Here is a 114,796-nt window from a genome sequence, read left to right as displayed (position 1 = left end):
TACAGAAACTTTTCACTGCCAGGAAAAATTGGTTTATCCAAGTATTTTGCTAATACCCACCTCCTCCCCTGCTTTAATGTCCTCCTAAAGTTAGGATGTATGGTGGATTGCATTTCATATTATAGTTTTACTTGTACGTTAACGAAAAATATTTCTTGTACTTATATGTCTATTGATATGATTGTTTTACTTGTGTGTATAATGTAAAAGCTTACTTACATGTATATGGGGCGTTTTATTCGTAAGAAACCCCCATCTTTTTTGGTTTGTTAACAAATAATTGGCATGCGTTTTATTAGTAAGAAACCCCCATCTTTTATAAGTAAGAGTAATATATGTATAGAGATACTGATACAAAGTTATTAGAAATTGATGAAAGTGATTTGGGTATGACATATAAGACTTTAATTGTATGACAGATAGTTTAAAACCAAAATTTGGTTTTCAATATATTTTTAATGAGCACATAGAAAATATCTTTATTTACTTAATTAACAGCAGGAACACTACCTCAGTTTTAATTCTGATCTAGCTGAAATCTTGAAATGGTATGACTTTTCGATAATATTTTCAAATTGTAAAATAAAACAGTGGTGATTTAGATAATTATCATACTAGACTGTAACGACCTGTCGCGATAAAATTCATGATTTTTTTTAAAGTTAAACAAATAACCAAAAAAGGACAATGCTAGAATATACGTTTCATTCTAAACAGACAAACTGCAGTCCGGATAGATTAACACACCCAAAGGATCACATCAGTATTCAATGTCGGGATTATGAGGTCAGTCCGAATTTAATGATATTCCTCAATATACATATGTACAGTCAAAACCGAGAAAGTGTTCCTTGTAGGCAGGTGGCCTTTATATATTGGTTCTTTTACAATGAAAAGTGTCACAGAGCGAAACATGAATATTGGTGGCCTTCACCGTGAATACAACATATTTGGTAATATTTGCAGGGAAGATAATTTTGCTATATTCGCGAAAATAAATACACGCGAAGAATTTATTACAACAGACACCCCCCCCCCCCCCCCCCCCCCCCCCCCCCCCCTTTATGGCTCCATCCAGGAATGGTAGCAACAAGGTTTCTTGCGCGAAAGTAGATACCCATGAACTAGTTAAAGGAAACAACCGCAAAATATAAGCCCCATGGAGTATGCAGTATACAAAACACAGATGCGTTCCAGTGTCACACACATGTTAGTGATTCTAGGTGGTTATCTTGATCTGAGAACATTAATATGAACACAGATCAACTTTGAGCTTTTTCCACACTCTAAATATATAACGATTATTGTAATTTGTCCTCATTAAAAACAAAATTACTTACCTATTAATTCATTGAGACCGGTTTAGTTTTGGTCTTATCATTTGCTTCCAAACCTAAACCAACCTCAGAAGCTGGGAGAGTATGTATAAGCAACACCTCACACTGTTGTCCCTGTTGCCATTTCATCAACCCAGTATCGACCACTTAAGCGATTGTTTGTCCAGCACTCTATAGCCCCATTTGCTATCTAATGGGACTAAAGACAACTATAATGGGACGAGACGAATTGTCATATGATCTTTTCATCCATATGAAATGGATTTTAGACATTTTTTGAAACAGACCATTAATTTAATCAATAAAGATACCATGCTGTCATGAAACCAATACAGTATGTTTTATACATTTACTGCCCTCGTGTAGGGAGACATGACGATTTATTTACCCAAGGCATGTCATATTTCGGTTTATTATACCGAAAAACAGAATCAACAAAAATACATACATACGTCTGCCAAATGAAAGCGTCTGTCGTCTGCCATGTTTGATCAACGCAGATTGGAACACCTTATCACGAACAACTAGAAAAAATCACGCGAGGGGCTCCGCATGGGGAGACATGAGAAATTGGACATGACTCAAGGCACGCGAGGGAGACACGAAGTGTAGTCTCTCTGACACGTGACGGCTCTTAACCAATCCCTGACTGCGTTATATAGTTTAAGTATAATAATACAGAATATAACGTCGTCGCCCAATTGTGTAGATGTTTTTCGGCATTGCCGTATAATATACTTTTGGCCCCAGATATGACGCGACAGGTGGCGTTTCTGGTCAAGATGAAATATGTGAACGGTCAATGTAGCGGTAAATACAAAATGCAGATATCCAGTTAAAAACGAAACAAAATTAAGTTTGAATGCAAGCTGAATAAGTGGATGTATCTTTTCAAATGACACATTAATGAAATTAAATTCCTGATTGAGATGCAGTCTTATTATCACCAAAAATGATTCAAACTGATATAAATTTTTTTATCCGTGCTGAAACGCATTAGTTCATTGATTTATTTCACCAGTAGTTTTACATCATAACCACGAGCATTAAAACTATTTCTTGTTTACAATCTATATATGTATGTAGACCAAAGGCGCGTGCTAATGTGCTGGTCACCATCTGCTCTCATGTGTAGCGTTGATTAACCCCAACCCTCAGGAGTGACAATATTACATGGCCTGATGCAAGACAACAAGGCTCGATGTTTGACCGAATCGGCAGAGATGCTGCAATCGATACTCGATCATGCAAAGGAGTAGATGCATTAAGGGCCATTTTTGGCCCCATCTTAGATCTTTTCAATGTTATACTGTGCATACATGGATATATGAGATTTATAAAAAATGCAGTTTTAAAGAATTTTTCCTTCACGTTGTCTAGCAACAGACCTGGAAACCCACCTTGTTTATACAGTATATACAGTCTATTTACACATTTTAGTGATATTGAAATGTGTACTACAACATCTTATATTAGTTGTTAGTTCGAAATGCTTTATACATTCCAATGAATATTGTTTAGTTTTAAAATATCTTTGAACATATGTTTACTTTAATGTGACCAAACAAGTTTTTGAGTTTTCCTAGCAACGCATTAACAACGAAAGTTTCTCCATAGCAACGGTATATGATTTCTATCATATGGGCACAGAAAGTGCATGTTTGATGTTTCAAGATGATTGATGAAAGTACAGTAAATATAAAGGTAGCAGAGACAACATATAATTGATATTTCTGTGTAACCATTTCTTGTCTTAGCAACCAAATGTTCCCATAACAATGGTACACGAAAAATGCAACAATGGAGACCCTGGTGTTGGATATTACAAGTTTAACACTCATATGTTATAAATAAAGATACAAACACCAATATCACACAAAGGATGGAAAGAAAACATTGATCATTTTTAAATATGGTTTGTTTCTTTCTTATTGTATTGGTATTATATTTGTCGTTTTACTGATAGGACAAAGAACAATTAAGATTCAGTTTTACAATTTAATCAATATACCGTAATCAATAACCCTTACGATCCATGTAAATCGTAAAGGATATAAAACAAAACATCAAAATGTTCATTTGATAAAAACAATATTTAAGAAACACAATTCATTAACAGAAGGAATCGTCACCTGAGATATAATGCATCCTTCTTTACTTCTGCTGTTAGACTGTGTAACCAGTTACAATGTACCTTTAACTATCCGTGGTAGTGCCACGTTCTCATCGGAAACGTCATTCGAGACACAATTTTGCCTTTTTATATGGTAATAGATTCTAGTACAATTTGTACTTTAAAAAGTGAATTGTTTTGTGTTAACAATACTGATTACCAACGTTGTATATGTTGTAAAGAATCGTGAACTGATTGTTAACATGCCTCTTAATTTGAATCTAGTAGTTTTATTTGGACAAACATTTTCTGTCGGAACAGGAAACATAAATATTTATGCATACTCTGAAATGTATTCGTTTCTTCGTGGCTCTAACAGATAAAAATACCCCCCCCCCCCCCTTTCCCCTCCCCCTCCCCCAACACATGCACACACCCTTTACAACCCACACATTCTATCTCCCACCTTGACATCCCTCTATGGCTCTCAATTTAACCAATATCACCACCGTCTCCTTGTATGTTGAGAGTCACAAGCAAGTACTATTGTGTGTTACAATTAATAACCATACGCATGGTCTTTCTCTGTGCAAACGGGCCAGTAGAAATTGAAAATGCAGAAAGCAAGGAACTTACATGGGAAATATACTGGAGGGAAATTAACACTACAAATTAGATATCAATAACTGTTTACATTTTGGAAGAAAAATCACACGTGTTGCAGTGGAGACATTTAGTAAATGATTAATGATATTTGAACTGTTTGGTTTGTTTGTTTTTGTTTAACGTCCTATTAACAGCCATATGGTCATTTAAGGACGTGCCAGGTTTTAAAGGTGGAGGAAAGCTGGAGTACCCGGAGAAAAACCACCGGCCTACAGTCAGTACCTGGCAACTGCCCCACATAGGTTTCAAACTCGCAAACCCATGAGGTGGAGGGCTAGTGATAAAGTGTCGGAACTGAACTGTTCAATACTTACAATATGCATCAAACATACGATATTAGTATTCGCGCTGTATGGCAAACTAAGAAATTATCCGTGTATTGTCAAATATAGTGCTAACTAAGCATTTTGTTTATTTAATTGTGACTGGACATCTCTTAATTACTACCAATCAAGGTATTAGCTGAAAACCTGCGCCCTCACGCTAGGTAAACAGGCCACGAGAGGTGTCGCTTTCGGTAAAGTTGAAAGGATTTGCAGTCCGGTCATGCTGAATGACGTGATAAGCATTCATATTCAGTCAAACAATCAACAGGTGTCCAATTAGTGATGGATAATTTTGCAGGTATATAGGCATATTTAAAAGCAGACATGTTGATATTCTGACCTAATTTTATCAGCATATTATATCATCCATTTTTTCAGTAGTGCTTTCGTAAACGCAACAGGTTATTTAGACTATGCTTTCAATGTATTAAACGGAGCATTCATTACAATAATATATCGATAGTTTCCGATTCAAATAAACATATAACTATGCGGAGACTCAACATTTACGTGTCTAGCCTTTATATACAAATCTGTTTAACTTTAGTGTCACAAATGATACGTGTACTGTTTCGGGACCTATAGCTACATAATGCCCGAGCGGAAACCATCAATATAATCGCGAAATGAAGAAAGTTTAACGATCAATTAACATTGAATTACATAAAATACTATCATTTTACTAACTAACCGATGGTTTACCGTAAGTCAATGAAAACAACAATCTGGCCGTTTCTTCAGTTGAAGCATTAAGAATAAATCATGTTTTCCTTTTATATTTATCTGTACTAATTTTAAAAAAAACCCCATCATATGACAATTTATACGGTACATAACGTGTGTCAGTGACATTGGAACATGGACATTCATTCTCTGTTTTCATTCTAGACTCCGCTTACAACATGACTTCCATCAAAAGATAAAAAAAAAAAACAAGGCAGAAACGATCGATTGACAACCAGAGTAACGGAAACAACCATCAGCAAGAGTTCAGATGAAGGAGGTAATCGTATCATTGTTCTGTTGATAATTTTCCAATGTCACGTGACACTACACGTGACCGGTACCATAGAGGACATGGCCCGATTGGTGGACGATTTATTTGCCAATTGTAGTCGAGAAATACGCCCGGTCATGAATCATAACCACCATGTGTTGATAAACACGTCTTTTTCTTCTTCTCTCAATTCGTGATGTTGATGAAGTGTCTGGATCTATAACTTTAACTGGAGGACTCGCTATGATGTGGAAGGACTTCAGGTTGACATGGAATCCTGAAGACTACGATGGCATATCGAGAATGATGGTGAATTCTTCAAAGATTTGGTCACCCAATATTTTTCTTGTTTCATCGTCAGCTGATCTGGAAAAGTTTAGTCTACAAGATGTTGATGCCAGAATATTAAATATTGCAGTGGAGTCTGTGAGCCCGGGGAAATGATCAGATCTACCTGCACAGTGGACATGACAAACTTCCCTACTGACTTCCAAACGTGTCACTTAATGTTCCTACCTTGGGGGTATCTCCCTACAGAAATACAACTCTCATTTCTACAATCATTTATCAATTTGGATGACTTCGACGAAAATGGCGAGTGGAGTGTTGACAGTACAACGGTGGAAATATATAACAGTCGCAGCTACGAAACAAATCCTGCTGTTTACACGATCGTTTTGAGGAGAAAATCTGCATATTTTGTGATCTCGATGGTCGTACCAGTGTATATCCTTTGTTTCCTCAACCCGTTTGTCTTTCTCTTGCCGGCCGCGTCTGGTGAGAGGATTTCCTTCACTATCACCAAGTTCCTGTCTCTGGCAGTTTACATGACACTTGTCGGTGACAACATGCCGAAAGTTTCCGAGCCCATGGCGGGTATCTCCTACTTTCTACTGGTATCAATGATCTACAGCTGTGTGTTGATAATACTGACAATATTCACTCTCCGCTCGCATGCCAGGAATGATGCGAGTCACTTTCCAAAACGGCTGAAACAACTCGTGCTGCTGTTGAAGAAACCAAAAAAGAGTTCAAGTGCAATTGACTCACATACTCCCTCAGATAGGACTGAAAATGGAAATAATTCTGGACAGAACGCCACACAGAGTTATGACATCGATTCGGCGGAAGCCACGAAGAAAACCCCTTTTCTGAATAACCCGACGGATCTCGGAAGAGATGACATTGTTGATTTCGTTGACAAATGCTTTGTTTGTGATCCAGGAAATCATGGTTGTTGGGCTGATTTTTGGGTTTGCATGTGAATATTACAGATGATTATTTTTTCATTATATTTAGAATTCACACGCATTTGACATTAAAAAAAGGACAGTTAATAAACGTGATTAAAAGTTTTAATAGCATTTGCTTTGTCATGATTTGATTCTGGTTAGAAAAGCAAAAAAATGGAAATTTCTTTAATGAAAGCAAATGGAATGAGTAGGTTATTAAAAAAAAAGATCTGAAATTTTGTATAAAGTCTTGAATTTATTAACGTGGCCATTGTATGATTTATTGTTTCTATTTCGGTTTTTCAACGAAAACAGTATTGACTATCAACAAGTAAAAGTCTAAAAAGAGTGATTTGTTAAGATATAATGGTTTATTTTATAACGTAGCCACTGTAATGTTGTATTTAAGTCTTTGAAAAGGGTGCTATACATATTAGTTTCAAAGTTTCATCGTCTATTTCAAAAAATTCATTTCATTCGCTTCTCCCTGTAGATATAATATCATTTTTACATGAAATATTGTAAAATTCCTTTGTTCCGATCTGATGACTTAAAATATTTCAATATGCATCGGATATATAGGTAACTTATTGATGTATGTGGGGTATCATAGCGTAAGATATTCCTAACTACTGTAATAATTCCTTGATAGGTAACAAAAGCTGTATTTACACCAAATTACACCAAATCAAAAAGGCCATTTATAATTAAAACACCTTTACAAAACCATTCTTTTTAACAGATACCCTTATTAACTACCTTCTGAAACTTACTATACCAAATAGGATACTTAAGAGTCATCTATATTGCAGAATAATATTGAATTTCAAACACGAATAAATATCTAAACATTTGCACAGAAATAGGCATGTAATATACTAAAATGTTTGTTTGGACATTTTGTGTCTTAAAATCACGAATAATTTGATGTAGATGCTAACAACTTCATCTATAGAGTTACTTTGTGGTAAGATGTAGCATGGAATAATTCTCAACGCTTCCAAACATGTTTGCGGGTGAAGTACTGCATTGGGTATTTAACAAAACTGAAAACCGTTGTAATGTAAGATTCCATTTCAAAAGTATACTGTACTCGTAATGGAGCCTAAGTTACCTTGCACTTTTACACTCCAAGGACATACTATCTGTGTATTTCACCTATACATCGCCCAATATTAGCAAATCCAATGGCAAAATTTATTTACCTTAAAAAAGTTCAGAGCCATTTCTGGAATTATCATAATTACAAAAACAAAACAAATTGTTTATCCGTTTGTCTGAAAGGAACTGCTAGCAATATTTTACCTAAGTATTGATTATAAATACAAAAAAATCATTGACACATGTACCTACCCCCTCTGAATTGGTCTATTGTAACATAGGGTAGATGAGTTTGCAACACTGAGAGTTAAAATCTAAAATGTACTTTTAGAATTCAAGCATAGGCGTACCTTTGTAAATGTCATATGGTTACCCATAGAAAAGTATAATTTCATACGTGTTACCTGTTTTGAGATAAATGTTTTTAAAACTTTCTACTTATTCTCGCTGTAAACGAACCAGCCAGTTAGGTTTATTAGGAAGAGTTGATAGGTTTTTGTGAATACACAAGTGTTCCATTTTCAAAAGAAACACACATAAAACCATAGCTAATCTCGCAACACCCTGGTGTTTGTATAAACTATTTCAATAGCAAATAATATTTACTGGAAGTCTGGTCATGAACCTTCAGATAAATAGTTAAACTGGTGAGTTTAGGGCCTTTTTTTTTTAAAGAAATATACATCTTTTACTCCAAACTCAACGGATTAACATTGTTTCCTAAAAACAGTCTTCCTGCCATGTCTAGAGTTCTTTATGGTATCTAATAAGAGTATCTTTGATGTTTGAAATACCTCCTTATATGCCATAATTGTGTGATGCATTGCAAAACAGCGTATTCAAATTTGGCGGGAATCTACAGGACAAAACAGAAACATTATCTATTTACTGTAAATCACTTAGATTTTGCAAATACATAATTTCGCGAACGCTGATCTAGAAAAGATTTTAAATTCGAGAATGATCAGCTATTATAGAGTCTTGGGCTCTGCAAGACCCATAATATTGGTACACTAACCTATATGTTAGTCGCCTTCCCAAGGTGTCATTTTCATACCTATAATCACGACGGATTTGATTTCGCGAAAGACTAAAATTAACGCTAAAATAAATAACTCTAATATAGGTGATTTACATTAATCCATTTCCATGAGATCTTTAAAACATGTACATCTTTCATTATTACATTGTTTTGATTTGCGTCATAGTTTGTAGAAATATAGTCACAAAATAGCAAAATAAGAAGAATTAAGCTTTTGAGTGCCAATTCGCGGCTCCGACCTCGCTCACTGTCAACTATGTATTCCCTCGCCCCTGACAAAAGTTTACCGAAAGTGTAAACGTCAATTTTGTCGGCAATGCCAAATAGAGAATACAAACCAGAAATGTAAATATAATTAAGCGAATGCCGCCGTTTTGGCAAATGTGGGCGGACTTGTTTTAACAAGTCAGCATAGTCCCCTTCCCCTTTTTTAAACCATTTTATTGACAAATGTACCAACATTTGACAAATACCTCTGACAGCTTGCAAAAAAGATCCAAAGGGACAAACTGCAGCATAGTGCATTGGTTAAACATACAGATTGAGAACAAAGATGGGTCTCTTTCAACTCGATTCTGATCGTTGTTATCTTAATTAACATCTATATAACTGACTGACATAATGGACAAAGATAACAATTAGCTCAAGTAGGATGATAATGCATGCCAGAAACACAAGCTTGAATAGAGACAATGGATGTCATAAGCTGTCGAAAATCAATAAAAATATGAAGCGTTCCGTAATTTCCATCAAAACATTAAAAGATACCTTCGGCTGGCTATCTGATGAAGCGGGGTAGCTACCTGACAAAATGTTTTCCAGGAAAAAGAAAACCTACGGATTATATGATATTTTTTCAAATCTAAGTTAACTTTTTGTGTTTCCCTGGTGTACTATCAGGTACCGACATTGCTGTCTTTATCCAAAAAATAAATTGAATATTCAATAGTGCGTACATATTAAGTAAAAAGAACTCACAAAATATCTAAAAACACTTTTATTAACACTCTTCACATGCCAAAGCAACACATGTCAAATGTGAGAGCTAAACATAGTCCCTTAATAGTGAGAACTTATGCTATATTACGTAGCAGATACCCCGCGAGCAAAGAACCGGAGTGAGCTACTGCAGACTTTAAATTATAAATCCATCACATTTCGGCTTGTGTGGGCAATCTAACGAAGCGGGCAGTACACAGACATATACGGTATGTATCCGAATCGACTAAACAATTATGTTGACATTTCGTACATTGTTTACACTTAAATTAAAGTGGGTAAAGTGTAGCCGATTAGTCTTTTTGGATTGACTGTCAACACGTACATATCTATATCAAGATTTATTTCCAAGATCACGATTCCTGTGAAAGATATTGTCTATCTGAAGAAAAGATTTTTCAACACTACAAACACAAACCTAGTTTCCATTTTTTAGAACATAACATAACACGGATTTGACATTGATTTTCATTGCGGGTATCGTCGATGAAGCCGAAAGCGCTTGACCTTCCGCAACACCTGGTCATAAATTTACTTTGGTCTTTTCTATGTGTCTTTTATATCTTGCCAATGCGTAGAACTTGAAATCAAGGATATAAACAGACTCGATATTTAAAGAGTTGTTCTCATTATCATGATTTCCGTGACAGATGTCGACTGTTGATGGAAAAATTCTCAGGGTTTCGAAAGACGCATTCTCTCACGGAACACCTGGTTTCAATCACCTTGTATTATTGATATTGTTGAAACATATCCAGATATGTATTTACTTATATTACAATTTTATTACCGTATTACTGTAAATCACTTATATTTCACGTGGGATATATTTTCGCGTTAATACGCGATGAAAATCAAAGTTTTCGCTATTAGTTTTTACAAAATCACTCTATACACATCACTATATCACCAAACAATTAGCCATTATGAAAAGCTTCATTCCAGTGGAACCAAGTAATAAAAACTATTGTCGTCGACCGAGTTGTGTAGGTTGTTTAGCAACTGTACAGACATAACAAGTTCAGTATGATATGATCAAAAGCCTTTGTAGTCGTTAATGGATATCACGTATATCATTGTCTGCAAGTTTCAGCTTTCCTTTACATTGTCATTAAACACTATTAATTATTGGGAACATCTGACATGAAACGCCAGAATAAACAATCTAAAATGATTGATTATCAAACAGAGTTAATGTAGAATAAAATCCGAAGGGAATAATTGAGTTTTATTGTTTCATACTAGAGTTGTTTTCAATGTTTTATTTTCTCGGATTTGACGGAACAGGTATTCAATGCATCCTATAAGAAATAAATGAAAATTGAATAAATGAAAATATAGATCAATTGATCATAAATCAATTAAAATAGATGAAGCAAGAGATTACTGACATTTAAACTTAATTTCCAAATAATACTTTATAAAACGAGTGAACAAGAGTTATCATGACACCCACTATATAAATACAAAATGTATAGGTCAAATTATGTAAATCTAGGTCAAATGCTAAAAAATATAGGTCAACCCAAAAAAAAAAAACTTCGTAAAATTATATAAATGTATGTCAAATCCTGAAATCATTACGTTCTCAAAATGAGAATCGTGGTCATTCGGCACACCTCGGCAGATTCTGCTACCCCACACCAATGTAAGGTAGCAGTACCTGCCGAGGTGTGCCGTATGAACCGGGTTAAGTGAGACCGGAACCACCAAGTACATTAACGGGAATCAAATAGTCTGATTTCCTATTGTATTATGGAGTTAGTCCATGTGTACACTTTTTGGACGTCAATAATTAAATAAAAACAAACATAAATTTGCATTATCTGAACCAACGACAAGTATACCACTACTTATCCAAAAATCGATTTTCATAACTCTGAGGCATAAAACCTACTGATGATCTTGTACAAACATTTTTTTTGTGGGAATGGCTACTGAAGTGTCTTTGATGAACAGAACACTGCGAGTTGCTATGTATATTTAGATAGCAATTAGTGTGCATATTTGCTTAGGTCCATTAGAATTGGGAAACATTAATTAGATGAGACTAATGGGACTATATCTGTCCAACATCAATAACCACGTATATACAGGTAACGCAGGGTAAACTTATAACACCGAGTACGGCGCATAGAGGTGGATAACAAAACCGGGCAATCAACTGAGGTAAGTCTTGAGATTATGAATTCTTCAATACTAATTAACTTACAGTATTCCTTATCTTCAAATATTCAGGTTTTTGGTGATTGATAACAGTCGTGAAATAATGATTTTTAAAAAATACTATATGCCTTACAATATTCGCTGTGTACAAATATTCACGGTTCGTGTGGAACCTTGAAAATAACCACCACAATGTTATTCAAACGTTTGTACCATGTAACTATCTTAACATGACCATGATTTTTTCACGGATATTTTATCTGTAATAGTACACTTTTTAATATTTTCCGAATTTCTTGTGGTAACTAATCAATATACGATTTATGATACTGTAAACGAGAATATTTATGCGGAAATGTTATGCTACAGATTTTCCTCTCAGGAAGAATTGCGCCTTATTTACTTTCCCAGTACTACTTCTATAACGAAATGTTGTACCAAATCACCCTCACGTCAAACTGTTAAAATTTGATAAATCACCTAACTTACTGTACGTTGGAAGTCGCAAAGGCAAAATTCGAGAAATGGTTCATTTTCTTTTTTGAATTCTGATGTACAATGTACATAGTAACCATGGTAACAATACTAAGATTAAAATATCCTGTAATATTCCAATACTTCCATAATTATAGCTATATACATATACATGTATGTATATTTATACATGGGAGAGTGTTATGGTCAGCGTCAAATAATTAGGAAATACCATATCTCCTTTATGCAGTATAAAGTTATATCCAGTCCCTTTGTTCCTGCGTTGAGGACGTGACATTACCTCGATTTGACCTTCATTTACATGTCGTTGAATAAGTAGAAGACGCTTACCCTGTCGATACACCTGGTCTTATTCTCCTTGTACTTTTTCAATGACCTCATTTGATCGACTAATGTAAGAATAATTATTACACATGTCGATAGTCTGTGTTTAATTAGGGGATACATCGCTTGATAGTTGTAATAACCATACATTGTGTTTTACTTAACTTCAGTACTCATATCAAGTGTAACACTCAACCTGTGTACAATGATCATGTCTGCAAAATTTCATGGATACATCTGAAACGCTTATAATTCCAAAATGCATTAGTGCATTGATGAATGTTTTCAGGTTTCCGTTAAACACTCTTTTACGAATACAACGCGTTATTCACTAGTTTATGATTGACACATGAATCAATATTTATTCTTTTCAAATCACCATTGGCGATTTTTAATTACTTTCTTTCTTCTACAATTCAACATTAGTTGCGGTTATAGATTAATTGCTAATTTAATACAATAATTCTTTTTTCAGGTTTCCGATGACATAAACAACTTTTATCATTTTCTCCCGACAAATACTTTTCATTAATTGCATACTATATGCTAATTCAATTGATTGATTTTTTTTTCAGATTTCCGTTAAGGATTTATTTTCGACGTTTTGCAACGCTTGAGGCGATATTCATGCATACACAAATCCCTGAATCAGGGAATATTTTGCCTAGAAAAGTATTGATAAGAGAAAAGGTGAAAAATGAGACGAAATGGAGTATTTGTATTGATTTGGATTTTTATTAATGGCAATAACAACATGTTTAGTGTATCAACTTCCGGTACAATGGTGGACTTCAAAAGATTAATGAGTGACATGTTTACAAACTACAGCAAGGAAGCTAGACCCGTTGAGAATTTCAATGAAACAGTTGAAATCCAAACGGTATTCTGTCCTCTTTCTCTTTTGGACGTGAACGAAGTTTCTGGGACAATTAGCTTGAGCATCATTTTGTGTATGTACTGGAAGGACCCCCAGTTGGTGTGGGTTCCCTCAGATTATGGGGGAATAACTGAGACCATGGTTAATTCATCCATGTTATGGAAACCGTCGGTTTTTCTAATATCGTCTGCTTCAGATCTTGAGCCGATTGGTTCCGATCGATTTGACGCAAGAATAACAAGTAGTGGCGATATATCCTGGTGCCCAGGAAGAATGATTACGTCTAGCTGTTCCATCGATATGACGGAGTTCCCAACTGATTCACAAAACTGTTCAGTACTCTTACTACCATGGGGGTACTCCAGTGCTGAAATCAAACTCTTACCACTAATGTCAACATTCTATATGAAAATGTATAGCACCAACGGAGAGTGGAGCTTAGACAAGTCATTGGCACAGGAATATTTGGGGATGGGTCCTGAAGTTTCAATTATCGGTTTTAGTATGATCCTGACACGGAGGTCTACATATTTTGTGATATCCATGATCATTCCTATCTATTTGCTTTGTTTTCTAAACCCGTTCGTGTTCCTCTTACCGGCGGCGTCGGGTGAGAGGATTTCCTACACAATCACCATGTTCCTGTCTCTGGCGGTTTACATGACCCTTATCGGTGACAACATGCCGAAAGTATCCGAGACAATAGCGGGTATTTCCTACTTTATCCTCGTATCTATGATTTTCAGTGGTGTAATAATAATTCTAACGATATTTACCCTTCGATGCGAGGCTGTTGCAGAGGTGGACAAATTTCCAACATGGCTGATAACCTTGTTGAAGAAAAAGAAGGCGATTCGACAATTCAAGATTGAATGTAAGAATGACAGCAAAAATATGACTACACCAAACCCAGTGCCGTCACTCGGTACTGAAAACATCTGTTCTGTCTTCGAGGAGGACACAAAGGAAGGACAGCCGGGGTCCATAGAAATGCACTACCCCGAAAAGATTGACGTCATGAATTTTATCGATATTGTTCTATTTTGTATCTCCCAAACTATTGCCATTGCAATGATCTTTGGATTTTCGTTTGGGTACTATAAATAGAATATCTATTAACTCAAATTTACTGTAAAGTTTTATATTTTCAAGGACTGCTGTTTTCGCGGAATTAAATTCAGGGAGATGAATGCATTAAACATTTAAATCAAAGACAAAATTCTGGATCATGATGTGATTCTCACGCTCGTGTCGATGTTAAAAGGTACTAGTTCAATAATGGTATTTAAGAGCCTCTGATGAAAGATCATCTACATCCAAATTGTCCTTAGTTTGGATAAGGGCAACGGACTGTCCAACATTTTTTTCTGTATATCTCGTGCACTGATGTAGTTACATTGTCTCGTTTTATAAAATGAGTGTGTTTTTTAAGATTGGTAAATATATGTTAAATAAATTGCGTGATCAAACCAGTTCTGGATTGTGATACTTTTAAACTGTGAGCATGTGCTGCACTGACCATTTTTCGATGAAGGTGTAAGAGTGTAGTCGTCAAATTCTCATACAGCGGAACTTCGTTAACTCAAACTCGGCTAACTCGAATATTACACTTTACTCGAAGTGCTTCGTCAGTCCCGGCCAAATTTTCTGTTTATCTGAGGGGGAAAAAACTCGGAAAAACTCAGATAAAATTTGGTCCCAACAATAAAATTCCTACTTAAAATTTGAGTCTAACAACGATTTGTGGTTAACGCCGACATTTTTTAGACATATATCGTCACTTCAAACCTATCGATTATATTACATGCTATTAAAAGTGTTTAATAAATTAATAAAACAAATTGTCTTTGGAACCGTATAACAACAACTCTCGGTGATAAAAAGTACTGCTGTACCTACATCAGTGTACATAAAATCTTGACCTGTTTGTGATACACGAACGAGTTTTCATTTCATATCAAAAAGTAGATTACGTGGTAAGAACTTGCGAGTGTGTAACTTTGAAAAAGAGGGATTCGAATGAGTTAAGCTGGTCTTAAGATACCTTGAGTATATTTATACATGCATGCGTTTTCCAACAATTAAATGGCGTGTAAATATGTATTTGTGTGATACGAGAGCTGATTGATAAATTGTGATCGTCGAATTGAAGGAGGTACTCAAGGATGTTCTTTTTAAGTCCTACTGTTCTCTGACTATAAATGGCCATGTGCCCAAGGACTGGTCTCATTTTGTTAGTTTATATCGACGAGGTAGCACTCTTAAGTAAACAAGACAAGCAGCTTTTGCAGAATGAACAAATCGGTTAGGGTTAGGATCTGGTGAAAGAGTCTGTCATTGCCATGGCTGCCATTCACGATTGTGGCTTTAAATTTATTGAGTATCCGCCTTATTTACCTGATCTCGCTCCATAAGACAACAGCTCTTCCAGGCACCCCAAACCCAACATACAGTGGATAACTTTTGAACAGCCAAGAAAGGGAGTTCTATAAAAGTCGCATTGAGGCCCTTAAACACCGCTGGCAAAAGTGTATAGATACTGAGGGGGCTTATGTTGAAAATAATACAATGGGTCCGGCAAAATTCAAATCCTTCAATACGAGGCTCACAACTTATCAATCAGCCCTCGTATTTTAGTTATAATTCATGCAATTTCATTCTAGAGAATGTCATGCTAGAGAAATTAGCATTATACATTGTGCTGCAAGTAGCACGAATGTAGTAGATTGTGCACTTGCTTTCGTTTTCATTAATAAACTGCATTCCATACGGCTGAACGAGATTTAATGAAATAAGGATGGGCCATGTTTATGCATGTTGCCTTCAAATGATTAAGATCGATGCCTGAAATGTTATATTTCAAAAAACGAACAGGACCTTATATTCTTTAAAAGATATTCAGAATCTAAAATCTTCAAATTTGTTAGGTTGGCAATTCGAGAAAAAATATATAAGCTAATGTTGATGAGAACTGACTTATTTCCTGTCAATTTAGTTGTTTGTCGCTGTTTGTATTAGTAGTAGAAGGGAGTAAGGCCCGATATTGTTTTTTATATAAATATAACCAGCTGCAGACACCTGTATGCGCTATCATCACATCCCATATACATTCAATGAAAATATAACATTTTAAGTTTTCTCACTAATATAAACTGAATGGATACCTCAGGATATGTGTGTAATTAATATTTCATGTTTCGTCATATTGAGACATATTCATCAAGTGCTGTAAAAGCTGGTTTGCCAAAACATAACACAGTTTTTGTTTAACGTTACTCAACCAGTTAACAATATGTGAGCAAACCAAAATGTACCTCTATCAGCTACTTAAAGTTGACAGCAACTCGACGAAGAAGTATTATGTACACGGTGGACCATTACAGAACACGTCCACCCATGTAAATGTCACTCGGATGGCCGTGTGGCACGTTACGTACAATGGCAACACTTTCATTCACTTTTCTTTTTGATGTTGCATAATACAAACCCAAATATGTATTTACTTATATTACAATTTTATTACTTTATTACTGTAAATCACTTATATTTCGCGCAGGATACATGATCAAGTTAATACGAGATGAGAATCGATCGCGGATTCAAATCCTTCGCGATTATTATTTTCACGAACACCAATCTATATACATCATCATATCACCAAAACAATAAGCCATTATGAAAAGCTTAATTGCATTGGAACCAAGAAATAAAAACTATTGTCGTTGACAGAGTTGTGTAGGTTGTTTAGCAACTGTATATACATAACAAGTCCAGTATGATATACAATGTAATTAAAAGCCTTTGTAGTCGTTAATGGATATCACGTATATCATCATCTACAAGTTTCAACTTACCTTTACATTGCCATTAACCGCTATTAATCATTCGGAACATCTGAAATGAAATGCCAGAATAAACACTATGAAATGATTGATTATCAAGTTAATGTAGAGTAAAATCAGAAGTGAATAAAGTTTTATTGATTTATACTAGAGTTGTTTTCAATGTTTTGTTTTTCGGTGGTTAAAGTTTGAACCATATCTATTTTCCGTTTCGTTCTGTTCCGTTTCATAGAACAAGTATTCAATGTATCTGGTAGAAAATCTGAAACATGAAGATACAGATAAATAGATCAGTAAATCAATTAGATAAGATGAAACAAGAGAGTAATGGCATTCAAACCGAAACTCAAATAAAACTTTACAAAACGAGTGACACCCACAATATAAATCTAGGTCAAATTCTGCAAATTTAGGTCAAATGCTCAAAATCTTAGTCAATTCGTTAAAACCTAGGTCAAATTATGTAAATCTCCGTCCAATGCTCAAAATCCATGTCAACTCGTTAAAATCTAGGTCAAATCCTGTTAATAGAGGTCAAATCCTAAAATTATCATGTTCTCAAAATGAGAACCGGTATTCATTCGGTACACTCCGTCAGGTTAGGCTACCCTATATCAATGCAGGGTAGCAGAATTCGCTAAGGTGTACCGAGTGATAAGTGACACAGGAAGCACGGAGCATATTTACGCGAATCAAATAGTCTATTTTCCTATGGTATTATGGAGTTGTTCCATGTTTCCACGCTTTGGAAGTTAATAATAAAATAAAGAATAAGTTTGCGTATTCTGAACCAATGTCACTGTTATAAGAGGCATGAAAGACAAGTTTACTTCTGCTTCTCTAAAAATTGATGTTCATATCTCTGACGCTTAAATCCAACAAATGATATTGTACAAATATAGTCAGCTACTGATGTGCATTTGATAAACAGAACATTGCGAGTTGCTATTTATCTAGAAAGCAATAAATGTGCATATTTGTTTAAGGTCCATTAGTAGTGTTTTCAACACAATTGAGAAATATTAAATCCATGAGATTAATGGGACTATATCTGTCCAACATCAATAACCACGTATATACAGGTCACGCAGGGTAAATTTATAACACCGAGTACGGCGCATAGAGGTGGATACTACAAATGATGTATATGCTAATTCAATTGATTGATTTTTCTTTTCAGATTTCCGTTAAGGATTTATTTTCGACGTTTGCAACGCTTGAGGCGATATTCATGCATACAAAAATCCATGAATCAGGGAACATTTTGCCTAGAAAAGTATTGATATGAGAAAAGGTGGAAAATGAGACGAAATGGAGTATTTGTATTGATTTGGATTTTTATTAATAGCAATAACATGTTTTGTGTATCAACTTCCGGTACAATGGTGGACTTCAAAAGATTAATGAGTGACATATTTGCAACCTACAGCAAGGAAGCTAGACCAGTTGAAAATTTCAATGAAACAGTTGAAATCCAAACGCTATTCTGTCCTCTTTCTCTTTTGGACGTGAACGAAGTTTCTGGGACAATTAGCTTGAGCATCATTTTGTGTATGTACTGGAAGGACCCCCAATTGGTGTGGGTTCCCTCAGATTATGCAGGAATAACTGAGACCATGGTTAATTCTTCCATGTTATGGAAACCGTCGGTTTTTCTAATATCGTCTGCTTCAGATCTTGAGCCGATTGGTTCCGACCGATTTGACGCAAGAATAACAAGTAGTGGCTATATATCCTGGTGCCCAGGAAGAATGATTACGTCTAGCTGTTCCATCGATATGACGGAGTTTCCAACTGATTCACAAAACTGTTCAGTGCTCTTACTACCATGGGGGTACTCCAGTGCTGAAATCAAACTCTTACCACTAATGTCAACATTCTATATGAAAATGTATAGCACCAACGGAGAGTGGAGTTTAGACAAGTCATTGGCACAGGAATATTTGGGGATGGGTCCTGAAGTTTCAATTATCGGTTTTAGTATGATCCTGACACGGAGGTCTACATATTTTGTGATATCCATGATCATTCCTATCTATTTGCTTTGTTTTCTAAACCCGTTCGTGTTCCTCTTACCGGCGGCGTCGGGTGAGAGGATTTCCTACACAATCACCATGTTCCTGTCTCTGGCGGTTTACATGACCCTTATCGGTGACAACATGCCGAAAGTATCCGAGACAATAGCGGGTATTTCCTACTTTATCCTAGTATCTATGATTTTCAGTGGTGTAATAATAATTCTAACGATATTTACCCTTCGATGCGAGGCTGTTGCAGAGGTGGACAAATTTCCAACATGGCTGATAACCTTGTTGAAGAAAAAGAAGGCGATTCGACAATTCAAGATTGAATGTAAGAATGACAGCAAAAATATGACTACACCAAACCCAGTGCCGTCACACGGTACTGAAAACCTCTGTTCTGTCTTCGAGGAGGACACAAAGGAAGGACAGCCGGCGTCCATAGAAATGCACTACCCCGAAAAGATTGACGTCATGAATTTTATCGATATTGTTCTATTTTGTATCACCCAAACTATTGCCATTGCAATGATCTTTGGATTTTCGCTTGGGTACTATAAATAGAATATCTATCAATTCAAATTTACTGTAAAGCTTCATTATTTCAAAGGTTGTTGTTTTCGCGGAAATAAATTCAGGTACGATGAATAGATTGAATTTAAATCAAAGCGAAAATTCTGGATCATAATGGGATTTGCTCTAGAAAAACATTCTTGCATCAAACTGTTGAAAACTGCGATCTTCACAGTTTACCTATGTAGTGTCAAACCTAGCTATGGCATACATAATATTACACACACACACACACACACACACACACATATATATAATTATTTTTCCTTTGTTTTCATGGTAAATACTCAAATATAATTGGTCGAAAAATTCTTTTTATTCTTCTATAATTAATTTTTTTTTGTTTTCATGGTAAATACTCAAATGTGATTGGTCGAAAAATTCTTTTCATTCTTCTATGAAAGAAATTCCGAGAATGGCGCGAAAATTGTGACGTCACAATACGACAATTGACGTTTCGTATTGATTTGAGAAGAAAAAGAATCCCATTTAAAACCAGTAAAATTGTACATAAAACATGTTTTAAATTAGAAAATCATTTTCAAAAATTAATTATAAGCGTTGATGTCATTTTTTTTAAATACATTACAAGATACAGGAAACTTTATGAACGTCGGGTAGATATGAACATCAAATATAACATTATGCGAGATATCGTTGCACCCAAATAGGCGATCATCTAGGGGGAGCCAATAATACATGTAAAGTAGACATTATCCTGTCTGTAATTTTAATTGGAGAGCTTGCACTTATTTTCTCCTAAAAATAAGTACTGTGATAAACAGAATCTTACACTCGTGTCCATGTCAAAAGGAACTCGTTCTAATAATTGTATATACCACCATATGACACGGCCTTTCATGGGAGGTCCTCTTCATCCAAGTCGTTCTAATAATTGTACATGGGAGGTCCTCTACATCCAAGTCATTCTAATAATTGTACATGGGAGGTCCTCTACATCCGAATCGTTCTAATAATTGTACATGGGAGGTCCTCTACATCCGAGTCGTTCTAATAATTGTACATGGGAGGTCCTCTTCATCCAAGTCGTTCTAATAATTGTACATGGGAGGTCCTCTTCATCCAAATCGTTCTAACTACCTTTGTCCTGTGTTCGGATAAAGGGAAGGGACTGTCCAACATTTGTTTCTGTACTATATCTCGTACACTGGTGTAGTTACATTGTTTTATAATTTTTTTTCTTAAGATTGGTAAATAGATGTTAAAAAATATTCGTTTGTCAAACCAGCTCAGGATTGCTTTACTTTGAAGGTTCATAAATTCTCATACATAAAATCCGGAACTGTTTGTGATAAATGAACAAATTATATATATATATATATATTTGTATTTTTGTTTTTGTGTTTTTTTTTAAATTTGTTTTTGTGTTATATATATATAACTTGTGAGTTTGAAACTTTGACACAGGGAAATTCAAATTGAGCTGATCTTGAGACACCATTTAGTAGCTAAATTGCGTTTAACTTCAGTGAATTTACATGTAATTAAAAACAATTAAATTATCTACACTAGTGTTGTCGAATGTGCACTTTTTCATATCAGATATTTTTTTTATTTAAATTTTTTTTTTTTTTGATATTAGGTCGATTACGTGGTAAGAACATGTAATTATGCTAGATAAATTATCATTATACATTGTTTTATATTTTTTTTAACGTCCTATTAACAGCCAGGGTCATTTACAATATATAAGGACGTGCCAGGTTTTGGAGGAGGAAAGCCGAGTACCGGAGAAAAACCACCGGCCTACGGTCAGTACCTGGCAACTGCCCCATGTAGGTTTCGAACTCGCATCCCAAAGGTGGAGGACTAGAAATAAAGTGTCGGGACACCTTAACCACTGGCCACCGCGGTAGCACTAGGGTATTAGATTGTGCACTTTTTCCGTTTTCATTTATAAACTGCTGTCCACATATACAGATGATCAGGATTTATATTCATAGTACCTTATATCATTTAAACATATTTAGAATCTAAAATCTTCAAATTGGTTAGATTGGCAATTCGAGAGAAAAAAAACCCACAAAAAAAACAAATTATATAAGCTAATGTTGATAAGAACTGACTTATTTCCTGTCAATTTAGTTGTTTGTCGCTGTTTGTATTAGTAGTAGAAGGGAGTAAGGCCCGATATTGTTTTTATATGTATATAACCAGCAGCAGACACCTGTATGCCCTATCATCACAGCCTATATATACACATTCAATAGAAATATAACATTTGAAGTTTTCTCACGAATGTGTGTAATTAACATTTCATGTTTCATCATATTGAGACCAGTTAAGTGTCAAAAAAATTCTTTTTATCAAATGCATGGATGAAAAGTCCATGTTCATCAAGTACTGAAATAGATCGTTTCCCCAAAATTTAAAATAGATGAGACATACAAAATTTTATCCCAGTTTTTTTTTTTACTGTCCCACAACCGGTTCACAGTATGTTAGCCAACCATTAGCTAACAACATCGTCGACAAATTAAAGTAACTTGTATATATGGGGATCTATACTGAACGTTTTCACCTATGTGAATGCCACGCGGGTGGTCGCGAGGCACGTTACTAGATGGCAACACTTCACTGCCATGACGTGGATTTTCCTCCCCTCGATCGCTTCTATCCGGGCCAACAAGGCCGATTATATTATTAATACAAGTGCAATCAATGATTGCGAAAGCTCACCGGCGGCAGCAATCACACTATGCATTAATTTTTTATGTATGTATAAGCACGTCATTTTGAAATTGTATGTCACATAATATCGCTCCTAGACCTCTAATTGATGTATAAACCAAATAAGAAGGGTGTGGACTTACAAGCTTTCCAAAACTAACCCCTAAAATCTTTAAAAGTGGGTTTTTATGTCAAAAACATTAAGTCCACAAAATGGTAAAATGCGAAAAAAATCACAATTTGTTTCTTGATGATTTTGCCATAACATCACTCCTAGACCTCTAATGAATGTATAAACCAAATTAGAAGGGCATGAGGTGTATACTTTTGGACTTACAAGCTTTCAAAAAACTTACTCCCAAAACTTTAAAGTTTTGGGGTGAGACGCCGACTCTGGTCTACATCTATTTTTAATACACTCCAAATTAAAACAAAATAGCGCCATCCCTCTGATGTCTTCATTTCCCAATCACTTTTTATATTTTTTTCTGTGTTCATCTGCCTAGTTTTATCGACTTTCTGGTTTAGAATGTGTGTGCCTGTTAGAATTCACTCAAATCTTTATTTCCGCAGAAGAATCCATTTGAAAATTAACTCATGAAACTAAATAGCAATCAGCACTCCTCACTGTGAATCAGCATAAGAGTTTAGGTGTGAAGACGAAAATGGCCGTGAAACGGACCGTATATATCTTAACTTTGTAAAGGGAATACAATTTATAGTTTATGAAGATGAAAGTGTCCCAGTATTCTGTCTTTTTCTTCAACAAGAGGTGCAAGGACCTAAACGGCAGGACTAAAATGAAGGAAGAACAATAGCTTTAAAACTCCACACCACTTTCAGTACATTACCAATAAGAATCTGTTTTCCATTATGTAGTTTTGGTTAGCAGAAGGTAACTTTACTGCTAGTATAATCATCAAAATTATTCAAAGCCAAATCTGAGCTATGTCCCCCTCCCCCCTCTTACTTTCTTTCAGAAATGTATGCCCCACTTTCAGAGATATATTTCACTCTAACCCGATTTATATAAATTATGATGACCATTCTCCAATGACGTTACTGCACTTCCCCTCTGCTTCAGACCATATTCAGTGGTAAGTCACTCGGACATTAATGAGCCAAGTTTTAAGACATAATTTTAGTTTAGTTCCCCTTTTGGAGCCATGCCCAAATGGGTTAAAGCAGCCACATTCATATAAATTATGACTGCCCTCCCGTAATGTTTCAAGACAAAATTTAATTGAAATCCACTTTGACGTTAAGGAAGAATAGCATTTTAAAAGTACAAGTTTACAGACGAAAAACAATGACTATAGGTCATCCTGACCCTTTGTGGTTCAAATGACTCAACAAAGAAAGGCTCTAAAATTTTCATATTTTTGCTCTTACCTGGTGTTACTTTACCATGTGTCTGCTTTTGGTTAGTATTGATACAGAAATATTAGCCCTTACCACAGGCATTTGCATCTGGTCAATATTTATAGAAAAAAATATTAGCCCCTACTGAAACTATATCAACAAGGTGTAAAACTTGAAATGTCGGTAGTAGGGCGCGAGATTCAATTCACTTTGCATTTAATATTTTAGTCAGATTTAACTTAAATGCAAAGTCAGCAATGTACCTTGGTTTAGAATCCTTAAATATCAATGTACCCTATTCTGTCATGCCACTGAAAATGGACCCAAAGCGGTTGTGATAGCCGACAATGCATAGAACAAGGCTAAATATTTTACAAGGGGGTATCTGATTGCTCGACATTAATTATCCGTTTTAAAACATCTGTAAGATATATAGCCTACTGCCACAGTCCATGTATCTTAGATATGAAAGTGTTGATATAGTAGGGAGCCATTTTTTTTGTATAAATACTAACCAAAAGCAGATGCCTCCAACTATACCAAAACGTTATACAAGATTCCTTTTGACAAAAGCAGCATGTCAAAGAGTCCTATAATATTGCCTTCACTATACAGATCTAGAGAGAAAACAACTTTTGAAGGCCTGTAGGTAAAAAAATGTTTGGACACAAACTCTACCATAGGGCTATTCCAGTAAAACATCCACCCAATGAAGGACACAAGCTTTCCGAACAAGAATGACTGAAAGAAGCCAGTCATTTCAGAGTGCCGTATGACATGTAAATATTTAATGAAGCATTTTATCCAACCGTCACTACGCAGATAATCTTGTGGATTCCTTCCCTTGGATAAATATTTTGCCGTGTTAGCTTTTAACTGAATTTGGTGTCCCTACAATACGCATTAGAAAAAGTTGAAACTATTTTTGAACTATAATTTAGCAGAATTTTTTTAGCATCAAAACACTAAGATTGCCTCTTAAAACATGTTCATAATAACAATACCATAAAACAACGATCTTTGTTTTCCCATCACAGGTGACTTTATTAAGTTAACGTTTCTGCCACAATGACGAGACCAGTCCTTTAACACATCTAGATCATCCTCTTGAGCAGGGGGTTAATCTGTGTGTCCCGACAGCCGAAGTCTCCACCATCGTTATAATGGTTGTATTTCCTTCTCCAGCCGCCATTGGGCGTGTTCATCTTGAAGTGCCACAGGAAGTTGGTGGCAGCCTTGAAGTTGGGTCCGACAGTGTAGATCTCGTGGATCAAGTCCTCCATACAGATGATCCCATATTGACCTAAAAATAAAAAGTTTATTCTAAAACTAAAAGTTCTTGTTAAAACATCTGGGTTGAAACCACTCAAACCAGTTGTAGTTTATATTATTGAGAAGTTGTAAATGCAAATGACTACCAAAACATGTTAAGGAATTTTGAACATAAACTTGTACCTAGACATACTATATTTTAATCTATGAGGATTTTAGAAGATACTTTAGACGTAACTTTCACGAGATGGAGATTAAATTATTGGCCAATACAGGAGAGGCATATCAACAGAAATGGCCATTTAAGGACGGCCTCCTTGTGTATGTCAAGCATATTTGTCTCCTTGTGTTAATGTGGAACAGATGCTGACTTACTAGTAGTCACTGAAGTAACATCATACAAGGCCTCATAATTAGTCATTATACTGATTACAGACAAACCAATTCTAAGCAATAGAGTAGGAACAATCATTTTTTAAAGACATAATCTTGGCTAGAGGACAGTATCTAAAGACATCTTGGTCTAATGTCCTTGTGTGATTGGATATTAACAGGGGACAAGTGCAATCAATGACTGCGAAGCTCCGTAGTGGCAGCCATTGTGAAATTTTTATACTAAAATTTTGAACTTATTTGGATACGAGTTCTCAATGCCAAATTGATGCATCAAATAAATAAACACGAGATATTTTTGTGAACTTGATTTAAATTCGAAAAGTAATCTCAACAATAGACTTAATAAATAAATGATTAAATCCAAAAAATGTGAAAACTCATTTTACCATAATATCCAGACCTATAATTGTTATATACACCAAATGCGAGGGGTATGGAATGTATACTTATGGATTGGAAGCTTTTGAAAATAGTTAAGTCCAAAACATGATAAAATTTGAAAACAATTCAAAATAATTTCCACATTATTTTGCTGTAACATCACTTCTAGACCTCTAATTAAGTAAAATTGGAAGGGTGTTGGGTGTTTTACTTACAAACTTTAAAGCCTTTCAAACAGCATTAGGTCATGATAACTTGTAACCAGAGTTAACTATCAAGAGAGTTAGATCACTTACTGAAGACAGACTGTTCCATCATATGCAGACAGAAAATAACGAAGTAATGCCACGATTCAAAATGTTGACGTATGCACAAATGAAATCTATTGTTGCTGTAGTCAGATCAAAGTCAATTGGTAGATGAGCCATAGTCGACTAGACATGGGCATTGTTACTTCTTGTTTCTCTACACACGCGCGTTACATGAAACCAAAGCGAGTCTGCTCCTTCTATAGGAAGACAAGTAACTAGTTTCTGATTAAACTCGTCCATAATATCAACTCTCAAAACAGGGTCCTTCTTACCTAATTTTTGCTCAATGATGGAATTGTCTGTAAGTGGTGCTCTCCTTCCGTCAACCTTGGCATAACCACGTTTGTAAATAAGCTCCTTCACGCTCTTCAGGGTAGGGTATCTGAAACACAGCATATGACACAAACAATCAACAAGGATCACACCAAATGATCTCGTATAGATTTCTCTATATAGAAATGAAGACTGTCAATTTATATAAATCCTAAAAAGATTTGTTTTGACCTGGTGCTTCAAAAGGAAAATCATAACATTTTCATGCCTTAGTGTTAGCGTGTTGAATGAGTTCTGTTGCATGAAGACATCACTTGTCAGGATACCATATTCAACCTGGGAACAAGTCCATTAAAATATTCTTGGATAAGTGCCTCCTTTCCGAATTTCTCCCCTACACCAAGTATTATTAACAACACCTTTTGAATAACATTGGAAATTACAACATGAAAGTAAAACTAAATCCAGTTACAACAAATTCCACCTAAAAATAACAAAAACAATTTTTGATCCAAATCTTGATAAGAGTTTATGAAAAAAAGAGAAAAAAATCTTTACAACTTTTGAAAACAAAAATTTAATGAAGTTTCAAAATATATGTCCATTGTTCTACAAAATGTGTGCATCAATAGTTGAGCTGACATTGCTGTTTATCTATCCAAATATTCATGGGATCAGTTATAATATGGCTTTGTAGACAAACAAACATCATGAAGTTTGTCCACAGGAGTGAAGTATGTGGATGTACAAGATTCTTAAACTTTTAAAAGTGTGTCAAGCTATCTAATTTTATGTCCATCTATCATAACGAAATTGAGTCATCAGTTTCTGTAAGAAGACATTTGGTATTAATCATTTAGATGAACAAAAAATTGTGTTGATGCTATATCCGTCACACTACAGGACTTTCTCACCCCCACTGGGACGAGAGTGCTTTGTCCTTCCACTGGGATGTGGCATTTTGGCCTCATTATGGGAAGAAATTTGGTAAATTGGACAGGATGATTCCAGGAGTAAACTGCAAATTTTGTAAATTTGGTTTAAATATTAGATAATTTTAAATTAGAATGGGGGTCCCTTTATTGATTAAGAAAGTAGATGCAGCTGTAAATGATCTTGATGACAAGTTTGGTTTGGATAGTCTGTCATACAAGACCTATACAAGTCTACAAAACAGGCCATCAACAAGTGTTAGACAAGATTTTATAGATATATATATACAGCTTACACATTGCCTCTTACATAATCAACACCTTTGTGATCCAGGGTTCACCCTGGACCAATAGATAATGGGCCATTTTGACAGATTTCAGAAATGTGATGGGCCAAAACATAGAAAATTCAAAGAATTTGTGAGTTTTGGTGGGCCATTTTGGAAAATATGGGGCAAATGGCCTCATGGCCCCCACCAGAGTTATCCCTGGATCCTAATAACTTGTTTCAGATACAGAGGATCTTACAGGATTGGCCATGTCGTTAAATGATTCACACTCTAATTATGAACATGAATTTCTGAAAACCCCTCACAAGAATGTTATTTCACAAGCTGATCAAGATATAGTCTAAACTTTTAAATCGAAAAAACATTTTGATCAATTGGTTCTGGATATATATCTAATAATGACTAATATAGAGACTTTGAACAACAAGATGGTGACTTCTTTAAATACAAACAATCTCATGAGATTATTTGTCAAATGTTCTTAACATTTCGAAGATATTAGACAAGCTCATCAATATTTTTGTTCATCTATCATAACGAAATTGATTCATCAGTTTCTGTAAGAAGACATTTGGTACTAATCATTTAGATGAACAAAAAAATTTGATGCATTTCCCTCACATGAGTGAATTAAGACAATTTTAACATAGTCAGTAGTCTAAAACACAACCTTTCAAACCTTCAAGTCTCTGTTTTTTTTATACCATGGAGTGGGTTATTTTTGCAGGTTAGAATTTTTGTGTTTCTATCTAAACAAAACAATCAAATTTCAACAAATTCAAATTTCGCTATTAAGCTATAAGAAGGTCTATAATAAATTCTACTAGAACCGTTCCCAATGTTTTATATTTTTGTTGTTTGTATCCATTTATCTGCCTGTGATCTGATCCCAAGACTCAAGTTAACCTGTACAAACTACCTGTGCAAATCAAACATTCCGAGTTAGCTAATGGCAGTCTTAGGGCCTGTTCATTTATGCGGACAAACCGGTTCGTCAGTTTTTAAATGTAATATTTCAAGCACAGACCTGCAAATGTTAATACAGGTCTTTGAAGTCTTTGTCAAGGCTCGTCTAAAAACAATATAAAATCACCAGGTGTGTCTTTATATCATAAACTAACAACACCGGTCCAAGTGGTCTAACCGTTTGGAATGCAAAAACGAAAACAGCCTTAATTGGAGCTTATTTCATGGTCAATATTTACCTATGTCATATTACTGATAAAATTTTTGCAACCATGTCAATGGCCGGCGAAAAATCATCCCCACGAAATAACTGTCTATACGATATATCTACAACCTGCATACAGACTTCCAACAACTGCAAGACAAGTTGAAACATCTTGGTGATTAGATTTTATATTCCTTATCGATGTATACTCCGCACAAAGCCTTAAATTTATCTAATTCACAATTTGTAATGAAAGGCCCTAATACCTTGTGTGCCTGATGTACATTTCCCCCGAGTTGCCATGGCCGAAAGGGTTTGGTGTTGTATTGTTAAGCATCCTCTATTAATAGCGTTTGTCAATTTAAATGTGGGATCAGAAGGACCAGAAATCTAATTGCTGCATGGGCTTCAGATACCTACCCCCATGTGATGAAGGGCTCAGCAATTCTGAGCATGTTGATAGTGGCTTTGTTCAGACGAATGAACACTCCATTGTTGATCTGTCTCAAACGGAACAACTGCATCACCTTCCTGGGTCGAGGATGAACTCCGTTGATACTGTAAAAATGTTAATAAATAATCAGTATCTATACTGATGACTAGATAATATATTGCTCAATTGGTTAGTCCCTGCCCACTCTCATTTTGAAAGCTTCGTTCTGGCTTAATTAGTTATATATGAAAGCGCTGTTCTCTGAACTCATGACCTACATAGCCAATAAAGAGCATATCGAAGTGTTACTGCAACCGTTTCCCTATCTCATACTTTAGTTAGTTTAATTTTTCATCAGCACTGTCAACAACCGCTTTTCCTCCAACTAAAATTTTATCAACAAAACCTTTTTTCGTTTTTAACTTGATCAACACTTTCCCCCATAATTACAAAACATAACTGCCAAACAAAGACGTACAGGCTTGGCAGCATTACTCGAACAAAGATACAAAATTTCTCCACAGTCACACATTTCGTTTCCATTTAGCACACTGATTGGAGGCGATTCATATTTAATTTCAAACTATGGCTTGCAGGTCATCAGATGAGGATTTACAAACATTGCAAAGAGTCAACAGCCATACAACATTGTAAGGCTTTATCTTTAGACTTATACTTGAAACTTGTTGACAAGATTGACACTGCTATTTATATGACTATTGAGGTTTGGACTCAAACACAGCACAATTTTTGCTTTATGTCAATGCTTCATATAATTTGAACAAAAGAAGAGGCCATTCTTGAAGAAATTTGGTGTTTACACCACACTTGAATATTAACCATACCCTCGTATCCTCATAACAAATGCCAGTTTGGGTTCATCAGGGACATAGAAGTTGTTGTTTTTCCTAGCTTCTCTATGAAGGCGGATGGTATCCTTCTCCATAGCCCGGTATTCTTTGACATATTTCTCAGCCCTTTTAAAGATAGCTTGTTTCTTTGCTGCAGTTTTCTAAAAATAAACGCATTTAACATTAATTCTCTGAATCATGTGGATAATATGCTTAAAGAAATGTAAATTCTATACGAGCAGGATTGTCACCAGAATACCTTATATGACCTAATAAGTAAACTTGTAAACCATGCTTAATGTTCTTTAGAACAGAGAACGTGTGTTCCACCATTATGTTCAAATGGAACTCTTTTGTGTTCTATTTATAGACACGGGTGGTTTCCCAGATCATATCAGACATTGTTTCCTTTGACCTAATAATTCATTTACAGTCTTTTACTAGTGTTCTGTTCTTAACAACATTTAGGTAACAACGTGAATTAAGTCTTCAAATAAATATGGTAGCTATTGATATGTAATTTGTATGCGAGTTTAATATTACTAGTTATGGGCACACTTTGTACTGACATTTGCATCACTGAATAGACAAAATGTGGTGAAAACTTCTGTTCCAGTGACTAAATTGGGTAAAGAAAATTGAACACAGAGTAGCAAAACATTTCACAGGGGTTATTACTTTTGAACACCATTTTGACTCTCAAAAGATTTTTTTCTTGGGGGGTGGGGATCAAGAAATCAAGGCAGCTCCCTAAAGTGCTTACTTTTTTGCTGATAATAGCAGCCTTGGCCCTCTTGGCACGAACTTCTTCGTTCCTCTTCCTCTTTTTTAAGAGGGTCTCTGGCACCTGCGGAACCTTCTTTTTTCTGCAATACAAATTTATTTATTTATGAATTGCTACAAAACATTCGATCATATCTTTTTCATTATCAGGTTGGTAATAACAAGTAGCAGAATGCGCTGAAACTCAAATTTCCTATCTAGCCAAATACGTGTCTTGCATAAGCAATGAATTGGTGATTTCTATCCCCAGTTGAGGAAAATGCACTCTCTAAACCAGGAAAATGTTTAGACAGTTCCAAAACAGTACTATGTCTAATGTATCTCTAAAAGCTAAGTTATAAACTAAATTTGTTGGTCAGAATGAAGGAGACGGGAAGACTATTCGTACTTCACAATCAGGTTGGGGAAATACACAAACTTGCCTATTACACACCAATTTTGGTGAAACCGCGTTACTAAAAATAACCCAAAATGAAATTCACTTCAAACTTAACATTTTAAAATTTTTCATCCATGTTGCATTTATTAAATCATGAAACATAACACAAATGCAAAAATGTAATTTATTTGCATGTGGGAAAGTATCACAAATTTATGCAATACTTCCAATAGAGCAACATCAAGTTTCTAGATGGCCAATACTTTCAGTGAACATCTTTTAGTAAGGCATCATTTACTAATTTTACTTTGCCATAAATTAATGCAACTTTAAATGATACTGTTTAAGCTGTTTTGGCTATCAATAGTAACAAATCAATACACTAATTGCCGAATATTAGGAGAGTTTGCGTATCATATGCAACAAGGCCGTAATAGCACCAAAAAGCGGACGTAAAACCCGTTAAATAAATCATATGCAAGTTGGTGGTTTTCCCCCCAACTAGACAATAATCTTGAAGAAAGATTTTTTTATTACCAACCAAACGCCTGAAGTAGTCATTTCAAATAAGTTGACTAATAAGGCGTATTCTATTATTTTAATTTTTTTTGGGGGGGGGGGGGGGGGGGGGGTTATCTTCTGATCAACCACAAAATGCAGTCCAATTGCAACACTCAGGATTTTTTTCCCTCGTGGAATGAGATTTTTTGTCCCCATATTATGACATTTAATAGTGCATTAAGGAAATTGGTTAACTTATAACATAAACTAATATTACACGACTATGCGACACTGGTAACAAGTGCCTATGCCTTGTGGTACCGTAAACAGAGAAACCAAATCAAATACATCTTTTACGGTTCTTGGCTTAATCAAATCAGAGAGCTCAAGATCTAGTAATATACACTACACTTTATTAGAGAATGGTTAACATAGCTTTATCACGATGAGCCTTTCACGACAAAATTAGTCAAATAACTAACAGAACATTTCGTTGTAACCGTCGCCATGTTGACATGACGTACAAAATAATGATGATTATAGAACAATCATATCATTTCAAAGACAAATTATTGGTTACATAAGTCGTTTTGATATCAGGCTTTAGTAAGCAATATTCAAAACTTGTCCATTTTATGTATTGACATAGATGATATCAGATTGAAAATACATAGTGTACAGTATACATACGTTTCCGCCATGATGGCCTATTGAAAAGACCGCTTACCACATTTTACACACCGATTTCCGGTATAAGAAAACCATCATTTCATTATCAACTTTTTTCTAAACTTAACTAAAATAAAAATAAGATACTATTGGTACGCTGCTATCAATCAAGTAATGAATATTGATTATTTCTTATTTTATTTTTAATGCTGTAAGCGAACCATTGATTTTAGGGTTAAAGGTGATAGGTCACGTTGACTTCGCAGCTCCAGCATGACAGGTGCTCTGACCGAGACTTGGCAGTTTCAGTCACGACGATGGAGAGGAAGGTAGCGAGAATGGATTCAACAGCAGACGACAGTTTTGAATCTGAAACGTTTCTAAGTATTTTTAAGGACTTGATGACATGCATGAAGCATGTTATAGTGGCATTGTGTGTAAGTGTATGGAGGTTTTTCATTTCACCGCCAAGGAAATGCGTGAAAAATGATATTGTACTCATCACTGGTAGTGGGTCGGGGATCGGCAGACAATTAGCAGAAGAATTCGCAAAACTTGGAGCTATTCTGGTACTATGGGATATTGAAGAAAAGACAAATTTAGAGACAGCAGAGTTAGTTCAACAAGCTGGTGCAAAATGTTATTGTTACACTTGCGATGTTGGGTAAGTTCCATATATAATATAATATATCCGAGTTGTTGCATTCATGTAGTATTTGTTGGTTGGGAGAGGTTTCTGTCAGTCATGCTAGAGGCAAATGTCACTGTTAACATGTCATGCCATAGTTACTGTTCTGGACAAACTGACCTGTCAACCCTCCCACAGTGATGTTGAAACATATATGTGATTCAAATCTTTTTAGTTTTAAGATTACAGTAAATGCAGTAAGAAGCTATTTGTTTACGGCGTCCTGTTTTTACAGAGTTGTCGTATGTGCAAAGCAAGGGTACGTAATTCCGTCACAGTTCGTAAATTCCTACACCTGATGATTTCTTGTGCTTTTCCTTTAAGTGACCTAGGACTACTCTTTTTTGTTTATAGGCGATTAATGCCAGAGTTTCGTCCTGCTTTTGCCGTTGAAAACAGGAGTTAACAACAGCTCCAGGGTTCACCATAAACCTCGGGCACAATGAGAGAAAAAACTCCCTTCACTAATTTCAAAAAGATTTTTGAGATATGAAGGTGATTTTTTCTCACTTCTAGCTTTACGTTAATATACATAATTTTGTAGATAAAAAAACTATATACCTGTATAATAATGTGTCTGAAAATAATAGCCTGTTAATTTGCAGGAATATTCAATTAAGCTGACGAGTACCGCTGCATGCCGGTTTCCATTTTTTGTCGGGCCTACATCATGAATTTCGGGCGAATATTAATATACAGGGCAACATATAGTATTAATGATTTGTTGTTTCAAATTTGTTTGAAAACCAATTTGAAATAACGAGTATTATGAAAGGTTTGGCATCAATTAGCAAGTTCTCACACACATAAATATCGACATTCTGCTCCACAGCACCTCAGCGTCGTGGTATAATTTGTACATCTTATAGATACCCTAGTCTCAAGGGTATAGCGTTGAAGACGTGGTTCATTATACAATACCTATTCAATTTAATCAGTCAAATCTTGCAACAATTCTTTTAAATAAATGTTGAATGATATATACCACCACATTCAAAATCATTAAACATAACGTCATTATCGTGGCGCCTTCGTCATCAGAACGTTTGAGGTGTGACTGGTTAAGGCTACAAGCGCTGTTGTGACTATGATTGTTGCACACAAGATTTTTTACACCCTGAATATTTCCGGAACTAAATCAGTAACATTGATCGTTGGAGAGACCGTGTAATGTTTTTACATGCGCAAATTTTTTTCACATTACTATTGACTTCAATGCGAGTTCTATGAAAATATAGCGCGAATATCGCAAAAACCACGCCCTATAGTGAACCCTGCAGCTCCCTTGCGCAGTGATACTTAGCTTGTGCGCACATCAGGTAACAAACATGTATGATACGAAACATTTGTACATCTAACAATGTGAGGTATGTGTACTCTTTCTCGATTTGAAATGAATTTGATAGAAATATGTAATTAAAATATAGATATATATCAGAAGGGAGCGAAATTTACGTACGTGATCATTGTGTGTGTATTGATTTTGTTATCATATATACCTATAGACACCAATATTCACACATACACAGTGTGTTTGAATGAAAATATAACTCTGTTATACATTATAATTAAATACAATAATTACTAATAAACAATTTAAAGATGGTACATATACTGACAGAATACAACAATGCTTGTCATAAAAAAATCATGAAAACGTCACCCATGGTATATCTATATCAAGCTAACACCACAGGGGTCTGCTCCTTGTTATTATTTATAGAAAAAATATTAACCCCTACTCCTACTGTTGATATAGTAGTAAAGGCTAATATTTTTTTTTCTATGAATACTAAATATAACCAGAAGCCAACGCCTGTGCTAACACTAACAAATGGAATTTTTTTAGTATCCCAAAAATGAAACTGAAATTAAATTATAAAAAGATGGAGTGCAATAAAAAAATTTCAGGATGCAATTAATTAAATCATTAATTCACTGCAAATTTAAAAGCTTGCTAGCTATTTATAGCTAGCTATTATTATAGCTATCTATCTATTTATAGCTAGCTGAAAACAGAAGCTCAATCTTATTTAGGGTAGTAATTAAGTTTGTTTATAGCATAAAATATGTCTTTTTTGGTACTAGAAGATTCCTATTTTGAGTTGGTCATAATTAGATCACTTTTTATCGAGCGATATAGTGCCTTTGATATCTTCATGTTAACATAAATATAAGGTGATAAAATATATTTTCTAATAATCAAAAAAGTGATAAAAAGGTTAAGAATATAGCTTTCCCATGAAATTATTTTATATATCATGTGTAAAGTGTGGTGCTATGTAATCAAAAGATTCTAGGATCGATCAAACTCAGGTGCCTTGCTTTTGTAAAAAAGAAACACATGTGCATGATGAATTGCACTAAATTCATACACTATATATTTAATAATGTTTCGTAGAGAATACGTTTTTTCTTGTTACAAAAAGGGAAAGCAAGTGCATAAACTGTTCCAAGCTAGGCCAGTAAATTATTACGGTAACTTGATCTTCATTAAAAGTAAATTTCCAGGATTCTCTTCTTATGAGGTGCAGCATAGGACATTGGGTTGAATTTCTTCCTTGATAATGTAACCCCGGTAAATACTAGCTGCTTCTGACCAACTCAGCTTAGGAGAATCATTCAGTAGAGGATAGTCTATATATGTGTAGATCCTGGGTTCAATCCCTGGCCAAGACATTGAACTGAACAAATAAAATAATATAATTAAATTTGTTATACTGATGACCATATGTATCTGATGCTAAGGGACCCAGGCCAGTCTTGGGGCTCAAAGTGGATAATTTTACCAGTTGGTCTAATTGGCTACCAAGTCATAAAATCTAGTTATAGGCGCCAATTTGAAAAGTTAGGCGCCCGGCCAAGTTGTTTTAACTTTAAAAAAAAAAAAAATCTTAAATTCTTTAGTACAGTATAACATCTCTCTGAAACTTTTTCAATTGTACAAGTCACTTTAGCATTGACCAGTGCAATCTTTGAAGGATTAACCAAAGCGCAAATTTACAATTTTTTTTAGTGGCCATGCAGGTCTGCATTTGATAACGTACGTCAATAACTGGTGATCGCCAATAGTAAATTTAAAGTGCCATGGCCACTAAAATAGGTGCCACTTTTGAGCCCTGCCCCTGGAAAACATGATGGTGAGTTGCAAATTTGGGCTTACAAATTGTAACCCGGTAGATATCGGCTACATCCTACTGACTCAACTCGGGACTTAATTATCTTTAGCTGACTCAGTAGAATGTTAGTCAGTATAGGGGTTCTTGGACCAATCGGAGGCCGGGGGCCCCAGCTAAGGCATCAAAATAGATATAGTCTATTATAAAATAACCTGTACATGTTATACTATAGCTACTCAGTGGCCGAGTGGTTAAGGTGTTCCGCCACTTTTTCACTAGCCCTCCACCTCGGGGTTGCGAGTTTGATACCTACGTTGGGCAGTTGCCAGTTACTACATTACCGTAGGAACGGCGGTTTTTCTCCAGTTTTCCGGCTTTAATTCCTCCACCTCCAAAACCTAGCATATCCTTATATAAATGACCCTGGGCAGTTGTCAGGTACTGACTGGCACAGAACAAGGAAAAATACTCCGCCTTGCTTCCAGTAATTTTCTAGGGCCTGTCAGAACATTTTCCATTGGGAATATTATCAACAGATCTTTGTTATGTTTAATTAAGCTTTGATTAATAGAAACTAGTGGCATCCGTTCATTTGATTGAAATACGTACTGATCAACATTTCTTCATTCAAAATGGTGTATAGGGACACTAGTACTCAGGGCTTTTTCTCACTGGTTTGGGAAAGAGCCTTTTTGTCTCATTTTGGGAAGAAAATTGGTGAATTGGGAAAGATTTTTTCAGGAGTAAACTGCAAATTTTGGGAATTTGGTTGAAATATGAAATAATTTCAATGGGAATGGGGCCCATTAACAGCCCCCAAAAGCCCCCAGAAAAAGCCCTGGTACTATAACCAATTTATGAAATTGGGAAAATACAACAAAATCTCATTATAGGGGAATTCCCGAAGGGGCCTATATTCGGCCCCCAATGTACCCAAAAATATCACTGACCCCAAATGGAAGAGTTCTTTTCTTTAGGGGTTATATGATATAACATGGATTTTAGATTTTAATTCTCGATATCATTTTCTTGCAGAAATCGAGATGATGTTTACAAAACGGCCAAAAAGGTGAAACAAGATGTTGGAGATGTGACAATTTTAGTAAACAATGCAGGAGTTGTAAGTGGGAAAAAACTCATTGATATTCCTGATCATCAAATAGAAAAAACAATCAACGTTAATTTAATGGCACATTTCTGGGTAAGTTAAAATTGTGTAATATTATAAGTTCAATTAAGCATTGAGGTTGATAGAGGATTCTTACAAAGTTTGCAAAAAAAATTCTTTTCATACCCCGATGAAAATAAAAAAAAATCAACCTCAATGCTTATAATTAATTTCAGTTAATTGTCTTTTTCTAATTCAAAACATGTTTTATGTACAATTTTACGTGTTTTATTTGGGATTCTTTTTCTCAAATCAATACGCAACGTCAATTGTCGTATTTGTGACGTCACATTTTTCGCGCCATTCTCTGAATTTCTTTCATAGAAGAATGAAAAGTATTTTTTGACCAATCACATTTGAGTATTTACCATGAAAACAAAGAAAAATTAATTATTAGAATTTGAAAAGAAGTCTCTATATGGACGGTTGTTTAAGTTATATGGTGATTGGTCATGATTGTTCTCTATAACACAATGTACAATGTAGACATTACTATATTCCCCTTGGTATCAACTGATTAGCGCTCGGCATATTTGGAGTGGGACGACTGGTTCGCCCGTTGTCAGTATAATGTGACCAGGTGAGGTGTCCTGCTGGGTGTCTTCGTCAGTATGCTTCAGTGAGGTAGCACTATAAATTGGCAAAAGTTCCGGCCTATCACAAGGAGACTTAACACGAACATACCGCAGCCTCCCAAAACACACATACACACTCACCACACGCATGCATGTCGCCCGCACGGGAGGCCGTCCTTAAATGACCTTAGCTGTTAATAGGACGTTAAACAAAATAAACCCAAACCAAACCAAACCAACTGATTAAGAGGTAAAAAGGATATCTTGGTACACATGTACATGTACTCAAGTGTACTTGATCAACAGTATACTGCACGTGACTTGTATAATTCATAAGCGCATTAGACTAAGCCCAGTATTTAATACATTGGCACATGATGCTGGAAACTGAAAGTGAAAAAAACAATCGATGGAATCTACTGACAGTTGGTATATACTGAAAACACATTTTATGGATACTGAGTGTTATTACTTAGTTTCATCACCTATAAATTAACACCTGTCCGACAGTGAAGGTTATACTTAGCAGACATATCACTTAATTAACACCTGTCCGGCAGTGAAGGCCATACATAGCAGACATATCACTTAATTAACACTTGTTAATTATATAACAAACCACCTGTATCTTGGTACACTGTGTACAATAAATTGACTGCATGCCATTAATTCACATATACTCAAGGCTGGAGTCGAGTGTGAAATTTTTTGGCATGTATAAATTTGTTGTTAATTGCATGGATACTCTAATTGGTCAGGTAATATTATCTCTTAATTAAACAAAAATCATAAAAAAAACAAAAACAAAAAAAAAGAAAGAGAAAAAATAACATGCTCATTCTAAATTGTATGCTTACATGTTTTCTGACATATTTTCATGTCTTGCAAGTTTTCAAGATGGTGAAATATGGATTGTTATAATTTGGATTTGGGCTATAGTACTTGTACTGATTGGACACAGGTCAGGTTTGATGAGAAACGTGTACCCAGCACGCGAGTAAAAAAAAAAAAATCACTGGTTTAGAGAATTCATTGATAAATTATTGTGTGAATGCCTCGTAAAAATTCAGGATTCAGGGTTTCAAGGTCAAGGTCACTGTTAATACTGTTAACAGAAGTTAATACTGTTAACAGAAGTTAATACTGTTAACAGAAGTTAATACTGTTAACAGAAGTTAATACTGTTAACAGAAGTTAATACTGTTAACAGAAGTTAATACTGTTAACAGAAGTTAATAAGCAATGGTGATTAAGTTTTGTGTGTAATCTGAAAGTTATGTTCTTGAGGTATTTTTGTATTTCTTTAAACTTAACTTCTCAACAACAAATTAAGAACTATGATGTTTAGCCTAAAATTATACCGGGTTGACGGAAGCTCTTATCAAATTTTACGAAAAAATTGACATTGACCAACTTTCAATGCCAAATGTGTTAAAATCTTTTTTTTTATGTTTTGAATAGGGTTATGATTTTATTGCAGTATGTGGCAAGTTACGCAATATGCTAAGCTATCAAATTTTGTTCAAAGGAATGATCGCGATATCTTACGTGTCTGAATTTCAAGGTTCAGGAAAAATGGGGTTTTTAATGAAGCTCTTCTAGATAATCAGTCTCAGATTTATGAATGCTGGTAGCTTAGGGCTGTCATGTTGATAGAACTAATCACCTTGACCTGCTTCTTTTTAAGCTCATAGATCGATATGCTTAAAAATTTATAATATTTTCATCTGAATAAACATGTAGATATTGGGAAGAAGCAGTCGTATTCCCCATGGGAGATAGTTAGATAATAATTTGTGAGACAATTTGATAACAACATTTACCAATTACCATCATTTCTAAAAATGTTTAACTTATAAATCAGATTATTCCTGTAAGGCTAATGTGACTGTAAATCAAAATGTAAATATTTTAAAGGCATAACCCTGATTTCTTGTCATTAATCCATTATTGCTGTGACAGATGGTGATCACTGGTCAGGCGGCACAATGATATAACACATCTGATTTTCTCCTTGGCAACCAGGGTCAGATTCCCGGTCAGACGTGATAATGTATTGGATTTTCTACAGGTACTCCTGTTCCCTCACACAGTCACAGGGACTTGATACATTCTACGACCCAGAATAAGACATTTCTCTCCCAGATCACTTGTAATTAACATGTTTTCAAGCCCCTGTGCACATTAAAGGTCCCTTATAATCTTGTGCATCGTCTTCAATCTGGTAAAACAAAATTGATTAGTATATACATTGATTAGCTTGATCATGACATTGACTTGTTTTGGAATTGTTGTTAAAACGAACATGCTGGGTATTGCTAAAGTCCCCTTCCAATCCCCGCTAAAAATAGTAACAGTGACCTTGACCCCAAAACCCTGAAACTCAAACTTGATCTGTAATTAAAGCTCTTCATACTGAAGTTACATACCAATTTTCACCAACATACTTTGAAACATGGCTGAGGAAACTGAGTCAATGGGCTGACAGACAGACCGACAGACTGACGAACATGGATGACAGGGAGGGATTTTGTCCGTCTGTCAATCTGTCTGTTAGTCCGTCCACTCAGTTTCTCACCTATAGTCCCCCTAGTTTCACCGATAGGGGACTAATAAATAAAGTATATGGTTATGTAAAGGTTAGACACGATTGTAGGGAATTGCTATTCTGTTTTCAATTACATTACATCATGTACTGTTTTACCTCGTCTGGGAATCAATGTCTCACTGACATTCTAATAAACTATAAATTTCCACCCACATATTATATTCTTCTGTACTCAAGATTCAGTTGTTAAATTACAGAAACTGGCGATAGTGGAGACAATAATATCCCGGTAATTGAATATTTGTTATAAATTAAAAGTATAATAAAAATATACATAATTATCACTTACATATGTATCAATGAATTAAAAAAACACTGAAATATCAAATGAAATCAAATGCTATATATGTATGTTAACAAACAACTATATTTATATAGATATATATGGGGTCCCAGTGGCCGATCACTTTATCACTAGCCCTCCATCTCTGGGTTGCGAGTTCGAAACCTATGTGGGGCAGTTGCCAGGTACTGACCGTAGGCCGGTGGTTTTTCTCTGGGTATTCTGGCTTTCCTCCACCTCCAAAACCTGGCACGTCCTTAAATGACCCTGGCTGTTAATGGGACGTTAAACAAAAACAAACAAACAAATTCAATATATATATACCGTATTTGACCTAATAAGGGCGCCTGCCCTAATAAGGGCGTCCCTACCTTTTTTTCAAGGAAATAAATATTTGACCGAGTGTCAAAATTGTGTTCAAATGTAATAATTCATGTGAAAAGTTTTGCTACTTTATGTATTCAATATTCTTCAGCAAATTAATATATAGGAATATTCAAGTGATGTTTAAGCTTAATATATGATAATGAATAGATATCTTCATCTGGAATTTTTTTTTGACGGAATATTTTACCGTTTCCATAGCCTTGGGTATGCTGATATAAGGTATAGTCTGTTTCATAAAACTTCAAAATAATTTATCTTAATAAGGGCGCACCCACTGTCAATTACCCGCGCCCTGTGCCCTTATTAGGTCAAATACGGTATATATCTATCAAATATATGTAGATACAGGCCTATTGGGACTATTGTATTACTCTTTGTGAGAATTATATTTTCAACTTAATCTTCAGTACAGAAGTAAATATGAAGGTAGAAATTTACATTTTATATATATATGGGACATGTACAATACTGTTGCTATTTTTAACTAGACCCTTTATTTATGTATTATTTATATTCATATTAGAAAAATGATGACAAATCCAATAAAACACCTCAAAGAGGCAAGGCATTCTGAATATATCAGAAGAAAACATTCATATACATTGTAGTTCATTTTTATTAGCTCACCGATTACGAGTAAACCGTGAGCTAATGCTGTACCCCCGGTGTCGGAGTCAGCGTTTCACCCCACTTAAAAAATTTTGGAGTAAGATTTTGGAAAGCTTGTAAGTCCAAAAGTATACACCTCAGAATCTTCTTATTATTTTTAGACATTCATTAGAGATCTAGGAGTGATGCTATGGTAAAATCATGCAGAAAAAATTGTGATTTTTTCTCATTTAACCATTTTGTGGACTTAACTTTTTTGGCACCAAAACCCACTTTAAAGATTTTGGGGTAAGTTTTTGGAAAGGTAAGTCCACACCCTTCTAATTTGGTTGATACATGCATCCATTAGAGGTCTAGGAGTGATATTATGTGACGTACAGTACAATTTCAAATTTACATGCTTATGTATACATAAAAAGTGAGTGCATAGTCTGATTGCTGCTGCTGGTATCAGTCTGCAGCTAGAATCACGACACCTTACTACTGATGCAGTATCTCTGGACAAATATCTTTTTTTTTGAAAATGAAATCTTAATTACATTTGTATTTATGCTTTGTTTTATCCCAAAACCTGAGTTGATTACAGTAGACAAAGCTATTTCATCAGATGTTTATAAGTAACAGAAATGTCATAGATGTATTAATAGTTAATAATTTTATCACCAAAGGTTAAAAGTAAAATTATCTATCGTTAGTTATCATAATGGTACTCATTTCACTTACTCGTCGTATGAAAATGACTAAGTTGAGTTAACTACAGGTTTAGAGTCTTTTATAAGGTTTTTAGCTCACCTGGCCCAAAGGGCCGTTGAGCTTATGCCATGGTGCAGCGTCCGTCGTCCGTCCGTCCGTCGTCCGTCAACTTTTTCTTTAAATTGCTACTAGTCTTAAAGTATTGAATGGATTTTCACAAAACTTGGTCAGGATCATCCTTGGGTGAAGGGGAACAGAGTTTGTATACATTTTTACTCTGAACCCCCAGGGGCCTGAGGGGCGGGCCAAATTGGGGAAATAGGGTTAATCCTTTAAATCGCTACTAGTCATAAAGTTATGAATGAATTTGAACCATATTTGGTCAGTAACATCGTTGGCAGAAACGGAACAGAGTTTGTATAAATTTTTACTCTGAACCCCCAGGGGCCTGAGGGGCGGGGCCAAATAGGGGAAATAGGGTTAATCCTTTAAATCGCTACTAGTCATAAAGTTATGAATGAATTTGAACCAAATTTGGTCAGGAACATTCTTGGCAGAAGGGGAACATAGTTTGTATAAATTTTTACTTTGAACCCCCAGGGGCCTGAGGGGCGGGGCCAAATAGGGGAAATAGGGTTAATCATTTAAATCGCTACTAGTCATAAAGTTATAAATGAATTTGAACCAAATTTGGTCAGGAACATCATTGGCAGAAGGGGAACAGAGTTTGTATACATTTTTACTATGAACCTCCAGGGACCTGAGGGGCGGGGCCAAATAGGGGAAATAGGGTTACTCCTTTAAATCGCTACTTGTCATAAAGTTATGAATGAATTTGAACCAAATTTGGTCAGGAACATCCTTGGCAGAAGGTGAACAGAGTTTGTTTAAATTTTTATTCTGAACCCCCAGGGGCCTGAGGGGCGGGGCCAAATAGGGGAAATAGGGTTATATACTCCTTTAAATCGTTACTAGTCATAAAGTTATGAATGCATTTGAACCAAATTTGGTCAGTAACATCCTGGCAAAAAGGAAACAGAGTTTGTATAAATTTTTACTATGAACCCCCAGGGGCATGAGGGGCGGGGCCAAATAGGGGAAATAGGGTTACTCCTTTAAATCGCTACTAGTCATAAAGTTATGAATGCATTTGAACCAAATTTGGTCAGTAACATCCTTGGCAAAAAGGAAACAGAGTTTGTATAAATTTTTACTCTGAACCCCCAGGGGCCTGAGGGGTGGGGCCAAATAGGGGAAATAGGTTTACTCCTTTAAATCGCTACTAGTCATAAAGTTATGAATGAATTTGAACGAAATTTGGTCGGGAACATTCTTAGTAGAAGGGGAACATAGTTTGTATAAATTTTTACTTTGAACCCCCAGGGGCCTGAGGGGTGGGGCCAAATAAGGGAAATAGGGTTAATCCTTTAAATCGCTACTAGTCATAAAGTTATTAATGAATTTGAACCAAATTTGGTAGGAACATCCTTGGGGGAAGAGGAACAGAGTTTGTTTAAATCTTTATTCTTAACCCCCAGGGGCCTGAGGGGTGGGTTCCAAATAGGGGAAATAGGGTTACTCCTTTAAATCGCTACTAGTCCTAAAGTATTGAATAGCTTTTCACCAAATTTGGTCAGGAACATCCTTGAGGGGATGGGGAACAGTGTTTATATGAATTTTTACTCTGTACCCCTAGGGGCCTAAGGGGCGGAGCCAAGTAGGGGAAATAGAGATTAGTCTTTTAATTGCTACTATAGTCATTAAGTTTTAAATGGATTTTAACCAAATATGGTCAGGAATATTCATTGGAGAAGGGGAACCAGTTGGTATACATTTTTACTCTGAATCCCCAGGGGATTGAGGAGTGGGGGTCCTATAGGGAAAATAGGGGTTAATCCTTTAAATCGCTATTAATTATTAAGTTACGAATGGAAAATTTTAACTAAATTTGGTCAGGAACATCCAGAGAGGAAGGGGGGAAAGAGTTTGTATAAATATTGAGGGGCCTGAGGGGCGTGGCCAAATAGGGGAAATAGAGATTAGTATTTAAATTGCTATTTGCCATAAAGTTTTAAATGGATTTTAACCAAATTTGGTCAAGAACATTCTTGGGAGAAGGGGAACCGAGTTTGGATAAATTTTCACTCTGTACCCTCAGGGGCCTGAGGGGCAGGACCAAATAGGGAAATAGGGGTTTATCCTTTAAATCGCTATTTTTCATAAAGTTATGAATGGATTTGAACCAAATTTGGTCTGGAATATCCTTAGGGGAAGGGGAAAAGAGAGTTTATATAAATATTGACTCTGACCCCCAAGGGGCCTGAAGGGAGGGGCCAAATAGGGGAAATAGAGATTTGAGTTTTAAATGGATTTGAACCCAATTTGGTCCGAAACATCAGTGGTGATGGGGAACAGATTTTGCATAAATGGTTACTGTGACCCTCAATCCCATAACTATGTATAGTATCGCTGGGCATTAAGGGATAAACACAATTCTTATGTAAAAATAGGCCAAAGGGTTTTCCCCACCCTAAGGGGCTTAGTTTCTTTAAACACCATTAAGGTGTAAAAATAATCTGTATGGTCTTTCAGAGAGTACATTTTTGTATATGTATTAACAAATTGAACATGAACATTATTTTGACATTTGGTCAAATCCAACCAGGTGAGCGATACAGGCCCAATGGGCCTCTTGTTACTGAGGTTAAACTTGTTTAACAGATTATTGGTAGTAACTATATAAGTACACTAACACCTCTGGGTGGTGAGTGGTACTCTGGGTGGTGACTGTTACTGTGGGTGGTGACTGTTACTGTGGGTGGTGAGTGTTACTGTGGGTGGTGACTGTTACTGTGAGTGGTGAGTGTTACTGTGGGTGGTGACTGTTACTGTGGGTGGTGACTGTTACTGTGGGTGGTGACTGTTACTGTGGGTGGTGACTGTTACTGTGGGTGGTGACTGTTACTGTGGGTGGTGACTGTTACTGTGGGTGGTGACTGTTACTGTGGGTGATGACTTACTGTGGGTGGTGACTGTTACTGTGGGTGTTGACTGTTACTGTGGGTGTTGACTGTTACTGTGGGTGGTGAGTGTTACTTTGGGTGGTGACTGTTACTGTGGGTGGTGACTGTTACTGTGGGTGGTGAGTGTTACTGTGGGTGGTGAGTGTTACTGTGGGTGGTGACTGTTACTGTGGGTGGTGAGTGTTACTGTGGGTGGTGAGTGTTACTGTGGGTGATGACTTACTGTGGGTGGTGACTGTTACTGTGGGTGGTGAGTGTTACTGTGGGTGGTGAGTGTTACTGTGGGTGGTGAGTGTTACTGTGGGTGATGACTTACTGTGGGTGGTGACTGTTACTGTGGGTGTTGACTGTTACTGTGGGTGTTGACTGTTACTGTGGGTGGTGACTGTTACTGTGGGTGGTGACTGTTACTGTGGGTGGTGACTGTTACTGTGGGTGGTGACTGTTACTGTGGGTGGTGAGTGTTACTGTGGGTGGTGAGTGTTACTGTGGGTGGTGAGTGTTACTGTGGGTGGTGACTGTTACTGTGGGTGGTGAGTGTTACTGTGGGTGGTGAGTGTTACTGTGGGTGGTGAGTGTTACTGTGGGTGGTGAGTGTTACTGTGGGTGGTGACTGTTACTGTGGGTGGTGACTGTTACTGTGGGTGGTGACTGTTACTGTGGGTGGTGAGTGTTACTGTGGGTGGTGACTGTTACTGTGGGTGGTAACTGTTAATAACACATAGATGTAATTGATGCGAGTACTTGCTACTGTCTATGCTCGGATGATTTTCTTACATACAGGCAGGTGGTGATATGCTGGGTTGGCGGATGGTGATATACTGGGTTGGCGGATGGTGATATACTGGGTTGGCGGATGGTGATATACTGGGTTAGTGGATGGTGATATGCTAGGTTTGCGGATGGTGATATGCTAGGTTTGCGGATGGTGATATGCTAGGTTTGCGGATGGTGATATGCTGTGTTGGCGGGTGGTGATATGCTGTGTTGGCGGGTGGTGATATGCTAGGTTTGCGGATGGTGATATATGCTGGGTTTGCAGACAAATGGTGATATGCTGGGTTGGCGGATGGTGATATGCTGGGTTTGCAGATGGTGATATATGCTGGGTTTGCAGACAAATGGTGATATGTTGGGTTTGCAGATGGTGATATGCTGGGTTTGCAGATGGTGATATGCTGGTTTGGCGGGTGGTGATATGCTGGGTTTACAGATGTTGATATGCTGGGTTAGCGGATGGTGATATGCTTGGTTGGCGGAATAAACAGAGTTTTATATAGTAGGGAAATCAAGTTTTCAACAAAATTATGGCAGTGTGCGGCTTTGGCAATACAGTGGGGGTCGGTCTACTGTTGGATCTCTGTGTATTGAAGACGACCAAACTCATTCGTATCTGATCAATAATAATAGTTGATGAAACCTTTCCCTGGCAACAATCGTCTACTGATGTTTTCTAATTTACATACTTCATAAACATCCAATTTACTTAATTATTTTTCACCAATAAAAAATCCTAGTGCTGAAACAGTAACGGCACCATAATAACAGAGAATACCAAAAAATCTAATTTTCAGAGGACTTATTGATATGAAAACCAGAAACCCATCTACTTCTTAGGCCTATATATAGGTAACTAGTTAATGAGCAGACTCTAATGGGCCTCTTCAAATCAGCAAAGACCACTGACTGTAACATTAATTGTATGTGTTACTGACACAATGTCATTGAATTTGTTCTCTCAGCAGGAAATTATCTTGGAACACAGAAAAATTGGCTTTTTTGATGGCTTGATTGTTCATATTTCTCAAGATTAATCTGGGTCTTCGCACTTTCAAATTTCTGGAGGTTAATCTGGAGCTATGATGATAAGCATGCATGTCGACTCTATATCGAACACTTCCACTGAAGCATTCTAGAGGGATTGGTCCCTTGCCATCCTTCTGTGTTGTATCTTGGCATTGTCTGGACTCTATTTCGTAGACTGCTTTTCACTGGAATTTGATTTGGGGCATATGAGTTCACCTAGGTTAGTTTGCATATATCAATACTTTCATATATCAAAAGATCTAGAGGTCACTCTGACCTAATTTTGACCTTTGACCTATATTTTGAAGGGACTCTCTTATTGCTAATTTCAATATTATGCCGGATGCAACAGTACCTTTGGGCCTGCACACATCTATTTTTGTCATTTGCATCGATATCCAGCACAACAGTGCAGGTAACAAAGGACATCAATCTAGTTTCAAACTCAATTTTGGGCCAAATTTTATCAATGAAAACAGTGCAGGTAACAAGAGACATCACTCTTGATTCACTTTCAATTTTGGGCCAAATGAGAAACTGCACAACAGTGCAGGTAACAAGGGACACCACTCTAGATTCACATTCAATTTTGGGCCAAATGAGAAACAGCACAACAGGGCAGGTAACAAGGGACATCACTCTTGATTCACATTCAATTTTGGGCCAAATGAGAAACTGCACAACAGTGCAGGTAACAAGGGACATCACTCTAGAACAGTGCAGGTCATAGTACCCGTATGTGTACAGCCAATAGGAAGTCAGTATTGTCTGGAATGACATACTAATATCCTTTATTTCTTTTTCAGACTGTCAAATCTTTCCTACCCACAATGATGAGGAGGAATTATGGACATGTTGTAACAGTCGGCAGCTCAACTGGTTTGGTAGGACTGAATAAACTCACAGATTATAGCACGTCTAAATTTGGAGTTGTCGGCTTCTCTGAAGTTCTTAATTATGAAGTGATTTATGGTGGCTATGATGGAGTAAATACAACACTCATATGCCCTTCGTTTGTCAACACCGGACTATTTCATGGATGTAAAATGAAGTAAGTTACTTTTTTTGTTGGTTGTATATTTCAACTGCATAATATTTAACAATGCATTTTAGTGAATCTGGTTAAAATTATGTCATGATCTGTGTTCCAGTTCTGTAACTACACTCCACTGCGCCGTCAAGTTGATCTAGCAGAGTGTATTGTTAATGGATTCTCAATCTGGAAGGAATATCACATTATGATATTATTGACAGATTTTATTACATTTTCCCCAGTGAAATATCAAAATCATTTATTCTATAAAAATGATATTTTTCACTCTTGAAAAAATAACCTTTTTCTGATGTTTTTCACTAATGAGAAATATCACTTTTTTTCTGATTTGACCAATCACTGCTTACAAATGACAATGGGGAAAATTAAAAGTTGTCTCGATATATTTTGCTGTAAAAATGCAATAAACGGAATGTGCTCTCTCATGAAAAATGTCAAAATATTAGCCCCACTTGTGAAATAAATTCAGTATTACTGAAGACACTGTTAGATATCCTCTATTAATTCAGCTTCAGTAATCTTATCATTTTACTCACACCAGTCAACTTGTAATTAGGATTCACAAGTCATTGAAGCTTCCTCAAAATGAGCATAGCTGTAGATATAACGTTAAAACAGTAAAAACCAAACCATGTCTATTGCATTTTAATAAAGTGGTTCACTGCCCTGAATTTCAATATCCCCTCCCTGTCCTTTTAATTTAATCAAAGCTCGTCTGTTGGCCCCCAAGGCTACAAGATAAATGAAGGAGTACATTTTCTTCATTGTTAAGGATTTTTATGATTTTTGTGGCTACATGGCTTGCAGTACTGGAATAATACATGTTTGTGGTATATATATATAGCAGTGATACCAATACTTTAGTGTGGTGTGTATATCGCATGATGACTTGGATAAAGCTTAGTATTTTACCGTTCTTTGCTAATTATATATCGAGCATCAAGACTAATTATGTATGTAGGAGGCTTAGAGTTATCTTTCCTTGTCACACAATCGTACATGTTTCTACATACCATAATTAACTACATAAATGTCAGCGGGATTAGAGTTATCTTTTCCTCTTTATCACACATTCGTACATGTTTCTACATACCGTAATTAATCCGATTAATTTTAGCAGGATCAGAGTTATCTTTCCTTGTCACACAATCGTACATGTTTCTACATACCATAATTTATCTGATAAACGCTAGCAGTATTGGAATTATCTTTCCTTGTCACACAATCGTACATGTTTCTACATACCATAATTTATCTGATAAACACTAGCAGTATTGGAATTATCTTTCCTTGTCACACAATCGTACATGTTTCTACATACCATAATTTATCTGATAAACGCTAGCATTATTGGAATTACCTTCCTTGTCACACAATCGTACAGGTTTCTACATGCCAATTAATAATTAATCCGATTAATATAAGCGGGATTAAGAGTTATCTTTCCCTGTCACAATTGTACATCCCTGATTATGCTACTGATTCTTGCATTTTTTTGACGCTTGTGAAGCTTTCTTAGACATTGAAAAATATATATGGAGTTACGGTTTACTGCCTATGTGACTCTGCCTATGGCTTAAATTTCGTCTCCAACGACTAGAGTCGGTGTTCTAGATCTGTCAGTGTTAGGTTTAATTTACTGCCTGTACGGAACTTTACATGTCTCTTGTTTCCTTGGCGACATTACAAGAGGACCAAGGGCTTAAATTGTTACCTTAATTCGGTCTGTTGTTGTTATTGGTTGCTGTGACCCAACCAGGTCCTGTAATATGTCCTAAGACAATATGGATATCGGATGAGTATATAGTCATATCCTTTATAATGCTGACATGCACTGTCATGGTGAAACACGAGTATAAAACGTGGATATACACATCAATCGTGGCTGATCATGCCCACCATCAGTATAAGTCATTACATCACACACAGATTTATACGTTATTTATAGAACGATAACAGACTTAATTACTGCTAATGATGTTATACAACATGTACAACTTCAATGTAGGAATCATTGAGCTGCTTTGCAAAGGTATTTACAGCTGTTATATAATAAGTGAAAGTACATCATTATTACCTTCTAGTGCAATGTGTTATGTTATGTTTGTCTGCAAATCTTTGTCATTTATGTTCTATAAATAAAGTATAAATCTGTGTGTGATGTGACGACTTATACTGATCAGCCACGACTGATGTGTATTTATGTTTTATAATCCATGACAGTATATTTAGCATTATATAAAGGATATGGTAACCCCTCCGATATCTATATATAATTAATTTTTCTTTGTTTTCATGGTAAATACTCAAATGTGATTGGTCGAAAAATTCTTTTCATTCTTCTATGAAAGAAATTCAAAGAATGGTGCGAAAATTGTCACGTCACAATACGACAATTCACGTTGTGTATTGATTTGAGAAAAAGAATCCCATTTAAAACCAGTAAAATTGTACATAAAACATTTTTTAAATTAGAAAATAATTTTCAAAAATTAATTATAAGCGTTGATGTCAAAAATTTTTTTAGTTTCATCGGGGTATGAAACAAATTTTGTTTGCAAACTTCTGTAAGAATCGGCGTAAGCAGATTCATACAGTTTGCAAACAAAATTTGTTTCATACCCCGATGAAACTAAAAAAAAATGACATCAATGCTTAAATATATTAGGACATATGGGACAAAGAAGTTATTCTATAACAGTGTGGACACCAACAATGTCAAATTTTTCGAGGCAATCCGTCCCTTTATTAAGACACAGATAATACTAATACGCTCACATAATATATAAACAGTACTAGAAATACATTAATATACAGTAAGACTAGTATTTTTGGAAGTAGTTGAAATAACCATGAACCCTTCGGCTGGCGTGGGCCGAAGGCGGTGGCTGGCGTGACATGTACAAAGCCATGCTCTATGATGGAATGCTATGTGACGAACGGCCAGGACATTTGAAAATATCCTGTGTGTGCAAATGCCGAATTGTTAATGGACGTTTTGTCCCAAAATGGTTTATATTTAAGGACATACATATATATCAGGACCATTTTCTGGTCTTTTTAATACACATCACTTTCCTTGGCGTTGATTGTTGTGACATATCAAATAATACAACATTTATGAAGCGCAAAATTTATAATTTACAAAATTACTGTAATATGCTTTTACATTACATGATATGATAATATTTCAAGTGTTACACAATTTACAGAACATATGTAACATATATCTACACATGTTAATTGATGATAATCTATATATAGGAAGTCTGTGTGGTCTCAAAAGCAGGCATAAGCAGTTTCTTAACAGACATTTATCGTTATTTTTTTTTTCGAAATATTTTTTTCCAAATAAACGGAAAAAATGGTCCTAAAAAGAAAATAAAGTTGAAAAGATATTTTCTTTTAAACTCTTGTTTTTAAAAACATTTAAACAAAACCTTTATGGTTTTTGGTACGGAAGAATATATATGCTTTTATTTGTAACAGTGTGATAAAGTGTGAGATTTAAAGCTTCAATATAATGGGTCTTTGTCTGGAAGATTTTTTGTTTACATACTACATTCATGGGATCTTTTATAGTTTCTGTCTGGAATGTTAGATGTTAGAAAGCCTTAACAGATAATGGGAGCTGTGGACGTATATCTGATCGATTGGCTATTAAGGAGATTCAGTACTCATAATATGCTACCTCCTGAGAAAAAAGATTTCCTTTAAAATGTCAGACATACACTTGAGAGCAGCTTGTAAGAGTAATCCCCCGCATTGTTCGTCTGTGACAACAAGTAAACGATAGAATGTGATGAAATATGAAGGGGAGATAACTCGATTCACTTTTTGTGATAAAATGAAAAAAACTACAATAATGTGTTGTTGTTGTTATTTCCATGGTAACATCATGTTTTTATTCTTTGATAATCTTATATTTATCAATTATCACTGCAAAAAAGGTAACATGATTTTATTAATGACAAAATATATTTTTCGCATTTCCATATTATTGTACATTGTTGAAATGAAAATGCCCCACAATAAAATTACTGTCAACCTGTCAATAAAAACCGCTCAAGGGACACCTAAAATGGCCTTTATAGATAGATGGTCCTTATAGACCGACATCTTTACAGACAGGTCAAGATAACCGCACTAACCAGTTCGTTTCGAACTGCCATAAGTCACTTAATGTTACATGTCCTTGTGCGAGATACTTTACCCTTGCTGTGGTTTTGGTTTATTTTGTTTAAAGTCCTATTAACAGCCAGGGTCATTTAAGGACGTGCTGGGTTTTGGAGGTGGAGGAGGCCAGATTACCCGGAGAAAAACCACTGACCTATGGTCAGTACCTGGCAACTGCCTCACATGGGTTTCGAACTCGCAACCCAGAGGTGGAGGACTCAATGATAAAGTGTCTTGACACCTTAACCACTCGGCCACCACGGCCCCATTTGCTGTGGATGGCATTCAAGGGACCTCGTATGTTTTTCAGTGAGGTAGTCGCTCGGGACAGAAAAGACAGTTTTCGATTTAGTTTTCGAAAACTTAATGTGAAAACAAAGAATTCATAGTTTAATTGTATAAACAAGAAAAAAAAATCATTCATGATACACTTTAAATATAAGAATTGAAATAATTCATATTTAAAAACACATTGAGATTTATTTATAAATCTGAGGAAAAAATAGCCTAGAGATCAAAATGGTTTAATTACGGATTTTAATGTACACTGAAACATCCTCAGAAAAATGAGATATTTTTCATCATATTTTATTGGATCGTATCGTACCATGACAATCAACTACCGATGATAAATAGCGGTACACAGGCGGTATCTCAGCGTATTTAATTAACCTACTTTATGGTTTCAGTTCTTCCTTCAGTATTCACTAGATATGAAAGCAAGTGCTGACGTCTTGGTGATACAATAACGATCAAACAAATGTTAATTCAGTTTTGATAATTAAGTAAAGAAATAATGGAAATTCAATTGAACAGCTAGTAACATCAATATATTCCTCAAAGAGTATAGGCCTAATTCAGTATGTTGCTCTGTGATGTTGTGAAACAGCACTTAGCTTGGCTTCTTAATGGCCGCCATAATGGTTGTTCAACAACATTGGGAAATAACCTGAGCTATACTCCTGCAAATCAGAAAGAAATCAAGTCAAAAGGAAGCATTACCCACGATCTCAGAGACTGCTCATTATATATCAATTCTGACAAGCAAAATGACCGGCGTTGGTTACGAAATGGTTGTTATATCAATGTTAGAGCAGGTTTGACTTTATAATTACCTGTCAGTGAAGTTTCTTATTACAAAACTAGCATTCTGCCTGATACTACTAAACATTGCAGTGAATTGTGGCATTTTTTCATCCTTATTTTGAAATCATTGCTTTTCTGAAAAAATTTCATATTTTTTTCTTCATGAAAATTAGCAAGGAGATGCATATAAGCTAATGGTGGCGCAAAGGTCACTCATGTCAATTTTCGTGATAATTGGTTTATGATTTCCAAACCAAGGCGTATCCCTTTAGCACTTGGATTTGAATTTCTTGTCATATGTTTTCAAGTACATATAAATTGGTATTGGTTCTTTTATCTGAATAAAAGCAATGGCGTAAAACTTGACATTTCGCCTGATGTGCTAAGTTGATTAACATAATTTCTACCACAATGCCCTGTGTTATTCAACTCACAGACCATCAGTTAATCATTACAGCTGTTGATTAACAATCTGTTTATACCACACGTGGTATAAACTCTGTACGCATTTTGATTGGCTAACACGGTGAACTTTGACCCAAGCTGCAATTGTTATTGACGTCATCAATAATCTAATGACGTCACATCACCGGGTCCCGGACGTCACCGGTACACTTTATTTGCATACGCAAAATTATACTTGGCCACGTTTCCCTTTGATTCAAGCCGATATATATATTATTGTGGTAGAAACAGGTCACACGACTCGAAATTGTTGGATATGGAATTTATTTCACACTCGTAAGTTATTGTTTTAAAAGTTGCAAAAAACACTCGCTAAAGCTCGTGTCTTTTGTAACTTTTAAAAAATAACTTACTCGTGTGAAATAGATTCCATATCCAACAACCACTCGTTGTGTAACCTCTATATAATCAAGCTTTTTACTTAGACTAGGGGAGCTATCTAAACCTGTAATATACAGAGGGAGTTTGATAGTGTCTGCAGTAGTTAATAACAAACATATGTTTCACAAGTGTGGGTATAGCTTAAGTATTTGGTGTCTTTCATGATGAGCTGGAACAAAATATACAAAAACAAAAAATCATTTATAAACTGTTTTATCCTAGAAACAAACAACATATAAGTTATCATGAGGGATTTTCCCAAAACAGGAGATCAAGATAACTCTATTTTAAGGTCATCTGACCTGAAGGATCAGAATAACATATATGGCCATTGTGTTTTTGTCTGCCCGAATCCAACATCTTCCAAACAGCATTTTGAACTTTTAAAAAAGTTCCACTATTGAGATTCAACTCAAGCTTGCCTTAAAGTGATGCGATGTTCCTGAGAAGGTGTTGTTTTTCTGGTTGCTCATGCAGAAAAAAAAAAAAAATTGCCAACATACATTATTACACAATCCCAATCATTGTCAGTGCTACATCTATACTACTATTGAGTATGTCTACTACAATAGCACTAGCAGGTCTGTTGAAGTGAGATGACCATTAAGGCCCAATGGGCCTCTTGTTGATCAATATGAATTGGAGACCAGCATGACACTCAGGAGCAGGGAAGCTGAAATTTTGAGCTTCCTGTCTGAAACGGGAAATAAATTTGGCAAATATGCATGTCAAGAATTCTGTGTAGAACTAACAGTACAGATATGATCCATGTAATTTCTGCCTTGAGGGAGTCGTTGTGGGAGACAATTAAAGGTTTTGCTATTTTGGCGGTGGCTGTGTGTCATCAATAGCTAATTATTCATTAATTACTGCTACTTACAAGATGTACTGTCGCCAAACAGTTTATGTAACATATAATGATGTACATAGATACGGCATCTCAGCACATTGTCTCTAGTACGATTTTAGCCTTCACTTGATGATTGACTGGACTTTGTTAATTAATTCTGTTTGTGCAGAACCTGTGTTAGAGTGCAAGCAAGTGTGACAATTTCACAGGCTTGTTATATATGGGGACAGGTTTGCGTATTCGTCTCCATGCAGAGCATAAACTAAAATATGGGCACTTCCTTAGATATATGATGAACAGAACATTATATTATTAATATACAATAGTCATCATACAGGAATATCTCCGAAACGATTTCTGAAAACTGAAATTCAAAATTCGATCATTTTAGATTTCAATTGGAAGCTTTTATCTTGCACTGTCAGCTTTAATTTCTGTCTTATAGTTTTATATAAACATAATCATCTGATCACTTTGTTTCTGTAACCTATACTTTTCAGTTCATTAAAGAATTTGTTAAATTGTAAAAACTTGTCTCTAGTTGAAAAATCCTGTATCTGGTCATTTCTGTTTAAATCATAAAACAAATGGCCAAGTTTTCAGTTTATAGTATAGGGCTGGGTACATATATGTGCTCCAGAACCAGAATGACAGTTTTGTCGCTAAATCTACACCAGTATGAAATACAAATGATGCAACTGATGATAAGGTTTGTCACCTATTTCCCCTAAATGACTATAGACTCGTCTGTAATCAATATGCTAATAAAAGTTCAACACGACAGGTCATTCGTATCTGGTCGGACTATACCAAATTAACAGTCAACAGTCAAGTTTTCTGTTTAGCTAGGGTTGAGTCGATGTGCTAGCTGTACCAATGGTCAAATTTTCTGTTAAGCTAGGGTTGAGTCGATGTGCTAGCTGTACCAACAGTCAAGTTTTCTGTTTAGCTAGGGTTGAGTCGATGTGCTAGCTGTACCAATGGTCAAGTTTTCTGTTTAGCTAGGGTTGAGTCGATGTGCTAGCTGTACCAACAGTCAAGTTTTCTGTTTAGCTAGGGTTGAGTCGATGTGCTAGCTGTACCAACAGTCAAGTTTTCTGTTTAGCTAGGGTTGAGTCGATGTGCTAGCTGTACCAACAGTCAAGTTTTCTGTTTAGCTAGGGTTGAGTCCATGTGCTAGCTGTACCAATGGTCAAGTTTTCTGTTTAGCTAGGGTTGAGTCGATGTGCTAGCTGTACCAATGGTCAAATTTTCTGTTTAGCTAGGGTTGAGTCGATGTGCTAGCTGTACCAACAGTCAAGTTTTCTGTTTAGTTAGGGTTGAGTCGATGTGCTAGCTGTACCAACAGTCAAATTTTCTGTTTAGCTAGGGTTGAGTCCATGTGCTAGCTGTACCAACAGTCAAGTTTTCTGTTTAGTTAGGGTTGAGTCGATGTGCTAGCTGTACCAATGGTCAAGTTTTCTGTTTAGTTAGGGTTGAGTCGATGTGCTAGCTGTACCAACAGTCAAGTTTTCTGTTTAGCTAGGGTTGAGACGATGTGCTAGCTGTACCAACAGTCAAGTTTTCTGTTTAGTTAGGGTTGAGACAATGTGCTAGCTGTACCAATGGTCAAGTTTTCTGTTTAGCTAGGGTTGAGTCGATGTGCTAGCTGTACCAACAGTCAAGTTTTCTGTTTAGTTAGGGTTGAGTCGATGTGCTAGCTGTACCAACAGTCAAGTTTTCTGTTTTGCTAAGTGTTGAGTCGATGTGCTAGCTGTACCAACAGTCAAGTTTTCTGTTTAGCTAGGGTTGAGTCGATGTGCTAGCTGTACCAACAGTCAAGTTTTCTGTTTTGCTAAATGTTGAGTCGATGTGCTAGCTGTACCAACAGTCAAATTTTCTGTTAAGCTAGGGTTGAGTCGATGTGCTAGCTGTACCAACAGTCAAATTTTCTGTTTAGCTAGGGTTGAGTCCATGTGCTAGCTGTACCAACAGTCAAGTTTTCTGTTTAGCTAGGGTTGAGTCGATGTGCTAGCTGTACCAACAGTCAAGTTTTCTGTTTAGTTAGGGTTGAGACAATGTGCTAGCTGTACCAATGGTCAAGTTTTCTGTTTAGCTAGGGTTGAGACGATGTGCTAGCTGTACCAACAGTCAAGTTTTCTGTTTAGCTAGGGTTGAGTCGATGTGCTAGCTGTACCAATGGTCAAGTTTTCTGTTTAGTTATGGTTGAGTCGATGTGCTAGCTGTACCAACAGTCAAGTTTTCTGTTTAGTTAGGGTTGAGACAATGTGCTAGCTGTACCAATGGTCAAGTTTTCTGTTTAGCTAGGGTTGAGTCGATGTGCTAGCTGTACCAACAGTCAAGTTTTCTGTTTAGTTAGGGTTGAGACAATGTGCTAGCTGTACCAATGGTCAAGTTTTCTGTTTTGCTAAGTGTTGAGTATGTAGTAGCTGTCACAACCAATTCTACAACATACTTATATTTTTGCCTGGCCATCTCAACACCATAACAGATTCTGAATTTCTCCAGTAGTTTACTGTAAGTTGAATTTGAGAAGTCAGGGACACAGGAGACACATACCTATAAACATGTGTAGTATATCAACTTATATTGATCCTGCTTGCTTGCCTGCATGGAAGTGTGCGAGGGGTCTTACTGTGGGAGGAAACCGAAGTTCATAATGGGAAAACCCACATCCGTCATGCAGGTGACCCTATACTGTTTCAAGTCTGATTGGCCTAATGAATCAAACCTAAGCTACTAGGTGAAAGGCAAGTGTACTTATGTGCTGCGCAAACTCCTGATTGGTCAATTGTACGGCCGTTTGTGTTCTGTGTTTTCATTGGTTTGTAACACTCCTTTGAGAGTTATTTTTCACAGATCAGAATTTTTCTCTTTATTTCACTGTAAAAAATGTAATAAATAAAGTTACAATACTTTTATGTGAACCTCATCTTAAAATGGATGTCTTGACTAAGCCCACTGATGTGCAGTAGGATACTGTCATATCTAAATGAATGCAGTCAATTCAATAGATTATTCTTAGGCTTTTTATTGATATAGATACATATGATAGATACTTAGGGTGATGATAGAGACTTATGATATATACTTATGATAGATACTTATAATAGATACTTATGATAGATATTTATAATAGATACTTACAATAGATACTTATGATAGATACTTATAATAGATCCTTATGATAGATACTTATAATAGATACTTATGATATATACTTATGATATATACTTATAATAGATACTTATAATAGATACTTATGATAGATACTTATGATAGATACTTATAATAGATACTTATAATAGATACTTATGATAGAGACTGATGATAGATACTCATGATAGATACTCATAATAGATCCTTATGATAGATATTTATAATAGATATTTATAATAGATACTTATGATAGATACTTATAATAGATCCTTATGATAGATACTTATGATAGATACTTATGATAGATACTAGATATTTATAATAGATACTTATGATAGATACTTATAATAGATCCTTATGATAGATACTTATGATAGATACTTATGATAGATACTAGATACTCATAATAGATACTTATGATAGATCCTTATGATAGATACTTATAATAGATACTTATAATAGATACTTATGATAGATACTTATAATAGATCCTTATGATAGATATTTATAATAGATACTTATAATAGATACTTATAATAGATACTTATGATAGATATTTATAATAGATATTTATAATAGATACTTATGATAGATACTTATAATAGATCCTTATGATAGATACTTATGATAGATACTTATGATAGATACTAGATACTTATAATAGATACTTATGATATATACTTATGATAGATACTTATAATAGATACTTATGATAGATACTTATGATAGATACTTATGATAGATATTTATAATAGATACTTATGATAGATACTTATAATAGATCCTTATGATAGATACTTATAATAGATATTTATAATAGATACTTATGATAGATACTTATGATATATACTTATGATAGAGACTTATGATAGATACTTATGATAGATACTTATAATAGATACTTATGATAGATACTTATGATAGATACTTATAATAGATACTCATGATAGATACTCATAATAGATACTTATAATAGATACTTATAATAGATCCTTATGATAGATACTCATAATAGATACTTATAATAGATACTTATAATAGATACTTATGATAGATACTTATGATAGATATTTATAATAGATACTTATACTAGATACTTATAATAGATCCTTATGATAGATACTTATAATAGATACTTATAATAGATACTTATGATAGATACTTATAATAGATAATTATAATAGATACTTATGATAGATACTTATAATAGATACTTATGATAGATACTTATGATAGATACTCATGATAGATACTCATAATAGATCCTTATGATAGATACTTATAATAGATACTTATGATAGATACTTATGATAGATACTTATAATAGATACTCATGATAGATACTCATAATAGATACTTATAATAGATACTTATAATAGATCCTTATGATAGATACTCATAATAGATACTTATAATAGATACTTATAATAGATACTTATGATAGATACTTATGATAGATATTTATAATAGATACTTATAATAGATACTTATAATAGATCCTTATGATAGATACTTATAATAGATACTTATAATAGATACTTATGATAGATACTTATAATAGATAATTATAATAGATACTTATGATAGATACTTATAATAGATACTTATGATAGATACTTATGATAGATACTCATGATAGATACTCATAATAGATACTTATAATAGATACTTATAATAGATCCTTATAATAGATACTTATGATAGATACTTATAATAGATACTTATACTAGATACTTATAATAGATCCTTATGATAGATACTTATAATAGATACTTATAATAGATACTTATAATAGATACTTATGATAGATATTTATAATAGATACTTATAATAGATCCTTATGATAGATACTTATGATAGATACTTATGATAGATACTTATGATAGATACTTATATAATAGATACTTATAATAGATACGTATGATAGATACTTATAATAGATACTTATGATAGATATTTATAATAGATACTTATGATAGATACTTATAGTAGATACTTATAATAGATACTTATGATAGATACTTATGATATATACTTATAATAGATCCTGATGATAGATACTTATAATAGATACTTATGATAGATACTTATAATAGATACTTATATAATAGATACTTATAATAGATACTTATACTAGATACTTATAATAGATCCTTATGATAGATACTTATAATAGATACTTATAATAGATACTTATGATAGATACTTATAATAGATACTTATGATAGATACTTATAGTAGATACTTATGATATATACTTATAATAGATACTTATAATAGATACTTATAATATATACTTATGATATATACTTATGATAGATACTTATAGATAATTATAATAGATACTTATGGTAGATAATTATAATAGATACTTATGATAGATAATTATAATAGATACTTATGATAGATACTTATGATAGATACTTATAATAGATACTTATGATAGATATTGATAATAGATACTTATAATAGATACTTATAATAGATACTTATGATAGATATTTATGATAGATACTTATATAATTAGAGTGGTGATAATCATGCAACCTGTTCACATGTACTGTACTGTGATAATTATAATGATAAAATTTGTTCATTGAATGATACTCTGAACCAACATTTTTTTTTATTCTGACAATCCCAATTGTCATAAATGAATGACCTTGAACTACACATATTTGTTTACGGTATGGATGGTAAACATTCAGGGTCATTTTGAGGTGAGTCTTGTAGTCATGCAATATTGTGGTGGCTATCTCAGTCGACAATACTGGCAGCTAAACCCCTGATCAGGATATAGCATGATCAAACTTCTAGAGAACTATACTTGGTCAGACAAATAGTGAATTACACAGGAACCAAGGGTTTTATACATGTATAGTATGCCGGTGATATCCAGCCATTTATAAAGATTATTAGTCCGGAATCCAACCGGTGAAACTGGGGGGACTATAGGCTTTCTCCCAATCCGTCCACCTGTCTGTCTGTCCAACCGTCTGTATGTTTGTGTGTCTGTCGTCTGTCCAACCGTCTGTATGTTTGTGTGTCTGTCGTCTGTCCAACCGTCTGTATGTTTGTGTGTCTGTCGTCTGTCCAACCGTCTGTATGTTTGTGTGTCTGTCGTCTGTCCAACCGTCTGTACTTCTTTGTGTCCTTCTACTCAGTTTTGCACACTTTTCCCAGCCATACTTCAATGCATGTTGGTGAATTTAGTTTATATGCAACTTCAGTACCAGAAGTGATATATCAAGTTTGAGTTTCAGTGTGTCAATTAATGTTAATAATTTTTAGTGAGGGCCGGTAGGGGACATGTATATATGTATTGCTTTAGCTATACCCAGCATGCTTGTTATTATCAAAAACTTGGAAATTGTCAAATTCATTTCAGGTCAAGGTCATTTAATTGAAAAAATGTTACATTTAAGACTGTTTTGAGACCAAGATGTCTTTTTTTCAGATCAGTAATTTTTTTAATAAGAATTTTTAAAAATTATTTTGAAAACTTACATATATCTAGGATTTAATGATTTATATGTGGCTGACAGGCTGACTAGTTGATATGATGGACTTTCTAGGCAAATTTGAATATCTGATATTTACCTCAGTTTCCCTGGGTACACTGATACAGCACTATGTCATGATAGAAGTATGTTCAACTCTATTTCATTATTTTGAAAAAAATTCATGGTAGCAGGTTTTCCAAGGACTCAAGCCTTTCCTGTGTAATTTAGAGAGGAATTCATGTCCATGTGGAAACATTTTCTTTATCTTAGCAATAAACGTGTCAAAACCAATTTCAGGAAAAATGGGTTAATATTCGCTACTATTACAACTTGTTAGCTTGAAAAAAATTGCTGTAAGCTCACAGAGTGCCTTAATTATTTCCCGAATGGCAAATATATCCAAGTATCAAGAGGCAATAATTGATATGGCAACCAAAAAGAGCTGTTGTTGTCTTTGTTACAAAAGGATATTTATTGTTTCTGGATTTCCAGAATTTCTATACAAAATTTGACAACACTTCAGCTTGGAAAAAATAAGTATTAAGCTGACAGTGCTTTTCCTTCTGTAACCTTGGAAGCAGAATTTCTGTTTGGTATACGGAAGCTCTTCATCAGCAGGTACTCTGAGAGGAAGACATATTGAAATTGAAAAGATAAATTTGCGTACTACTAGATCTTTTCTCACAGATTTCATATCTTGATGTCTAATCATAGGGCTTTTATGTAAATTAATATTTATGTATAAAGTTGGAAACTGGCTGTCTCTTACTGGTTATGTGTTTAAGTTTGAGAGGAATAAAACAAATTATTTGGTTGGTTATTAAATTGAACTGTTTTGTGACCTTGTTCTTTGGTCTGATGGCGTCATTACCTAGGAAAATCACTGCCAATCCGGTACGAACCTTACGGTTTGCTGGTAAAGTTTCATTGATTAAAATCAAAAGCATTTAATTTCATTTGGACTTTAAGGGACTCGAATGGATTTGAATTCATTGATGTTAACTATGATAAAAAAGATGATATTTAAGTTAAAGTTGTACTCAACAACTTGTCTCTTTTGACAAATCTTTTTCACATGGGAAACTAATAATGATTCATATATGCCTCTGAATTCTGGAAGAGTTGAGGGGTTGGATATATAAAGACATTACATCCTGTTTCCCCATTCTGTCCTGTCAATAAGTGTAGTTACTCTAGTTTATACAAAGGTCATGTGTAAGATTATCCCAGAGTTCTAAAGTCAATCGTCACATTTAATGAATTTAAGGATTTCTTTTATGTTATGGAGATAAATAGCACAAAAAAAAATGCAGTATACTCTAAATACACTGCAAAACATCATGGTTAAATTCACCTAGGTGAGGGCACATTGTCATATACCAAAAGTATGTCACTCTGACCTACATTTTGACCTTTGACCTCCTAGATCAAAGTTTGTCCATGCAGGCTCTATCTCCTGCACTACTTTTCATTGGAACTTTAAAATTTGGGAATATTTGTTTACCTAAGGCAGGGCATGTGGCAGTGTGTCATGCTTCAAGAGAAGCCATTTTGGGACTAACTATTTTGGTACCAAAATCCCACTTTAAAGATTTTGCGGGTAAGTTTTGGAAAGCTTGTAAGTCCACAACCTTCTAATTTGGTTCATACATCCATTAGAGGTCTAGGAGCGATATTTATGTGACGTACAATTTCAAAATGACATGCTTATACATACATAGAAAAATGAGTTTCATAGTGTGATTGCTCGCAGCTGCCGGTGAGCTTCACAATCATTGATTGCACTTGTTAACAATACGGTACAAGTACTCTACCATACAAAAGAAAGACTTAAAAGTACAGTATGTCGACCCTGACCTGTCTTTTTGAAGCAGATCGTTATACGACGACTGTAAAAATACATCAATACATAAGTCTACTCTTTACATGTTGGGAGAAAAATGCCAACAACTAATGGCATGATACACCCTGGTTTTACCAGGATTCACAAAAACCTAAATTACAGAGTATAAACGCTTCATCATTGCCACGCCTGTAACTCTAACTGCTGATTTTAAATGACACGACATTACATCATAGGGAGCTCTCAATGACACGACATTACATCATAGGGAGCTCTCAATGACACGACATTACATCATAGGGGGCTCTCAATGACACGTGACATTACATCATAGGGAGCTCTCAATGACATGACATTACATCATAGGGAGCTATCAATGACACGTGACATAACATCATAGGGAGCTCTCAATGACACGACATTACATCATAGGGAGCTCTCAATGATACGTGACATTACATCATAGGGAGCTCTCAATGATACGTGACATTACATCATAGGGAGCTCTCAATGACACAACATTACATCATAGGGAGCTCTCAATGACACGTGACATTACATCATAGCGAGCTCTCAATGACACGTGACATTACATCATAGCGAGCTCTCAATGACACGTGACATTACATCATATGGAGCTCTCAATGACACGGCATTACATCATAGGGAGCTCTCAATGACATGACATTACATCATAGGGAGCTCTCAATGACACGACATTACATCATAGGGCACTCTCAATGACACGACATTACATCATAGGGAGCTCTCAATGACACATTACATCATAGGGAGCTCTCAATGATACGACATTACATCATAGGGAGCTCTCAATGATACGTGGCATTACATCATAGCGAGCTCTCAATGACACGACATTACATCATAGGGAGCTCTCAATGATACGTGACATTACATCATAGGGAGCTCTCAATGATACGTGACATTACATCATAGGGAGCTCTCAATGACACAACATTACATCATAGGGAGCTCTCAATGATACATGACATTACATCATAGGGAGCTCTCAATGACATGACATTACATCATAGGGAGCTCTCAATGATACACGACATTACATCATAGGGAGCTCTCAATGATACGTGACATTACATTATAGGGAGCTCTCAATTATACGTGACATTACATCATAGGGAGCTCTCAATGACACCACATTACATCATAGGGAGCTCTCAATGATACGTATGTGGTGGAATGTGCAGTATTTTCAGCCAGTATTTCACACAACGATCGAAGCATATAGGTTACATGTAAAGAATATCTACCCAGTTCACCATATAGAATAGTGTAATGAGTGTACTAATGTTAACACCAAAGTATATCTACAAAACCTGAAGTGAACTGATTCAATAGTACAATGTATATATACAGCTTCGATACCCATACATCTGCTCCATAACACAATATTGGTTCTACCATATGATCAAAGAGGAAAAAGGCCCTCTTGATATTTAATTTACTGGCATAGATATATTATTGAAGCATAAATAATGCCTTATTTGCTTGTTGAACTAGAGTTACAACACATACTTCATGTAAAAATGTACCCAGATATATTTGTAAAAACTCACAATTTCGATACGCTTGCCTTTGTAGAACCAACATTCATTTCTTTTCACAATACCGCCTCTTCTAAACACAACAATCTTAGTCTTATCAAGATTTACTTTCATGCCATATTTATCACAAAAATTTGACACAAAGTCAATTTGCTTTTGTAAACCTGTCACTGATGTGTCAGACAGATTAGCAATATCACCTGGGCACAGCAATGATGCAATATTTTCAACACACTTGTTTACGAATAGTACCTCAGCATTGTTTGAGCATCTCAAGCAGTTCAGTTAAAAATAATACAAAAAGCAAATTAAGGACTTATATAGCCTTACCTGGTATCATGCAGTATGTCGATCATCAGAATGGTGTTGGTGTCTTCATTGTGTCTTTTACACTCTTCCTTTCCACGGAACTCCACTTTCAAAATTTCCTTTGATCTTTTTGAAATGCAAACAATAGGTAAATACTTAATGTTCTTCATCATGCATGCATATAGTGGGGTTAGTGAGGTTAAGCTCCATAACCTCAATGATTCTGTGATGGCCCTGACCAATGGATGTTATTTTTCGGGTTGGTCCAGAATCCAAGATGGCCACTATGGCAGCCATCTTGAAAAACATATTTTAAATTTCTTCTCCATTTCTTCTGGTACCATCTAGCTGAAAATCTTCGTATGGCAGCCAAGGCAGCAAATTTTTAACATGATTTCATAATCATGGTTATCCTGCTTCAAATTTCATATGACATGTACGAGTTATCTCCCCTTTCAACACCTTTGTTGACACGTAATATCTCCGTATGTGGCTATATTTGCAACTTAAAGATAGAATTAAAATCATGAAGGTCTTTTAAGTCAGATGATCATTAAGGCCCTATAATGGGCCTATTGTTACTGTCCTTGACCTATATTCAAGGTCACAGAAGTCAAAAATACCGCAATCTTTTAAATGAATTCATCTCTTCTAATTCCGCTGGCACAATATCATCACCCTGAGCCTCTTTGGTATTGAGAAGTTGTTTAAAGATTTTAACATATTTGACCTCTATGGTATTAAACTTTGGTTGCAATGGCATTTTTGTTAAACATGCTTGATAGCATTTTATCCAAGCATGCATTGTTCAGTATTTGGTGCGTGAAGAATCAACAGACTGTTCGAATTCTCAGCTTTAAACATTCTATTTGCATTGTATTTTTTCATAAAACATACATTTTCTTTGTGAAGGAAAATGGCATGCAAATACATGCAAGTATATGGAATCAAGAGAAATTAAAAAAAATTTTTAGAAAGGAAATGTTATTACAAATTTTGATTGAAATAAATAGTTTGTGGTTATTTCTGTTGAATCATATTATATGATATGAACTTATGATATGAACTTAATACTGCCACCAAAATATGAACTTAATACTGCCACCAAAATATGAACTTATTTCTGCCACCAGATATGAACTTACTTTTCTACCACAAAATATGAACTTATAATTACTGCCACAAAATAGGAACTTATTACTGCCACAAAATGTAAACTTATTATTGCCACCAAATTGAATATGAACTTATTACTGCCAAAAAATAGGAACTTATTACTGCCACCAAATAGGTAACTTATTACTGCCATCAACTTAAATATGAACTTATTATTGCCACCAAAATATGAACTTATTACTGCCACCAAATAGGAACTTACTTTTCTACCACAAAATATGAACTTATAATTACTGCCACAAAATAGGAACTTATTACTGCCACAAAATAGGAACTTAATACTGCCACCAAATATAAACTTTTTTTTTTTTTTTTATTCAAATTTTTTCCACATAATCACATACATCTATACATCGCATATGTAATTGGATATCGTATTATTCACATTACAACTTAATATTCAATGACAATTCTAAATAGATTATTTAAATTTTCCTTATATTCCTAAAATGAATGTACAGTATATTACACATGTAAAAATGAAAGGACATGTATCTTTGTTACCTCATGAAACATGGTTAAATTTTAAAACAGAAACTGTGTAGTTTACAAACCCATTGGTTTAGCAATAGATAAAAATTAAGTAATTTACCAGCCAGCTAATTTGTTATCTTTATATTTTACCTTTTCCCTTTTACTGACCTTATCTTTATAATCCTAATATACATGTACAAGTACAACATATGTAAAATATGGACATGTACCTGTTGTTATCTCATGAAACATGGTAAAATTATAAACAGAAACTGTGTAGTTTACAAACCCATTGGTTTGACAATAGACAAATATTTGCGTAATTTGCCCACCAGCTAATTATTTGTTAAACTTAAAAGTTGATTAATAAAAATCCATTTATATTTTACCTTTACTGAACTTTTTTTTACATTCATAATAAGAATGTACAGTATATTACACATGTAAAATATGAACATGTATCTGTTAATTGTTACCTCACGAAAACATGGTAAAACTGTAAACAGAAAGTGTGTAGTTAACAAACTCCTTGGTTTGCCAAAAGTACAAAAATTGTGTAATTTACCATCCAGTTAACTTAAAAGTTGATTAATAAAAATCCATTTATATTTTACCTTTTCTTGTTTTTTATGATGATATGTATATAATCCCATATCTTCTATTTTATTGTAATGGTTGATGTATTTTTTGCTTTCAGAAAATATTGGAGTTGTGTTTTTCAATTTACACAAATATATATAGTATCTCATAAGCAGCAATAGAAAGTTTATCTCATAATTATGTTCTATGTCTGTCACACCAAAAAGAAAGGTCATTGGGTGTCTAGGTAAAGTTATTTGGAATTTGTTTTCCAACATTTCCATAAACAAAAGCCAGAAGGTTTTAACAATACTACAATCCCAAAATAAATGAAGAATAGTTTCTCTTCCAATTGTGCAGAAGGTACATCTTTCAGTTTCTGAAAGTTTACATTTCATCAACTTAGTGTTGGTATACAATATCCTGTGTACTAGTTTATAATGAAAGTTAATAAGTTTAGTATCATCAGTTACCTCCCTTGGTAGAAGATAAAGTAATTCCCAAGTTTCATCACTGATGTCAGTATTTAATATTTCTTGCCACTTTCTTTGGCTATTAATTGGTTTTTCAGAAAGAGGTCTGATCATAATATGATAAAAATATTTAGTGACTTTATCGTGTGTATTCAAATAATTAATCAACTTATATGGAATTATAGGTATATCTACAATACCATTACTATTCCGTAGAATGTCCTTCCAGTTTCTTGGTATGGCATTAATAACACCAAAGTATTCTATAAAGTTTACATTTATACTGTATTTATGAGAAAAAGTTTCATAGGACATAAATTGATTGTTTTCTAATAAATCTGAGACAAAAAATATATCTTTTTTACACCAGTGTTCAAAGAGAAAAAATCTATTGCCTCTTTTAATATAGTTATTGAGAAAAATAGGTTGTGATATTATTTCTTCGGGGGTTGTGGGGGATACATGTTCTTGTATAGAGGCCCAAGATATGAAAACTTCCCTCCAAAAAGTATTAAATTTTTTTGATAATTCTGTTAAACCATCTCTAGTCATTTTAAAAATTTTATCCCCTCCAACACATTCTAATTTATCTAAAAGTAATGTTTTCCACGCTGCATGACTTGAGGGATCCATAATCTTTTTTATCCATGACATCTTTAAAGCATGACAAAAAGTTAAAACATGTGGTAGGCGTAATCCCCCATTTATATAATCACTATACATTATATTTCTCTTGATTTTGTCTGGCTTACCATCCCATAGGAAATTAAAAAAAGTTTTTTGTCGTTCAGTAGTAATATATGAAGGAGGGTCCGGGAGGACAGTTAAAGTCTGAATAAAAATAGGCAAAGCTAGAGTTCGAATAATTGTTACCCTTCCAATGTAGGATAAATTTCTAAATGACCAATCTTTTAATAATTTTTGAACCCCTTTTAGTTTTTCAATGTAGTTATCTTCAAAAATGTTTGTTTTTTGAAAATTATATTTAATACCAAGAAGTTTAAAGGCACCTTGGTGGTTCCAAAATAAATTTTTTTCGGGTAGAAGTTCCAACCCACAACCCCGTCTTGCCCCAATCCATATTGCTTGTGTTTTTTCAAGATTTATTTTGAGGCCTGATACTTTTGCAAAGTCATCTAAAACATTTAAGGTTGTTGCAAGGGAAACAGGATCATCTGATAATGTGAAAGATGTATCATCTGCAAACTGGTTTACTAAATATTCTGAATTATTAATTGTAATGCCATTTATATTTGGATTAATTTTTATAGCTGAACTAAGTAGTTCTACACATAAGATAAAAATATACGGGCTCAAAGGATCGCCCTGCCTTACTCCACGCTGTATTTCAAAAAAATCTGAACAGTGGCCATTATTTGTAATACAACATGAACTATTTCTATATAAGGATTTAATCCACTGAATAATTGAAGGCCCAAAACCATAAAAATGTAAAGAGTCCAAGATGAAATTAAAATCTAAAGAGTCGAAAGCTTTTTCGAAATCAATCAATAAAAGGAGTCCTGGAATGTTATTTTTTTCTGTGTTTTCTAATAAATCTGCAATTAATCTAGTGCATTCACCAATATATCTCCCTTTAATAAAACCTTTTTGTGTATCACTAATAAGAGTGTCTAAAATTTTCTTTATTCTGTTTGAAATAGCTGATGATGCGATTTTATAATCAACATTTAAAAGTGTTATGGGCCTCCAATTCTTCATATATAACTTGGATTTTCCTTCCTTGGGAATACATGTAATCATACCATGTCGCTGTGAAATTGAAAACTGACCATCTCTATGTGCCTGGTTTAAAGAACGTATCAGAAATCTATAGATATCTACCCAGAAAAATTTATAAAACTCAGCAGTGTATCCATCAATACCAGGTGACTTATCATTTTTCATGTTTTTAACTGAGAAAAGACACTCACAGTATTCCAGTTTACCTTCCAATTGATCACTCTGAGCTGTAGATAATTTTTTCATAAATGGATTTGTTTCATCAAAAAATATATGTTGATTATTATCCAATGTTTTTTTTGTATAGAGTTTTTCATAATATAGTTTTTGTTCAAGTAAAATATCTCCTAAATCTTTTACTTCATGTCCATTATCTTTTATAAGTTTAGGAATCAGTTTCTCCTGATAGTGTCTTTTCTCTAAGTTACAAAAATATTTGGTACTTTTATCACCTTCTATCTTCCATCTAGCTTTTGCTCTTAAGATAATACCATTAATTTTCTTTTCTCTAAGTAATTTCAATTCATTTTCTAATTCCTGTATATGTTCTACTTGTCTATGTTCTGCTTTTTGTAGTGTTTCTAATTTGGATTCTAACTGCTTCTCTTCCTTCCCCCTATCTCTTTTTTTCTGTGCTGTATAAGCAATAGTCATTCCCCTAATAGTGAATTTTAATGTTTCCCATAATAAAGAGTCACAAATATAAACTTATTACTGCCACCAAATAGGAACTTATTACTTTATATACATTTGAATTACTGATAGTCAAATAGAGTACATATTTCTGGTAGGATTTTTGTTTCCATCACTGTTGTGACAGCGTATATATGTTTGATTTTAATCTTTCTGACAATTTATTTGCTGTGGGTGAGAGTGTACTTTTGGTATATCTTAGACCTTTTCTGTCTAGTGCTCTTTTATGTTTTTGAACCATCATCTTTTTCATATGTTAATTAATAAAGCTGCCTCTTTGTGACATCAAAATATATATCTCTCATAAAAAAAAGGGTACAACAGTTGTCTGATATATTTGCAATACAGTTGATATTAGATTTTTCACAATCACACAACTTTGACATCTGACAAAATTAGAATTTGTTGCCTGAAAATTAAATTAAAAACCAGTATTTGATACAGTGCAACATATACACAACAACTATGTTTACCATGGTCTATCAACATATATTATGTATTAAGTTGTAAAAAATGCTAATACGGTATTCGGTTTTTCATTTTGTTGTTTACATTATGGTAAAACTGTAATGTACACTATTTATGCCGCCAGTCATATAGAAATATGAGATTTGTTATGCAATCACCATTTGGGCGTTTCACCATTGTCCCATTCATTTCTTCTCAACTTTAAAAAGTGTAACTAATACTTAGTTCTTTAAGCTTGTCATTATAGTCTCTCATAGTAATATAATATCTCTGACATGTAATATGGATGTAATATGCTAAGATTTTTATGTTGTTTACCTGTTTCTTGCACAATGACAGCTAGATTTTTACATCAAGGAACCAACAGGTGTCTTACTTGAACTTGTTTACAAAAATTTTCTAGAAACAGTAAAAATCTATAGCACGGTAAAATTTGGGTCCAAGGATATGTCATTACACATTTTCATATTTCATATAAAGTCATAAATCCAAGATTGCTGCTATATGGTCGCCATCTTGAAAAAAAACATTTTTTAAATTTCTTCTCCATTTCTGCTGGTACCATTTGGCTGAAAATTGGTAAGGATGTTATGGAAGGACATCTTACAAGGTGTTGTTATTTTTCGGACTCGTAAGATCTTCGCATGATAGCAGCCGCCTATTTTATACGACATTATATGAGTTACCTCCCCTCTTCCAACTCCTGTGTTGACACGTAATATCTCCGATGCCAGCATTATTGCACGGAGACTTGATACAAAATTAGAATTTGGAAAAATGTCTATGAAATATTTTATGCTTAAAGTTTTAATGTTTGGAAATAAACTTCTGTAGGTCTTTTCTGTTAAGTAGGTAAAAATCCTGTCAAAATGTCTGAAAATATCTAGTTATTCCTTTATTTAAAATCATTCACATTTATACCACCAAATGCAGTTATTGAAGTAATTTGAATATGATAGGTCTGTCAAGCATTCAGTTTGAATAGAATTAGTTCCTACACAAATTCATTTAGCATGTATTATTTCACAATCTGTCTAAAATCATCTGTTCTTGCTATAGCTTGCTTGGCTTTGTTTCTAAAACTAGGTTGAGGAAAACCACTGACTTTTTTTTGCAATGCGTATTATATACACCAATTGAGGTAGATTGTATATCAAGATTTGTTACTAAAAATAGGAGAAATCACTTTACACTGAACTTTGAAAAAAAAATTAATCCAAGTTGTATTTATTTAGTCAGGAAACATCATACAAATGCAGAAATAAAAATTATTTGCACATTTACCAAAAATTGATGTACTGGTAATATTTCAGGTAGTAACTTCATGTTTAACTTTAAATTTCTAATTAGACACCACTTTAAACATCTTTCAGATCAATATTATATACCTTCGTTGTCTTAAATTAATGTGACTATAAATAATATATTGCAAAATTTACTGTTAGGCTATTTTGGCTATTTTTAGCAACAAATCCATGCTCCAACTGGCATATAATACACAAGTTTATGTATGATATGCAAGTTTGCAGTTTTCCCAAACATGATAATGCTATATGTTGCAGGCATGTAGTACAAGCCATAAAGAGATGATTTAAATCAGATTAATCTAATTGTACATTGTAAAAATGGTGCAACATGAAATGCTCGACTTTTCAATCACATGTTATATAATCGGATCTTCATGAGGGTTTCTTCTCAATTTTCATGCAAAGATGATTTTACGATAAAAAGCACTTTCTTCAGGCTGGAAAGTATGGATAATGTAAGATTTTTGTTACACAACCTTATAGGTAACGTTTTGATGACTATAGTACTATAAGGTATGGACACCTTAGTGTACACAGCGCTGCCCTGGTCAATTGTCTGATGAAGGTATGTGACATTGTACTTTGGTTTGGTTTGTTTTTGTTTAACGTCCTATTAACAGCCAGGGTCATTTAAGGACGTGCCAGGTTTTGGAGGTGGAGAAAGCCGGAGTACCGGAGAAAAACCACCGGCCTACGGTCAGTACCTGGCAACTGCCCCACGTAGATTTCGAACTCGCAACCCAGAGGTGGAGGGCTAGTGTTAAAGTGTCGGGACACCTTAACCACTTGGCCAATGCGGCCCCATCTTATGGTATTATTATCACTATATTAAATATATCTATGGAAGAAATAACACTGTTTGAAGTAAGGTATTTATGTAGAAAGCTAAGACAAACAATCTTAACATGCTAACATGACTTCATGTCCAAGAAACACATTTTTATCCAGTTTATCATGCTCCTTAAATTCTAAAGAACTAGATTTATGTTGATGAAGGTACGTGACATTGTACATACTGTACTAGTCATCAAAATATCACATATAAACATTCATTGGTTGTTTAATATCAAAAATACTTAAATAAAATAAAAGATTCTGTTGTTTCTTCTTAGCAAAATCAAAATCTTTTAGAAATATTATTTTATAATAAAAAGAAGAAACAAAAAAAATTACACTTATTTGCATACCTTAATTTTAGCTAAAGGGACCTGTGAGAAAGTGGTTCAAGGATTTAGCTATATATAGCGATCAGAGACAGGTGAGGAGTTGAATACCTAGCTATGGCGACCAGAGACTGGGTTAAGGAGATGAATACCTACATGTAGTTATAGTGACCAGAGACTGGGTCAAGGAGATGAATACCTAGCTATAGTGACCTAAGAGACTGGGTCGAGGACTTGAATACCTAGCTATAGCGACCAGAGACTAGGTCGAGGAGTTGGATAACTAGCTATAGTGACCTGAGACAGGTCGAGGAGATGAATACCTAGCTATAGTGACCAGAGACTGGGTCGAGGAGTTGGATACCTAGCTATAGTGACCAGAGACATGGTCGAGGAGTTGGATACCTAGCTATAGTGACCAGAGACTGGGTCGAGGAGTTGGATAACTAGCTATAGTGACCAGAGACGGTCGAGGAGATGAATACCTAGCTATAGTGACCAGAGACGGTCGAGGAGTTGAATACCTAGCTATAGTGACCAGAGACGGTAGAGGAGTTGAATACCTATCTATAGTGACCAGAGACTGGGTCGAGGAGATGAATACCTAGCTATAGTGACCAGAGACTGGGTCGAGGAGATGAATACCTAGCTATAGTGACCAGAGACGGTCGAGGAGTTGAATACCTAGCTATAGTGACCTGAGACTGGGTCGAGGAGTTGGATAACTAGCTATAGTGACCGGAGACTGGGTCGAGGAGTTGGATAACTAGCTATAATGACCTGAGACTGGGTCGAGGAGTTGGATAACTAGCTATAGTGACCGGAGACTGGGTCGAGGAGTTGGATAACTAGCTATAGTGACCTGAGACGGTCGAGGAGTGGATTACCTAGCTATAGCGACCTGAGACTGGGTCAAGGAGTTAAACACCTAGCTATAGTGACCAGAGACGGTCGAGGAGTTGAATACCTAGCTATAGTGACCTGAGACTGGGTCGAGGAGTTGGATAACTAGCTATAGTGACCGGAGACTGGGTCGAGGAGTTGGATAACTAGCTATAGTGACCGGAGACTGGGTCGAGGAGTTGGATAACTAGCTATAGTGACCAGAGACTGGGTCGAGGAGTTGGATAACTAGCTATAGCGACCAGAGACTGGGTCAAGGAGATGAATACCTAGCTATAGCGACCAGAGACTGGGTCGAGGAGTTGAATAACTAGCTATAGTGACCGGAGACTGGGTCGAGGAGTTGGATAACTAGCTATAGCGACCAGAGACTGGGTCGAGGAGTTGGATACCTAGCTATAGCGACCAGAGACAGTCGAGGAGTTGAATACCTAGCTATAGTGACCAGAGACAGTCGAGGAGTTGAATACCTAGCTATAGTGACCTGAGACGGTCGAGGAGTTGGATACCTAGCTATAGTGACCAGAGACTGGGTCAAGGAGTTGAATACCTAGCTATAGTGACCAGAGACTGGGTCGAGGAGTTGAATACCTAGCTATAGCGACCAGAGACTGGGTCGAGGAGTTGGATAACTAGCTACAGTGACCGGAGACTGGGTCAAGGAGTGGATTACCTAGCTATAGTGACAAGAGACGGTCGAGGAGTTGGATAACTAGCTATAGTGACCAGAGACTGGGTCGAGGAGTTGGATAACTAGCTACAGTGACCGGAGACTGGGTCAAGGAGTGGATTACCTAGCTATAGTGACAAGAGACGGTCGAGGAGTTGGATAACTAGCTATAGTGACCAGAGACTGGGTCGAGGAGTTGAATACCTAGCTATAGTGACCAGAAACTGGGTCGAGGAGATGAATACCTAGCTATAGCGACCAGAGGTTATGTCAAGGAGATGGATATCTAGCTATGGCGACCAGAGACTGGGTCGAGGAGTTGAATACCTAGCTATAGTGACCAGAGACGGTCGAGGAGTTGAATACCTAGCTATAGTGACCTGAGACTGGGTCGAGGAGTTGAATACCTAGCTTATATAGCGACCAAAGACTGGGTCAAGGAGATGAATAACTAGTTATAGTGACCAGAGACTGGGTCGAGGAGTTGAATACCTAGCTTATATAGCGACCAAAGACTGGGTCGAGGAGTTGAATAACTAGTTATAGTGACCAGAGACTGGGTCGAGGAGTTGAATACCTAGCTTATATAGCGACCAAAGACTGGGTCAAGGAGATGAATAACTAGTTATAGTGACCAGAGACTGGGTCGAGGAGTTGAATACCTAGGTTATATAGCGACCAAAGACTGGGTCGAGGAGTTGAATAACTAGTTATAGTGACCAGAGACTGGGTCGAGGAGTTGAATACCTAGCTTATATAGCGACCAAAGACTGGGTCGAGGAGTTGAATAACTAGTTATAGTGACCAAAGACTGGGTCAAGGAGTTAAATCCCTAGCTATAGTGACTGGAGACTGGGTCAAGGAGTTGAATACCTAGCTATAGTGACAAGAGACGGTCGAGGAGTTGGATAACTAGCTACAGTGACCGGAGACTGGGTCAAGGAGTGGATTACCTAGCTATAGTGACAAGAGACGGTCGAGGACTTGAATACCTAGCTATAGTGACCTGAGACGGTCGAGGAGTTGAATACCTAGCTATAGCGACCAGAGACTGGGTCGAGGAGTTGAATACCTAGCTATAGTGACCTGAGACAGTCGAGGAGATGAATACCTAGCTTATATAGCGACCAAAGACTGGGTCAAGGAGATGAATAACTAGTTATAGTGACCAGAGACTGGGTCGAGGAGTTGAATACCTAGCTTATATAGCGACCAAAGACTGGGTCGAGGAGTTGAATAACTAGTTATAGTGACCAGAGACTGGGTCGAGGAGTTGAATACCTAGCTTATATAGCGACCAAAGACTGGGTCGAGGAGTTGAATAACTAGTTATAGTGACCAAAGACTGGGTCAAGGAGTTAAATCCCTAGCTATAGTGACTGGAGACTGGGTCAAGGAGTTGAATACCTAGCTATAGTGACAAGAGACGGTCGAGGAGTTGGATAACTAGCTACAGTGACCGGAGACTGGGTCAAGGAGTGGATTACCTAGCTATAGTGACAAGAGACGGTCGAGGACTTGAATACCTAGCTATAGTGACCTGAGACGGTCGAGGAGTTGAATACCTAGCTATAGCGACCAGAGACTGGGTCGAGGAGTTTAATACCTAGCTATAGTGACCTGAGACAGTCGAGGAGATGAATACCTAGCTTATATAGCGACCAAAGACTGGGTCAAGGAGATGAATAACTAGTTATAGTGACCAGAGACTGGGTCGAGTTGAATACCTAGCTTATATAGCGACCAAAGACTGGGTCGAGGAGTTGAATAACTAGTTATAGTGACCAGAGACTGGGTCGAGGAGTTGAATACCTAGCTTATATAGCGACCAAAGACTGGGTCGAGGAGTTGAATAACTAGTTATAGTGACCAAAGACTGGGTCAAGGAGTTAAATACCTAGCTATAGTGACTGGAGACTGGGTCAAGGAGTTGAATACCTAGCTATAGTGACAAGAGACGGTCGAGGAGTTGGATAACTAGCTACAGTGACCGAAGACTGGGTCGAGGAGATGAATAACTAGCAATAGTGACCAGAGACTGGGTCGAGGAGTTGAATAACTAGCAATAGTGACCAGAGACTGGGTCAAGGAGATGAATACCTAGCTTATATAGCGACCAAAGACTGGGTCGAGGAGTTGAATACCTAGCTATAGTGACCGGAGACTGGGTCGAGGAGATGAATAACTAGCAATAGTGACCAGAGACTGGGTCGAGGAGTTGAATAACTAGCAATAGTGACCAGAGACTGGGTCAAGGAGATGAATACCTAGCTTATATAGCGACCAAAGACTGGGTCGAGGAGTTGAATACCTAGCTACAGTGACCGGAGACTGGGTCGAGGAGTTGGATAACTAGCTATAGTGACCAGAGACTGGGTCGAGGAGTTGGATAACTAGCTACAGTGACCGAAGACTGGGTCGAGGAGATGAATAACTAGCAATAGTGACCAGAGACTGGGTCGAGGAGTTGAATAACTAGCAATAGTGACCAGAGACTGGGTCAAGGAGATGAATACCTAGCTTATATAGCGACCAAAGACTGGGTCGAGGAGTTGAATAACTAGTTATAGTGACCAAAGACTGGGTCGAGGAGTTGAATACCTAGCTTATATAGCGACCAAAGACTGGGTCGAGGAGTTGAATAACTAGTTATAGTAACTGGAGACTGGGTCAAGGAGTTGAATACCTAGCTATAATGACAAGAGATGGTCGAGGAGTTGGATAACTAGCTACAGTGACCGGAGACATGGTCGAGGAGATGAATACCTAGCTATAGTGACAAGAGACGGTCAATGAGTTGGATACCTAGCTACAGTGACAAGTTGATTTTTCATCAGTGTCAAAAAAATTTGTAAATTACTTGGTCATCCTTCAGGGAGTTTGAACTATTCCGATATCCAAAGAATAACGCCTGGATCAGTTGGCCATAAGAATGGGTCCCATAAAAACATTCTGGACAGTATAATACTCTGCCTGTACAGTAACAAAAGTATTACTGGCTGAATTTGATCTTTGTGTTCACTGCAAAAATTGTCACCACATGGTCAGTCAAAAGCCCGGTCAGTAGGGTAGTTTATTTTTTCATGAGAGTTTTCATTCACGTTTAAAGAAAAAAAGAAAAAAAAGAATTGGAATTTATTAACATAAGGCACCATCCCATAAAAAAGGTGAACCTGACATTTTGGCCTTTTGACATCAGAGTGAAAGAAAATCTGGACTACTGTATTTAGAATATTTTAGCTATAAAACACATGCCATTTTCATTTCCCTCTGTTTGAGGCTCATAAAGGGTAAAAATGAGTAAAAATTTTGAGCATATTTTTTTTTTTCAGAACTAGCAGAGCTTATTTTGATATATGCATTTCTGAATATTAATCATTTAGATTATTTGATTATTTTTCATTATATCAAGGAATCACAAAGTCATTGTTAATTGAATAAAGCCTTAATTTATTTTGGAAGTAGAAAATAAAAAGTGGTGTAGAAAATTATATTCATCAGTTCTAGTATTTCGAACCAAGAGTTTCTTAGTCTTGTAGAAAATAACATTAGGTTCATACAGAAATTACTTATACAAGCAGTTATAATTTTTCCTATCTATGCATCCGTCTGACCATAATTTCTAACACAGTACATATCACTAAAACTTCACAGAACATGAACATATATATTGATTGAGACCCTAAAAAAAGTATAAGAAAACAAAGCCATCAACTTTATTAGGTCACCTGAGACGAAGTCTCAGTTGACCTATTGCAATCGCCTTTTGTCCGGCGTCGTCCGTCGTCCGGCGTGCGTCGTAAACAATTTACATTTTCAACTTCTTCTTAAAAACTGCTGAACTAAATTCAATGAAATTTTACAGGAAGCTTCCATGGCTGAGGGTGAACCAAAACTGTGAATTATATGGTCCCCACCCCCCCAGGGACCTGAGGGGCGGGGCCTGAAAAAGGGTCAAATTGACTAAAACTTCAAAAATCTTCTTCTCTACTCTCAAATAAGGTGGAATCAAACACTCTTCATAGATGAAAGGGTCTTAAGGTGCTTTACCAAAATTGTGAATTTCATGACCCTGGGGTCTCATGTTTGCCCCTGGGGAGGGGGTAAACTTTACAATAGTTTATATAGGGAAATCACATTTTTGACTATTATTTGTTGGATTTGTATTGGAATTCATTCTAACTTGGTTCAAATTATCAGCATGAGATGACAGTTTGATGGTATGTACATGTTGGCCCTAGTTGACCCCCAGGGGCTGGTGGGCGGGGCCAAAAAGGGTAAAATTTACAAAAATTTCAAAAATCTTCTTCTCTACTCTCAGATATGGTAGAATCAAATACTCTTCATAGATGGAAGGATCTTAAGGTGCTTTACCAAAATTGTGAATTTCATGACCCTGGGGTCTCACGTTTGCCCCTGGGGAGGGGGTAAACTTTACTATAGTTTATATAGGGAAATCACATTTTTGACTATTATTTGTTGGATTTGTATTGGAATTCATTCTAACTTGGTTCAAATTATCAGCATGAGATGACAGTTTGATGGTATGTACATGTTGGCCCTAGTTGACCCCCAGGGGCTGATGGGCGGGGCCAAAAAGGGTAAAATTTACAAAAATTTCAAAAATCTTTTTCTCTACTCTCAGATATGTTAGAATCAAATACTCCTCATAGATGGAAGGATCTTAAGGTGCTTTACCAAAATTGTGAATTTCATGACCCTGGGGTCTCACGTTTGCCCCTGGGGAGGGGGTAAACTTTACTATAGTTTATATAGGGAAATCACATTTTTGACTATTATTTGTTGGATTTGTATTGGAATTCATTCTAACTTGTATCAAATTATCAGCATATGATGACACTTTGGTGGTATGTACATGTTGGCCCTAGTTGACCCCCAGGGGCTGGTGGGCGGGGCCAAAAAGGGTCAAATTGACCAAAATTTCAAAAATCTTCTTCTCTACTCTCAGATATGGTAGAATCAAATACTGTTCATAGATGGGAAGGATCTTAAGGTGCTTTACCAAAATTGTGAATTTCATGACCCTGGGGTCTCACGTTTGCCCCTGGGGAGGGGGTAAACTTTACTATAGTTTATATAGGGAAATCACATTTTTGACTATTATTTGTTGGATTTGTATTGGAATTCATTCTAACTTGGTTCAAATTATCAGCATGAGATGACACTTTGGTGGTATGTACATGTTGGCCCTAGTTGACCCCCAGGGGCTGATGGGCGGGGCCAAAAAGGGTAAAATTTACAAAAATTGCAAAAATCTTTTTCTCTACTCTCAGATATGTTAGAATCAAATACTCCTCATAGATGGAAGGATCTTAAGGTGCTTTACCAAAATTGTGAATTTCATGACCCTGGGGTCTCATGTTTGCCCCTGGGGAGGGGGTAAACTTTACTGTAGTTTATATGGGGAAATCACATTTTTGACTATTATTTGTTGAATTTTTATTGGAATTCATTCTAACTTCATTAACATTATCAGCTTGGGATGACAGTTTGATGGTATGTACATGTTGGCCCTGACTGACCCCCAGGGGCTGATGGGCGGGGCCAAAAAGGGTTAAATTAACAGAAATTTTAAAAATCTTCTTCTTACAGCCCAAATAAGGTAGAATTAAATACTCTTCACAGATCGAAGGGTCTTAAGGTGCTTTACCATAATTGTGAATTTCCTAGCCCTGGGGTCTCGCGTTTGCCCCATGGGGGGGATAAACTTTACTATAGTTATAGGGAAATCACATTTTTGACTATCATTTGTTTTATTTGTTTTGAAATTCATTCTTTCATTCAAATTTACTGAAATATTTCAAAATCAGGTGACCGTTAAGGCCCATGGGCCTCTTGTTTATTTTACAACCATTGCCAAGCAAGTTACATCAATTGATGCTAAGCCCATATGGAAGTCCACGAAGAGGCTTATAACTCTGGGAGAAAAGCAGATTACTTGGAAAACAAGAAATATCTTTAAAAAAGAAAAAAACAGATAACAAAATCATAACAGTTTTGATCATTTTTGTAATAATAAGACTGCATTTGAATCAGGAATATAATTTGTTCAATCTTTCATTTGAATAGATACATCCACTTATTCTGCTTGCTTTCAATTTTAAATTTGTTTCGTTTTTAACTGCATATCAGTTATCTGCATTTTGCATTTACCGCTACAGTGACCAATCACATACTTCATCTTGACCAATAACGCCACCTGTCGCGTCATATCCGGGGCCAAAAGAATATTATACGGCTATGCCGAAAAACACAGGTGGTCAGATATGTGACCTGGCCAGAGTATACTTTTTCATGTCTGAATGAGGAATCTAGCGCTGGTCGCCTAGGTGAAATTAGCAAGTGTTGTTACCACTGTATCACCTGACCACCCAGAATTTGAAGACTCGGAAGGGTGAAGCTATTTTGCATTGTTGACTATCAGCCTTATCGATGCATTTCCAAAATGAGAACAGACTTCATACAACTTTTCTGCTGATCTCATCTACATCTAGGTGTTTTGAATGCTTCAGTAAATACCCTAACAATGTCAAACGTACAAGTAACTTATAATGACATTCATTGGACAAGACAGTCAAAGAGGAAAACATTTCTGTAAAACTAAAAGATGTATTAATAGATATTTTGGATTCTGTTTCTATACAGGCAACACAATACTTTCTTGTGGTTAATGAATTCAAGCATTCTCACAACTGTGGGTTTATGTGCAAAACAAAATCCGCTTTGAGGGACCTCACCGCAGACTAAGTTTTTAGTTTTATAGTACAAATCTGTAACAGAGTTCTAAGTAACCATTGTTTGAATACAGAAAAAAATTAAGGACAGTTATTGGATCATTGTTTCAATATTACAATTTAAAAAAAAAAAAAATGTAATTATGTGAATGGATCGTACTGTGGTTTCTTTTTTTGGTATAAAGCTTAATTACAGAAAATGACAGATGGAATATCTTTGACAAGTTATTTAGTCAGTAATAGGATAGATGATATTCGTGATCTGATTAACCACAGATGTTATAAGATCATTACAGATCCACATGCAGCTACTTAAGCCTCCCTGGTACACACAGCTGTATATGGTAGCATTGTCATGGTGCGGTCTGCATTCTATTATATTGGTTCATTGCTCAGAATCAATAACCTCACAATTTTTAGAATTACAAAAAAAAACAATGTACCCATATAAAATGTTTATGATATATTGACATAGCAAGACCAGCAACAAATATGCTTAAGCATCATTCTTGTTTCATATCTCATGAAACCAGGTGAGCGATACTGTACAGGCCCTCTGGGCCTCTTGTATAGTTTCATTACTCAGAATCGATACCATCACTCGTTCTATTATATAGTTTCATGTGGGGCCGCGGTGGGCGAGTGGTTAAGGTGTCCCGACACTTTAACACTAGCCCTCCACCTCTGGGTTGCGAGTTCGAAACCTACGTGGGGCAGTTGCCAGGTACTGACCGTAGGCCGGTGGTTTTTCTCCGGGTACTCCGGCTTTCTCCACCTCCAAAACCTGGCACGTCCTTAAATGACCCTGGCTGTTAATAGGACGTTAAACAAAAACAAACAAACAAACAAATAGATAGTTTCATTGCTCAGAATCGATACCATGACTCATTCTATTATATAGTTTCATTGCTCAGAATGGATAAGTTCAGTTTAGCAAAACTTGGTATATATATAGTTAGATCACATAATGGACATCTCAACTCACCCTTAACTTAGGAATGTTCTGTCCGATGACTGGAAATTAGGGATGCTGTGAATTCAACCTCAGTTTCTCAAAAAGTAACAATGTTATTTCAACTGAAGCTAGAATATGGTTACATTTAAGTGTGGACATCATAAGACACCCTACAGTTACATGAATTTTAATTGTTTGCTGTATTTATTTAAGATTAAATATGGTAAACTTTTAATTTACACCATGGGATAGGGCTCTAATTATTTGAGGATAAATATGATAACTTTTACTCTATGGGAGGTGGCTTATTTGAGGATAAATACGATAAACTTTTACACCAGGGGAGGGGTTTGATATGAGGATCAATACGGTAAACTTTTACACCAGGGGGGGGGGGGGGGGGTTTATTTGAGGATAAATACGGTAAACTTTTACACTAGGGGAGGAGGCTTATTTGAGGATAAATACAGTAAACTTTTACTCTATGGGAGGTGGTTTATTTGAGGATAAATACGGTAAATTTTACACTAGGGGAGGGGTTTTATTTGAAGATGAATACGGTAAATTTTCAGAATATAGCTAGATGAGGGAGATTATTTGAGGATAGAGAAATAAGATAAATAAATAGCATAGGTAAATTTCACACCAGGGCAGGGGCTTAATACTAGAAAATAGATATGATGCTGAACTTTTATAGGGAGGTGGCTTATTTGAGGATAGATATGGTGAACTTTTACATTAGGGGAGGGAGTTTATTTGAAGATGAATAAGGCAAAATTTCAGTTAGGTGAGGGGGTTACTTGAGGATAGATATGGTAATTTTTTTCCACTAAGGGAGGTGGCTTATTTGAGGACAAATACGGAAATTTTTTTCCACTAGGGGAGGCGGCTTATTTGAGGATAAATACAGTAAACTTTAACTCTAGCGGAGGGGCTTATTGGAGGATAAATACAGTAAACTTAAACTCTAGCGGAGGGGCTTATTTGAGGATAAATACAGTAAACTTTAACTCTAGCGGAGGGACTTATTGGAGGATAAATACAGTAAACTTAAACTCTAGCGGAGGGGCTTATTGGAGGATAAATACAGTAAACTTAAACTCTAGCGGAGGGGCTTATTTGAGGATAAATACAGTAAACTTTAACTCTAGCGGATGGACTTATTTGAGGATAAATATGGTAACAGTGGACCAGGGTTTAATGATGTGTTTGTTTATAGTATTGTAGCCTGCTTTGAAGATTTATGTATAACATAAGTATGTGACTTTTTATTGAGGGTTTCACATAAGCAAAGCAATGATACCATCAACAAAGCCGTGTACAGTTGTTTCCAGGACACAGATGCCTGAAGTAGGGTAATTGAATCTTACAAAGTGATATTGATTTAAAATAACTGGTGGCTGATTGGACCAGACATATTTTGACTGCCGAAAACAACACTGGCAATCAAGATGGAGGGGGTTTATGAAAGGAAATCAATGTGAAAAACATACTTTGTTTATACCATATTTATCCATAATAAAACCCCTACACACAATAGAAATATTAAGCTATATTAAAGTTGTTGAAAATAAGCCCTCCCCAAATATTAATGCTAATTAAACTTTTACAATAGAGATGAGGACTTATTTGAGGTTAGATTAAATTTTACACTAGGGGAGGGGGCTTATTTGAGGATAAATATGGTACTTATACACTACATGGGAGGGGGCTTATTTGAGGATAAATATGGTGCTTATACACTACATGGGAGGGGGCTTATTTGAGGATAAATATGGTACTGATACACTACATGGGAGGAGGCTTATTTGAGGATAAATATGGTACTGATACACTACATGGGAGGGGGCTTATTTGAGGATAAATATGGTACTTATACCATATTGGGAGGGGGCTTATTTGAGGATAAATATGGTATTAAATATGGTACTTATACACTACATGGGAGGAGGCTTATTTGAGGATAAATATTGTACTTAAGGTAAACCTTTAGTTAGTTCGAACACGCCCAGAGTTCGAACACATATTCACAAATTTTTTCGAGAAAAACAATTTTAGCTAGTAATAGTTCAAACTTTGGTTGTTTATAACTAACACGATTTCAGATAGTTCGAACTTGTCAAATGAAGAACATAAAGGATTTTTTTTCCAGCAAACTCCATTGAAAGCTCATGACGACCGGCTCAGTGAAAATGCCAATTAAAAGTCTTAAATTTGATTAACAGGCATGTTTAGGTCATTTAAGATTGTATGTGTGATCATTGGAGTATGTCTGTGACAGAAACAAAAACACATTGATATATGTCACATATTTTAGCGTTAATTCAGTTTTTTTACACCACGCACGAGACAGCCGATTGCAACTTTAGGCCCCGACAATGCATAAATAACATGCGATATTAGTATTCGCCCTGTATGCCAAACTAGATCATCCGTGTATTGTCAAATATAGTGTTGACTAAGCATTTGGATTATGTAATTGTGACTGGACATCTCTTAATTACTACCAATCAAGGTATAAGCATTCATATCCAGTCAAAGCAATCCACAGGTGTCCCAATTAGTGATGGATAATTTTGCAGGTATCAAATAAGTTTGGTAAATTGGTAGCTAATATGACTGGCCATATTTAAAAGTTCTGACCACAGGGGCTTGGCACGATTTTCCAAATGATAGTCCATATATATATGTATATAGTAGATATACATATATATATGGACTATCATTTGGAAAATCGTGCCAAGCCCCTGTGGATCTACTATATACATATATATATGGACTATCATTTGGAAAATCGTGCCAAGCCCCTGTGGTTCTGACCAAATTGTATCAATATTTATAGCCTATTTTACAGTAGCTCTGTGGTAAACGCAACTGGTTATGTAGATTATGTTTTCAATGTATTAAACAGACTGTTCATTACAATAATATAGTGATAGTTTCTGATTCAAATAAAACATATACTCTCAGTAACCATACAGAGACTATGCAAATATGTTTATATAACTTTAGTGTCACAATGTGTTCTGTTTTGGGGCCTATAGCTAAGCAATGCCAGAGCGGCTTCGCGATTAATATACAGTAACCATCATAATTTCGCGAAATGAAGAATGTTTAACGATGAATTAACATTAAATCAAATAAAATACTATCACTTATTTATAAATGTGCCATTGTTCAGACCCTCGTTGTTACGTATCAGATTTACATTGGATGTGTTTGTCTAATGATTTCACTCTGCCGAGATTTTCGCAGATATTAACTCTCATAGTTCGATCTAGCGCTTATTTTCGGAAGCATAATTTCAAAAAATTCAAACAGGTTTGTCAATATTTATGTAAGTTTGTTCGAACTAACCGAAAGTTTACCGTAACATTTTCACTAGGGGAGGGGGGCTTATTTGAGGATAAATACTATACTGTAGTTTTACACTAGGGGAGGGGTACGGTATATTTGAGAATTATTACATTACTGAAGTTTTACACTAGGGGAGGGGGCTTATTTGAGGATTAATACAGTAAGTAACTTTTACACTAGGGGAGGGGGCTTATTTGAGGATAAATACAGTAAGTAACTTTTACACTTGGGGAGGGGGCTTATTTGAGGATAAATACGGAAAACTTTTACACTTGGGGAGGGGGCTTATTTGAGGATAAATACTGTAAGTAACTTTTACAATTGGGGAGGGGGCTTATTTGAGGATAAATACTGTAAGTAACGTTTACACTTGGGGAGGGGGCTTATTTGAGGATAAATACAGTACTAAACTTTTACACTAGGGGATGGGGCTTATTTCAGGATAAATACAGTAAGTAACTTTTACACTTGGGGAGGTGGCTTATTTGAGGATAAATACTGTAAGTAACGTTTACACCAGGGGAGGGGGCTTATTTGAGGATAAATACTGTAAGTAACTTTTACACTTGGGGAGGGGGCTTATTTGAGGATAAATGCTGTAAGTAACTTTTACACTTGGGGAGGGGGCTTATTTGAGGATAAATACATTAAGTAATTGACAAATCAGTAATCCAGATAATACTTACAGGTATCAATAAACAAACATGGCTTCTAACCCAGAAACACAAAAATGAATATTAAAATAAAGACAATTGTTGTGCCATATTTTTTTTTTTTATTGGTGGCAGGTTACAAAGGAACAGTCGAGTCACCTTCTGCCTTTACAGTAGAGATAATTTCCCATTAATTCAATTAATATTGATATAGAGCAATGAAAGGATAATTAAGTTAATTAAGGGCCACAAATTTTATTCTCGATGGAGGTATACCAATCACATTCCTGTTAAATTTAGTGTCATTGGCTACACCTAGTGTTAAATATGGGAGATTGAGAAGCTTCGTTATGGAACTTGGGTTATATGTTGGCTTTAATTTGTGCTACAGGGAATTTCCATTTAGCTGGATTAAGAGCGTGGGACTGGAGGAGGTGGGTGGGATTACTTTGGTCCTCATTGAAAGCATAACAATTTACTATAGCGACAATTTACTATAGCGACAATTTACTATAGCATCATGTTTTTATCTGGACATGCACAATTTGAATTTACCAGTCATATTTTTACTGTGATGTTTTTATTTGTCAATTTGTCAATGAATCTTATACATGTATATAGATATTGAATTAAAGTGTTATGGAGGATTCTGTTTTTTTACAGTTGTCTTCCTTGTTGGAACTCTTCAGATCAAATCTTAGCGGACTATTTTATATATGTGTGGATCAATAAAACTATGATAATTTACTGCAAGTTGAGGCTGCAGTATTCGTGATCAAGCTGACTTTTTAATCACTGATGAACTCTACCAGGGCATTAGGGTACACAGATTTATTTTCTTGTCTTAATGATCTTGTGAGTGGTCCTAAATTTTCTTTTGTTTATATATTTGTGTAGGTCAAGATCAGATAAATCTTGACCTGCAAACTGTAGTGCAATCTAATTACATGTTCTAAGAAACGTATTCGTCAGTACTTGATGCATGTGTTTTTTCTCATGGTGAGTTTAATTTGTTAATAATGACCATATGCGAGGTTGTCCTACAATTGTGTATACATACTTTTATATTTAGCTCCATCTTCATCTAATTTAGAAACAGTGGTCAGTATTTGATACATGAATTTATCTCATGGTGAGTTTTTATTTGTAATTGAAAATGACCATATGTGAGTCCTACCTATAAACTACATCTCTTGTGTATATAGATACTAAATATATATATAGGTCATCTTCATCTAATTTAGTAACAGTGGTCAGATACACATGTTTATTTCACGGTTAGTTATTTAATTTATCCTCCGGTTAATGTCTGCAGTGGGCTATATATACAGACAAATATACATTTGTAACTTGACCAGAAAAGCTGGCTCACTCAAGTATATATATATATATTAGTCTTGACCACACACACTGACCAGACACATTCTAAAGGACAGCTCAATGGATGGTCAGTCTGGACCACACAAACTGACCAGACATATTCTGAAGGACAGCTGGGATGGTCAGTTGATCATTTGGCATCTGTGCCTATCTTTTTCCCTCCACAGTAAAGTCATCATTACTCCTGAAATCTTTAAATCTGGTATTTAGAGGACTTTGAATCCAACAAGCTGGTTCCCCAATTTTCATCTAAATTAACACTAACAGTTGCTGCAGATCCAGTTTCAACTTGGTGGCAACTTGCCCAAAATGTCACAAAAATAACCACTGTCTGTATTGGTACATAGAAAAGCTTTATATAGAAAATGTCATGACCTGTCTGGTAAAATAGTCCCCTACTGGTAAAACCCCGGCCCAACTTCTTGTTGGAGAATAACTATTCAACGGTTATTTGAAAGTTAAAATCATACATATTCTTCCTCCATGATTTTAACTTTTCAATTAACTGTTGAATAGCTATTCTCCAATTTTAATTTTAACAGTTTATATTATTTTTATCTTTCTATAGATTTCCGTGGTTGCTGCCTGCACTTGAAACACAAAAAACTGTGGACCGTATGATGCAGGCTATTCTCACCAATCAGAAAATGATTTGTATTCCACGCTCTGTCTACTTCCTTGCCACATTGAAGATGTAAGTAGAGTTCTGATTGGTTAATGTTGAAGATGTAAGTGGGGTTCTGATTGGTTAATGTTGTAGATGTAAGTGGGGTTCTGATTGGTTAATGTTGTAGATGTAAGTGGGATTCTGATTGGTTAATATTGTAGATGTAAGTGGGATTCTGATTGGTTAATGTTGAAGATGTAAGTGGGGTTCTGATTGGTTAATGTTGTAGATGTAAGTGGGGTTCTGATTGGTTAATGTTGTAGATGTAAGTGGGGTTCTTGATTGGTCAATGTTGTAGATGTAAGTGGGGTTCTGATTGGTTAATGTTGTAGATGTAAGTGGGGTTCTGATTGGTTAATGTTGTAGATGTCAATGCGGTTCTGATTGATTAATATTGTAGATGTAAGACTTTTGAATTTTCTATGATTACACTGGTAAATATAAAACATCATTCACAATTGGGAATTGGGCCACAGGGACCTGAGAATTTGTTACAGTCTATGTGTATTTGGACCTGTTCAATTGTATATAGCACATTTTCAGACATTTTTGGTGGCTAGATCAAAATTTCGTAAAAATGGCATCCCCGGTGTTCATTATATAGAGAAGGGTGGTAATTATAAGAACTCTGTGACAAAAAATCAAGCACTTTTGATGAAAAAAAACATATTTCTGTTTGATGTAGAAAAAAACGCCTATGATCTTTGGAAATAAAGCTAGTTTTCCTTTCAGTAACATCCTATTTATATGCTACGACTGTATTCTTAATACAATGAATGTATCTTGGTTTTATGCAAAACCCAATGCCATTTCCGCGATTTTGAAAAAAAATCTGACCAATGGTGGCACAGTTAATATTCATGAGCTCTTCAACTGCAATATCATTCAGGCTGCCTATTTTTAGGCCTTTGTTTTCCTCTTCTCGAGACATCTTGCGGTTAACCATTGACATCAAACCAGGTGCACATCGATTCTGTCATGAAGGGGGAAATCGTGAATCTATATAGATTCAATAGAATACTAATCTTCACAAGAGGAAATCTTGACGTGTTCTGTCATCACATAAGTTTAGGTTTAATTGTTACTATTCAATTGTTTGTCCGTTGAAATATTCATGTTTTTACAAGATTCCATGTGATGAGTTTATATAATATATATATGATTTTGCTAGAAATTGTCATAATCAATCGCAATCTAATTTAGTGGTTTGCATCCATATAAACATACAAAGGGTTGGTTTAAATATATATAAAACGTTGACCCTTTTGAATTTGAGTGTTGTCAGTGTTACAATACAGTAGACAAGCTGCATACAGTAGTTTTTCGAAGTTATACAGTCAATTGTAACATTTGGTTAGTTAATAATTGCAGTTTATCACAGACTGAAGGATCTGTAAAGGGCGGCAATAGTAATTTTCACAAAAAGGTGTTTGCTATTGGAGAATCCCAATTAACAGTCAAAATTTCAAATCTCTTTTTTTTTTATTACATTTCAATTGTCTCCCCTATCATTGAACATTTGATCTTTAAGACATTTGAAAAGATTCATAAACCCAAAAATTGAGAAAAAAATATCTGACTTTCTGAGATCAATAATAATCTATACTTTGACTAAATTTCACACGTGTATAGGAGTTCAATGGATTAATCATGTATGAATATAATTGGTTCATTCAGCCACCCACGCATTGATTTTGCACAGGATTTCAATTGTTTTCTTATCTCCGTAACTTAAGACATGAATTGAATTCTATGTCAACATCTGGTTCTTCATAAAACTTAAAAAAACATAATATTTTTATTAGCTCACCTGGTCCAAAGGACCAAGGTGAACTTATATTCCATACCGTGGCATCCATGTCCGTCTGTCTGTCCGTCAACAAATTTCCTTGTGAACACGATAACTTGAGTAAATGTCAACAAAATTTGATGAAACTCTAATGCAGTCATAAATCGACAAGATTGTGGATGAGTTCAAAAATGGGAATTATTCGACAGTAACTTACAGAGTTGTTGCCCATTATTAGCTCACCTGGTTCAAAGGACCAAGGTGAGCTTGTGCCAACCATGGCCTCAATCTGTCCATCCATCAACAATTACCTTGTGAACACAGTAACTTTAGTAAATATCAACCAAGTTTGACAAAACTTAGTATGCAGTCATATATCGACAAGATCTTGGACAAATTTGAAAATGGAAATCATTCGACAGTGTCTTTAGAGAGTTATTGCCCTTTGAAATAATATTATTATTGGACATGGTGAACATGATAACTGAAGTAAATTAATATCAACCAAGTTTGATGAAACTTTGTATATATGCAGCTAAATTTTTACAAGATCTTGCAATTGGATAGGTTCCAAAATTGAAATTATTTGTCAGTATCTTACAGAGTTATAGCCCTTTGTAATAATATTATTATTGGACCTCTTGAACACAATAAATGAAATAAATATCAACCAAGTTTGACAAAACTTAGTATGCAGCCATATATCGACAAGATCGCGGATGAGTTGAAAATGAAATTCAATCGACATTAACTTACAGAGTTATTGCCGTTGTAATAATATTATGATTGGACATGGTGAACACGATGTGGTTTTGCAATATGATGACAAGGGCAGTGTTAATTTTGAGGAAAAAAATATCTAGCTACCATTTCCGCGACACTTAATTGGTAGAAATTTGAATTTTAGGGAGAGCGGATGCACTTATGTCTTATAAACATTTTCTAACCATTTAGAATTTCACATCTATACTGGACATGATGTTGATTGTCGATATATGCAGCCATATATCGACAAATTCTCGGATGAGTTAAAAAAAATTGAATAGATGTGAATTCACATAGCCTACGCGTTTTCTTCCATCGCTGAATCATTTTTCATACCAATTAAGGTGCAATTAAAACTTTGTGCCATATCTAATAATTATTGATTTACCCTTTTGCTTGTGCATATGTTTCTTTTAACCAAGAAGAGAAAACATACAGTTATCTAGTTTGTTTAAAAATCATCCCTTAGGTGAAATTGGAGCTAGCTAGGCCACACTGATTAACTTCAGTTATGCTGTTCACAAGGTCCAACAATAATGAAATTACCAAGGGAATAACTATGTAAGTTACGATCAATTGGTCCAGACTGGGGCAGTATTCAAACTCGTCATAGATCTTGATCGATCATTAAAACAATTAATATTTTCTGAAGTCATTGTGTTCACAAGAAAAATTAACAGATGATGCAGCAAGGTCACTCAAACCTATGAAAAGTATGAGTAATGGCCCATTTATTGGTAACAAGGTCACTCAAAACTATAAATAGTACGAGTTGGCCCCATGGTAACAAGGTCACTCACAACTATAAATAGTACGAGTTGGCCCCATGGTAACAAGGTCACTCACAACTATAAATAGTACGAGTTGGCCCCATGGTGACAAGGTCACTCACAACTATAAATAGTACGAGTTGGCCCCATGGTAACAAGGTCACTCACAACTATAAATAGTACGAGTTGGCCCCATGGTAACAAGGTCACTCGCAACTATAAATAGTATGAGTTGGCCCCATGGTAACAAGGTCACTCACAACTATAAATAGTATGAGTTGGCCCCATGGTAACAAGGTCACTCACAACTATATATAGTATGAGTTGGCCCCATGGTAACAAGGTCACTCACAACTATAAATAGTATGAGTTGGCCCCATGGTAACAAGGTCACTCACAACTATATATAGTATGAGTTGGCCCCATGGTAACAAGGTCACTCACAACTATATATAGTATGAGTTGGCCTGGCCCCATGGTAACAAGGTCACTCACAACTATAAATAGTATGAGTTGGCCCCATGGTAACAAGGTCACTCACAACTATAAGTAGGATGAGTTGGCCCCATGGTAACAAGGTCACTCACAACTATAAATAGTACGAGTTGGCCCCATGGTAACAAGGTCACTCACAACTATATATAGTATGAGCTGGCCCCATGGTAACAAGGTCACTCACAACTATAAATAGTACGAGTTGGCCCCATGGTGACAAGGTCACTCACAACTATATATAGTATGAGCTGGCCCCATGGTAACAAGGTCACTCACAACTATATATAGTATTAGTTGGCCCCATGGTAACAAGGTCACTCACAACTATAAATAGTATAGGTTAGCCCATGGATGACAGCTGTGATTTGTATCAAATGTCAGGTGACTGTTATAAGGCCCAAACGCCTCGTTTGTCATAACATATTGGTGAAATATCAAGTGAGCGATCCAGGCCCTCTGGGCCTTTTGTCTGTTCTGTTCCCTGATCAGTCATATTTTCTGCATTGATTTTGCCCAGGGTTTCAATTTTTTCCCCAGAAATTAAACACCCCTTTGATCTCCCACAAATAAATTGTTTGTTAAGTCCAATAATATATGGATGACAATTGAACAATATTAGCCCCTAACAGCTGCATCTCATATTGATATCGTGACAGATTTAATTGTGAAAGGCTGACGTTTTAAATCTGACAGGTTGTTTCAATGGTTATACATGAACATTTGGACATATCCTGGTCAGCATTCCTGGCGTCCTTGGGTCTTCACTGTCATCGTAATGAATGCAAAATGTATGTTTATAATTCATTGAATTTGCATAAAATTCTAAATTTAAACAGAAAAAAGTATATTCAATATTAAAAAAGAAAGAGTTAAAAAAATCCAGTGGAACTTTCTTCACAACATAATCTTTACAAATCATACACTAATGAAAATCTGCTGGTAAATATAACTTCTGTAAGGTTAACTTTGAAATAAAACAATATTTAATTCACAGATGTATTTTAACAATATGTGCATGTTACCACTTAAGATAAAACCATAAAAAGTATCTCTAAACAACATCACATTTATATATTTTCTAAACAGGTATATACTCTGATGCCACTATTTAAGCTTTAAATCCATTATTCCTTCTACCAAATGGTACTTTCAGAAGTCAAAGGATTTAAATAGAATTTGAAGTAAGCAATGTAAAGACTAGTAAATAATAGTATATCAATATTATATTTTCAAAATGTACAAATAAATTTACTTTTGTCAGAAATTCAATGGGGAATTATTTGATGCATAATTTTTATTTAGGTTAGATAATATAACATAACAGAAATTTATGTATGCATGATATGGCTGTGAAAATACAATGTAAGAAATATATGTAATACATATTGTATATGGTATTTTGCAACAGAAGATTATGGGTTGTTTGCAACTTTATCCATTGTAAGTATAGGTTTATACAAGTAATGCAAGTTTTGAAGTCTGTCTGATAAAGAATGATGTAGGAACATACATGATATAAACTTAGAGTATATATAGTATATTTAAACATGCATTCATCGTAATAAGAATACAGTCTACATGTATAAGGATGTTACTGAAAGTAAAATTATCTATCTTTTCAAGGATCATAAGCATATTTTTCTTCACCAGACAGAAATATGGCTTTTTTTCATCAAAAACGCTTGATTTTTTGTCACAGAGCTCTTACCACCCTTCTCTATATAATGAACACCGGGGATGTCATTTTTACGAAATTTTAATCTATAGCCACCAAAAATGACTGAAAACGTGCTATACACACTAGAGAAAGCCCAAATGCAAGAAGACTGTACAAGTTCTCAGGTCCCAGTGAATGGGGCCTGTAATTTGGCCCAATATATATATCGCCAGGATAGTCCGTTGTCAGTATAATGTGACCGGGTGGGGTGTGCTGCTGGGTGTCTTCGGCAGTATGCTTCAGTAGTTAGCACTATAAATCGGCAAAAGTTCCGGCCTGTCACAAGGAGACTTAACACGAACATACCGCAGCCTCCCAAAACACACATACGCACTCACCACACGCATGTATGTCGCACGCACGCTGTTAATAGCTGTTAATAGGACGTTAAACAAAATAAACCAAACCAAACCAAACCAAATCGCCAGGAAAACCACTGGCCATGGCTAGACCAATGGAAAGTGTCACTTTATTCATTATGTAAATAGAATTCTGATATGTTTTGCAGGATTCTTCCAGTGGATGCCTTTATTGAAGTCAAGAAATTTTTCGGTGCTGCTGCATTCATGGACACTTACGTCGGTCGCGACAAACGATTTAATTCTTCAAGAAGCGGGACAAACGGAACAAATGGATTTCATACCGACTGACAAACAGAAGAAAACAGATTTTTAAACTACTCTCTGTTCAAAAGATATTTTTTGTCTTCAAATATTACCAGTATATGAATGTCAATGCTATAATTGATTTATAGCAATATGTTGTATCTGGTATATCTGAATGTATTGAGTTCATTTGTATATTGTAATTTAAATTGTATTGATAGATTCCTGTTTTCAAAACCAAAGCTTTATAAATACATGAATCCTGACAATCAGTATGAAGAAGATTAATAGAGATTTTCACCCCATTGGAGTGAGCCAGTGAGGTGTCGACCAGAGGGCGGAAGATTTTTAATTTGTCAATTAATCTTGTTAAGTGTTTGGCAAATATAAAATCTTACCCCATTCTTTACCTCAATATCCATCGAATTGTGTTCATGTCACTGTGTTAAAAAATCACACGACTATAACATGTCATCTGGCCTCTATGCTTGTTTGTTTATTTTTTGGGTTTATCACCCCATGAACAGTCATTTCAAGGTGGAGTCTCCATGTAGTAGTTAGTGGCTACCTACGTGTTTGGCGCCCTCACAGACTGAGCCATTGAAACCCTCTTGCCGTAGATGAATGATTTTACAGTGTGTTTTGTAAATTCAAGCATACAGTTTCATTCAAAACCAAAGTTGACACAGTTGTATGCAAATGGCAGCTCAATGGTGTTTTCATGTGTTAATCCTGTGCAAAATTTGTTTCAAAAAAATAAAATACAAATAAAATAAAAAAATAAATGAAATGATGCTATTGAAAATCATGCTATTGCATTTTTATATTGCTCACATGGCACAAAGTGAGCTTATGGTATGGTGCAGGAATGGGCGTCCACCGCCGTCTGTCTACCCTTCTACTTTTAACTGTATTAACATTTCCTGAATTTTAACCTACATATCTAAAATACCCCAGTATTTTTATCCTGTAATTTGTATGCCCCTGCATTTTATTAATGAGGTTGATATCTTGAGAACCCCCACAACAGATTTGTTTTATATATTTACACAGTAGTATCAATTATCACATTGAGGTCAGGTAGGTTTAAGAGTCAAAGGTCACGGTTACTATTTATCTTCAAAGTTTAAGTTTCAGGGGGGGGGGGGGGGGGGGTGAGGCATAAATATTTGAGTTTTGAGTGTGCATGCAATTTTCCTTTACAAATTCCCACAAAAATCTAGATAAACCCTATATATAATCAAATGATAATACTGAAAAGCTGAATTTCACTGGAACAGATCAGACCTCTTAACATTTATAGATTTGCAAGGAGTAAGAAATATATATTGTGTTTGTACTGTAAATAGATCAGAAAAATACAATCAAGGGAAGTAACTCTTGAGCACTTAGAGTACATTACTTTACCAATCTAAGGTATACATAGAGTACATAGTTCATGCCAATCCAAGGGGAGTAACTCTTGTAGCTTAAGGGACAAATATCCCTAACTGCCACCGTGTTCATTAAAATAATTATATCAAACATATTTACATTGATGTATAATTAGCTCGCCCCTCAAAGAGAAGGGGAGCTCATGTTGTCACCCTGGCATTGGCGTCGGCGTCAGCATTTATTTCTGAATGTTAAGTTTTGGGTGCAAGTGTTGAAAGGCATCAGAAAACTCCTTTACAACTGTAGTAGAGTTCTAATATTTGGTTTTAAGGGACGCTGTGGTTTTTTCTTTTTTTAAATTCAGTTATATATCTGGAGTCACAATGAACAATGTTGGTAAAAAAAAAAAAAAAAAAATCTGTCTTTTTTTTTTAATTTTGATTTTTTATGTCAAATCCACTGTTAAGTTTTTGTTGTTGAAAGGCATCAGTAATCTCGTTTACGACTGTAATAGAGTTATAATATTTGGTTTTAGGGATGCTGTGGGTTAACTATTACTATCTGGAGTCTCATTGAATATTTTTTGGGAAAAAAAGATGTTTTTTTCGTAAAATAATTTGTACTTTTTATGTCAAATCTGATGTTTTTGGTGCAAAGTGCATTGGTAAACTCCTTCATAATTGTACTAGGGTGTTAATATTTGTTTTCCTGGTTGCTCTGGGGGTTAACTTTTATGTTACCAGAGTTAAATATGTTTCATGATAATGATAATTTCATTGCTTTCTACAATGCAAAACCTAATGCAAACTACATTATGTATGTGTATTTTTAGTATTGCGTTATTTTTCTGTTAAGATATCGGAATATATTACATCACAGATTCCAGTTAACTCAACCCCTATTTCTAGTGCCAGAAATACAGAATTTGAGGCGAGCTTTGTACTGATAATGTTACTCTTGTTTTTAGCCCACCATCATCAGATGGTGGGCTATTCAAATCGCCCTGCGTCCGTGGTCTGTCCATCTGTCCCTCCGTCCGTCCCTCCCTCCGTCCGTCCGTCCGTAAACAATTCTTGTTATCGCTAATCCTCAGAAAGTACTGAAGGGATCTTTCTCAAATTACATATGTAGGTTCCCCTTGGTGCCTAGTTATGCATATTGCATTTTGAGACCAATCGGTAAACAACATGGCCGACAGGCAGCCATCTTGGATTTTGACAATTGAAGTTTGTTATCGCTATTTCTCAGAAAGTACTGAAGGGATCTTTCTGAAATTTCATATGTTGGTTCCCCGTGGTGCCTAGTTATGCATATTGCATTTTGAGACCAATCGGGAAACAACATGGCCGACAGGCAGCCATCTTGGATTTTGACAATTGAAGTTTGTTATCGATTTCTCAGAAAGTACTGAAGGGATCTTTCTCAAATTTCATATGTTTGTACCCCTTGGTGCCTAGTTATGCATATTGCATTTTGAGACCAATTGGAAAGCATATTGCATTTTGAGACACAATCGGAAAACAACATGGCTGACTGGCAGCCATCTTGGATTTTGACAATTGAAGTTTGTTATCGCTATTTCTCAGAACGTACTGGAGGGATCTTTCTCAAATTTCATATGTATGTTCCCCTTGGTGCCTAGTTATGCATATTGCATTTTGAGACAAATTTGAAAACAACATGGCCGACAGGCAGCCATCGTGGATTTTGACAATTGGAGTTTGTTATCGCTATTTCTCAGAAAGTAGTGAAGGGATCTTTCTCAAATTTCATATGCAGGTTCCCCTGGGTGACTAGTTATGCATATTGCATTTTGAGACCAATCGGAAAACAACATGGCCGACAGGCAGCCATTTTAGATTTTGCCATTTGACGATTGTTATCGCTATTTCTCAGAAAGTAGTGAAGGGATCTTTCTCAAATTTCATATGCAGGTTCCCCTTGGTGCCTAGTTATGCATATTGCATTTTGAGACCAATCGGAAAACAACATGGCCGACAGGCAGCCATTTTAGATTTTGCCATTTGACGATTGTTATCGCTAGTTCTAAGAAAGTACTGAAGGGATCTTTCTCAAATTTCATATGCAGGTTTCCCTTGGTGCCTAGTTATGCATATTGCATTTTGAGATCAATCGGAAAACAACATGGCCCACAAGCAGCCATCTTGGATTTTGACAATTGAAGTTTGTTATCGCTATTTCTCAGAAAGTACTGAAGGGATCTATCTCAAATTTCATATATAGCTTCTCCTTGTTTGAAAAGTACTATAGGGATCTTTCTCAAATTACATATGTAGTTTCCCCTTGGTGCCTTGTTATGCATATTGCATTTTGAGACCAATCGGGAAACAACATGGCCGACAGGCAGCCATCTTGGATTTTGACAATTGAAGTTTGTTATCGCTATTTCTCAGAAAGTACTGAAGGGATCTTTCTCAAATTTCATATGTTGGTTCCCCGTGGTGCCTAGTTATGCATATTGCATTTTGAGACCAATCGGAAAACAACATGGCCGACAGGCAGCCATCTTGGATTTTGACAATTGAAGTTTGTTATCGCTATTTCTCAGAAAGTACTAAAGGGATCTTTCTGAAATTTCATGTGTTGGTTCCCCTTGATGCCTTGTTATGCATATTGCATTTTGAGACCAATCGGGAAACAACATGGCCGACAGGCAGCCATCTTGGATTTTGACAATTGAAGTTTGTTATCGATTTCTCAGAAAGTACTGAAGGGATCTTTCTCAAATTTCATATGTTCGTACCCCTTGGTGCCTAGTTATGCATATTGCATTTTGAGACCAATTGGAAAGCATATTGCATTTTGAGACCAATCGGAAAACAACATGGCTGACTGGCAGCCATCTTGGATTTTGACAATTGAAGTTTGTTATCGCTATTTCTCAGAGCTTACTGGAGGGATCGTTCTCAAATTTCATATGTATGTTCCCCTTGGTGCCTAGTTATGCATATTGCATTTTGAGACAAATTTGAAAACAACATGGCCGACAGGCAGCCATCGTGGATTTTGACAATTGGAGTTTGTTATCGCTATTTCTCAGAAAGTACTGAAGGGATCTTTCTCAAATTTCATATGCAGGTTCCCCTGGGTGACTAGTTATGCATATTGCATTTTGAGACCAATCGGAAAACAACATGGCCGACAGGCAGCCATTTTAGATTTTGCCATTTGACTATTGTTATCGCTATTTCTCAGAAAGTAGTGAAGGGATCTTTCTCAAATTTCATATGCAGGTTCCCCTTGGTGCCTAGTTATGCATATTGCATTTTGAGACCAATCGGAAAACAACATGGCCGACAGGCAGCCATTTTAGATTTTCCCATTTGACGATTGTTATCGCTAGTTCTAAGAAAGTACTAAAGGGATCTTTCTCAAATTTCATATGCAGGTTTCCCTTGGATTTTGACAATTGAAGTTTGTTATCGCTATTTCTCAGAAAGTACTGAAGGGATCTATCTCAAATTTCATATATAGCTTCCCCTTGTTTGAAAAGTACTATAGGGATCTTTCTCAAATTACATATGTAGGTTCCCCTTGGTGCCTTGTTATGCATATTGCATTTTGAGACCAATCGGGAAACAACATGGCCGACAGGCAGCCATCTTGGATTTTGACAATTGAAGTTTGTTATCGCTATTTCTCAGAAAGTACTGAAGGGATCTTTCTCAAATTTCATATGTTGGTTCCGTGTGGTGCCTAGTTATGCATATTGCATTTTGAGACCAATCGGAAAACAACATGGCCGACAGGCAGCCATCTTGGATTTTGACAATTGAAATTTGTTATCGCTATTTCTCAGAAAGTACTAAAGGGATCTTTCTGAAATTTCATGTGTTGGTTCCCCTTGATGCCTTGTTATGCATATTGCATTTTGAGACCAATCGGGAAACAACATGGCCGACAGGCAGCCATCTTGGATTTTGACAATTGAAGTTTGTTATCGATTTCTCAGAAAGTACTGAAGGGATCTTTCTCAAATTTCATATGTTCGTACCCCTTGGTGCCTAGTTATGCATATTGCATTTTGAGACCAATTGGAAAGCATATTGCATTTTGAGACACAATCGGAAAACAACATGGCTGACTGGCAGCCATCTTGGATTTTGACAATTGAAGTTTGTTATCGCTATTTCTCAGAACGTACTGGAGGGATCTTTCTCAAATTTCATATGTATGTTCCCCTTGGTGCCTAGTTATGCATATTGCATTTTGAGACAAATTTGAAAACAACATGGCCGACAGGCAGCCATCGTGGATTTTGACAATTGGAGTTTGTTATCGCTATTTCTCAGAAAGTACTGAAGGGATCTTTCTCAAATTTCATATGTTCGTACCCCTTGGTGCCTAGTTATGCATATTGCATTTTGAGACCAATTGGAAAGCATATTGCATTTTGAGACCAATCGGAAAACAACATGGCTGACTGGCAGCCATCTTGGATTTTGACAATTGAAGTTTGTTATCGCTATTTCTCAGAGCTTACTGGAGGGATCGTTCTCAAATTTCATATGTATGTTCCCCTTGGTGCCTAGTTATGCATATTGCATTTTGAGACAAATTTGAAAACAACATGGCCGACAGGCAGCCATTTTAGAGTTTGCCATTTGACGATTGTTATCGCTAGTTCTAAGAAAGTACTAAAGGGATCTTTCTCAAATTTCATATGCAGGTTTCCCTTGGTGCCTAGTTATGCATATTGCATTTTGAGATCAATCGGAAAACAACATGGCCCACAAGCAGCCATCTTGGATTTTGACAATTGAAGTTTGTTATCGCTATTTCTCAGAAAGTACTGAAGGGATCTATCTCAAATTTCATATATAGCTTCCCCTTGTTTGAAAAGTACTATAGGGATGTTTCTCAATTTACACAGATTAGTAAGAGGAAGGGAAAAATAGAGAAAAGATCAATCTGACATGGAACCTATAAAGATCGTTCAATGGTGGGTGCCAAGATCCCTCTGGGATCTCTTGTTTAATTTGTTCATTATGTTTTATAATGTTATAATGATGTTTTTTGTTGTTGAGTATGTATTTCCATTGTCTACATATATATATATATATATATAATAAATACATTTGTATAACATTTGTTCAAATGTGTCTGAACAGTTTTTTTTTAGATTATTTATTTTCAACTCACCGTTTAATGAGATACGGAGTAACTGCGATCAGCTCGTACTATTGTACTGGCATCCATATATACTGGTGTTTTTTTGTTGTTTTTTTTCAAAACTCTCTGTTTTGTCATAGGTGTTCTGGCAATGGTTGAAAATCAATAATTCCTTGGTAAAAATTGTAAACTGGTTCCAATGTAAGTCACATAAAAAGTTTTAGATTATTTTCCAGCTCCGGATGTCTGTATAAATGAGTTACTTCCCTTGTTTTTGTCCTTGAGGCGATAGATGAAAGCCTTTTTTCAACACTGGTATGCATGCCGTGTTAGGAGCAGCTGTTTAAGCTGACAGAAAGTCTACAAGTAACATGTCCTTGACAACTTTGAAACCGGTTGAAGCTATTGATTATGCAAAGATAGTACGATCATCGACTGAAAATTTGAGCGTGAATTGCGGAGCTTTTGAATTATAACTGAGCTATTGGTTAGTAAATAGTGTTGTAAATATCATCATGACTGCATGACAAAAGCGCCTAGTGTAATGTTGAAGCCTAAAGCTTATTTTAATGAATTTGACAGTTTCCAGAGCAAAATGATAAAATCTGAATATTTTGAAGGAAAAAAAAAAATTATTTCTTCTTAAAAACACATACCTGTATCTAATATGCTATCCTTAAAACGATATTGATAATTGTACATGAGGTTAGGATCAAATGTTTACACAATAAAAATGATCAATTTTCAGTAGCAATCCATTTATCAATATGAAAACAAATGTCAACATTTTCTCATGGTTACAAGTTAATTGAAATTTTACATAGAATAAAAGATATTATTTCACTTACATACCGTAGTTGTTTTGATAATTGTACAAATTACCATGTAGCTTATCAGCTTGCACAGATAGCACAGGAAAAATATAGGTAAAAATTTGTAACTATAGGTAAAATACAGGTAACCACAGGTGAAATACAGGTAAATACAGGTAAAATAAGGTAACCACAGGTGAAATACAGGTAAATACAGGTAACCACAGGTGAAATACAGGTAATCATAGGTAAAATACAGGTAACCATAGGTAAAATACAGGTAACCATAGGTAAAATACAGGTAACCATAGGTAAAATACGGGTAACCATAGGTAAAATACAGGCAAATACAGGTAAAATAAGGTAACCATAGGTAAAATACGGGTAAATACAGGTACATTGTAACCACAGGTGATATACAGGTAATCATAGGTAAAATACAGGTAAACATAGGTAAAATACAGGTAACCATAGGTAAAATACAGGTAAACATAGGTAAAATACAGGTAAAATAAGGTAACCACAGGTAAAATACAGGTACAAACAGGGAAATGCTGGTAAATAAAGGTAAAATGCAGGTAAATACAAATAAATACAGGGAAAATACAGGTACAAACAGAGAAAATTCAGGTAAATTACAGGTACATACTGTACAGGGAAAATGCAGGTAATTACAGGTATCCACATGTGAAATACAGGTACATACAGGGAAAATACATGTTAAATACAGGTAAAATAAATGTACATATAGGGAAAATACAGGTAATATAAGGTACATACAGTAAAAATACAGGTACATACATGTACAGGGAAAATACATGTTAAATACAGGTAAAATTCAGGTAAAATCTGAAATGGATTATGATTCTTATAACTTTTCTCCCCCTGTGTTTATGTAAACAGTTTGGAAATAATATGTACAGCCGAAGTTTTGACCCATAAACAGTTATTGAATCGAAAAATATTACCAGTCAATAAAAGATTGGTTACAGGTGATAAATTATATGCATGTAACTCTGGTAGGTAAAATATACTGCTCAGCTAGAGATATCTTCCTTTTAGCTTGATCATTTAGCACAAGACTTAAAGTAAGCCAGAGGTCCTGGGTTTGATCAATAGCGGAGACAGTGATTTAGATTTAATTTATCATGTTTTCTGTTTCATTGGCGGTCTTGTAGGGACTCAGGATCGAATTAAACTTAGCAATGCTTCCAAAACCATTGCAGTAACCCCTGGAAACTTGAGGACAAGTTCTTCCCTGGAGTATGTAACCCTGCTAAACAAATACTGCAATATACCATGTGACTAGAGAGAATTTGACACCGGATATAACTAACTCTTGACTTCTGGAATGTGACTAACTCTTGACTCTGGATGTGGCTAACTCTTGACTCAGGATGTGACTAAACTCTTGACTTTGGATATGACTAACTCTTGACTCAGGATGTGACTAAACTCTTGACTCTTAAAATGACTAACTCTTGACTCTGGATGTGGCTAACTCTTGACTCTGGATGTGACTAACTCTTGACTCTGGATGTCACTAAACTCTTGACTCTGGATATGACTAATTCTTGACTCTAGATATGACTAACTCTTGCCTCTTAAAATGACTAACTCTTGACTCTGGATGTGGCTAACTCTTGACTCTGGATGTGGCTAACTCTTGACTCTGGATGTGACTAAACTCTTGACTCTGGATGTGACTAAACTCTTGACTCTGGATGTGACTAAACTCTTGACTTTGGATATGACTAACTCTTGACTCAGGATGTGACTAAACTCTTGACTCTTAAAATGACTAACTCTTGACTCTGGATGTGGCTAACTCTTGACTCTGGATGTGACTAACTCTTGACTCTGGATGTCACTAAACTCTTGACTCTGGATATGACTAATTCTTGACTCTAGATATGACTAACTCTTGCCTCTTAAAATGACTAACTCTTGACTCTGGATGTGGCTAACTCTTGACTCTGGATGTGGCTAACTCTTGACTCTGGATGTGACTAAACTCTTGACTCTGGATGTGACTAACTCTTGACTCAGGATGTGACTAAACTCTTGACTTTGGATATGACTAACTCTTGACTCAGGATGTGACTAAACTCTTGACTCTTAAAATGACTAACTCTTGACTCTGGATGTGGCTAACTCTTGACTCAGGATGTGACTAAACTCTTGACTTTGGATATGACTGACTCTTGACTCAGGATGTGACTAAACTCTTGACTCTTAAAATGACTAACTCTTGACTCTGGATGTGGCTAACTCTTGACTCTGGATGTGACTAACTCTTGACTCTGGATGTCACTAAACTCTTGACTCTGGATATGACTAATTCTTGACTCTAGATATGACTAACTCTTGCCTCTTAAAATGACTAACTCTTGACTCTGGATGTGGCTAACTCTTGACTCTGGATGTGGCTAACTCTTGACTCTGGATGTGACTAAACTCTTGACTCTGGATGTGACTAAACTCTTGACTCTGGATGTGACTAAACTCTTGACTCTGGATGTGGCTAACTCTTGACTCTGGATGTGGCTAACTCTTGACTCTGGATGTGACTAAACTCTTGACTCTGGATGTGACTAAACTCTTGACTCTGGATGTGGCTAACTCTTGACTCTGGATGTGACTAAACTCTTGACTCTGGATGTGACTAAACTCTTGCCTCTTAAAATGACTAACTCTTGACTCTGGATGTGGCTAACTCTTGACTCTGGATGTGGCTGACTCTTGACTCTGGATGTGGCTAACTCTTGACTCTGGATGTGACTAAACTCTTGACTCTGGATGTGGCTAACTCTTGACTCAGGATGTCACTGAACTCTTGACTCTGGATGTCACTAAACTCTTGACTCTGGATATGACTAACTCTTGACTCTAGATGTGACTAACTCTTGACTCTTGATGTGACTAATTATGGACTTTGAATATGACTTACTCTTGACTTTGGATAAGACTACCTCGTGATTCTGGATGTGACTATTTCTGGACTTTGAATATGACTGCCTCTTGACTCTGGGTGTGACTTACTCCTGACTCTGGGTGTAGTTAACTCTTGACTCTGGGTGTAGTTAACTTTTGACTCTAGGTATGGTTAGCTCTTGATTCTGAATGTGGCTAACTCTTGACTCTTGGTATGGTTAGCTCTTGACTCTGAATGTGGCTAACTCTTGACTCTTGGTATGGTTAGCTCTTGACTCTGAATGTGGCTAACTCTTGACTCTTAGTATGGTTAGCTCTTGACTCTGAATGTGGCTAACTCTTGACTCTTAGTATGGTTAGCTCTTGACTCTGAATGTGGCTAACTCTTGACTCTTAGTATGGTTAGCTCTTGACTCTGAATGTGGCTAACTCTTGACTCTTAGTATGGTTAGCTCTTGACTCTGAATGTGGCTAACTCTTGACTCTTGGTATGGTTAGCTCTTGACTCTGAATGTGGCTAACTCTTGACTCTGAGTGTTGCTAACTCTTGACTCTGGGTGTGACTCTGTGTTTTGTTGACAAAGCTTACAAACACCATTTACTCTTAATAGTAGCCACGTGATCAAACGGTACCATAGTCTAACAAAGCATATCGTATCCACTATTTACTGCAGTGGGAGGATGGGGAGGAACATTTATGTAATAGTATAGCTTCATGCTGTCGAGCGCCTTGTGACGTCACCACAAAAGAGAAATGGGGAGAGAATATTCATACCAGTCCAACAATGATGTTCTCAAAAAAGAACAAAGTATCTCAGATGAATGTATGTTTAATTTATTGTTACATTTTTACCCCTGATAATTATAGCAGGATAAGTAATTATGATTTCATTAAACTCATATGAAAAGTAATGGAAGCTCTTGTTAGACGAAACAATAACATTTTACATCTGGTTGTTTTAAACAAAAATCTTTAAAATTTTATCCTAAACAGAGCTTTTCAATCCTGATTCTTCATCATTTATGTTTATGAATCTGCATCGCCAATAAAAACAACGAAATTGAAAATCATATTTTTGTTGACGTCTTCTTTTTGTAATATTTTCTTAGAATCTGATATTTAATACCTGAAAACACAACCTCTTCTTAAGAAAAATATAAATCCAAAGGGACATGTTCCATAGCAAATTGTTCAAAAGGATAAAGGGCTGTAGAATTTGTATATACATGTTGTTATACATACATTGCTCACTGCCCATGATGCTAGTTGATTTCTAGGACAGCTACAGATGTTATCTGCCCTTGTCTGTACTGAGCTTACGACTTGATGGTACCCCGCTAAGATTCCTACTCTTAAGGTTTTCTCTACAATATTCCACCAAGTGTCCATCTGGTGTCCAGTTAAAAGCGACATGGGTGATGTTATGGGTTTTCTAAGAACCTGTCCTATCCTTCCCCATCGCTTTCTCATAATGCCGGTTTACATGTTGATGGCACCAAGGGAGTAGTTCATTATATGAAATGGTTTGTGACCAGAAAATTCTAATAGATGTGCGAAGAATTTGTGTGAAATACTGCTGGTTTGGCAAAGTCTGACATATTCAGCATACCTTTTTAAACAATCTAATTCTTTGTGCCCATACATATACCCATTGTCTATATATATATACATATATTGTAAGTATCGAGATGGGTGGATTTTGTGCCAAGTCCCTGTGCAATTACGTAACAACATATATAAACCCATAGTCTGTATATATTGTAAGTATCGAGGGGTTGAAATTCAGTGTCAAGTCCCTGTGCAGTTACGAAATGCACATGTATAAACACACTATCTATATATATTTTAATTATGACGGGAAACTTCTGTGCCAAGTCTCTGTGCAATTACACAACAACATGTATAAACCCAAGGTCTAGTATGGAGTGCAATTACGTAACAACATTGTAAGTATGAGGGGATGAACTCATGTACCAAATCCCTGTGCATCTAGGATCTGTATCGGAGGAAACTCCACCTGACACAGGACTGGGAGAGGCTGGGCTTGATTTCATTATCAGCCCCTAAGGTCATAACCACAACCTGTAACCTGTAACACCCATTTGTTAGTTGTACGTGAGGGATTAGCTTGCCAGGAATCGCTAACCCGTCAGCCATCCCATGTTAAATGAGGGATGATCTGTTAACAGATGTTGGAGAAAAGACAGTTTTCTAAGAGGAGTGTCCAAATAGATCTTTCTTTCTAATCTAAAAATACCACCGTATATTTTGGCAAAGTAAAAATGAGCATTCATCATTTCCCGAAATTTCTTTTACAATTTCAATTGTCAATTATTCATTTATTGTACGACACATGCTGACGAACAAGTTTCACATACAATAAATAAATATCTAAATGAACGAAATGTCAATAGAAATATATCAAAACAAGCGGAATCTGGAGTCCTAAAAAAACCGAAACAGCTGTATGATGCCCTTAACATCACTGACGAGTCCTAGAAGGACGAAACGGCACTATGACGTCCCTAACACCGCTGACGATAACTAGAAGGACAAAACTGCTGTATGATAGATGTCCCTAACAACACTTACGAGTCCTAGAAGGACGAAACTGCTGTATGACGTCCCTAACATCACTGACGAGCCCTAAAGGGACGAAACAACTCAATGATGTCCTTAACGTCACTGACGAGTCCTAGAAGGACGAAACAGCTGTATGACATCCCTAACATCACTGACGAGTCCTAGAAGGACGAAACGGCTGTATGACGTCCCTAATATCACTGACGAGTCCTAGAAGGACGAAACTGCTGTTTGACGTCCCTAACAACACTGACGAGACATAGAAGGACGAAACTGGTGTATGATGTCCCTAACATCACTGACGAGTCCTAGAAGGACGAAACTGGTGTATGGTGTCCCTAACATCACTGACGAGTCCTAGATGGACGAAACTGCTGTGTGATGTCCCTAACATCACTGACGAGTCCTAGAAGGACGAAACTGCTGTTTGACGCCCCTAACAACACTGACGAGTCCTAGAAGAACGAAACTGCTGTTTGACGTCCCTAACAACACCGACGAGACATGGAAGGACGAAACTGCTGCTTGATGTCCCTTTAATATATATTCTTTTGTTTTACGACGAACGGTCTAAAAATAGTTAATTAAACAAATCCCAATTAAAATTTTCTAGAGAAATAAAAACTAGTTTAATACCTTTAAAAATTCCTTTCTTTTCTGGCCTTACACATTTACGCCTACTCAAGCTTAGTCACATGTTACTGTAGCCATTAGCAAGCCTTGAGGTGACCTTTATCAAACCCGCGTGCACCCCATTGCACAGCTGCACGTGGATCAATCAGAGTCGAGATGGGGCTATCTGATGTTTGACATTTTAACAAATAGCAGACACATGCTTATGGCATTAACTTTAAATAATGAGAAAACAGATTTATGTTTGTTCTCCAATTCTAGCCCCATGTTAACCAATCGTTAAACTACACAAAACTTCATGTCGGAGTTTGTGATTTTTGTTAGAGTAAGGATGTATTAGTTAACATATTGAACTTGGATGATGTTTGTCAGAGTTAAGGTTATATGCTACTTTATACACGCGCGCGAGATTAACGTCAGAGTTAAGGGTATTTGCTACTTTATACACGCGCGCGAGATTAACGGCAGAGTTAAGGGTATATGCTACTTTATACACACACGCGAGATTAACGTCAGAGTTAAGGATATATGCCACTTTATACACACGCGAGATTAACGTCAGAGTTAAGGGTATATGCTACTTTATACACACGCGCGAGATTAACGTCAGCGTTAAGGGTATATGCTACTTTATACACACGCGCGAGATTAACGTAAGAAATAAGGGTATATGCTACTTTATACACTCACGCGAGATTAACGTCAGAGTTAAGGGTATATGCTACTTCATACACATGCGCGAGATTAACGTTAGAGTTAAGGGTATATGTTACTTTATACACACGCGCGCGAGATTAACATCAGAGTTAAGGATATATGCTACTTTATACACTAGCGCGCGAGATTAACATCAGAGTTAAGGGTATATACTACTTTATACACACACGCGAGATTAACGTCAGAGTTAAGGGTGTATGCTACTTTATACACACAAGCACGAGATTATCGTCAGAGTTAAGGGTGTATGCTACTTTATACACACAGGCACGAGATTATCGTCAGAGTTAAGGGTATATATACTACTTAATTTATACGCACGCGCGAGATTAACGTCAGAGTTAAGGGTATATGCTACTTTATACACTCACGCGAGATTAACGTCAGAGTTAAGGGTATATGCTACGTTATACACTCACGCGAGATTAACGTCAGAGTTAAGGGTATATGCTACTTTATACACTCACGCGAGATTAACGTCAGAGTTAAGGGTATATGCTACTTTATATACACACGCTAGATTAACGTCAGAGTTAAGGGTATATGCTACTTTATACACACGCACGAGATTAACGTCAGAGTTAAGGGTGTATGCTACTTTATACACACACGCACGAGATTATCGTCAGAGTTAAGGGTATATGCTACTTTATACACACGCGCGCGAGATTAACATCAGAGTTAAGGGAATATGCTACTTTATACACACGCGCGAGATTAACGTCAGAGTTAAGGGTGTATGCTACTTTATACACACACGCACGAGATTATCGTCAGAGTTAAGGGTGTATGCTACTTTATACACATAGGCACGAGATTATCGTCAGAGTTAAGGGTATATGCTACTTTATACACTCACGCGAGATTAACGTCAGAGTTAAGGGTATATGCTACGTTATACACTCACGCGAGATTAACGTCAGAGTTAAGGGTATATGCTACTTTATACACACAGGCACGAGATTATCGTCAGAGTTAAGGGTATATACTACTTTATACACACACGCGAGATTAACGTCAGAGTTAAGGGTGTATGCTACTTTATACACACAAGCACGAGATTATCGTCAGAGTTAAGGGTGTATGCTACTTTATACACACAGGCACGAGATTATCGTCAGAGTTAAGGGTATATATACTACTTAATTTATACGCACGCGCGAGATTAACGTCAGAGTTAAGGGTATATGCTACTTTATACACTCACGCGAGATTAACGTCAGAGTTAAGGGTATATGCTACTTTATACACTCACGCGAGATTAACGTCAGAGTTAAGGGTATATGCTACTTTATACACTCACGCGAGATTAACGTCAGAGTTAAGGGTATATGCTACTTTATATACACACGCTAGATTAACGTCAGAGTTAAGGGTATATGCTACTTTATACACACGCACGAGATTAACGTCAGAGTTAAGGGTGTATGCTACTTTATACACACACGCACGAGATTATCGTCAGAGTTAAGGGTATATGCTACTTTATACACACGCGCGCGAGATTAACATCAGAGTTAAGGGAATATGCTACTTTATACACACGCGCGAGATTAACGTCAGAGTTAAGGGTGTATGCTACTTTATACACACACGCACGAGATTATCGTCAGAGTTAAGGATGTATGCTACTTTATACACACAGGCACGAGATTATCGTCAGAGTTAAGGGTATATGCTACTTTATACACTCACGCGAGATTAACGTCAGAGTTAAGGGTATATGCTACGTTATACACTCACGCGAGATTAACGTCAGAGTTAAGGGTATATGCTACTTTATACACTCACGCGACATTAACGTCAGAGTTAAGGGTATATGCTACTTTATATACACACGCTAGATTAACGTCAGAGTTAAGGGTATATGCTACTTTATACACACGCACGAGATTAACGTCAGAGTTAAGGGTATATGCTACTTTATACACTCACGTGAGATTAACGTCAGAGTTAAGGGTATATGCTACTTTATACACTCACGCGAGATTAACGTCAGAGTTAAGGGTATATGCTACGTTATACACTCACGCGAGATTAACGTCAGAGTTAAGGGTATATGCTACTTTATACACTCACGCGAGATTAACGTCAGAGTTAAGGGTATATGCTACTTTATATACACACGCTAGATTAACGTCAGAGTTAAGGGTATATGCTACTTTATACACACGCGCGAGATTAACGTCAGAGTTAAGGGTATATGCTACTTTAAACACTCACGCGAGATTAACGTCAGAGTAAAGGGTATATGCTACTTTATACACTCACGCGAGATTAACGTCAGAGTTAAGGGTATATGCTACGTTATACACTCACGCGAGATTAACGTCAGAGTTAAGGGTATATGCTACTTTATACACACGCGTGCGAGATTAACGTCAGAGTTAAGGGTGTATGCTACTTTATACACACACGCACGAGATTATCGTCAGAGTTAAGGGTGTATGCTACTTTATACACACGCACGAGATATTCGTCAGAGATAAGGGTATATGCTACTTTATGCACACGCGCGCGAGATTATCGTCAGAGTTAAGGGTATATGCTACTTTATACACACGCGCGAGATTAACGTCAGAGTTAAGGGTATATGCTACTTTAAACACTCACGCGAGATTAACGTCAGTGTAAAGGGTATATGCTACTTTATACACTCACGCGAGATTAACGTCAGAGTTAAGGGTATATGCTACTTTATACACTCACGCGAGATTAACGTCAGAGTAAAGGGTATATGCTACTTTATACACTCACGCGAGATTAACGTCAGAGTTAAGGGTATATGCTACGTTATACACTCACGCGAGATTAACGTCAGAGTTAAGGGTGTATGCTACTTTATACACACACGCACGATATTATCGTCAGAGTTAAGGGTGTATGCTACTTTATACACACGCACGAGATTATCGTCAGAGTTAAGGGTATATTCTACTTAATTTATACACACGCGCGAGATTAACGTCAGAGTTAAGGGTATATGCTACTTTATGCACACGCGCTCGAGATTATCGTCAGAGTTAAGGGTATATGCTACTTAATTTATACACGCGCACGTGATTTACGTCAGAGTTAAGGGTATATGCTACTTTACACACGCGCGCGAGATTAACGATAGAGTTAAGGATATATGCTATCCTCTAACATCTTGTGTCAATAACAGACTATCTAAGTAACTTATATGTTATCCTACATATATACCGGCGCTATGTTCGAGTGAAATACATATGCTATCTTAGAAATTTTCGTGTGCGAAATTTCTGTGACCTTACGTCATGAATGAATAATTTTGTTAGAATGGTTTAGTGTTTTGGTCAGTGTCGTTTTACGTCCTATCAACAGCTATGGCTATTTATTTAAGGACAGTCTCCCCGTGTGCGAGGTGCATGCGTGAAGTGTATGTGTGTGTGTCCTGGAAGGCTGTGGTATGTTCGTGTTTGTCGCCTTGTGATAGCGCGTAGAAGGACACCCCACCCGGTCACATTATATTGACAACGGACACTACTCCCAAACTGCTGAGCGATAAGCGAGAATCACAACTACCATTTCTATATACTCGAACGTTCAAATAAAGGCCAAACGTGAGGCAGTACCAAGGGAGATATAAGGATTAACAAAGTTGCTAGAAAGAAGAGAAACGTTCAGATCCCAAATTGAGTCGCCTCTTGTGAGTGTTAGAATTGAGGATATCTGGCATATTGTATACAATGCTATTTAACAATAGAAACTTGTAATATCTTAAACTTAACATTTGTATTGTCTAAAAATAAGGTTAAGTTAATACGTAGTCTAATCCTTAAAGAATAAGGTAGCATACAACCTTAAATTCGTATACACTACGTGCGATCTTGTGATTTCGCACGTGCTAGGGGCGATGACTCTCACTGGCTAGGACTGCAGTGGTACCAAATGCTATATTGAAAACCACGGTTCACACACTCAAAACTTGAATCTAACGAGTGTTTAGATGTGTGTAAAGTTTCGTCAACTCTAGCAATAGATTTTTATGGTTTTATCATGACACAGAGAATACAAATCAATAACGTTATATAAAACAGTACTAGAAAATACAATAAGATACAGTAGGAGTATTGTAGTTGAAATAACAACCATGAACCCTTCGACTGGAATGTACCTGGTATAATATGTATATGTATAAATATTTTATTGTTATCATGTAATGATAATGACCAGGTGGGGTGTCCTGTGGGTGTCTTCAGCGGTATAATGTGACTGGGTGGGGTGTTCTGTGGATGGGAAGTGTTTGTTGGTGTATGATGGGAGTTGTAATAACTTGTGCCCACTCCCTTGTTCAAGTATTTTTTTCACAATAAAATATATTCAAAGTAAAAAAAAAAAAGGAAAAAAAGTAAGAGTACATGGCACTATTGTTTTACCCACTGCCCGTGTCTGTTTATCATAACTAGGGCACAGGGACTTGACATGGATTCCTATCCCCGACGGCCAGTATATGTTTATTGTAAGTTATAATAGAGACCGTGGGGATGGAATGGTGTGCCAAGTCCCTGTGTTACTGATTACGTTATAGTGTTGAGAGTGCAGAACGTCCGACAAAATATCTTCCTTAAAAATAGTATGTGTTTACTGTTTACAGTTCTACAATCAGCTAAAAGAAAAAGAAGAGGAAAGAAAGGAAGAAGAAGAAGAAGAAGAAGAAGAAGAAGAAGAAGAAGAAGAAGAAGAAGAAGAAGAAGAACAACAACAACAACAAGAGAAATAAAGAAAGAAAGAAGACATTTTAATGAAGATATTGTGTAGATTTCCATAAAAACTTTAACGTTTTATCTTCGTCATACATAATATTTTTAACATCTTGTGTCAAAGAGGTACACCAAGTCCGGACACCAATTTGGC

General features: G+C 35.9%; 5 protein-coding genes across 5 annotated transcripts; 4 read left to right on the top strand and 1 right to left on the bottom strand.

Moving 5' to 3' along the window:
• Positions 1–5,628: 5,628 nt before the first annotated feature.
• Positions 5,629–6,759, top strand: LOC117316998 (neuronal acetylcholine receptor subunit alpha-3-like; the record flags this gene model as incomplete). Its single annotated transcript, XM_033871776.1, is given in 2 exon segments — positions 5,629–5,878; positions 5,881–6,759. Coding segments are annotated over 2 exon segments (1,074 nt in total), but the record flags the coding sequence as incomplete, so codon positions are not given.
• Positions 6,760–13,579: 6,820 nt separating this feature from the next.
• LOC117316997 (neuronal acetylcholine receptor subunit alpha-3-like) lies at positions 13,580–14,782 on the top strand. The gene has a single exon (XM_033871775.1). It carries the CDS (start codon positions 13,580–13,582, stop codon positions 14,780–14,782), a length of 1,203 nt encoding a protein of 400 aa, XP_033727666.1.
• Positions 14,783–18,899: 4,117 nt separating this feature from the next.
• On the top strand, positions 18,900–20,102 carry LOC117316995 (neuronal acetylcholine receptor subunit alpha-3-like). Its single transcript, XM_033871772.1, has one exon. It carries the CDS (start codon positions 18,900–18,902, stop codon positions 20,100–20,102), a length of 1,203 nt encoding a protein of 400 aa, XP_033727663.1.
• Positions 20,103–25,181: 5,079 nt separating this feature from the next.
• On the bottom strand, positions 25,182–32,879 carry LOC117316206 (60S ribosomal protein L7-like). The gene is made up of 6 exons (XM_033870733.1): positions 32,828–32,879; positions 31,238–31,340; positions 30,469–30,635; positions 29,611–29,748; positions 26,797–26,906; positions 25,182–25,467 (listed from the first exon to the last, which is right to left on the bottom strand). The coding sequence occupies exons 1-6, from the start codon at positions 32,836–32,838 to the stop codon at positions 25,259–25,261; spliced, it is 738 nt and encodes a 245-aa protein (XP_033726624.1). The 5' UTR covers positions 32,839–32,879; the 3' UTR covers positions 25,182–25,258.
• Positions 32,880–33,061: 182 nt separating this feature from the next.
• Positions 33,062–96,877, top strand: LOC117316201 (epidermal retinol dehydrogenase 2-like). The gene is made up of 5 exons (XM_033870723.1): positions 33,062–33,470; positions 37,649–37,814; positions 48,572–48,816; positions 89,492–89,617; positions 95,635–96,877. The coding sequence occupies exons 1-5, from the start codon at positions 33,124–33,126 to the stop codon at positions 95,774–95,776; spliced, it is 1,026 nt and encodes a 341-aa protein (XP_033726614.1). The 5' UTR covers positions 33,062–33,123; the 3' UTR covers positions 95,777–96,877.
• Positions 96,878–114,796: the final 17,919 nt, after the last annotated feature.

This window comes from Pecten maximus, chromosome 18 (genome assembly GCF_902652985.1).
Source record: "Pecten maximus chromosome 18, xPecMax1.1, whole genome shotgun sequence".
NCBI lineage: Eukaryota > Metazoa > Mollusca > Bivalvia > Pectinida > Pectinidae > Pecten > Pecten maximus.
The sequence above is the reverse complement of the archived record's forward strand: the minus strand, read 5'-3'. Positions and strand labels throughout refer to the sequence as shown.

Bases quoted from the DNA above. Each gene is read 5' to 3' on its own strand.
- LOC117316995 (XM_033871772.1), top strand. From the start codon at position 18,900: ATGGTGGACTTCAAAAGATTAATGAGTGACATATTTGCAACCTACAGC.
- LOC117316206 (XM_033870733.1), bottom strand. The intron at 29,749-30,468 runs GTATGGTTAATA...ACATTTTTACAG, and splicing joins TTTGTTATGAGGATACGAGG to TATCAACGGAGTTCATCCTC. The intron at 25,468-26,796 runs GTAAGAAGGACC...TTTTATTTTTAG, and splicing joins CATCATTGAGCAAAAATTAG to GTCAATATGGGATCATCTGT.
- LOC117316997 (XM_033871775.1), top strand. From the start codon at position 13,580: ATGGTGGACTTCAAAAGATTAATGAGTGACATGTTTACAAACTACAGC.
- LOC117316201 (XM_033870723.1), top strand. From the start codon at position 33,124: ATGGAGAGGAAGGTAGCGAGAATGGATTCAACAGCAGACGACAGTTTT. The intron at 37,815-48,571 runs GTAAGTTAAAAT...TTTCTTTTTCAG, and splicing joins ATTTAATGGCACATTTCTGG to ACTGTCAAATCTTTCCTACC. The intron at 89,618-95,634 runs GTAAGTAGAGTT...TATGTTTTGCAG, and splicing joins TTCCTTGCCACATTGAAGAT to GATTCTTCCAGTGGATGCCT.